At 50.1% G+C, this 113,522-nt stretch overlaps 3 protein-coding genes across 11 annotated transcripts; all 3 read left to right on the top strand.

Annotated features, from left to right (window-relative positions):
• The first annotated feature begins 2,096 nt into the window (after nucleotides 1-2,096).
• EML2 (EMAP like 2) lies at nucleotides 2,097-25,670 on the top strand. 4 transcript variants are annotated; one of them, XM_045891763.3, is made up of 21 exons: nucleotides 2,101-2,298; nucleotides 2,382-2,505; nucleotides 2,693-2,797; nucleotides 4,683-4,711; nucleotides 4,914-5,043; nucleotides 8,760-8,909; nucleotides 9,647-9,716; nucleotides 9,818-9,928; nucleotides 11,303-11,398; nucleotides 12,286-12,420; nucleotides 13,404-13,503; nucleotides 16,165-16,319; nucleotides 16,471-16,596; nucleotides 18,865-18,996; nucleotides 21,721-21,788; nucleotides 22,054-22,142; nucleotides 22,376-22,473; nucleotides 22,899-22,986; nucleotides 23,377-23,472; nucleotides 24,753-24,883; nucleotides 25,226-25,670. In XM_045891763.3, the coding sequence occupies exons 1-21, from the start codon at nucleotides 2,106-2,108 to the stop codon at nucleotides 25,349-25,351; spliced, it is 2,352 nt and encodes a 783-aa protein (XP_045747719.2). In that variant the 5' UTR covers nucleotides 2,101-2,105; the 3' UTR covers nucleotides 25,352-25,670. The 4 variants fall into 4 exon arrangements, 3 of the variants coding, with proteins under 3 accessions (XP_054367437.2, XP_045747719.2, XP_045747717.1); XR_010408272.1 differs by lacking the exon at nucleotides 22,376-22,473 and having other exon boundaries at nucleotides 2,097-2,298; XM_054511462.2 differs by lacking the exon at nucleotides 18,865-18,996 and having other exon boundaries at nucleotides 2,098-2,298.
• A 12,146-nt stretch (nucleotides 25,671-37,816) lies between these two features.
• On the top strand, nucleotides 37,817-51,089 carry GPR4 (G protein-coupled receptor 4). Of its 5 annotated transcripts, none has more exons than XM_064581183.1 (3): nucleotides 39,865-39,996; nucleotides 41,340-41,565; nucleotides 46,771-51,089. In XM_064581183.1, exon 3 carries the CDS (start codon nucleotides 47,556-47,558, stop codon nucleotides 48,642-48,644), a length of 1,089 nt encoding a protein of 362 aa, XP_064437253.1. In that variant the 5' UTR covers nucleotides 39,865-39,996; nucleotides 41,340-41,565; nucleotides 46,771-47,555; the 3' UTR covers nucleotides 48,645-51,089. The 5 variants fall into 5 exon arrangements, with proteins under 5 accessions (XP_064437254.1, XP_045747715.1, XP_064437253.1 ...); XM_064581182.1 differs by having other exon boundaries at nucleotides 39,916-39,996; nucleotides 41,317-41,565; XM_064581184.1 differs by lacking the exons at nucleotides 39,865-39,996; nucleotides 41,340-41,565 and adding an exon at nucleotides 37,817-37,839.
• A 1,258-nt stretch (nucleotides 51,090-52,347) lies between these two features.
• On the top strand, nucleotides 52,348-106,727 carry LOC123855769 (optic atrophy 3 protein-like). 2 transcript variants are annotated; one of them, XM_064581185.1, is made up of 4 exons: nucleotides 53,356-53,492; nucleotides 82,876-83,049; nucleotides 84,970-85,167; nucleotides 103,075-106,727. In XM_064581185.1, exons 3-4 carry the CDS (start codon nucleotides 85,071-85,073, stop codon nucleotides 103,494-103,496), a joined length of 519 nt encoding a protein of 172 aa, XP_064437255.1. In that variant the 5' UTR covers nucleotides 53,356-53,492; nucleotides 82,876-83,049; nucleotides 84,970-85,070; the 3' UTR covers nucleotides 103,497-106,727. The 2 variants fall into 2 exon arrangements, with proteins under 2 accessions (XP_045747714.1, XP_064437255.1); XM_045891758.3 differs by lacking the exons at nucleotides 82,876-83,049; nucleotides 84,970-85,167 and having other exon boundaries at nucleotides 52,348-53,492.
• The last annotated feature ends 6,795 nt before the right edge of the window (nucleotides 106,728-113,522 follow it).

The following is a 113,522-nucleotide window of genomic DNA, read 5'->3' as shown; positions in this document are numbered from 1 at the left end:
GGGGCAGAGGACTTGAGTTAACGGGGGCTGGGGGGGGGGGCGGTCCAAGGCCTCAGAACGCAGCTGGCCTCTCTGGGTGGGGGCTTGAAGGACCAAGGTGAAAGCACCTCCATTTCACTCAGGGGGCTCTGAGAAGAGACTGTCTTCCAGTTTGGAGGCTCACTCCCCTGGTCACACTGGAGTTGGCAGAGGACCAGAATGCTTATTTTAGCCTCCTCTGACCCTCTAAGAGGCAGAATGCCTAAGCCTGGGTCCAGTGCCTGTTCTGCTGCTGAAGGCTGTGTGTCCAGGCACAAGTAACTTCATCTCTCTGGGCCTCAATCCCCTTCCTCCTCCCCTCCTCCCAAAATGGAGGTAATACCACCATTACCAAAGATGCCTGGAGCAGTAGGTGCCATAATAATAGTTAATTGTATTCCGAATTTACTGAGCACCGTACCATGAGCCAGGAAACAGTGCTAAGTGGACAGTGCTGAGTGCTTCGCACGAAGAGTCCTGTCACATGTAAGCTCCCTATAACACTATAAGGGGCCTCTCTCTCTCTCTCCACCTCCCCTTTTTTGGGAGTGTGTGTAGTATTAGCGATGGTACGTAAGAGGGGGCCTGGCGCAACGAGGTCATTGGGCCCTCCTGTCCCTTCACCTACTGACTGGATGAGTCTCCGCACACTCTCGCAGCCTCCTTTCTTAGTTTCCTCCTTTGGAAAAGGTGATCCCAGCAGGACCCTGAGAGTCCCTTCCCTTCCGAGTTCTAAGTCCTGACAGCTCCCTTCCTCCGACTTCGGGAGGCCCCCACCTTCCTCTGCAGGTCCAAGCACCGGACCAAAGAGGCGCTGGGTGGGGGGCAGGGCGGGCGAGGCCGGGCTGGCGATTGGGCCGCCAGGAGTGGGGGGGGGGGAGGGGAGGGACGGACGGCTGCACTGCGGAGCCCAGCGGGCGGGCCGGGCGGCCTACCGACGCGGGACGGCAGGTGCGACCTCCACGCCCCGTCCCTGTTAATGATACCACCTTTACTTCCACCCGGCTGGGAGCCAGGTCTTCCTCGGTTGTTGCCAGCAATGAGTCTGGGTATGAGTGATCTGGGAGGGAGAGGGGAGAGGGACGGGAGAGGGACGCCTCAGTCATCCACCCTCTCCCACTTCGGGGAAAATGGGCTGGGGGGTGATGGAGGAGTTCTTTGGCTGCACCCATGGGCTGGAGAGGAGAGGGAGAGCCGAATCTGGGGCGTGGGGTACAGAAGCGAAATAGAGAAGAGGAACAGGAGAGAAGCTCTGGCTGGGATAGAGAGTTTGGTTGTCAGATCCCCGCCCGCATCTCCCTCCCGTGGGTCTCCTGGGTCTGTGATGCGCTGCCTGCAACCCCCCAAGTCTACCGCCAGGGGCCGCAGAAACTCTGTCCTTGCAGCCTACTCTGGGGTTGAACCTCACGGAGAGGAGAGAAGGGGAAGAGGAGGGACCAGGCATGACCTTTTTGGCTTGGAAAGTCTTAAGAAACAGAAAGGAAACGTTAGAACCTGCGGTAAAATATTGATATTCGTCAGAGAATATTGAGGATCAATTCTAGAACGTTGGTGTCACTAGGATTAAGTCGGTGTCATTTAAAAAATATTGGTATGGGGGCACCTGGCTGGCTCAGTCGGTAGAGTATGCGACCCTTGATCTCAGGGTCGTGAGTTCAAGCCCCACGTTGGGCGTGGAGCCGACTTAAAAAAAGATACAAATATTGGTATCACTCATAGTTAATTTAGCATCTTAGTCATAGAATCTTGAAATCAGAGCCGAGAGGCTCTTGACTGGTAGAATCTTAGAAAGTAAGAGAGGAAGGGACTTCCCTAAGGTCACACCTCCAGGGCGGGCAGAGGAGTGTGGGAGCACAGGTCTGAGAGCGGTGGGGATTTCCTTGTCCCTCGGAGCCGTCTTCCTGGCGAGCGTCCTCGCAGGTTGAGGGAGAGGAAGGGGGGGTGGCTGGCCCCGCTTTAACTCGGGAAGGAGGCGGGGGTGGGGGTGGGGGACGCGGGGGAACATCTTGAGCCTTGGAGTTCCGGAGTGGCCCCCGCAGCCCGCGCTGTCCTTCCTTCCAGATGACAATCTGTCGGGCACGAGCGGCATGGAGGTGGACGACCGCGTGTCGGCGCTGGAGCAGCGGCTGCAGCTGCAGGAAGACGAGCTCGCGGTCCTCAAGGCGGCGCTGGCTGACGCGTTGCGTCGCCTGCGGGCATGCGAAGAGCAGGGTGCTGCGCTGCGCGCGCGGGGAACCCCCAAGGGCCGAGCGCCTCCACGCTTAGGCACCACAGCCTCGGGTATCTTTGCTAGACCAGAGGGATGAGATGGGGAGAGGTCATCCTCACTACTTCTGTCCTCTGACCACATCCTCTTCCTCTAGTGTGTCAGCTCTTGAAAGGCCTTCCCACCAGGACGCCTCTCAATGGCGCAGGGCCTCCGCGGCGCCCGGGCGGCTATGCCACCTCCCCATCCTCCCCCAAGAAGGAGGCGACCTCCGGGCGCAGGTAAGGCACGGAAGCCGGGGTCCCGAGCCTCCTCCAAGACCCTGCGGGAGACGGAGGCTGTTCTACGGCGAGGGATGGGCTCAGGTGCTCGAACTCCAGCGATGGGAAGTGCCAGGAGGTTCTCGCCCGCCTCTAACACCGGCCTGCTAACCTCACAGGCTCCTAACCGTGTGCTCTCTCTTCGCAGTGCCCGCCGCTATTTGTCACCAGAGCGCCTCGCCTCGGTGCGCCGCGAGGACCCCCGCAGCCGCACCACATCTTCTAGCAGCAATTGTAGCGCTAAAAAGGAAGGGTAGGTGTCTGCGGTGGGGTTGTGTCACCGACGGTGCGGCCAGGACCCCAGAGAGGCATGGGAAAGGGGATGGGGAATTATCGGGTGATGCCCCAGGCCCCGAGGTGATAACTTAGAGCGAGGCTATGTAGCTCCGAATGCGGGGACTAGACGGAGGCTTGGAGAGACCAATCTTGAGGGAGCATAGTCCAAGGGGAAGGCCTGGAAAGGCGCAGCCAGCATCGAGGGGCGTGGTCAAGCCTTAAGAGGCTGCACTACGACTTAGAAGTGAGTGGTTAGGGTCCTTTGGGTAAGCCACAATGGAAATCGAGGGGGAGCCAGGCTTGTGGGCGTGGCCATTAAGGTAAAAGCGTCTCCCTTGAATCTCAGGGGTGGGGCCGGGACAGAAGCCTCAGAGCAGTGTCTGCAGGGAATAGGGAAATAGAGGCACGGGTATAATTGGGATTTGAGGGCATGGGCAGAGTGTGAGCCTGGGCAGAATCAGAGCCTGGGGTGGGGATCACTGGGCCCAATACCAGCTGGTGGCATGTCAGGTGCAAGAAGCAGGGGCAGCGGAGTCGGACCAGACCAGAGGGGCGGAGCCACAGATAGGCGTGGCCCAACACCAGGAGGCGGAGCCAACCTGGAGGCTTTGAAGGGACTCAGCCCAGGGACTGGATCCCGATAAAGTGGTCGCAGTCAGAATTCCTGGGGGGACCCGAGGGCTCAGGGGGGAGCACTCAGTTATCAAGAGAGGAGTCAAGTCTGGGGAGAGATCAGAAAGGGAGGTGGGTGTGACGGGGATGTTGGGCGTGGTCAATTCCCTGGAGGCAGGACCACACTGAAGGTCTGGGCGGAGTAAAAACCTGAGGATGGAGTCACGATGCTGTGGGCCTGGGGGCTGAACTAAGGCAGGAATTAGGTCAAAACCACACATTTCAACCCGACTCAAATAATAGCAAACACGTACATAGTGCTATGTGCTAGGCACAACTCCAGGCACTTTGCATGAATTAACCAACATAATCCTCGCAATCACCCCGCGAGGTAGGTATTCTTATTATCCCCATTTTTTTGAAAACAAGGAAACCGAGGCAGAGGTTGGGCAACTTGTCCACACTACTAGGAAGTGGCAGAGGTGGGGTTTGAACTCAGGCAGACACTCCCGCTAGTCCTGTTCTCAAACAACACTCTCCCCCCACCCCCAAAAGAGCCTGGTGTCAGGACCCCACAGCCCGGGATCTGAGACCCAGTGTGACCGGCCAGCTCGCGGGGTCGGCCGCGGAGGGCGGGGCAGGGCGCGGCGGCGCGGGCGCCTCCCAGGGCCGGAAGCGGCGGAGCCCGTCCCGGCTCCACCCCCGGCCCCGACGCTCCGCCGGCCGCCGCCATGAGTAGCTTTGGAGCTGGGTGAGACCCTCTGGCAGACCCCCTCCTCCCTGCACCCCCCGGGGCCTGGATCCCAGGTCTCCCCTCGCCCTCGCCAGGGACCTGGGCCCGCGAGTATCACCCCTTCCCGCCCGCCAAGGGAACGTGGAGACACGCCCCTTCACCGCTTCCCTTGCTGCTTGAAGTTTGGGTCACTGTGGGACTGGGGGTGGGGAGCGCTGGGAGCGCGGTGCTGATTAGGAGGGAGGGGTCCCTGGTGACTCCCGTCTTCCAGGATCGCGTCCCTGCCACTTCGTGCTGTGTGATCTCTGGCGATCACTGCCTCTCTGGGCCTGTGTCTTAGGCTCTGCAAGATCAACCGAGCAAAGCACACGGCCTGCAGAGAGGCAGCGCTCCGCTCCTTACGCGGCCCCCATTATTCATCAGAGACCTCCGGGGAGCGGTGCGGTAGGGGAGTGGTTTCTCCCCTTTTCTGACCCGTCTGCTAATTAGGGCGCTTTTTCTCCCCCTTTCCTGGCAGCAAAACCAAAGAAGTTATCTTCAGCATGGGTGAGTGGGGAGAGGGGGAGGGGCATGGTTGGGGATCGCTGGAGGTCAGGGGACCTGGCTTATGGAGTCTTTGCCTCTCTGGCCTCAGTTTCCCCGCCCATTATTATCTTTTTTTTTTTTTTTTTAAGTGAAGCCCGAAGGGGAGAGGGAATAGGGGATAGGGGCTGGTGTCAGCGCCTGACCTCTGGGGGTGTCCTGGCAGAGGAGGGCTCTGTGAAAATGTTCCTGAGGGGGCGCCCTGTGCCCATGCTGATTCCGGACGAGCTGGCACCCACCTACAGCCTGGACACGCGCTCGGAGCTGCCGTCCAGCCGTCTCAAACTGGACTGGGTGTATCCTTTTGCTCTAATCCCTTCCTCCCCGCCCCTCATCCTCCAGTCGGGAGGGGACAAAAGCCCTTCTGGAATGAGACTTTGGGGGGGACGTTCTTTGTGCTGAATCAGGAGGGACTTGTAGGCCTCTGTGGCCTGAGGGGTCAGGATGACCCTGGAGTCAGAAGGGAGCCAGAGGAAAGCAGATTAGATGAAATGACCTTTTATGATTCACGAAGGCAGCAAATGTTTGCTGAGTGCCTTCCATATGTCCGATTCTCTTCTATATTCCAGGAGTGAACTGGAGCTCACCTTCTAAAGGGGGTTGGGGGGTGGGTGGGAGAGAAGGTACCAGAAGCCAGTGGTCAAACAAGGTAATTTCAGTTAAGTAGTAAATGCTGGGAACACAGGAACCCAAGGTCATGTGAGAGGAGTCACCGTGTTTCTCTGAGGAGGGGGCCTTTGAGCTGCACGAATTGAGCAATTAGGAGCCAGCATAGGAAGAACTAGAAGAAGAACGTTCCAGAGGGCACGGCAGGTATGAGGGTTCTGTGGCCAGAGCGAGCTTGGCATATTTGAGAAATTGAAGAAGCTGGAAATGGTGAAGAACCCTAGCAGAAATGGGTTGAAACCCCGGCCCAGCCTCTGCCTGGCTGTGTGACCCTGGACAAGTCACCTCGCCTCTCTGTGCCTCAGTTGTGTCCCCTGAAAAATGGGTTTTGTGATCTGAGATTCATAAGGCTATGAAACAGTGTGTAAAGGTGCCAAGCTCAAAATATGTGCCTCATAAACGGGGATTGATAGCATAGTAACTACTCATTATTGTGGACTTAGGTGCCAGGCACTGTTCTAAAGTGTTTTATGGATAAGCGTGGTGAATGATACGATCCTTCTCTTCTGTAGAACTGAGAATGTATTTGCACAAGCAGCAGCCTCCGAGAGCTCTCTGAAGCCTGCTGGTTGGGAATTATGACCCCCACTTCCTGGATGAGAAAACTGAGTCCAAGAGAGAGGACCTAGCCCTGTCCTAGGGAGTCAGAACAGTTCTGAGGCAAAGAATGCTCGACTGTGTGGCCCAGGCTTTTTCCAAAAAGCCCACTGGGGCTTGGGATCAGCATCCTAGGGACCCAGTCCTTGTCCTCTCTTCTCTTGGGCTTGGTTTCGGCTCTGGAGGAGGCAGGGTTGTTGGAGCCCAGGGTCTCTTCGAGACTGCTGGAAATATTCACGAGAATCCAAGCATACTAAGCTGTTGTACCAGGCTAGATCAGCCGAGGCTGCAGAAATCAGTGTGGGCCTCAGATGCCCCGCTTCCAAAGTAACTGCAGGGTAAAGCAGTTTTCTGTGGGGTCACGATACATGGATCAGCATTCATTCAGATTTTTTCTGACCGTCTGGGGCCAAGGGCTGGGCACCCAGTAGTCACCATGACATCCTGCCCTACTAGGGCTCCCTGTCCAGTGTGGGGACAGACTCCTTGACAGTGACAACCCACAGTGATCAGGGCTGGGATAGGGGAAACCAGAGGGGCAGCTGACCCAGCCTGGGGGTCAGGGAGGGCTTCCCAGAGGAGGAGTTATAGAAGTGAATGAAACAGCCCAGTCTTGGCCACTGTGGAACTCACAGTCTCCTTGGGGAATAGGGACAGTTAACAGATGAACCAGGTAATTAATGAGTGAGATGAGGCCAGTGGAGGAAGTGACAGCTGAGAAGAGTAGCAGGTAGAATGTACTAGGCAAAGGGAAAGGTTAGTGTCAAGGCTTGGAGTCATAATCTTGGCTTTTTTTTTTTTTTTTTTTAAGATTTTATTTATCAGAGACAGAGCACGAGCAAGGGGAGCGGCAGGCAGAGGGAGAAGCAGGCTCCCCGCCTAGCAGGGAGCCCGATGTGGGACTCAATCCCAGGACCCTGGGATCATGACCTGAGCTGAAGGCAGACATTTAACCGACTGAGCCACCCAGGCATCCCATGATCTTGACATTTTGAGGGACTCCAAGATCAGAGAGAGCCAAGGAGGGCAGAAGCCCTGTTGAGGCCAGAAAAGGCCCAGCCAGGCCAATGGGGGGAGCCACACAAAGTTCTGAACAGAGGAGTCAGCCATTCCTTCATCAGATACTAAATTCCTATGTCTGCTCTGTCCCAGGCTCTGATCTGGGCACAAGGGATACAGCAGTGAACAAAATGGACAAAGATTCCTGCCCTCCTGGAGCAGATACTCTAGCTGGGGAGACAGTTAAACCGTGTGGGATTCTGATGAGTGTATGACGGAAACAGGAGGAGGGGAGGGGAGGGGAGGCAGTGAGGGTGCATGAGCTTGCAGTTTTAAATAGCAAGGGCAGGAAAGGCCTCTCTGAGGAGCTGACAGTTGAGCAGAGACCCGAAGAAGGTGAGGGAGCCATGGAGGGATGAAGGGGAGGAGGACTCAGGTAGAGGGAACAGCAAGTGCAAAGGCCCTGAGGTGAGAACAGAGAGGAGGCCAGTGTGAGTGGAGCCTGCCTGAGGAATGAGGAATCGGGCCCAGATCAGGCCAGGCCTCGTGCCTGGACTTTCGTAAGGATTTTGACTTTTGCTCTGAGTTACTTGGGACCCATGGGAAGGTTGGAGCAGATGTGAGCTAACAGTGTTAACAGGTCTTAACAGGATCCTTCTGGAGAGAGGGGGGCGGGGGTTAGATTGGTGTTCTGTGACTGCTGTAACAAATTACCACAAACTTGGTGGCTTGAAACAAAAATTTCTCTCACAGTTTCTCGGAGGCCAGAAATCCAAAGTCAAGGGGCGCCTGGGTGGCTCAGTCGGTTAAGCGACTGCCTTCGGCTCAGGTCACGATCCTGGAGTCCTGGGATCGAGTCCCACATCGGGCTCCCGGCTCAGCGGGGAGCCTCTTTCTCCCTCTGACCCTCTCCTCTCTCATGCTGTTTCTCTCCCGCTCTCCAATAAATAAATAAATAAAATCTTAAAAAAAAAAAGAAAGAAAGAAATCCAAAGTCAAGGTGCTGGCGGGGCCGTACTCCCTCCGGAGGCTCTGGGGGAGAACTTGTCCCCTGTCTGTCTCCTGGCTTTTGGTGGCTGCCGGCAGCCCATTGGGGCTCTTTGGCTTGTAGCCCCTCCACATCACTCCAGTCTCTTGATTTTCCTGTGGGTTCCATCCCACAGCCCCCGCGGTGTTCATGTCTTTTCCTCTCTGACTCTTTACAAGGGCACTTGTCTTTGGATTTAGGACCCACCCAGATAATCCAGGATAATCTCATCTTGAGATCCTTAATTGTATCTGCAAAGACTCCTTTCCCAAGTGAGTGGGAAGGGTTCATGCACCGGTTCCGAGGGTTAATATTTTGGTGGACATATTGCTGGGGCGGGGGGATACCATCACACACACACACACACACACCCCAGCCCCCGCCCCCACCCCCGTCGCCGGGGATCAGAGTGGAAGCAGGAAAACCTAAGCCCAGTTCTTTTTTTTTTTTTTTTTTAAGATTTTATTTATTTATTTGAGAGAGAGAATGAGAGAGAGCAAGCACATGAGAGGGGGGAGGGTCAGAGGGAGAAGCAGACTCCCCGCCGAGCAGGGAGCCCGATGCGGGACTCGATCCAGGGACTCCAGGATCATGACCTGAGCCGAAGGCAGTCGCTAACCAACTGAGCCACCCAGGCGCCCCTAAGCCCAGTTCTTGAGCCTGGCAGTCAGTGCGCATGTGCAATGTAAAACAGGCTCCTTGACCTGCCCCGGGCATCTCCAGCTATGGCTACCGCGGCCGAGACTGCCGGGCCAACCTTTACCTGCTGCCCACCGGCGAGATAGTGTATTTCGTGGCCTCCGTGGCCGTGCTGTACAGCGTGGAGGAGCAGAGACAGCGGCATTACCTGGGACACAACGATGACATCAAATGGTAAAGGCCTGGGAGGGGCCCTGCTGGGAGGGGCGGGGCCAGGCCTTTGCTGGGCCTACAGGCTGAACTGGGGGGGCGGGGGGCGGGAATGGATTGCTTATCAGTATTTTATTTTATTTTATTTTTTTATTTTTTTATTTTTAAAGATTTTATTTATTTATTTGAGAGAGAGAATGAGAGAGCACATGAGAGGGGGGAGGGTCAGAGGGAGAAGCAGACTCCCTGCTGAGCAGGGAGCCCGATGCGGGACTCGATCCAGGGACTCCAGGATCATGACCTGAGCCGAAGGCAGTCGCTTAACCAACTGAGCCACCCAGGCGCCCGCTTATCAGTATTTTAAAGGTCGGTGAATTCACTCAAATGCGTGGATTTTTCACTTCTTTCGAAAACTCCTAGCTGGCGCCCCAGACAATCCCACAGCGTGTTGGAAGCCAGATAGAGACAGCCCGTTTAAATGGGTGCACTCTCCTGGCTACCAGTTGGGTCCAGGCCTGAGCCCCGCGGGTATTTGAGTTAGAGACCCCAGGCCAGAGTCTTGCTTCTGAGCCTGAGTACCCAGAACGTGCCCCCATTATTGTTAACGGGCAACATTGCTGTTTATTGGCTGAATAACTCACTCAACCAGCTTGTGGAATGAACAGCCCGGCCTTAGACTTCGGCCTGCGCTGGGAGGGGTCCCGGGCCGCCGTGAGCCCCCTCCCTCCCCCTGAGCCCTGTCCATCTGTCCTCTCTCTCAGCCTGGCTGTCCACCCTGATATGGTCACCATTGCCACGGGACAGGTAGCAGGCACCACGAAGGAGGGGAAGGTAACAGATTGGAGGGGGCGGCTCGTGGAGACGGGGGTGGGGTGGGGGTGGGGGGCAGACAGCTGGGCCCCCCAGGTAACAGGCCTCTCTCTTCCTTGCAGCCCCTACCACCCCACGTGCGCATTTGGGACTCAGTTTCTCTCTCCACCTTACATGTGCTGGGCCTGGGGGTGTTTGACAGAGCTGTGTGCTGTGTGGGCTTTTCCAAATCTGTAAGTTCTGCGCCGCCCGCCATTTGCCCCCTTGCTCCAAAGTCAGGAGCAAGCCCTCACCCCCACCTCCCCCCGCAACTCCCACAACTTTGGGGTGGGGCCACGCCTTCACTGTAACATGCAAGGTGTAGGCCATGCCCCCTGGCAGAAATCCAGGCCCTCCAGGCTGAGCCCCCATCTTTGTGACCTCACAGGGCTGCTCCGTTAGCCCTTGCGGGGGGAGGCGGGGACCCACATGACCTGATTGTCCCCAGACAAACTCCTTGGCAATCTTTTGATCGGCCCATGCTTGGTTGTGTTTTTTGGCACCAGCTCTCATTCTCCAAAGGTCCTTATCCCTTAGGTATTGTAACCCAGTGTGTAGGGCCTTGTGGTTCTCCGTGCTGGCCTGGGTGGGTGTTGGCAGGATGGGCGTTGGCAGGTCTGGGTGAGATAACCCCAGAACTGAAGAGTAAGCCTTTAGGAATTTGTAGAGCAATTGGACATTTCCCACCGCATCCAAGTTTGTGATTGGTGGGCTTTTTAATCATATTTTACGTTTTTATCAAAATGCATTCTACCAAAGTATTGATGTGCAAGGGGTTGAGGAATAAGAAACAACCAGTCCTCCCCCCCCCACCCCCCGATTATGTAAGAAGCACTGATTAGAGCCTCACGGATTTTCTGAGGCCCAGGGAGTCCTTTGAGAACACTTGGGGTGGGGGTGGGGGGTGGGAGAGGAAAGCTATTTTGTTGCCACAGTGTGTATGGGGACGGGTGAACCCTGCAAAATCAAACTTAACCTGTTTAACCAAAGGTATAAACACCCAACATTTTACCAACTTTGTTGTGGAATTTCATGTACATTAAAGTTACTCCATATAAGAGTACAGATTAGGTGGTGTCAGGATTCCTCACCGCATGGTGGCTGCAGAGAAAAAGCTGAGGATAAAGATGAATTTCTTTCTTGGTTTTTTTTTTAGATTTTATTTATTTATTTGACAGAGACAGCAAGAGAGGGAACACAAGCAGGGGGAGTGGGAGAGGGAGAAGCAGGCTCCCCACCAAGCAGGGAGCCCGATGCAGGGCTCTATCCCAGGACCCCGGGATCATGACCTGAGCCAAAGGCAGACGCTTAATGACTGAGCCACCCAGGCCCCCCAAGGAGATATTTCTTAGGGACAGGTCATTTCAAAAGGAAAATTCTAGAAACCCTTTAAAATGTGTGTCTGGCTGCTGGACAGGGAGTGTATTTGAATGTATTTCATATAATGTGGGCCAGGAGCTTTGAAAATCTTAAAACAGGCCTGCATGGGAAATGCCCCTGTGGGCAAAGTGTTGAGGGGATGGATCCTGACCCACCTTCTCTGCCTCCTTCCTCTCTCCTCCTTCTAGAATGGGGGCAACCTGCTCTGTGCAGTGGATGAATCCAACGATCACATGCTCTCTGTGTGGGACTGGGCCAAGGAGGGCAAGGTGGTGGATGGCAAGGTGGGGTGACTGATCTCATCCCCTCTCCTTGGGGTACCTCTCTGGGACTGGCCTGGATCTCAGCGGTTGGGAGTCTGGAACCAGAGAGACTCACGTTTAAGTCCAGGCTTTACCATTTGGTGGCTGTGTGACTTCAGGCAAGAGGCTTGCCTCTCTGAGCCTCGATTGCCTCATCTGTAAAATGGGGATAATGGTAGCATCTTCCTAGTAGGGCCTTGGCTTTGATGTTGGGATACGGGGATGCTGGACCAGGCCCAACAGAAAGGTCGGTGCGAGGCAGCTACTGACCTTAGCCTTGCAGTGTCCAAAACGTTGACTTGCATCTCTGGGTGGTGGCCTGACTTCTAGATGAGTAATCTGAGGCATGGTAGAGGGGACAGCTACTTGCCTGAGGTCACGTGCCTATTTTGGGCGCGGGGCAGGAGAACTGGGTTCTGGATGGGGCCCACAGTTTGGGGACAGAGACTTAGTGTTTGAGAGGCTGGGCTCTGGAGTTGATTGTGGATTTGACCCTTCCCTGGCTGTGTGGCCTAAGGCAAGGGACGTTATCCCCTCTTTGAGCCTCAGTCTTCATCAGTGATGGGGGCCGCTAATGAGCCTTACCTCACAGGGTGCTGTGAGGATTACAGGAGTTAATGGGTGAAGCACTGAGCACAGCACTTGATGCAGAGTTGGGGCTCTCCAGGGTCTGCTGTTATGTTGACAAAGATGGCAATAATGTTATGCCGGCTGGCCCTGCCTCCTGTACTTTAGTTTGCCTGTATAGTAAAGACACAGGCAATTAGGGTGTGCAGTGCACAACCCGCACAGCTGTATAGGGCAGTCCTACATGGGGTGGCCCTGGTGGCTTTGAGGTCCTGATTCAGAATCTCCCCCACTTCCCAAAGTGCTCCAATGAGGCCGTGCTGGTGGCCACCTTCCACCCCACAGACCCCACCCTGCTTATCACCTGCGGGAAATCCCACATCTACTTCTGGAGTCTGGAGGGGGGCGGCCTGAGCAAGCGGCAGGGCCTCTTTGAGGTGAGTGCCAGGGGTGCGGGGACGGGCTAGCCCTGAAGCAGGCAGGCAGAGACACCCAGGCAGACAACAAAACAGAGGGCCCCAGAGGGTTCCAGAGGGTTCTAGAGGGTTTCAGAGGCTGGAGATTATGGGGATGCTACGGTGTTGCCCGCCAGGGCCTCAGTTTCCTTATCCATACCGTGAGGATAATCCTCCTTAACTCTGCAGCCGGGAGGCTTCAATGGGGTGAAGAGTATAGCATCTCCTAGCGGATAGTAAATGCTCAGTAAGCAGTGCTATGCTTGCCGAGAATATGGAAAAACACCGAGGTCAGAGGCCGACTGGCTGAAAGAGATGCATACCCAGACAGACAGACACTGAGCAGGAAGCAGAGGGCCTGGGAGAAGATGCAGGGGCACCTCTGACAGGGCTCACCAGTTTTTGGTGAGAACTGGGGCTTTCACCCCAAAAAGGGAGGCCCTGAGAACACTGGGCACAGATGAAACAGATATTGAGGAAAGGGTGGGGCAAGGCCAAGAGAGGGACAGAGAGATAGAGGGTGGGGAAGGAGAGGGGAAGAGAGAGGGGCAGGGGCGGAGTGGGGGAGCCAGGGATGGAGAGGGGGAAAGCCGGGGACAGAAAGGGAGACCCGGGACAAAGAGGAGGAGACCCGGGGATGGGGAGAGGGGGAACCCGGGAACAGAGGACAGGGGAGAGCCAGGGATGGAGAGGGAGAGTCAGGGCAGAGAGAAGACAGAAGAAAAGTCAGAAAGGAGGCAGGAAGTGGGTCTGGGAGTGGGCAAGGGAGACAATGGGGTCAGAAGCTCTAGGCCACAGAGTGATCCATGGAGGCAGGTTGGAGATGGGATGCTCCACACTGGGCCTCACACCCAAAAGCGTGGAGGGGATCCCCTGGACCACGGTCCTGGATGCGGGGGGGTAAGCTCTAGGAGCCTCTCTGCTTCAACAACCTTCTGACACCTTCCCCTTCTCCTCTACCCTAGAAACACGAGAAACCGAAGTATGTGCTGTGTGTGACCTTTTTGGAGGGTGGTGATGTGATCACCGGGGACTCTGGGGGGAACCTCTATGTCTGGGGCAAAGGTCAGTGTCACCCCTAACCCCCTTTGGCTGAGCCTTCCTCTGCCCCAGCTTGCGTGGAGCATATGATAAAACAGTCTGAATCCTTACTTGCCTAATTCCCATGCCACCCCCCCCATCAAGGCTCAGCTCTGGTATCCCCACCTCCATGAAATCTCTTATTCTCTACCCTTGTCCCCTGCAAATCCTGTGGTAGGGATCAAGTTTGAATGAAAAACAAATGAGCTGGTTAACCCAGGTGTGGGTGGATGGGTGGATGGATGGGTGTGTGGGTAGAGGGATGGTTTGTTCCAGAGCAGTGAATGAAGAATAAGGGAATGAGTGAATTATCCTACTCAGTGACTGGAAGATTGAGTAAGTGAGTGCACTGTCCTCCTTGACGGCGAGCGATGAGGTGAATGAGCAAGTGAATGAATAAATGGTTGTCCCAACCAGTGGGTTGGTGTGTTGTTGTCCCAGCAAAGGCCAACGGGGTGAATAAAAGCTTGCCCCAGCCTTTGCGTGAATTGTGAACAAAGAAATGAATGGGTTATGCTGGCAGATGGATGGCATGAACCAATCAGTGAGTTTTTTGGCCTGGTTACGTTTGCTTTCATATACGTGTTGCTCCTTATTCAAGGCTGCACTGAATATTATTCCCATTTCACAGATGAAAAACCATAGGCTCCTGGGGTGCCTGGCTGGCTCAGTCCCTAGAGCGTGTGACTCTTGATCTCCGGTTTGTGAGTTTGAGTCCCACTTGGGTGTAGAGATTACTTAAAAAAAAAAAAAAGAAGAAAGAAAATCTTAAAAACAAAACAAAACAAAAAAAGAAAGAAAAGGAAAAACCATAGGCTCAGAGAAGGGAAATGACCCAGCAAGTGGCCAAGCCAGGCACCCTGCCCCCCCGCACATGGGTATATGGGAGACAGGCCTGAGTCAGGTGTCTCTGTGACTGAGACTTAGTTGCCCCATCTCTAGTATGGGTATAATATTACCTCCATCACAGCATTGTTTGGAGCTTCCCTTGAGCTCAGACAGCTAAGAATAAGCTCTGAATCATTGGCGGTGTGTCTTTCCCAGCCGACCGTGAGTTCTCTGAGGGCAGAGACTGGGTCTGATTGATTTCCATATCCCCAGACCCACCCCTGGGTCTGTCCCGTGGGGCTGCGGGGTGGGTGGAAAGACAAGTGGACAGGATGATGTATGTACATGTGACATCACATCTGAGTTAAAGGATGGGGCCTGAGGAGGACTGTTTCTCTGAGTCCCTGTCCCAGTCTCCTCCCTCGTCCTTGGTCTGTAGTCTTGCCTCCTCGAATTCCATTTGTTCTCAACCAAGTGTAAATCGGACCCCATTCTCCCGCCAAACTCTTCCATTGCTCCCTAGTTCCCTCAAAACAACGTCCATTTTCCTCACTGAGGTCCTCCAAGGCCCCGCGTGGTCTGGCCCTGCCTTCCCTGGCCCCTTGGATGTTACATGTCATCACACCAGATTTCTTTTTGAAGATTCTATTTATTTATTATAGGGAGAGAGAGCATGTGCATGCACGAGCAGGGGAGGGTAGGGGTGGAGAGGAAGAGGGAAAGAATCCCAAGCCGACTCTGTGCTGAGCATGGAGCCCAAGGCAGGGCTCAATCTCACAACCCTGAGATCAGGACCTGAGCTGAAACCAAGAGTCAGATGCTCAACCAACTGCACCACCCAGGCACCCCAGGCTAGGTTTGTTACAGTTCCCTAAATAGTGCGTGCTTTCTCGTCCTCTTTTCCCTTTGCACACCTTGTTCTTTCTGCCTACAGCACTTTTCCACCTTCTGTTCTCCTAGCTGACTCCTGCTCATCTTTTAGATCCTTGCTCAGCCATCTTCTCCTCCAGGAAGCCCACCCTGACCTACCAGGCTGGGTGTTCTCTATGGGATCCCACAGTCTCCTGGGTTTCTGCATCCTAGCCCCAACCACCTTGGGTTGCCACTGATTGGTAGTAGGTCTATCTCTGAAATTGGACTGTGAGTCCCATGATGGCAAGATCTGACATTGTCTTGGTCACAACTGTGTCCCCAGTATTGCCCAGCATGAAGCTGGGCCCTGAGTATATTCAAGTAAGATAATTGTTGATTGAATAGGTTAATGGATAAATGAGTGGATGGTCAAAGGGACAGATGAGTGGATAGATGGGTAAATGGGTAGATGGATGGGAAAACAGATGGCGGATGTTTGGATAGACGGATGGATTGACAGGTGGATGATAGTTGGATGAAAGAGGTGAATGGATGGATGAGAGTTGGATGAATGGGTGGGTGGATCAGTAGACAGGTGGATGGATGGATGAATGGGTGGATGGTTGGATGGATGGATGGATGAATGGGTGGATGGATGGGTGGATGGATGGATGAATGGGTGGATGGATGGGTGGGTGGATGGATGAATGGGTGGGTGGATGGATGGATGGATGGATGGGGGTAGATGGATGGATGGGTGGGTGAGGGGGTGAATGGATCAAAAGTGGATGGGTAGATGTTAGTTCAGATGGTTTAATGGATGGATGAGAAGGTATTGGAATAGATAGGTCGTGGGTGGGTGAATGGCTGAATGTAGAATTGAGCATTCAGGGTGCTCTCCGGGGCAGTACGGGGCAGCCTCCCATGCTGATCCCTGCCCCTGGCCACCCCTCCTCGCCCCCATAGGTGGGAACCGCATCACACAGGCGGTGCTGGGTGCCCACGATGGCGGTGTGTTTGGGCTCTGCGCCCTGCGGGACGGGACGCTGGTGTCCGGAGGGGGCCGTGATCGTCGGGTGGTCCTCTGGGGTTCCGACTACAGCAAGCTGCAGGAGGTGGAGGTGAGGAGGGGGAGAGGCTCCTATGAAGGCGAGGGGACCTCCCCCCACACACACCAGGGATCCAGATAGACCCTCCTCTCCCCAGCTGGTCTCCCCCTCCCCCTTCTCTGCGTGCGTCCTGCCCTCATCTGCCTCCACCCCCCACTCTCAGGTCCCGGAGGACTTCGGCCCAGTGCGCACCGTGGCGGAGGGCCGGGGAGACACGCTGTACGTGGGGACCACCCGCAACTCCATCCTGCAGGGCTCTGTCCACACGGGCTTCTCACTTCTCGTCCAGGTGAGTGCCTCTCCCGCGTCTACCCTCCTTCCCACGTCTCTCCATCTCTCTTCCCACTTTGATTTCTCACCACCTCCCTGCCCCATCCCTTTTCCTCTGGCCTGGCAAACCCCACTCACCTTCCCTTTACCTGCACCCAGCCCATAAACCCAACCCTGTCCCAGGACCCTCGCCCCAGAACTCCCTGTGGTCCAGCGAGTTACCTGCTGGCACAGCAGGGGGACCCCAGGACCCTGCTGCAGCCATGCCGCCCCCTGCCCCTCTGATCAGGGGTGCTGTCCATTTCTGTCGGTAAGTGCCCGGGCACGTGGTCCCACGGGCTGCACGCACCTTGGGCCACGCACCTCCCAGGTCCCAGCTCCCTGGATCTGGGAAGGCCCTGTGGAGTCTGCCCGTTTTTCTTCTTGCAGCTCGAATGCCCGCTCCTCCCTCCTGGCATGCCCAAACCCTACCCCACACCCAGTGAGCACCCCTTCCCCACCCCCGCCCCGAGGGGCCGGATAGTATAGTATGGTGGTTGGGAACAGGAATTCTGCAGTGCGACTACCTGGGATCGAATCACCTCCCTGTCGCTCACTAGCTGTGTGACGTGAGGCAAGTGAGGAGCCTCTGTGCCTCCGGGAAATGGGCTAGTAACAGAGCCCATCTTCGTGGGGGTTTGTAAGGACCCATGAGTCCGTTCCTATTTAACATTTAGGATGGTGCCTGGCACAGAAGCCTTGGCCAAAATTACTCCTTGATCTGTGGTTCTGCTTCCTCCATTCCTTCCGTGCATTCTCCCTGTCCCAGGCTAGCTGAGATCCATGCTCCTGCTTTTAGATCTCCTTCTGGCTCTGGTCTCCATGGTGCATGAAGAAAAACACGGGTTAGGGGAACTTTCTAGATGTCCCAAGGCCAAGAGGGGACCTTAGAGACCCCTAAAAACAGTATCAATATTACATATTGTTGATTATATAATTAATAGGTTAGTATATTATTAGAACTTTATTATTAACATTAATCGTTAAACTGATGTCAACAATTATCTCGTCACTCTTCATTGTTATTTCATAGTATATTAATAGGGTATGTTAATAATAGTAATTATTAGGTTTTTGTTTGTTTTTGGTTTTTTTATTTATTTATTTTTTTTTTTTTTTGACAGAGAGAGAGATAGCTAGAGCAGGAACACAAGCAGGGGGAGTGGGAGAGGGAGAGGCAGGCTTCCTGCCGAGCAGGGAGCCCGATGTGGGACTCGATCCTAGGACCCCGGGATCATGACCTGAGCCGAAGGCAGACGCTTAACGACTGAGCCACCCAGGCGCCCCGTAATTATTAGTTTTATATAGTGCTAATTTCGTGAGCGCTTTGTACTAGTCTCGGACACTTTCCCATCCATGATTCGAGTGAGCACAGTAATGTCATGAGACACACATGGGGATGAGTCCCATTTTACAGAAGGTTACACTGAGGATCCAGGGAGAAGTCACCTGACCTATCAGTCAGAGGGAGCTGAGGTCAGACTCCCCAGGCCAAGTACCCTCCATGGGATCTCACGGCCTTTTGGACGCCACCTGACTCCCAGGGTCCAACTCCCACCCAGGATCTCTCTTGCTCCCCACCCCCCCCCCATGTACAAACTGGAGGATAGAGGTCTGGAGAGAGGGGCAGGATTTGCCTCGAACCACACACCGGGGCCAGGGGCTGCTCAGTCACAGCCTCCGGACACACTGGGGAAAGGATCTTCCCTGGGTCCCCTGTGGCCCCAATGTGTTGCTGGGGCTAGTCTAGCACCTCTTTTTTTTTTTTTTTAAGATTTTATTTGTTTGTTTGTTTGTTTTTAAGATTTTATTTATTTGACAGAGAGAGAGGGCACACAAGCAGGGGGAGTGGGAGAGGGAGAAGCAGGCTTCCCGCAGAGCAGGGAGCCCGATGTGGGGCTCGATCCCAGGACCCTGGGATCATGACCTGAGCTGAAGGCAGACGCTTAACGACTGAGCCACCCAGGCGCCCCCAAGATTTTATTTGTTTTCAGAGAAAGCATGAGCGAGGCGGGGAGTCGGGGTGGAGGTGCAGAGGGAGAGGGAGAAGCAGACTCCCCATTGAGCAGGGAGCCCAATGCGGGGCTGGGTCCTAGGACCCAGAGATCATGACCCAAGTGGAAGGCAGACGCTCAACCGAATGAGCCACCCAGGTGTGCCTAGTCTAGCACTTCTTTCTGGCACCAGGCTCGGTGGGGCAAGGGCCCAGATTGGCCGTCTCCACGCTGCTGTCTCCCCTTTGCGCCAGGGCCACATGGAAGAGCTGTGGGGCCTGGCCACACACCCCAGCCGGGCCCAGTTTGTGACATGTGGGCAGGATAAGCTGGTGCATCTGTGGAATGCGGAGTCCCACCAGCCTCTGTGGAGTAGGATCATCGAGGTAAGGGGACAGGGAACCTGGCACCCTGTTCTAACAGAACCGCCTGTCTCAATGTGTCAGGGCTCAGGGTCAAGTCTGTTTAAGCACACTGGGATTTATATATATACATATATATATTTCTTAAGATTTTATTTATTTGAGAGGGAGAGCGTGTGTGCACGTGGGAGTTGGAGGGAGGGACAGAGGAACAAGCAGACCCCCTCACCCCCGAGCACAGAGCCTGATACGGGGCTCGATCCCAAGACCCTGAGATCATGACCTGAGCCAAAGTCAGATGCTTAACCCGCTGAGCCCCCCCGGCGCCCTGATGCAGAGAGTTGGGTGCTTACGGACTTGCTTGGAAGGGCCGGAGGAGCGGGTTCTCCCCTGGAAGGAGGCCCAGAACCCACCTGCCGGGGAAGCCAGCTGCTGCCTTTGCCACAGGCAGGAGGGCGGGGTCAGGAGCACCGAGTTCAAGAAAGTGCCATCCTCGCCTGGGAACCAGGAGGCCGGGGTCACCGCGAGGGCTGGCTCTGGGGCTGCCCCGTTCAGGATGTGTGGCTCGCCAATGAACTTTAAAACGTAAATAGAATTAAGACTTCAGTTCCTTGGTTGCACTAGCGACCTTTCTTTTTTTTTATTTTTAAAGATTTTATTTATTTATCTGACAGAGAGAGACACAGCGAGAGAGGGAGCACAAGCAGGGGGAGTGGGAGAGGGAGCAGCAGGCTTCCCACTGAGCAGGGAGCCCGATGCGGGGCTCGATCCCAGGACCCTGGGATCATGACCTGAGCCGAAGGCAGTCGCTTAACCAACTAAGCCACCCAGGCGCCCTACTTATTTATTTTTTAAAGATTTTATTTATCTGTAAGAGAGAGACAGCAAGAGAGGGAATACAGGCAGGGGGAGTGGGAGAGAGAGAAGCAGGCTTCCCGCTGAGCAGGGAGCCCGATGTGGGGCTCGATCCCAGGACCCTGGGATCATGACGTGAGCCGAAGGCAGACGCCCAACGACTGAGCCACCCAGGCGCCCCTGCACTAGCGACCTATCAAACCCATGGCTACTGGCCACCGTATTGGGAAGCACAGATCACGAACATCTCCGTCGTAGGGGCTTCTGGTGGACTGGCTTGCCCCAGAGCAACCCAACGCTGGCCCCGTTTGCACTGTAGTCTTGATACTCTGCGCTCCCACCTTTCAGAGCTGGCGACTGCGCACGAGGGTAGCAAATGCCATTGATTTCAGAGCCCAGGTGATGGGTGGGAGAGCGGGGCCTCTGCCTTCTGTCTTCCAGAGCCCACAAGAGCCCAACGGATCATCTGACCCAAATCACAGTGCAGAGGATTCTGGGTAGTGTAATTTTTAAGGTCCCCTGCCTGTCCTCCTGGGACCCTAGAACATCAGTCCGTCATATCCCCCGCGCCACTCTCTGAGGCTTTGCTCCAGGAATGCCGGGTTACCGCTGATCCTAGAACACTTGATGGCCTTTGAACTCCTGAGTCGGGCATGGTGCACTCTGGAAATTGTTAGGGCCGGGTATCATCATCCCCATTCTGGCGTTGAACCACCCGGGAGTCATTAGAAATGCAGAATCCTTCACCCCATCCACAGAGCGTCTGATTCAGGAGTTCTATATTTGGGACCCGAGATCTGCAAGTTGGTAATGAGCTCCCTTAGATTCTTCTGATTTGGGCAGCTTGTTGACCACAACCAGAGTCACTGGCTTAGTACATTACCCACTTCGTCCTTTTAATTTCTCGCAACCTCCACAAGGCAGTGGGGATGATCAATTCCCGCTTGGAAAGAGGCATGGGAAGGTTAAAAAATCACTTGCCCATCCTCACCGTGTAATTATACTCATAATCAGCCTTTGTGGAGTGCTTCCTGTACGCCATCTGGCTTACCAGCCTACTGTTCTAAGGACTTTACATCTTGCTTATAACAATCCTGTGAAGGATTGATGTTCTGCCTTTGCTAGACGAGGCAGCCGAGGCTCGGACAGGGAAGGTTATTTGATGTCATATAACTAGGAAGTGTCAGAGCCACCGTGTGAACCAACCAACCAACCAACCGTGATTCCAGGGTGCTACCTTGCCTGGGAAACAACCAAGTGCCCCCAACATTCAAAAAATGGAAATACCCATTGCTGGGTGCTTCACAAAGATGTGGGGAAACTGGCTCTTGGACATGCCTGGTGAGGAGTTGATAGAATTTTTTTTTTAAGATTTTATTTATTTATTTGACAGAGAGAGACACAGTAAGAGAGGGAACACAAGCAGGGGGAGTGGGAGAGGGAGGAGCAGGCTTCCCGCTGAGCCAGGAGCCCAATGCGGGGCTCGATCCCAGGACCCCAGGATCATGACCTGAGCTGAAGGCAGACGCTTAACGACTGAGCCACCCAGTCGCCCCTGAGTTGATAGAATTTTATGGAGAGCAAGTTGGCATTACCTATCAAAGGTCTTACCAAAAAAATGGATACCCTGAGTCCCAACAATCTCACTTAGAAAGTTACCTACAGAAGTCACGGGTGAGTAGCTGTGGGAATTTAGCCCAGGAGTATGAAAGGCTCCAGTCAGTAGTGACAGCAGGAATGTTTTCTGTTTGAGGTGACATGGTACAGGAAGGGAGGGTGGTTTGGGAACCTCTGTGGCAGCAGAGGAAGTCTGTGGTAGATCTGAGGTTGGGGAACAATGGCCGGATAGACTGGAGGCCCCCGTTCTCAGCCCTGTCTCCTCTCTCCCCTCAGGACCCTGCCCGTTCTGCTGGCTTCCACCCCAGTGGCTCTGTCCTGGCCGTGGGCACGGTGACTGGCAGGTAAAGCTGAGTGGGCATTTGGGGAGAGCTTCTCTGCTGTCCCTGAGAACTGTCCCTTGACACCCATCCCCCTACCCTATGTCCCCAGAGCCCGCAGAATCTGTAATTAAGAGACTTCACCAAGCTGTTCTCCCAGCATTTGTCTGGAGTCAGCCTCTCTTCCAAATTTTTTTTGGGGTCCCTCCCTCAGGCCCCACAGATTGCTGCCCGCCCCCCGACCAGATCAGCTTACATCCCCTCCCCCAATCATGCCTTCTCCTTAAAGATGGCTGCTCCTGGACACGGAGACCCATGACCTGGTGGCGATCCACACCGATGGCAATGAACAGATCTCAGTGGTCAGCTTCTCTCCAGGTAAGCGGCGGGGCCCAGGGATCTTGGAGAAGCCAGGCTGGGGAACTGAGGCTCAGTCACTAGCAGGGGGAAGGCGTGGTGCCTGTGTTGGCAAGGCCGAGGGGCCGCTCTAGGACTGTAGCGGGGACGGAGCTTGGGACAGCTGAGGAGTCTGGAATAGCGGGGGCTGAGTCTGAGAGAGAAGGGGGTAGAGCCTGGGTGCCTCCTCATAGCCCCCCCTCCCCCTCCCCCAGACGGGGCGTACCTGACCGTGGGCTCCCACGACAACTTGGTGTACGTGTACACGGTGGACCAGGGCGGCCGCAAGGTCAGCCGCCTGGGCAAGTGCTCGGTGAGTGGGCAGTGGCCCCCAGCCCGCGCCGCCACCCCGTCCAGGGGCTGCAGAATTAACCAATTTTCTCCTTCAAGGGAGCACAGCTTCAACGCTACTGACTCTGCCCTGATCACTTCAAGGAGTCTTAGCCCCGCCCACACATTGCCCCCACCCCCACCCCGTGTTACAAGTCCGCCCCTCTGTGTCTAGCCGTGCCCACCTGTTCTAAACCCCACTGTGTTCTAAGCCCTTTCTGTCTGGCCCCGCCCATCAGTCTGGCCCCGCCCATGGTAGTCTGGCCCCGCCCCCACGCTCCAAAGGCCGTGTATCCTTCCTTTGGCCCCCTCGTGTTCTCACCCTACTTCTGTATTTTGCCTTCCACCTCTCCTGGTCTAATCCCACCCCGTCCAGTTCTAACTCCACCCCTCCCCTCCCCCCCGCAGGGCCATTCCAGTTTTATTACCCACCTGGATTGGGCCCAGGACAGCAGCTGCTTTGTCACCAACTCCGGGGACTACGAGATTCTGTACTGTGAGTGCTCTGAAAGCCAAAGGCCGCCCCCCACTCAGCTTCCCTCTTTCTGTGTGCGATTTAGTAGACTTCCCGGAAGGGGGGCAGGGCTTTCTGGCCTCTCTCCTCTAGCTCCTGTGTCAGGGGCTGTTCTCATTGATCGGTCTCCTGGCTTCGGATTTGCTCCCCTTTCTGGTTCGATGGGTGGGGCACAGGTTTCTGAGCAGATGCACCTGCTCAGGCCTGGGAATGTCACCACCCAGGATCTAGCGCCTTCATCCAAGTCTGGAGAGGTGGAATGAGTCCTAGGACCCCAGCCTCCTGTCTCAGACCTTGGTGCCCCTGGACTGTGAAATGCATTAAGTTAGTAACTGCTCTGAGCCCCCCGCACCTCCCTGTTTTCTGCCCCAGGGGACCCAGCTACCTGTAAGCAGATCACTAGTGCAGATGCTGTGAGGAATGTGGAATGGGCCACGGCCACTTGTGTCCTGGGATTTGGGGTGTTTGGTAAGTTCTGGAATGGGGGAGGTCCCACCAAGGGCAGGAGTTCCAAGAAACATCCTTGACTGGTGGTCTTCGGGGTCTCTTATTGGTTATCCCGGGGCCCAGCCCAGTCCCTGCCTTCATGAGCTTCACAGTCCAGTGAAGGAGACAGACCTGTCCCCAGACAACCCAGAGTCAGCGGGGTTGAGACTGGGCTGCCACCTGAGCCCAGCATGGGAGGGAGTCAAGGAGAGCTTCCTGGAGGAAGGGCTATCGAAGCTGGACCTAGAGGATGAGGAGGCAGTGAGGAAGGAAAGCAGTCCTGGGGCCTAGGGAATCATAGCACATCTCCCACAAAAGCAGGGAGGTGGCAGAGAACTTGGCATTTGGAGAAATCCAAGAAGGCAGGAGGGGTAAATCATTGCGAAGTCCAAGGGGAGCCCCAGGGAGGAGGCGGCTGGAGCAGCGTGGGCCAGAGCTTGGGGGTCATGCTAAGAAGCCTGGGCTTTCTGGGGCGCCTGGCTGGCTCAGTCGGAAGAGCATGCAGCTCTTGATCTCAGGGTCGTGAGTTCGAGCCCCACCTGGGGTGTAGCGATGACTTAAATAAATTAAACTTAAAAAAAAATTTTTTTTTTAAGATTTTATTTATTTATTTGACAGAGAGAGACACAGCGAAAGAGGGAACACAAGCAGAGGGAGTGGGAAAGGGAGAAGCAGGCTTCCCGCAGAGCAAGGAGCCCGATGCAGGGCTCGATCCCAGGACCCTGGGATCATGACCTGAGCCGAAGGCAGATGCTTAACGACTGAGCCACTCAGGCACCTCTAAACTTAAAAATTAAAAAAAAAAGCAGCAGCAGCGGCGGTGGCCTGGGCTTTCTCCCAAGGCCACCAGGGAGCCACAGAAGGGTTTTGAGCAGTGGAAGGCCAGGGTCAATTACACATTTAAAAAAGATCATTCCAGGGCGCCTGGGTGGCTCAGTCAGTTGAGCGGCTGCCTTTGGCTCACGTCATGATCTCAGGGTCCTGGAATGGAGCCCCGTGTCGCGGGCTCCCTGCTCAACGGGGAGTCTGCTTCTCCCTCTCCCCCTCCCCCTGCTTATGCTCTCTCTCTTTCTCTATCAAATAAACCAATAAAATCTTTTAAAAATAATAATTAAATAAATTAAAAAGATCATTCCAGTTATCCTCCCTGGCCAGAGACAAGCTAGGTGGGAGGAAGGCAGGGAGGCTGGGGCCTGCTCACCTCAGGGGTCCCTGACCCCAGCTGACCTCTCACCCCCACCCACCCCTTATCTTGCCCACAGGGATCTGGTCTGAAGGAGCAGATGGTACTGATATCAACGCTGTGGCCCGCTCCCATGACGGGAAGTTGCTGGCTTCAGCTGATGACTTTGGCAAAGTCCACCTGTTCAGTTACCCCTGCTGTCAGCCCCGAGTGAGTCCTCCCCCCCCACCGCCGGGAGGCTGGCAGGGTGGAGGTGACAAGCAGCCTTGGGGGCGAGAGTGAGGCAACACTCCCCAGGCCTCAGTTTCCCCATCTGTGCAAGGAAGGCCGTGACATGATCCCAAGGGTTGTTCTTGAACCTCAAATTCGGTAACTTTCAGTCTCTAGGGCTAACGCTCTGCTCCGAGTGTCTGCGATTCGGGGCTCTTGGGTTCCCTGATCCTTATTCACGCCAGAAACAGTCACTGAGCCCCTACTGTGTGCCTGGCACAGGGGCTCCAGCCATGAACATGACAGATCACCTTCTTTCACTTCTTTCTCTCCCTCTCCCAGGCCCTCAGCCACAAATACGGCGGACACAGCAGCCACGTGACAAATGTGGCCTTCTTGTGGGATGACAGCGTGGCCCTGACCACGGGGGGCAAGGACACCAGTGTGCTGCAGTGGAGGGTGGTCTGAGGTGGGGAAGGAGAGTCCCAGGGACGTGGGGCCCGGGGAGAGTCAGGTGGCAGGGCTGGACTTGTATTTTCGGGAAATGTCTATTGCCGAGTAGAGTAATATATACCAGAGTATGTCTATAGCAGAGGGGGTTATGGGGGCGGGAGGGTAGACTGACAGAAGTCTCTATTTATCGGGGTGGGAAAAGGGGTCACATTGCTTTGGGGAGCCATTAAGGTGTTTGATTTGGAGTGTTTTTTTAAGTTTATTCTTTTATATCACCCAGAAATAAAGACACATGCACTGACGCAGAGGGTCAGGGTCTGTGTGTGTCCAGGGATTCGGTGGCTTTAAGTGTGTGCGTGGGGCGGGGTATGTGTCGATGACAATGTTTGCAATGACTTAGGTCTCATTGGTCTTTAAGCCTGACAGAAACCAAGCTTGCTCTGACTCAGGCCAAAAGAGCACTCGGGGGGCCCACATCGCCGACCGAGAAGGGCAGATGTGCCTCCCGGCCTCGGGGCCAACGAAGCAGAGATTTGAGGGCAATCAGGATATTCCCTCCATACCTTCTCTGGCCTTTCACGAGTCAGCATTGTTCTCTGGGACCAGCATCCTCCACAGAAACAAGGCTTCAGGGCTCATTAATTACCAGCCTGGGGCCTTGCATCCAAAAATCTCAGGGAAAAGTTCTGATTGGCTCATCAGCTTGGCCTGCTGGTTGGGCTACTGTGATTGGCTCCCCTTGGGTGGAGATCAGCCAGGGACCCATCATGATGGCCAGGGACCTGGGATTGTGTGAGAACATGGAAGCCTCCACCTGAACCAGTTTGAATCAGCCAAGGGAACTTTTCAGAGGAATGGGCAGGTGACACAATAAATGGCTGGGAGATGGGGTATGAGGACTCTGGGTTGTAAGAGCCAGAAACCCAACTCTCTCCAGCATCAATAATAATAATAATAGGGCGACTGGGTGGCTCAGTCAGTTAAGCGACTGCCTTCGGCTCAGGTCATGATCCTGGAGTCCCGGGATCGAGTCCCACATCGGGCTCCCTGCTCAGCAGGGAGTCTGCTTCTCCCTCTGACCCTCCTCCCTCTCGTGCTCTCTTTCTCTCATTCTCTCGCAAATAAATAAATAAAATCTTAAAAAAAAAAGAAGAAGAAGAAGAAGTTGCCAGGCCATGGAGCTGGGTGATCCAGGAGGGGCCCAGCTGGATTCCGGGGGCTCAACTGTGGTTATTAGGGTTCTCCTCTTGGGGACTTCTCATCTGAGTATCTTTAACCTTGAGCACATTTTTAACTTTTTATCGATGTTTAACGTAATATGCAGAGAAGTACACTCAACAACATACAGTCTCCTCGATTCACAGACTGACCCAGTCATGCAGCTAGCTCCCAGATGGATAAACAGAGCATCCCCAGCCCCCCAGAAGTCCCCTTGGGCCCCCTCCAAACACTGACCCCCGCAGCAACCACTCCCTTGACTTCTCACACCATAGAATAGGTTCATCAGAGGTTGGCAAACTGGTTCCCTAAAGGGCCACTTAGTAAATACATTAGACTTTGTGAGCCACCCCGTCTCTGTCCCAACTAACTCGGACACTCCTACAAAAGTGGCCACAGACGGTGCAAACACAGCCTGTGTTCAATAAACCTGTTGATGGATACTGACGTTTGAGTTTCTCGTTTCCGCCTGCCACAAAATACTATTGTGATTTCTTTTAAACATTAATATATAAGCCATCTTAGCACATGAGCTATACAAAGACAGGCTGTCTTTGTCAAATAAAATCTTTAAAAAATAAAATAAATGTTAATCTTGGGGCGCCAAGTCGGTTGAGTGTCCAACTCTTAGGTTCAGCTCAGGTCATGGTCTCGGGGTCATGAGATGGAGCCCAAAGTGGGGCTCAGCACGGAGTTAACTTCAGATTCTCTCCCTTTCCTTCTCCCTTCCCCCTCCCCACCCATGCTCTCTCTCTCAATAAAATCTTTTTTTTTTTTAAGATTTTATTTATGGGGGAAAAAAGATTTTATTTATTTATTTGACAGAGAGACAGCGAGAGAGGGAACACAAGCAGGGGGAGAGGGAGAGGGAGAAGCAGGCTTCCTGCGGAGCAAGGAGCCCGATGCGGGGCTCGATCCCAGGACCCCGGGATCGTGACCTGAGCCTAAGGCAGACGCTTAACCGACTGAGCCACCCAGGCGCCCCTCAAATAAGTAAAATCTTAGAAAAAAAAAAACTACTTTCACAAGATTTCTCTGGTGCTTATGGTTCAGTTCGATACTAACTATCGATGAGATACACAGGCAGTCACAAGACCCTTTAAGAATGTACCAACCAGTACTTACTTGATCCTTATCAAAACTATGCAGGTCAGCCTTCTGGGCTAAAGGTGAACATTTTTTCTGCTTCTATCCCTCATGGTTTCCCCCCTGAACAATTTTTGGTCCTTGTATATATATATATATTTTAAAGATTTTATTTATTTATTTGACAGAGAGAGACACAGCGAGAGAGGGAACACAAGCAGGGGGAGTGGGAGAGGGAGAAGCAGGCTTCCCGCTGAGCGGGGAGCCCGATGCGGGGCTCGATCCCAGGACCCCGGGATCATGACCCGAGCCGAAGGCAGACGCTTAACGACTGAGCCACCCAGCCGCCCCTGGTCCTTGTATCTTTAAGGTTGTGGAAGGGCAAAGGGCACATCATTTGGAACTGCTTCAGGCGGCAGGGGTCATAGAGATGTCCCTACCTATGGACTGAAATTGGTCACTATCTATCCTTACAAGCAATTATTATGGAAGGCCATTGCTGTAGGGTCCAGAAGGGACATCGAGATGAACTTGTTTTGAATAGTAAGGATCATCTGTCAGCTGGTTGAAGGAGTCAGGAACTGCTTGCATGTATCTTGGCAATAGGAGAGAACAAAACAAAAAAGATCAATACTATAATAGAGGCTCCTGGCTGGCCCAGTTGGAAGAGCATGCGACACTTAATCTTAGGGCCGTGAGTTTGAGCCCCACCTTGGATGTAGAGATTAAAAAAATAAACTTTATTTTTTTAAGGGTTTTCTTTTTCTTTCCAAGATTATTTATTTATTTATTTGAGAGAGAGCACAAGCGGGGAGCGGCAGGCAGAGGGAGAAGCAGGCTCCCCACTGAGCAGGGAGCAGGATGCAGGGGGTGGGCGCTTGATCCCAGGACTCCAGGATCATGACCTGAGCTGAAGGCAGAGGCTTAACCGACTGAGCCACCCAGGTGCCCTTAGATTGAACTTTTAATAGCGTCTTGAGGCCAGAGCCAAGCCAAATACATGTCATCAGACTTGCCTGTAATTCCTGTGGATTTGGGTGTATTCCTTTTCTCAAGGTCCCCCAAATAACCTGAGGTTCCTGCACCTTCCAGAAAGTGACATTCTTTTTTTTTTTTTTAAAGATCTTATTTATTTATTTGACAGAGAGACACAGCGAGAGAAGGAACACAAGCAGGGGGAGTGGGAGAGGGAGAAGCAGGCTTCCTGCAGAGCAGGGAGCCTGATGGGCGGTGGGTGGATCCAGCCCCATGTCCGGCTCCTGGCTTGGTGGGGAGCCTGCTTCTCCCTCTGCCTCTCCCCTTGCTCATGCTCCCTATTTCTGTCTCAAATGAATAAATAAAATCTTAAAAAAAAAAAGTCTTAAAAAAAGATCTGATATGAAAGTTCATGATAATGCAATTGACATGGAAATCTGGTTGTTTCTGTGACACATTTCAAGAATTCAAGTAATAACCTTATACCAGGACATATTAAAACTTAAGGAATTTCATATATTTTCTGGAATAGTTATATTACTTACCTATTCAGTACAACCTAAGGCTTATCATTATTTCTTTGACATGCTTTCCAAGTAACTTAATGGGGGCGCCTGGGTGGCTCAGTCGGTTAAGCATCCGACTCTTGGTGTTTGGCTGAGGTCTTGATCTCATGGCCCGTGAGATCATGCTCTGTATCTGTGCTCAGCGGGAGTCTGCTTGGATATTCTCTCCCTCTGCCCCATCTCTCTCTCTCTCTCTCTTAAATAAATGTTTTTTCAAAACAAAACAAAAACCAAACCCGAGGAACTTAACTTATCAAATAAACAAGCCTGATTAGTTGAAAGGCATTCATTTAGATTTTAAATCTTGGGAATTTTGTGAAAGATCTCAGAAGGTTTTAAAGCACGTGCCTAAATAGGATTACTAAATATCATTACAAAACTATATTTCAAGGTGGCAATAAGGGATTCTACTGGAAGTTATATAGCTGTTAGCAAAACTCAGCTCCTTTAATATTGAGAAGTTTTAACTTTAAGTAATCAAAGACCTGATAAAGGCAAAACATTGGGGCGCCTGAGTGGCTCAGTCGTTAAGCGTCTGCCTTTGACTCAGGTCGTGATCCCAGGGTCCTGGGATCGAGCCCCACGTTGGGCTCCCTGCCCAGCGGGGAACCTGCTTCTCCTTCTCCTCCCCACCTGTGCGCTCTCTGTCTCTCTCTCAAATAAATAAAATCTTAAAAAAAAAAAAAGATTCTTTCCTTCTCCCTCTGCCCCTCCCCCACTGCTCTCCCTCTTTAAAAAAATTTATTTTAAGGTTTTTGTATTTATTTTTTTTATTTTTTTAAAGATTTTATTTATTTATTTGACAGAGAGAGACACAGCGAGAGAGGGAACACAAGCAGGGGGAGTGGGGGAGGAGGAGCAGGCTTCCCGCCGAGCAGGGAGCCCGATGTGGGGCTCGATCCCAGGACCCTGGGATCATGACCTGAGCCGAAGGCAGACGCTTAATGACTGAGCCACCCAGGTGCCCCTAAGGTTTTTGTATTTAATGCTGACAACTCTACAGATATGTTTACCTTAATGAAACTGACAAATTAAATACTGAATATGTTGCACCTGGATCCACCAAAAGCCAATCAATTTGCCCCCCACCCCCACCCCCGGCCGCCCCGGTCAGTTTTAGCTGGGGCACCTGCGGGGAAATCTGAAGTGGGAGGTTGAAGTCCAGGGAGGGTGCTCTTTGCTCTTTAATAGAGAGAGGGTAGGAAGAGCAGGAGCCAATGGCCTGAGGCACTGAGGATGGTAGAGAAGCCAGTTAAGCAAGCCGAGCCCATGGTGGTGCAGAAACAGGAATGGGGGGGTGGAGGCAGAATTGGTGAGGTGCCCCCAGCAAGGCTGGAGGCGGATAAAAGCCCAGAGGGCAGAGAAAGAGGACTCCCGGTCCTAAAGCTCATCAGCTTGGACAGACGGAAAGGACACACGTTTTCTTTCCAGCAACAAAAAGTGAAAATAGGCAGTTCGCGACCCACAGGAGAAGACAGGGCACCTCCCCGAAACAAAAAGTGTTTCGGCAGCTCCTGGGGAATATTCCTTACAGGCCTGACTCACGGGACGATTAGCTTCAGTTCTCCTGTCTGTTAGCCGGGCAACGAATGAGGGAGGGAGCCCCACACACAAGAGGCAGCCCTCTCTATTCCGGATCTGACACACAAATGAAGAAGCGAACAGGGAGGAGACGAGTGACTCGGGAAAAACTAAGGCAGGCATGAACAGGACAGGTGGGGGGTGGTGCAGAGAACAGGACAGAACTCAGGGGACATGGCAGAAGAATAGCAATAGAAGGGCCTGAGGCAGCTGAGCTGATGGCGGATTGAGGAGTAGAGGTGAGGAGAGGGGTGTCCTCTGGGTGTCCTGAAAGAGTGCGGACAGATCAGGGTTTGGGCACAGGACCATAAAGGCCTGACCATAAGGGATTTCGGTCCATTTTTCTGCTCAGACGTTCCTATCCTCTAGCTTCTATCGAGGCCAACAGTGTTACAAAAAGAAGCAGAAAGGACGGAAGCACACGAGGTGTCCTTTTTAGGCCTTTTCCTGCTCGATCAGAGAGAGAAGAACAAAGGGGAACCGTGACTAAGCGAGTCTCCGGCAGGAGGAAGGCAAGTGTGGGAGACTCACCGAGGAAGAGGGTCGCTCAAGCCGCTGTTGGACCTTGTCTCTTCGTGGTCACCAAAAAGATGTTGCCAGGTGAACTGGGGACACCCCAGGCCCCCCCCCCGGTCTCGACCTAGCCGGACCCAAAGGAGTCACTGAAGGTTTCTGGTCTTCTCATGAGAAGGAATTCAAGGACAGACATGCAGCACAGTGGGAAAGGGTGTGGGTTTGGTGCTTTTTCTTTTTCTTTCTAAGATTTTATTTATTTGAGAGAGAGAGAGGGAGAAAGGACTAGCAGGAGGAGGGGCAGAGGATGAGGGAGAAGCAGGCCTCCCGCAGAGCAGGGAGCCCGATGCGGGGCTCGATCCCAGGACCCTGGGATCATGACCTGAGCCAAAGGCAGACGCTTCCCCGACTGAGCCACCCAGGCGCCCCCACTAGAAGTACTTTCAATCTGAGAGCAGGATCGAGAACGCCAATTAGCCCATGTGTAAGGACAAATGAGAGCCATGAAAAAAACCCCAAAAGGATGGAACTCCTATCTAACCCAGGCAACTTTCTCATGAGCTTTCTCCGAGATCCAGCCCCAGGGAGCTGTGCCCTCTTAGGTGAGGGCCCCACCTGGGTAATAGCTTCAATCAGTCCCTTTCTGGAAGCACGCAGTCAGAAGTATCTTGGATTTTATGCTCATTGAGGGATCACACCTGGTTATTTGGAAGGAAACCTTAAACAGGAGTCTTAAGATCAGCAGCCGTTATAAGGACATGTATGGCCGTCCCATGCCCAAGAAGAATACAAGTATTAAAAGAACAGGTAAGGCTTAACCGGCTGAGCCACCCAGGCGCCCCAAATAAAATCTTTAAAAAAAAACCAGGTAAGACAGAGAGAGCCTGATTTCTGAGCCCAACACCATTACACCCAAGGCGCTGGTGGTGTCCCGTGGAGTGGCAGGAGCTTGTCCCATGGGCAATAGGTTCTCCCCTGACCACTATTCAGGACACCTCCAGAAAAGAACAAGTAAGAAAAAAAGACTGGAGCTAAAGAAGACTTACCAAGCCCCATGGAGGCTCTCGGATTCACGCTGTAATCCCCGTTCGGGCCACCAAAAATGTTTCAGGATCATTGAGCACAAAGGTCAAGAAAGAATACTTGAGATGTTTTATGGTGCAACTCAGTAAGTTTATTTAAGCAGCAGGGGGACAGACCCCAGGGCAGAAAGTGCACTTTTGCAGCTGGTGGTCATATGCCTAGTGCTCAAGGGAGACGGGGCATGCAGGAAGTATCAGATCATAAATGTTTTCTTCAAATTTCTACTCATAAAACTACTTTTCCAAGATTTCTTACTGCTTCTTCTTTTTTAATATTTATTCGAGAGAGAATGAGAGACAGAGCAAGAGTGGAGAGGGAGGGGTAGAAGTAGACTCCCCACTGAGCAGGGAGCCCGATGCAGGACTTGATCCCAGGACCCAGGGATCATGACCTGAGCTGAAGGCAGTCGCTTAACCAACTGAGCCACCCAGGCACCCTTTATCATTTGGTTTGATATTAACTATCGATGAAATATATAGGCAGCCATGAAACCCTTCAAGGATGTTGGGGCACCTGGCTGGCTCAGTTGGTAGAGCATGTGACTCTTGATCTCAAGAGTTGTGAGTTCAAGCCCCACCTTGGGTGTGGAGTCTACTTAAAAAAAAAAGTGTAGGGGCGCCTGGGTGGCTCAGTCGGTTAAGTGACTGCCTTCGGCTCAGGTCATGATCCTGGAGTCCTGGGATCGAGTCCCGCATCCGGCTCCCTGCTCAGCAGGGAGTCTGCTTCTCCCTCTGACCCTCTCCCCTCTCATGTGCTCTCTCTCATTCTCTCTCCCTCAAATAAATAAATAAAATCTTAAAAAAAAAAGTGTATCAACCAGCACTTATTTAATCCTTATCAAAACTACGCAGGCTATACATACATCCTACTTCTGGGCTAAAGATCAACATTTTGGGGCATCTGGCTGGCTCAGTCCCAGTTCGTAGAGTATGCGACTCTTGAGTTTGAGGTTGTGAGTTCAAGCCCCACATTGGGCGCAAGCTTATAGAGCTGCTTTCAGGCAAACAGCCTTGAATGACGGAATGGAGGAGGGGACCACAGCGACCTCAAAATATCCATAGGCTCTCACTGACCAATGAGCTACTTAGAACCAGGTGCAGTTACCAGAAAAGGGAGAATTCCATATGTCGCCATACATCCTCATCTTCTCCCTTTTTTTTTTTTTTGTATTTTTTAAAAAATATTTTACTTATTTGACAGAGAGGGAGGGAGAGAGAGAGAGAGCGCACAGGTAGGGGAAGGGACAGTGGGAGAGGGAGAAGCAGGCTCCCTGCCGAGCAGAGAGCCCCACGTGGGGCTCGATCCCAGGACTCCAAAATTATGACCTGAGCTGAAGACAGACACTTAACCGACTGAGCCACCCAGGCGCCCCTACATCTTGTTTTTATTTTTTTTATTTTTTTTTAAAAGATTTTATTTATTTATCTGAGACAGAGAGAATGAGAGAGACAGAGAGCACATGAGAGGGGGGAGGGTCAGAGGGAGAAGCAGACTCCCTGCCGAGCAGGGAGCCCGATGCGGGACTCGATCCCAGGACTCCAGGATCATGACCTGAGCCGAAGGCAGTCGCTTCACCAACTGAGCCACCCAGGAGCCCCTTAAAGATTTTATTTATTTATTTGAGAGAGAGAGAGAGAGAGCATGAGAAGGGGGAGGGTCAGAGGGAGAAGCAGGCTCCCCGCCGAGCAGGGAGCCCGATGCGGGACTCGATCCCAGGACTCCAGGATCATGACCTGAGCCGAAGGCAGTCGCTTAACCAACTGAGCCACCCAGGCGCCCTACATCTTGTTTTTAATGTTGGAGGCACTTGGAGTTGCTTTGGGGATTTTTTTTTTTTTTCCTGTTCTCTAGCTCAGTAGGTCTCAAAGTTGAAGGTGTGTTAGAATCACCTGCAGGTTTGTTAGAATGAAAATGCATTTTCTCCTAACCACCCATTCAGAGTTTCCACTTTAGTCAGTCTGGGGTCCTCCGGAGAAAATTTGCATTTCCAAAGAGTTCCCAGATGATACTGATACTGTGAGCACCACACTTTGAGAACAACTCCTCTCATAGAAACATTCTAAGGTAGCAAACATAGGATTTTCCTGGACAAAACAATACATAGGACTTTTGTGGAGGGGCTCCTGGCTGGCTCAGCTGGTAGAGCGTGCGACTCTTGATGTGAGGGTCAACAGTTTGAGCCCCACGTTGGGTGCAGAGATCACTAAATAAGATAAAATTTTAAAAAAGAATTTTGTAGAACATGACACATTTGTGTTTCTTTTCCTTGTCTCAACTGTCAAGATGGTCTCTTGGGTCGGAAAGTTCAGAGCCTTATAGTTTCAGAGTGACAACTTCGAAAGCCCATCTCTTCCTAAAAGAGGAAAAAATTATTGCAGGAGAAGCCTGCAAAGGCCCCTTTGTCCAGTAAGGAGGATTGTCCATGAGTCTCCAGAAACAGCTGCCTAAGCTATAACGTTTCCAATTTCAATACCCTTCAGAAACGACAGCCCCCCCCCTCCCCCCGCATGAAACCTGAAATTCTAGGAGGGTGTTCAATCATGCCAAAGGGTTCCATCCCTTCCATCTTTCTGGCCAAGGATCTGTCAACACAAAATGAACAAACCTTTTAGAATCCTTTTTTTTTTTTTTTTAAGTGGACTCTACGCCCATTGTGGAGCTCAACGTGGGGCCTGAACCCATGACCCCGAAATCAAGACCTGAACTGAGAGCAAGTCAAACGCTCAACCAACTGAGCCACCCAGGTGCCCCTCTTTAGTATCTCTAAAAGTAAGAAAGAGAGTTTTATTTGAGCCCAAATTAGGACAGCTGCCTGGGAAACATGCTCCGGAGAATCAACAGTTTTTAGAGGGTTATCTTCTTTACATCTTGTCAAAGCTCAAAAGATTATAAATTAACATACAGGCAGGAATCACAAGTTTTAATGTCAAGGAATGCAGGGAGGGGCGCCTGGGTGGCTCAGTCGTTAAGCGTCTGCCTTCGGCTCAGGTCATGATCCCAGGGTCCTGGGATCGAGCCCCATTTCTGGCTCCCTGCTCCGCGGGAAGCCTGCTTCTCTCTCCCACTCACCCAGCTTGTGTTCCCTCTCTCGCTGTCTCTCTCTCTCAAATAAATAAATAAAATCTTAAAAAAAAAGGAATGCAGGGAGTAGGAACCCTGATCAGTATCTTTTTTTTTTTTTTTTAGATTTTATTTATTTATTTGACAGAGAGACAGCGAGAGAGGGAACACAAGCAGGGGGAGTGGGAGAGGGAGAAGCAGGCTTCCCGTGGAGCAGGGAGCCCGATGCGGGGCTCGATCCCAGGACCCTGGGATCATGACCTGAGCCGAAGGCAGATGCTTAACGACTGAGCCACCCAGGCGCCCCTGATCAGTATCTTAAGGACAAGATGGTTTTCCCTTAGGCTATTTGTTTGCAAAGCAGGTGCACAATGTATGCTTGATGAGCCATAAATCAGGCTTTTGGTTTCAACAAAGTTATGTATCATCATGCTGACTTAGAAAGAAATCTTCAAGTGGCGGGGTGCTTGGCTCAGTCGGTTAAGCGTCTGCCTTCAGCTCAGGTCATGATCCCAGGGTCCTGCGACCGAGCCCCACATCTTCCTCTGCCCCTCACCCCACTTGTGCTCTCTCTCTCTCTCAAATAAATCGTAAAAACAACAACAACAAAACTAGAGTGGCTCCCCTTATATCTCAGGCCTTTAGAGAGTTTTTTCTTCTTATTGGATCTCAGTTAATATGACCAGAAATCAATCATTCACTAACCAATTGCCCACGAGGGTGAGGATTTTGGCTAATTTTTAAGATTGTATCCCCAGCGCCCAGCACAGTGTCTAACATGCAGTAAATGCTGGACAAATGTATGTATTGATTAATGAGTGAATGAATTCTTTAATAGGGCAAGGAGCATATTTATTCTTTTTTCAATTTATTTTTTATTTTTTGGAGCATATTTATTCTAGGCCAGGCCCTGAGCTGGGCAATGGTTGGACAGTGCTGAGTGAGACAGCCCCGGTCCTGTCCTCAAGGTACTCACAGTTCAGTGGGGAAGGCAGATCCATCCTCAGACAATGGTGACCCTGAGGGGGCAGAGGAAGACCAAGGGGGCAACCAGGAGGGCTTCCTGGAGGGGACAACCGAGTTGAATATTGAAGGACAAGGAAGAAATGAACCAAGTGAGGGGAGTGTTTCAGGTGCAAGTTCTGAGGGTTTTGTTCTCCCTTCCTCCTATTTCCCCAACAAACTGACAAAGCCCCTCTGGGTTCCAGCATCCCCCCTGACCTGAGAGGTCACTGTAAGGGATAGATCTGTCACCCCCACACAGGCTGCCAGCCCTGGGAGGGAAGGGCCACAGCTGTTGTGGTCCCTGTTGTGTCCCCAGAGCTGCCTAGCACGGCAGCGGGGGCTCAGGGAATGTTTGCTGAATGAATATTCGAGTTTTCTGTGTGTGTTGAAGTGTGTGAAAGAGTTGTGTCTTATATGAAGGGGATTGAAGTTCAAATGCCTCAACCCTCAATTTCCCACCCTGAGAAATAGTGTAACAGTGGTTAAAGCATCAGAACCCAGCTGCCAAAATTGCTGCCTTTTGACAGCATCTGTGTGTCAATGTTCTCATCTGTGAAATGGTAACTCCCTGTAGGGTTTTTTGAAGATTAAATGAGATATTCATTCGAAGTGCTTACAATAATGCCTGGAATGCAGTCAATGCTCTTTGCATGTTAGCTGACCCCCCCCCAATCCTGTCTTCTTTGCTGTTTCAGCCAGAATTCTCTCCTGTCCCCATCTTTAATCTCCAACCATTTGAGTCACCCGTATTTGCCCTTCCCTGTGACATTTCGCGCCTCAGAGCCTCTGTACATGCTGTTCCCTCTGCACCCACCCTGCTACGCCTGAACGCGTCCACGTGGAGAACTCCTACTCAGCCACCACCACTTCAGCCGTTATATCACCCCTCCAGATCTCCAGGTTTCAGAAGCCAGTTTCTGCCGCTCTCGGATCAAAGTCTCCTTTACTGTCCCCCACATTCTGACCCTTCTCAACGGTCCAAGTTCTGGAGGGGGAGGGCCGGGGCTAGTGAAGCAGCCTTTTCATTGGTTTTCTTGGTGCTCTGTCGCCCTCTTGTGCCCAGTCTCAGACCTGCGTGGAAGAAGAAATGCGATTCTCTCCCTGTGACCCGTCCCCGCCCCCCCCCCCCCCCCCTGCCTCCGGCCCAGAGTCACTCTGAGCCTTTCTCTTCCTGCTCTGGACCTTAGGAGACTGCCCCGTGTGGACTCCATCCATGGGGCTCCCTTGCCCTCCACGTTCTGATTGGGTTCTGCCAACTGGAAGCACTGACAGGAAATCAGAATGTAGGAGGAGAGAGGTGGGAGTATTTGGGGGGGCCTGTCCTTGCATCCCTGCTGTTCTGGAAGTGGCTGTGTTCTCTACCTAGAGTTATAGGTTCTACGGGCTCCTCTCCAAACTCCAGCTTCCTGCCCTAAGGTTGGTAACGGCTTGGCTCTCCCTGTGGCTGGTCCCTTGGTACCGCCCCACACTGTGTGGGTTCCTTCAGCCTGCCCACCCCTCTGAAATGTCCCTTCATAAGTGCTCCCACTTAAGCTCTGAATGGCCACCTATTTCCTACCAGGACTGGATCAGCAGAAACCTAGGGTGAGCCCAAGAGAGAAGGGGATCCTCACCTCCCAGTGGACCCTTAGAATTTCTTTTTAGGAGGAGCTTGGAATGACCAAGGTTCTGACAGGAGGGCCCTGTGGGACTTGTCTTGAGAACGATAGGATGTGTATGGGGTTATTTGTGGGGAGGGGCTACAGCCTTCCTGATCTGATACCTCCCTTCGTGCTTTCCCTGACTGTCTCCTTGAGGGAAGACAAAAGGAAAATGCCTTTATTTGCCTATCCATTGCTTGGGTGCTTAGTTAACTCTCTCACTTTCTGTGTCCCTCAAGAGCCCTGAGAAGTAGGTAATATGGCTCAGAGAGGTGAAGTCACTTGTCCAAGGGCACGCAGTAAATGACTTTAAGAATAGCTACCTTAGGGCGCCTGGGTGGCTCAGTCGTTAAGCGTCTGCCTTCGGCTCAGGTCATGATCCCAGGGTACTGGGATCGAGCCCCGCATCCGGCTCCCTGCTCTGCAGGAAGCCTGCTTCTCCCTCTTCCACTCCCCCTGCTTGTGTTCCCTCTCTCGCTGTCTCTCTCTCTGTCAAATAAATAAATAAAATCTTAAAAAAAAAAAAGAATGAAAGAAAAAAGAATTTGAGAACAGGGCGCTTGGGTGACTCAGTCGGTTAAGAATCCCTCTCTTGGGGCGCCTGGGTGGCTCAGTCATTAAGCGTCTGCCTTCGGCTCAGGTCATGATCCCAGGATCCTGGGATTGAGCCTCACATCGGGCTCCTTGCTCAGCAGGAAGCCTGCTTCTCCCTCTCCCCCTCCCCCTGCTTGTTTTCCCTCTCTCACTGTCTCTCTCTGTCAAATAAATAAAATCTTAAAAAAAAAAAAAAAGAATCCCTCTCTTGATTTCGGTCAGGTCATGATCTCAGGGTAGTGAGATCAAGCCCCATGTCGGGCTCCATGTTCAGTATGGAGTCTACTTGAGATTCTCTCTCTCCCTCTGCACCGCCCCTCCCTGGCTCTCCTGCGCTCTCTCCCTCTCTAAAAAAAAAAAGAAAAGAAAGAATTTGTGAACCCAATAGCTGTCATTTCTGAGTGCTATGTGATGCCAGGTCTGTCCATAGTGCTTTGACCAAGAATGAATTCTCACGACCAATTTATGAAGGATGTGATGATCATAATAAAAATCAGCAAATACTGTTTTACCCTTATGTATTCACTCCCTGAAAACATGTCTTGCATACCTATCCTGTGCCTAGCCGCCTTCCAGGCAACAGACACACAACAGTAAACAAACCAGATGCAGAAATGACTCCTCCCCCATCTAGTGGGGGGACAGATAATTTAAAAAGTTCTGTGGGGAAAAGTAAATAAAACGGGGAGGAATGGAAAGCACTGGGCGCGAGGGCGAGGGTATGTTTTATTGACTTGATAGTATTGACAAAGAGACTGAGTGACCACTTTGACAGAAGAGGAAACTGAGGCGCAGAGAGGCCATTAGCCTAAGGTCTGGCTAGCCAAGAGACAGGACTCCTTACAGAGGTGGCCCTGACCCCAGGAGGGAGGACTTAGACTCGTTTGTCCTCTCCCTTGGGAAGGGAGGCAGGCAATGACCAGAAAGTTAAGGACTCGGGTCTCAGAGGGGAGGAAATGGCTCAGCTCAAGGAGGGTCAAAGGCTGAGTGAGGGCTTGGTCAAGCAGGAGGTGTGGGGTTGGACGGAGGGGAAGCAAAGGGGTTAAGGAGATGGGGGCCTCCAGGCTGGGGACTCGGAGGGGTTCGGGGGTGTTGCTGCGGCAGCAGGTGAGGTTTCCCCGGGGCTGGAAGCCTGGAGTAGGGTGAAAGCCCGAAGGGGTTAAGGGGCGGTGCCAAGGGAGGGGTTAACGGGGGCGGGGCTGTCGGGGGCGGGGCTTCGGCCGGCGGCTCCTGCCCGGGGCCGGAGCGAGTCGCCCCCGGGTCCCTGCGCCGCGGTCGAGCCCAGACGTCGCCGCAGCCGAGAGAGGCGCCGCCCGCCCCGTCCAGCCGCCGCGCGCAGGTAGGCGCCTCTCCTTCCCCTGCCCGCGCCGGGCGTCCGGCCCCCGCGGGGCCCCTCCTCGGCGCTCCCCTCGGGGGCTCTGCGCCCCTGCGTCGGTGCCTCAGTCTCCCGCGCCGGCCGGTCCCCGCCCCTCTCCGGTGGTGGCGCTCCCGCCGTCTCCCCGCGGACCGTGTCTGTGGGTCTGTCTCCCTCTCTCCGCCCGTCTCGGATGGGTCGCTGTCTGCGGTCCTCCCTCCCTCCGGGTGGGCCTCTCCTTCTGCAGCTCTGGATGTCTCTGTGTCTCGTTCTTTCTCTCTGCTTCTCCGTCTGGCTCTGGCTCTGGCTCTCTCTCCGTCTCTGTACCCATTCTCCCCGTCTCCCTTTGCCTCTAACCCTCAGTCTCTCGAGCTCAATCCCTCTGCCTCCAACTCCGTGGTTCTCCCTGTCTCTGTGCATCTCTTTGCGCTTTCTCTTCCTGTCTCTCTCCTGTATTTCTGTCTCTTACTCTGTGTATCTTGAGACCCTCTTCTGGCACCTTGACCCCATCGTCATCTCATTCCAAATTCTGGTGCATCCCCAAGCTTTCCGCTGGGCTGAGGAGCTGCTTGGGAGTGGGAGGGGGGGGGGGAGTAGGGTTGCCTTGGGACAGGTGGACTCTGAGGGACACTGTAACCCCAGTGCCCCCTTTAGAGAGTCACCCCACTGCTCCTGAGGTCGCACCCACCCCACCCTCCAATTTCAGGAATTCCTGGCTGGGGGGGTAGACTTCCTCCCCCACTTCCTCCCTTCCAGGATTTGGCTAGGTCACCATTAACTCCTTCCTGCCTCCACCTCACTCCCCCCACCCCCTGCTTGCACTGGACATCCCACCACCCCCAACAAGGCTGAGGGACAGCTCTGGAATTTCTGTGAGCCACTGTTCGGGGCGGGATGTGTGTTGTGTACTCAGGCAGGATGTGCGCTGGGGGATTTACTTGCTGGCACAGATGGAGATGATAGGGGCCACCCCCTAGCGCCCCCACGCCACTCGACCCCCACCACCAGCCCCCCCCTCCTGAACCCACCAAGAGGGTACCTCCCAAGCTCTGTCTCTGCAGATGAACTCAACTTCAGGTTTGGGTTGAGGATGGGGAGGTTTCCCTTTCTGAAGGGTCCCAGTAGGAGGAAATGAGAGGGATGATGGGTGGCTCTTGAACTCTGGGAATCGTAATCAAGAACCGTTAGGTGTGAAGTCTTTGAATGGAAAGATTCAGGATGTGAGAATGATCAGAGGGAGGACTGGGGCTCCACAACCTTCAAATCACAAGTCCTCAGGATATATGAATCCTTCAATCCAAAAAGATTAGTGTCGGAATCTTGGGCAGCTTTCAGTGTTCCAAGCAGAGAGAGCTCAAAGGGCTTACCGAGCCATCGAGGTCAAGCACCCATGTTACAGATGGGAAAACTGAGGCCCAGGAGCCGAAGTCCTCACAATGAGTCCGTGCCATTTCAACTGAAGCCCAAATCCAGAGAGCTGGCTTCCTTTGCTGCCACTAAGTCGGATTAATTTGGGAAAAGAGGTCTTCACAGTGAGGAGGGAAGAATGCCAGGGTGAGTATGAAAAGCTGGAATCCAGAGGGGAGCCTTTGAGAAGCAGAGAAGAGAAAATATTTCCCAAACCATGGTGCTGGGGAGGGGAGAGGGGACAAGAGTTGGTTTGGGTGGGAGGGGTGGATTTTCAGAGAAGGAGGGAAGAGGGGAAGGGAAATGGGGGGGGGCAGGGATTAACTCTGGCCCGCTTCTGTCTCCTGACCCTCCCCATGAAGCCCACTGCTCCCTCGGGACAGGGCCTATAATTTGGTTTGTGTCTAGACAAATAATAACTCAGCTGGTGTGAGCGAGCTGGAGGGATGAGGGCAGGCCAGCAGGGCGGCCAGGGGATGGAGGCAGCCTAGGCTTCTGGGCTCCTACTAGTTCCCCAGGGCAGGGAGAATTTAGGAGCTAGGTGGAGGTGACAGCGCACTCCCCCCAACCTCCCGTGAACCCCCCATATTTTAGAATTCTGTGCCACCTTGGGCCTTCAGGCTGCTGGGCGGTTAACAAGCAGAAGAGAAAAGGGGGGAAAAGGAAGAGGGATTCACGGTATGTAGAGTGTGTTCCCATTTCTGTAAAAAAAGAGGGGAAATACGTATTTGTGTTTGCTGGGCCAAGATAATAATCACTGAGAGTTTAATAATAGATGATGAAAGTCGTAGAATGTTTAAAAAAAATCATAGAGCGTTCTAACAATAGAACTTTAGAATCTTGGAATGTGAGACTCCTGGAATATTAGAAACTTGAAGGGGAAGGACATGGAAAGCCGCTAGGATAATAATAATAGAATGGAAGAAAGGTAAAGCTCTAGAATGTTACAATAATAGAACAGTAAACCATGAACAGGACAATAGATCCTGAGGATTTTTTGAGTGCTGGAATGGACGGTGTCGGAGGGGTCGAGTAGGAGGACCCTGGTGTCCCTTTTGGGTGGTGTGGGAGTGGGGGGGGGGAGATGGGGACCCCTTTGGTAGAAATGGGGAAACTGAGGCCCAGCGAGGTGGTCACGGAGGCCTGACTGCCCCCTGGTTTCCGCCGGCCGCCAGGGCACCAGGTGGGGAGCGAGGCGCGGTGATCACATTTCGTCCCCTAATGAGCAGACCGGAGCTGGCCTGTCCCCCGGGGCTGCCAAGGGGGTGGCGGTAAGCAGGAGCCGACAGAGGAGGGAAGGGGGGCAGAGAGGCAGTCTGGTGGCTTCTAGGACAAGGCTGGTGAGTGAACCCTGAGGGTGGCCAGCGATGGGGGGAGCTGCATCACCTCTCCCTCTGGTCCTCTCAACCCTCCAGAGTCCTTTAGCCTTGCTGGATTTAAGAGTGGCCCAGAGACTTATCTGGCTTGAGCAGCTGAGGCATAAAGCAGGGGCCGGGGTCTGACCGGTCCTTCTGGTCCCCTCACTATCACTCCACACTTGAGCTTATCTCTCTGCCCTTTCCTGGGAGGGGCTAGCAGGGACCAAAGAAGGGGGCCTGGGGGATAGGGAGAGCTTCTTTTTAAAGATTTGGGGGTTGAATCCCAAATAAAGCTCAAGCTGAAGAGGAGCTTGACCCCCCAGAGGCTGGGCAAGGGAATCAGGTGTTGGAGGGGCACAAAGACACTGTGGTCACTTGCTTTTCGGTGGTGAGAAAGTCCTTCCTTCTATATTTTAGCAGATTCTCAAAGGGGGCTGACAACCCCAGAAAGACTTGAGAAACATTACAGGAGCACAGGGAGTGAGGAGAGAAAACATTCGGGGAAAGGGGAAGCTCTTGGGTTAAGAATGACGGGAGATCTGCCCGGTCCTGACACATCACATGACTCAGACAAGGGTCTTGCTGCTCTGGCCCTCAGTTTCCCCACGTGTACCAGGAAGGGGTCAGAAATAGCCTTGCACTCCCAGTTGGGGCATAGAGACCTGTGGCATTGTGGAATTCTTAGAGTCTCCGTTCTGTGATTTTGAGGGTTTGATGGTGGGCAGATCTCAGGTGGGGAGAAGAGAGGGCTGAGTACCCCTTCCCCATGCCCAGAAGCCCCAGGAAGCAGGTGGGTTGAGGAGGGACGGAGGAGGGTGAGGTGAGTGCCCAGCTGGTTCCCCTCAAGGAAATTAGCCATGAGAAGTGTATTTCCTTTGGCTTCCGGAAATAAGTCTTACGCCTGTTGTACCCGCTCCAGCCTCAGCTGAACCCAGGGGGTTTGGACAGCGTGGGGCCAAGGGAACTCCCAGCCTTGGTTCCTTTCTGGTCTCAGCTCTTCTGTGCCCATGGAATAATAATAATTGTTCAAATGCTGCACATTTTGTAGATGATAGGATGTCCTATCAAGGATTTTCTTGTCTGTGATGTGAATAGTATAAAAGTTCTGCCCCCCCCCCTTATACAGAAGGGGAAACGGAGACTCTCGAAAAAGAATGAATTTTCTCGATGTTACAAGAAGAGGGAGAGACAGAAGGTGAGAGAGGAGGAGACCAGGGGTCAGAGAGAAGGGGAGATTTGAGGGCAGAGAGAGGACTTTTTTTTTTTTTTTTTTGAGTGACTTGGTCTGGGTGGGGAATATTCGAAGGGAGGGGCTGGATTGCACTGTTCAAGCCGGGGAGCAAGCTCTGTCTCCACCCTTTGTCCACAGGATCCAGGAACCTCTGTCTGCGAGTCTGGGGTGGGGGCAGCCTGGGGTGGGGGCAGCCGCTGGGTTGCTAAGGACCCCACAGGGGGTAGGGCTTACTAAGCAGGGACTCAGCCCTGACCTTTCAAAGTCAATTATGTAGCGGATAGATCCTGCCCTTTTCATTTTTTTCCCTTCCAACCTCTTTCTGTGGGACTCTGCAGGGACTTCTTTGAACTTGTAGCTGCCTCAGGGGGAGAGAGAGCCTGCATTGCAGGATGGGCTGACCAATGCCTGTTCCTTCAACCCACAGTCATTTATTGAGTGTCTACTATATGCTGGGCCTCTCCTGGGTGCTGGGAGACAGCAGTCAACACAAGGTTACTGCCTTCCTGGAATGTCCATTTCAGACAGACAGACAGATAGATGGGAACAAGATACAAGGTGATGTGAGGAGAGAGCCCTGGGGGTGGGTGGGTGGGACTCTGCGGGGAAGTGAAAGAGGTGAGAGAGCTGAGTCCTAAGAAGATCTGAGAAAGAGCAAAGGTTTTGAGGCTGAAAAGAAGGTCATGGGTCTTGAGCCTGCTGGGGTGGGGGAGGGGAGGTGGGGGGAGGAGGTCAAGCAGTGCCTTGTCACCTGGGGCAAGGAGTTTGGATTTTACCCGAAGTCCACTGGGATTTCCGGATTTCAAGCAGAGAAATAATGAGAGCTGATTTTCATGTTAACAAGACCTTGGTGGCTGCCTTGTGGGAAGTGAGTTGAAGGAAGCCAGAATGGCAGCCAGAAAAAGCAGTGAGGAGCTACTGCAATTGTCCGAGCAATCGAGCAATTGGCGATGGTGCTGCAGAGCAGACACTGGCAGGGGGTTCCAAGAGGCATGCATGGATTCAGGGTTTATTGTGGAGGTAGAGCCAAGAGGACTTTCCCATGGAAAGATGCTTTGGCATCTGGGAGATTCCCAAGAACCTGATGTGTGACGCTGGGCTCATCCCTTCCCCTCTCTGGGCCTCAGTTTCCTGATAAATCCAGTTGACTCAACCAGTGGTTTTCTAAGTGTGTCCTGGGGGATTCTTCAGAGGTGGCCCCCCTCCTCCCACCTGATTTCATTGAGAGCACAGAGCAGCTTCTTTTTTCCATTGTCTTAGATGGCTTTCCAGTTTAAGATCTTATTTTAAATAGATAGTAATAATAACAATAATAAAAGTGTTCACAGCTTAAAAAACTAACCCCACACAAAGCTCTGGATAGAGTGGCTTCCGAAGGTGCCTCTGATTCAGGATGTCACTCCCCTACCCTCTGGGGCTGACAATGGTCGGAGGTTTGGTCCATGACTGTCCTTTGCCCTGTGTTTGCAGGTCTTCCCAAGGGGGTGACATGCCCAAGGTTCTCACTCAGGAAAGTTGGGGTGGAGCAGAGGCAATGAGGGAAGTGTTCTTGAGGGAGGGACTCCAGCCCTGTTTCCAGGGCTCCCCTTGCTGCCTGAATGTGATCACACCCAGCAGCCCCTCCTTTCTCCCCTCTCCCCGCTAGCCCAAAGCAGCTATGGTTCCCAGCCCCCAGTGCCCAGCCCAGGGCCCCTTTCTGTTCAGTTATTCTTGGGTGGAAACATGCACAGGCTGCAGAAAAAGGATGAGAGTCGAGATTGTCCCTCTGTCATCATCAGGACCTTGGACAGGTCTCCAAACCGCTCTGTGACTCAGTTTGTCAAATAGGATAATGGTACTTTCCTCTTAGGGTTCTTGAAAATGTAATGAATTAATACCCATAAAAGTGCTTAGAACAGGGTCTGCGATGTGGAATAAATCAATAAACCTTAGCTGTTATTATCTGTCTTTATCATTGTCAAGAATGGGGTGTCCTGGGTTAGTAGTCCCCGTTATGTCATGGCTTTGCTGTGCATCCTTGATGGGAGTGAGCAGTCTTTCTGAGCTTCATCTCTGTCTGGGAAATGACAGGGTTAGCATTTCCTGAAACATGATAAAATACTTGTGCGTTTTAGATGGTTTCTAGCTAAATTCTGAGTGGGGTCTTTATATGCTTTTTTTTTTTTTTTAAGATTGTATGTATGTATGTATGTATTTATTTATTAAAGATTTTATTTATTTGTCAGAGAGAGAGAGAGAGCACAAGTAGGGGGAGTGGCAGGCAGAGGGAGAAGCAGGCTTCCTGCTGAGCAGGGAGCCCGATGAGGGCCTCCATCCCAGGACCCTGGGATCATGACCTGAGCCGAAGGCAGACGCTTAACGACTGAGCCAGCCAGGCGTCCCTGTATTTATTTATTTGACAGAGAGAGACAGCGACAGCAGGAACACAAGCAGGGGGAGTGGGAGAGGGAGAAGCAGGCTTCCTGCCAAGCAGGGAGCCCGATGTGGGGTTCAATCCCAGGACCCTGGGATCATGACCTGAGCTGAAGGCAGACGCTTAATGACTGAGCCACCCAGGGGCCCCCTGAGTGGGGTCTTTAACATCTGTCAGGGAAAATAGATCCGGACCCCCAAATCTGCATTTACACAGATCTGTTGCTTAGAACGAGGCTCAATTAGGTATCGCCAGGGTGTCCACCCTCTGCAGCCCGCGGGTTATGGTGAGGGGTGTGGGGAGAAAGGGGTGTCCGTGACTCCCATTACCGCATACCTCTCTCCCCACAGGCACTGTAAAGTCAGCTTTGAACTGTGAGGCGGGCCACCTCATCCCAACTGCTCAGTTCTCACCACGACCAAGCCGGAGCCCTACCCCTGCCCCCCTCAAATTCCTCACTCCATCCGTAATCCTTCTCCATAATAGCCCTTACTCACCTCCTTCCTGTTTCTTAAACACCCTTCCCATTTCCCAGCCAGAGGGTACCTCTTCTTCCATAATGTTCTCTTCATCAGTCACCTTGTTTCCTTCTTTCTTATGGGGGTCCTAGGAAGCGCCAGCGCCCCCACTGACCGTGCCTGGTGTTTTCTACCCTCCCTAACTGTAGTCTGTCCTGTCTCAACACTATCGCATATATTTCACGCATCTTCCACACCCCCATCACTTCACTGTGGCCAAACAGTACTTTCTGCTGATGCCTTCATCTTCTCCATAAACACCCCCCTCAGCCAATTCTTGTGCTACCCCAAAACTCCCTCATTTACACTCTGATTGGGTCTATAAACACCCCCTTGACAGAGCTCCTTTTTTTTAATCCCACCATCCCCCGCCCTGAGCTTCCCTCCTGTCACAATTCTATCCTTCCTCCGACTTTTCCCTCTCAAGCTCTACCCTTCCCCGCCCAGGCTAGCCCACGATTCAGGGTCACCCTCACCTCTTCCCTGTAGACTGCCCCCCACCATGTTCCCCTGAGCCTCCAAGGAGGGGGCTCAGGGGGCCCGATGGCCTCCCGCCCCCCGTGGCCCCACAGCCCCCGTGGGCCAGGGGAAGTGCCTCAGAAGGCCCAGCGCCGAGGATGGGCAACCGCACGTGGGACGGCTGCCATGTGGACTCGCGCGTGGACCACCTCTTCCCGCCGTCCCTCTACATCTTCGTCATCGGCGTGGGGCTGCCCACCAACTGCCTGGCCTTGTGGGCAGCCTACCGCCAGGTGCGGCAGCGCAACGAGCTGGGGGTGTACCTGATGAACCTCAGCATCGCCGACCTGCTGTACATCTGCACCCTGCCGCTGTGGGTTGACTACTTCCTGCACCACGACAACTGGATCCACGGCCCCGGCTCCTGCAAGCTCTTCGGGTTCATCTTCTACACCAACATCTACATCAGCATCGCCTTCCTGTGCTGCATCTCGGTGGACCGCTACCTGGCCGTGGCCCACCCACTGCGGTTTGCCCGCCTGCGCCGGGTCAAGACGGCCGTGGCCGTGAGCTCCGTGGTCTGGGCCACGGAGCTGGGGGCCAACTCGGCACCCCTGTTCCACGACGAGCTCTTCCGCGACCGCTACAACCACACCTTCTGCTTCGAGAAGTTCCCCATGGAGGGCTGGGTGGCCTGGATGAACCTCTACCGGGTTTTCGTGGGCTTCCTCTTCCCGTGGGCCCTCATGCTGCTGTCTTACTGTGGCATCCTGCGGGCTGTGCGGGGCAGCGTGTCCACCGAGCGCCAGGAGAAGGCCAAGATCAAGCGGCTGGCCCTGAGCCTCATCGCCATCGTGCTGGTCTGCTTCGCGCCCTACCACGTGCTCCTGCTCTCGCGCAGCGCTGTCTACCTGGGCCGCCCATGGGACTGTGGCTTCGAGGAGCGCATCTTCTCGGCCTACCACAGCTCGCTGGCCTTCACCAGCCTCAACTGTGTGGCTGACCCCATCCTCTACTGCCTCGTCAACGAGGGGGCCCGCAGCGATGTGGCCAAGGCCCTTCACAACCTGCTCCACTTCCTGGCCAGTGACAAACCACAGGAGATGGCCAACGCCTCGCTCACCCTGGAGACCCCGCTCACTTCCAAGAGGAACAGCATGGCCAAGGCCATGGCAGCTGGCTGGGCGGCAGCTCCGCCCTCCCAAGCGGACCACGTGCAGCTGAAGACGCTGCCGCCCGCACAGTGACCCTCCACTCGTGCAGAACCCCCCCACTCCTCGAATGTTATCCCACACTCCCTTCCCTCCTGGTCTGATGTAAGCAAACTGTATGCAAACGAGGCCGTGTTCCTAGTCATAAGAGTAGAAGAAAAAAACAGGAGAACAGTGAGGCTAGTGGGTCAGTCATCATCCTCTACCATGACCCCCTAACAATTCGGTTGAACTGTGCCTAGCATTGTGCTGGCTGGTGCTAGCGACACAGGGGTGACGAATGGCCCTCCTTCACATGCTCCCACTCCGATGGGGGAGACAGACCTGTCCCCAGACAGGGAAGACCCAGAGTGCATGGGGCTCACACAGGGGCGCCCAGAGGGCATCTGACCCACGCTGAGGGTCAGGGAGGGCTCCCTGGAGGAGGGGACAAGGAAATTAAGTCAAATATTCGGTCTCCAGAAGGTAATGACAAAAAGAGAGAGAGGAAAAAAAAAGGATTATTTCCAACAAGGAGGTAAAATTTGGGGACTGAAGGGGAAGACGGGAGAAGAAATTCACCGAGGGGAGAGTGGTCATTTTCACCCTTGGGAAGCCCCTGGTCATCTGAGGGAGTGAGGGCAAGAAGAGCGTGAGTTTCTAGATAAACAGCATTTTCCAAGTCAGGACTGAGGGGGAGGCAGACTCAGAACCCAAGTGAAGGGCAATCGGGGCAGACCAGCTGGAGGAGAGCTGAGCAGGGCAGGCTTGGGAAGGGGCTCAGGACAAGAGAAGGGTATTTATTCATTCATTCATTCATTCATTCATTCATTCATTCATTCAATAGAGATTTATTTATATCCACTCTCGGCCCAGCCCTGTGTTGGCTGGGGCTGGGGACGCAAGGGTGACCAAGACAGCCCAGGCCCCCACCCTCATGGAGCTCATGGTAAATAAGTAAATAAAAATAAATATAATGTTTGGAATTGATAAGTGTCCTGGGGAAAAAGAAAGCCGATTGAGGGGACAGAGAATGACACAGACTTGGATCTAGAGAAGGAGGTCAGGGGAGGGCTCACTGGAAGGTGACATTGGAACAAAGAGCAGGTGTGGGGAGCGGGGGGGGAGTGGTCAGCCCTGTGGCTGTCAAGGGGAAGAGGACTTTGGGCAGGGGGAACAGTAAGTGCTAAGCCTCTGGAGCGAGAGAGTACCTGAGTTTTGAGGGAGAGCAAGTGGAGTGGTGCAGCTGGAGCAGGTGGGAGGCCGGGAGGGTGAGAGGAATGGTGGATGATTGATGGGACTGGCAAGGGACTGTCAAGGGACTGGCCGATCTTTGGATCAGGGTTTTGTAGGTCCTGGGGAGGACTTTTCCTTTTACTCTGAAATAAAGGAGAGCCACAAGAGGGCTCTTGGCAAAGAAGGGATGGGATCTGACTTAAACTTTAACAGGATCCCGGCGGCCCCTGAGTGGGAAACAGAATATGGGAAGGGCAGCAGCCTGGAGGCCAGCGAGGCCAGTGACAGGTGACTGCAATAGTCCAGGCGGGAGATGTGGGCAGCTGAACGGGGTAGGGGTGGGGTGGCGTGAGGGTGGGGGTGGGGTAAGCAAGGAACAGTGGTCAGCTTTGGGATTTATTTTTAAGGAATACTTTAAAATGATGGAGAAAGCACAGGGCTTTTGGAGATTATGTAACACGAGCCCCTTACCCATCCTGAGAAAAAGGTTGACCAAGGGGCCCGAACCGGAAGGACCTCTGGGAATGATCCCAGGCCCTATTCCACGGCGGTCACTGGAGAGGCCAAATGATTAGGCCAGGGTCACACAGCTGGTGAGTCAGCGCTGGGGTTATCCTGGGCTCCCCCTCCCCTCTCCATCTCTGCCTCTGTTCCCATGCCCTAGGGTGGCCGAGGCTGCCTGCCTTGGCTGATGGGGTCACGCTCCCTCTCTCCTGGCCCTCAGGGATCACCAGGAATGGGCATCCATAATCAGGCTGGAGAGCCGGAGTAGGCACCCAGCTCTGGACAGGCCTCGCCCTTTCTGACAGGTCACCTCCCTCCCTTCCTCCCAATGGATGTGTAACAGGCTCCAAGCTCCTGATGGGATGTGAAGATCCTCCCCCCCCCACACACACCCTCTTGTCCCAGAAGTTCCCAGAAGAGGTTCCTGGAAATCCTTCTCAGAGAAAGGAAGAGGAGGGAGGAGGGGAATGAGAAAGAAAATGAACTTAATGAGGAAAATGGTTTTGCGGGGGTGGGGAGGCGGTGACTGCGATGCAGGAAGTTGGGGCTTTGGTATTGGGTGCGGAGAGAAAAGAGGGAAGCCTGGGATCTATGGGGCTTAGCAATTTTCCCACCCCAAAGCCATAAAGCTACTGGGATGGAGATGTAAGGCCAGACAGAACCTTTTGGAACACAGTCCCCTCAGAGAATCAGATGAAAGCCTGCACTCTACTCCTCCACCAAATGCTCATCCCCATTCATTCAATAAATATTTATTGAGCATCTACTGTGTGCCAGGCACTGTTCTAGGAGCTGAGGAAACAGCAGTGAAATAAACAGAAAAAAAGTCACGTACAGTTTGGAAGTTTCCTAAATCCATCACAGGGACCTCAGCCCCCGAGTAGGCCCCTAGGCCCCTGACTAACACCCCAGGAATCAGGAGAAGACTTGGCTGGGACTTCAGAAATTCCAGCCTTGGCTCCATTCTGATTACTCCTGGAACTTTGGATAAATCCTTTTCTTCCTCTGGCCTCAGCTGGCCAGTCTGTAAAATGGGAAGGGGGGTGTCCCAAGGAGATAATGGACCTTGAATAGGCCCCACGCTCTATCACACCTTCAGTCCAGAAGGGATCTTGGGGAAGGGTTGTGGTTTTTTGTTTTTTAAAGATTTTATTTATTTATTTGACAGAGAGAGACACAGCGAGAGAGGGAACACAAGCAGGAGGAGTGGGAGAGGGAGAAGCAGGCTTCCCGCAGAGCAGGGAGCCCGATGCGGGGCTCGATCCCAGGACCCTGGGATCATGACCTGAGCCCAAGGCAGACGCTTAACGACTGAGCCACCCAGGCGCCCCTGTTTTTTTTTTTTTTTTTTTTTAAGATTTTATTTATTTATTAGAGAGAGAGAGTGGGGGCAGAGGGAGGGACAGAAGGAGACTCCCAAACAGACTCCTGGCTGAGCGCAGAACCTGACCTGCGGGGCTCGATCTCACGACCCTGAGATCATGACCCCAGACGAAATCAAGAGTCGGACTCTTAACTGACAGAGCCATCTAGGCGCCCTGGAAGGGTTCTTTTTATGGAGCCTTGGTATTTTAAGGAATTTAGAATATCTGGGTTCATGCATGTCAGTACCATCATTATTACTGATGGAGAAACGGAGGTCCATCCGTGTCAGGGATTTGACAAAGGACACTGAAGGAGTCAGAGTGGATGCCGAGGAAAGCCCTGGGTCCCCTGGAAACCCCCTCCCCCCCCACTCTGCCTTCTGAACCAGTTTCCTCCTACACATCGCTCCTTCTGCCTCTCCTAGACGTTCTCAATTACCCATCAAGAGTCCGCCATCCAGAAATTTCTCAACCCCTTCCTGACCTTGTTTATATGATCTTGCTCCCTGTTGGCTAAAGGAGGACAGTCTGGGACATGTCCTTAAACTACTTCTTCTTTTTTTTTTTTTTAAACAAGATTTTATTTATTTGACAGAAAGAGACACAGTGAGAGCGGGAACACAAGCAGAGTGGGAGAGGGAGAAGCAGGCTTCCCCGTGGAGCACGGAGCCTGATGCGGGGCTCGATCCCAGGACCCTGGGATCATGACTTGAGCTGAAGGCAGACGCTTAACGATTGAGCCACCCAGGCGCCCCCTTAAACTACTTCTTGAGCCAGCTCCCTGGGGACTCTCGCCCACCAGTGGAGGAGGTGGGGCTGCTTGAAAACGGGTATGGTTTTATCAGCCAAGACGCCGGGCGAGCTGAGAAACCTTCTGCCGGCCCCCGGCCCCCTCTCTGGGCCTCAGCTGGGATTCACTATTTCTGGGGATGAGATGCACCCTCAGGCTGGAGTTAGCGATAACAGCGTTCAGACCTGCAGAGCAATAAAGGCTATTTCTTGGGGGCTTATTGTGACTGGCACCATTCTAAGCACCTATCACGGTCCACTCACTGTTTCTACATTCAAGATTCTCATGCAAGCCTTACAACTGCCCAACAAGGTGTTAATTATAATTCCCATTTTGTAGACGGGAATACTGATGCCCAGAAAGGTTACGTCACTCGCCTAACATCACAAGCAAGTAAACGGCGGAGTTGGGATCCCAACCCAGGTCTGTATCACTACATGGTCGGTTTCTTCTTACTCCCAGTGAGAGCTCTAACCAGCGGGGAAAGCGTATTTGGGACTCATTAGCCCTAATTAGGACTAATTAAGAGCCTCCTTTAAGAGGGGAAGCCACCTAAGTACAAGACGTCACGAAGGAACACGGTGACAGCAGCCAAGGTGGGCGTGGGAATCCAACCACGCTCCGGCCAACAGCCGTTTAACGGCACCGCCCCCTGACCCGCCTCACTTCCGCCTTTTATTTGCATATTCAGCGATCGGACGTCAGGCGTCAGCGTCGACGCGGTGACATCAGGGAGCGCCCCTGCAGTGCTCCACCCCCGAGCGTACGCACGTACGCACGCACGGAGACGAACGGGCGGGGGAGGAGAGAGAGAGCGCAGGCGCCCCGCCCAGTCAGCAAGGTTGCGCGTGCCCAGTGCGACCGCCAAGATGGTGGTGGGCGCGTTCCCTATGGCGAAGCTGCTATACCTGGGCATCCGGCAGGTCAGCAAGCCGCTTGCCAACCGCATTAAGGAGGCCGCTCGCCGAAGCGAGTTCTTCAAGACCTATATCTGTCTCCCGCCGGCTCAGCGTGAGTTTGACCCCACGTCCCTCCAACCTTTTCATTCTCCAACCCCTCTCTGGTGGTTGCTCAGGGGATGGACTTCTGTTTACAACCAATCACAGCCTGAACCGGCAAAGTCCTGCAGCCAATAGGGAGGGTTTCTGGAAGAAGGGCATGCGGGTAGCCCAATAGTACGAATAGGCGTGGGGCAGGGGGCAGGGCAGGGCACCAGCGCCCGAGTTGGGAATACCAGCCAATAGAGAAGAGAGCGCGTGGAGACTGACGTCCAGACGAACCAATAGTTTGGGGGACGGGAGTAATATGGGTGGGACATCCCAGGACTGAGAGGAGTTAGGGGCGGGACCGAGGAGAGACTGCCCGGGTGGTTTGCCGGGCCATCCTTAGGTAGTTTGGTTTCCAAAACCCCACCCCGTGCTCCAGTTGCCACCCGCCCCGCCTCCCCGGTCCTGGGAGGTGAGGTACCTAACCTGGCATGGCCTTCAGGGAGGGCTTCCTGGCAGCGGAGGCCTCTGGGCTGGGGCCTGAAGGGTGAGGAGAATCTCCCCAGACAGCAGGGATGATGTCGAGGGAGAGCGGGGAGCATGCTCAAAGGCCAAATGGCTAAGGGGAGCGTACCTTTTTTCCTTATAAGTTTGGGTGCTTAAAGTTTGCGGAATTCTTGGTCCTTTGGTGTTTTGTGGGGCCTCTGCCAGAGGTGCAGATCTTAGAATGGCGAAACGTCGGATTTCACAGTAACCAGACTGCCCTCCTATCCGCCCTTTGACCCTCACTCTGTTTTTGTCCCCACGTCAGGGAGGGGAAATGACTTCCCCACTTTATAGAAGAGAAAACAGGCCTCGAGACCAGAAGTGAATTGCTCAGGTCACACGTGGAGTTTATGCCAAGAATCAGCGCTTGAGTCCTGCACTCTGGATTCCCAGAGTTAGTTTCTGTTTCCTGCCACTGCCTTTCCTCTAAACCCTGCGATGGGTTTTAGCGCCCTGGTGTAGAAAGTGGCCTCTTGGGTCAGACTGCCATGGATTCTAATCTGGGCCCCACGACTCCCTGGCTGAGTTACTTACCCCCTCGGAGCTTCGGTTTTCTCTCCTGTACAATGGGTTTTATATAATAGCAGCATTTAATGGGCACTCGGCTTTGTGCCAGGCCGTATGCTAAGCACGTCACAGGCCTTCCAGCATTAAATCCTCACAAATTATGAGGTAGGCACTGTTATTATTCCCACTTTGTGTATAGGCTCTATGTGCATTTATGCTGTAAATAATACTTACGTTGTTGTGAGGAGTAAATGGATATAAAATGTTAAGTCAGGGGGTGGCACCAAGATATGGCTGTTGTGTAGATGATGTGGATACAGAAAAGAAGAAAAGGCAAACGATCTTGTCCTTGGGAATTTTACATTCTTGGGGCAGGGACGGGGTGGGGGGTAGCCAGCCAATAAACAAAATAAATAGTTAAAATATGAATTATATTAGCTAGCCGTTCTTGCTCTGGAGAAAACATTAGGGTTGCAAAAAGAGGACTGTCTGGGGGAAGGTTGGAAGTTTAGATAGGGTGTCAGGGAGACCTCAGTGAGAATATGAGGAGGATAGGAAGGAGCCAGCAGTGCAGGTATCTAAGAAAAAGCATTTTCACACATGCAAAGGCCCTGAGGTGAGAGTTTGCCTGGTAGGTTTGATGAACGGCGAGGAGGCCAATGTGGCAGAGCAAAGGGACTGAGTGGAGACTGGGGAGAGGAGAAACCGGTGGAGAGAGAGGCAGATTGTGCAGGGCCTTTGGGCCACTGCAGTGCTTTGGCATTACTCTTGAGTAGACGGGACTCACTGGAGGGTATCAGCAGAGGGACAGGGTCTGAGGCATATGTTAATAGGATCCCTTTGGCAATCATAGGGTGAGGTTGAATGCAGGGAGGAGGTGACCCCAGTACTCCAGGTGGCAGGTGAGTGGGGAGGAGGGGTCAGTTTCTGGAGACATTTTTTCCCCCTTTTTAAAAAAATGTCAGACCCTCAGAACAGTTGGAAGAAAAAATGGTATAGGGGTGCCTGGCTGGCTCAGTCAGAGGGCATGTGACGCTGGATCTCGGGATCATGAGTTCAAGCCCCATGTTGGGAGTAGAGATTACTAAAAAATAACAAAAAAAGTTTAAGTTATTAAAAATAAAAGGAAGAATGGTACAGTCATCAGTTATATGCCCTTCACCACCTAGTTCATCAGTTATTAGCTTCCAGCACATTTGCTTTGTCTTCACTCTCGGATATGGATGCGTTTATACAAGTATACACACGCTTTTTTTTTTTCTGAACAATTTGAAACTAAGTTGTGGACGTAACACTTTACTCCTAAACATTTTAGCTGGTGTTTCCTAAGAACAAAGACATTCTCGTATATAACACAGCACCAATATCACACTTGAAAAGTTTAACGTTGATAATAATGATATTGATACCAATATTATTTAATATATAACTAATATTTAATATATAGCTCATATTCTGATTTCTCCAGTTATTCCCAAAATGTCCTTTTTAGCTATTTATTATTATTATTATTTTAAAAGATTGATTTATTTATTTGAGAGAGCGAGAGTACATGAGAGGGGGGAGGGTTGGAGGGAGAAGCAGGCTCCTCGTTGAGCAGGCAGCCCGATGCGGGACTGGATCCAGGGACTCCAGGATCATGACCTGAGCTGAAGGCAGTCACTTAACCAACTGAGCCACCCAGGTGCCCCTTAGCTATTTATTATTATTTTTAACCTATGATCTGTTCAAGGATCATGCACTGCATTTGATTATCATGCCTCTTTAATATCCTTTAATCTACAATTGGCTCAGCAATCCCACCCACTGCCTGTCTTTGTAAATAAAGTTTTATTGGCACACAGCCACGCCCATTGGTTTGCATATTGTCTGTGGCTGCAGAGATGGGTTTCATGGCCCACAAATCTAAAATATTGACTCTGTGGCCTTTTACAGAAGAAGTTTGCTGATCCTGCTCTCTACTGATGTTCTTGTTTTTTCTTGTTTTTTTTTAATGGCGTTGACATTTGGAAGAATCCAAGCCAGTTATCCCATAGTGTCTCACATCTGTAGTTTTCTGATTGCTTCCTCTGATTTGATTCACACTGAGCATCTTTGGCAAGAACACCACACACATGATGATGTGTCCTAAGGTCATCACCTCAGGGGGCTCCTGATGGCTCTTTGTTCCGTCATTTGTGATGGTAACTTGGATCCCTTGGTTAAGGTGGTGACCACTAACAGAACCTTTCCTTTTCCCTTTAGTAATGAATACCCAGTAGATTTGTTTAGAAGGCAGCACTGGCAGGATTTCCCCTAGATGGGGCGTGACATGGCCGACTGCAAGGGGGGGGGTTGGACAGAAAGGACCAGGAGCTCCCTTTGGGATAGGTTTAGTTGGCGATGCTATTTTTTTTTTTTTAAGATTTTTATTTATTTATTCATGAGAGACAGAGAGAGAGAGGCAGAGGGAGAAGCAGGCTCCCAAGGAGCAGGGAGCCCGATGTGGGACTCGATCCCAGGACCCTGGGATCATGACCTGAGCCAAAGGCAGACGCTTAACCATCTGAGCCACCCAGGCGCCCTAGTTGGCGATGCTATTAATATTGGACCACACTGGTTTATTATATTTATACTTTTTTTTTTTTTAAGATTTTATTTATTTATTTGACAGAGAGAGACAGCGAGAGCAGGAACACAAGCAGGGGGAGTGGGAGAGGGAGAGGCAGGCTTCCTGCTGAGCCGGGAGCCCGATGTGGGACTCGATCCCAGGACCCTGGGATCATGACCCGAGCCTAAGGCAGTCGCTTAACCAACTGAGCCACCCAGGCGTCCATATTATATTTATACTTCTAAAATTACGTTGTTACCATCCTCACGCTGCTATTTGCCCTTTGCTGTGGCTCCCCAACCTGTGTGATTGGAATTTTCCAGAGCCTATAGCAGCTGTGTGTTCTCCTGGGTCAGGCCTCCAGTGCTTATCAGCTTATCCAACATCTGTGCCTCTGGCTGAGGTTCTTTTGACTCAGCAGGGTAGGCCTGGCTGTCTTCCTTCTCACAGTAGAGGGTGGAGTGGTAGGTGTGAACAGTAAATGCAAGAAGCATAAATCATCAGTGCTGCACTATGTTGGGGAGGCAAGGATCTCTTCTCTTCTCTTCTCTTTTCTTTCTTTCTTTCTTTCTTTCTTTCTTTTCTTTCTTTCTTTCTTTCTCTTTCTTTCCTTTCTTTCTTTTTCTTTCTTTCTTTCTTTCAATAGAAGTTTATTGAATACACTGCAAGGGATGTCAAAGATGCTCAGTGTGAATCAAATCAGGACAGCAAAGGAGAGACTGTCTGCCAGGAGGCAGTGGTGGGGGGCTGTAGTTAAGGGGGGGTAGTGAGGAGGTAGGGGAACACATGGAATTTTAGTTTTTTTGGTACCTGTGCCTGGTTGTAAGTAGCCCATTGGTCAGCTGGGGCTTATGGATATTTTGAGGTGGGTCCCCTAATGGGCCTGTTTGCTTTCAGCCAGGGGGTCACCATGGGCCCTTTCGCCTTACTTGGGTTTCCAGTGCTCAAGCCTGTTGTCTAAAAGCGGCCTCTACATTCCCCACTGACAGATGGACAGTGACAAATCTTTGGCCTTCGGGCAGAGATCTCATCTTCAGTAGTGGCTTCATGCTGAGGGGGGTGGGGGGGTTGGGGCAGGGGTGTTGCCCCTCCCTAGACTTGTGGGTCCAGCAGGGATTCTGTGCAGTGACAGACCAGAGCATGGTATTAGATTAACATGCTGATAGGCGATTTGAGTGAAATTCCTTGGTGGCCCGGGCCATGGGATTTAGGGGGAGGGAACCCTCTGATGATATGGGCTGGAATTCTTGTTGAACCACTACTGGTGTATGGAATTGGTGGATTCACTCAGACGCATAGGAATGTGTTTTGTCTGTAGATCAAGATGGTGGCTGGACCCATGGGAACAAAGGGAAAAGGTGGAGCGGGGGAAGGGCAAGGTGGCTGAGAGTCAGCTGGCATCAGGGTAGGGTCCCATCCGAGTCCGTAGCATGTGCAGATTCGCCCCAGATGCGCTGCCCCTTCCAGCTATGCCCCACATTGTGAGTGGAGACCGAGGGGAACAGGGTGGGAGAGGAGAGGAAAGAGGTCCTTCGCCCCCAACAGGCTCGGACAGTCCGACCTGTTTGGCCTCAGACCTTCAGACCACACTGGGGAGCCGCCCCTGGCCAGAGACCTTCAGTTGTCTGAGGGGTGTGAGGGTTAGGCTGTTGAAGGGCCAAAAAGAGAAAGGAGAGGGAGGGAAGGATCCCTCCAAAGGGTAGGAGGGGAAATCCCACACCCTTTCGGGCAAGGGCGGTCTGGCTGGATCCCCCTGGGGCTTCGGATCCTCACCGAGGAGTCACCTCCCCAAGGAGCGCTAGAGTCAGTCCACCGAGGGGAACTGAGGGAGAGTCCTTGGTCACAGAGGGTCCCCGTGAGGGCCACCAAAATGGGGCAGCCCCATCAGGTGGGGCCAGCGGCACTGGCAGTGAAAGAATCCCCCGGCAGAACAAAGGAGATAGAAGTGAACTGGATCCACCGCAAGGGAGCCGGGGGCAGGACAGCAAAGAAGGGACTGTCTGCCCGCAAGGATCTTTTTATACAAAGAGCTCTGGGGGAAAAAAATAAAAGGTTGGTGATGCCGGCAGGTTGGGACCCTTTTGCCCAGTGCCTCGCAGATGCTTCCAGAGGAGCCATGGGATGTCTGGGCAGTGGGAAAATTCCAGTTTGTTACTGCTTATTCCTTTAGAGTATACTGGTCCTTTTCTAGTTTACTACTCATGCTAGGAAGATAATTGCCCCTCAAAGATGTCTGGGTCTTAATCCCAGGAACCTGTTCAGTGCGTCAACTTCCACGACAAAGGGGACTTGACGGATGTGATTAAGTCAAGGATTTGGGCCTAGGGAGAGTATCCTGGATTATCCAGGTGGGTGATGATGTAATCATAAGGGTCCTTGTAAGTGAAAGAGGGAGCTGGGAAAGGGAACGATTTGAATATGCTGCCCTGCTGGTCTTGAAGGTGGAGGAGGGGCCACGAGCCAAGAGATGCTGGCAGCCTTTAGAAGCTGAAAAAGGTGAGGAAACGTGGTCTCCCCTGCTGACACCTTGAGTTCAGCCTCCTGAGCTCTGTTTCAGACTCTTTGCCTCAGAGGTCTGACGGGAGGCTCTGTTGCACGCACGAATACCCTTCGTGTAGGCCTGGCACGTTCTCAGTTCAGGAAACAGCAGTGTGGCTGAGCCACCAAGTGCCCCTCCTCTGGAGCTGGGCCGCCTGTGTGTGAATCCCAGTCCTGCCACTTTCTCTGTGACCCTGGCCAGGTGATTTAGCTTCTTTGGGCCTCAGTTTCATTGTCTGTACATTGTATTGTTATGACGATTCCATGGGTTAATATCCCTAGAGCATTAAATGGTGCCCCAGCCCTGAAGTGCTACGTAACTGTTTGTCGAATGTATAGAAATGCCAGGCATCATGATCATTGCGTCTGTCGTCATAGTCATCATCATCATCTCAATGGGAAACCTTCCAGTGTGATCCTTCTCGTTGTGTGCTCCTGGCTTGCTCTCTGGAGCAGGTAGCACTCCCCGCCTGTCGATGGTATCGGTCCCTCTGCCTCAGTCAGCGCTCACAGGCTTAACATGGGCAGAAGGGTCTGGGCTTGCCCAGGAACACTTCTCACTAGCATGGGGCAGTCACTGTGTTTGTCTGATTAGGAGCCAGGATTGGAGTTCTATCTGAGTCAGACAGAGAGAGGGCAGTATGGCTGAGTAGAGGGCCTCCCACTACCTCATGCTTCACAGACTATTTAAAGCATCCTTTGCAATGAATGGTGTACCTGCAAGGAAGGAAGGAAGTTGACTCCTCCCAGAGCAAGAAGAAAGCAGGAAGGAGCAAGGAACTAAGGAGGGGAGTAAATATTGAAGATGCCTTATATACTCCAGGGATATGGGCAGATTCACATGGCCTTGGGGACAGGGGCTATCCTGTGGGAACACTGGGCAGGGGACCATCTTGTGTAAAACCAGATCCCAGGAAAGATACCCCTCAGGGACAGGGTAAACTAGGGAAAAAAACCCACCCTGCAAAGGTACAGCCCTAGGGCTGGATAGAGGTTGAAAATGTCTCCTCTGAGAACTTACAGCCACTGCCTGTCCGTCATGTGGGTCTGGGGAACTGAATTATACTCTGAAAGACCCTGGAAACAGCAAGCTGAGAATGAACCCAGGTCTGTGTGCACTTAACAAGGACAAACCCTCTGGAGGAGTGCCCCCTCTAACTGAGCCTTGGAGAGTTCCTTCAGGTGGAGTTGGGCACATCTCATGATAAAAATTTACATACTGTACGGAAAAAGAGGCACCATGAGCGAGAGTCATCAGACACAAAACATGGGAGGTCAAGACCTGCAAACATTGTGGATATCAGAATGATCAGATGGGGGTATAAAATACTTAGTTTATTTGGGAAAAGGATAAAATAGGAGGAATATGAAAACGTGAGTGCAATCAAATTACCAGGAAGTTGGAACAAGAACCAACTAGAACTTTGAGAAATGACACAGTTGATGTTCAGAGCTTAGTATAAGGACTAAACAAATACCAGATGAAACATAGCTGCAGAGAGGATTGGTGCACTGAAAGACATCTAAAGGGGGAAAAAAAGTTTTGTGGGGTGCTCCCCTTAGCTGCCCAGGAGCGCCACTTGCAGGTCCTGATTGGGTCCATCTGGAAGGAAGAGCTGGGTATTATTTTTAACATTGTCCAGAGAGGATCCTCCTGTGCATGAACGTTTGAAAAATCACTTCCCTGGAGTCTATTTATAATCTCCAGAGCACCACATGAGTTATGTTGCCTGACAGCCAGGCTGCTGCTGGTGACCTCCAAACCCTGCTTTTATTATGCTTTCCTGTTAAGGAAACATGTTGCACATTCTCCGTGTGTGTGTGTGTGTGTGTGTGTCTTGTTAGCAGTCATGTATAGAGCTGACATACGATACCGTGACTATATTGTATGTGTTTAAAATGTTAAGAAATTGGAAGGTGTGTCTGGCGCCTGGGTGGCTCAGTCGGTTAAGCATCTGCCTTCGGCTCAGGTCATGATCTCAGGGTCCGGGGATCGAGTCCCGCGTTGCGCTCCCTGCTCAGCGGGAAGCCTGCTTCTCCCTCTGCCTCTGCCGCTCCCCCTGCTTTGTGTTCTTTCTCTCTCTCTGACAAATAAATAAAATCTCTAAAAAATTGGAAGGTGTGGAATTAATATTTTAAAATTACTAGTTTACGTATTCACGGCCGCCCAAATATTTTTGCTCTCGCTAAAAATATTTTCTTACGCAGACATCATCAAATACTTTTGGAAACTCTTGGTGTAGCCCTCCGTGAGAGTCTAGCTTTGACATTCTTTGTGCTGGGCCGTCAGAGCTGGCAAAGACCTAAGGGAAGCCCAGAGAGCCAAACGAGAGAAGTGTGTCATCGGCTCCATTTAACCCCGCTGCTCATTTTCCAGACCCACCCTTCGTAGGCAGAGGCATTTGTTGGCATTTGCTTGAGCTCACATTGTTCAATCTTCAGTCCGTGGTTTCTGAGCAGGAGCCTTTTTTAGGAAGCCGTTTTGTGCGGGCTGGTTGAATCGCAGTCTGGGAATATCCCCGGGAGGCCATCTGCCTGGGCTGCACTACGCCGAGTGGCCAGGAGAGGGCGCCTGTGCCGCCCTTTCAGCATCTGGGGTTGCCGAGAGGCACTAGAAAAGCTTGATTTCTTCTCCTCTTCCTCCTCCCCTTCCCTCATCTTGTTACTCTTCCTTTTCCTCCTTCTCCCTTCCCTCCTCCTTCAAGACAGAAGCATAACCAGAAGCTCTGGCATTTTCTTCCTGTGCCCCAGAGAAACACCTTGTCTACTCCTCTGTGCTCACCCCTCCTTGAGACTCTAGTCATTTCCTGAGAGGCCTACCCTGAAGGCTCAGCCCCCCAGGATGCGCCTCTGCCCCTCACTGGAGTCCCATCCACCTTCCTCTAGCTTCTTGGCTCCTCCTTTCTTCCTGCTTTCCAGCTCCAGTTGGCCCCAGCTCACACCCCTAAGCCCCCATAGCTGGTGATTTCCTCAGGAGCTCGCTCAGTCCCCCCGTGTGCTAAGCTGTCCCTCTGCTGTCAGACCCACCCAGGTCCTGCCTTTGATGAGCATATGGCCGCAGCAGCTGCCCTCTGCTGAGGGCCTAGTATGCGGCCATTTTATCTGTCTTTTTAAACTGAATCAAACTTTATGTTACTTTGGGGTTTTAGGGTTTTTTTTTTCCTTTGAGGTTTTCTGAAGCAACTTACTAAATTTACAAAAGTCATAGGTGCTTATTATGAAAGAAAGAACAAGATACGAATCAGTTTGTGCTCATCTGTGCTTGATTGAAAACCCAGCTGGTAAATCTTAATTAACCTAAATCAAAAGGATGTTTATTTTTTATTTATTTATTTATTTGTTTATTTATTTATTTATTTATTTATTTATTTATTAAAGATTTTATTTATTTATTTGAGACAGAGAGAATGAGAGAGACAGAGAGCACATGAGAGGGGGGAGGGGCAGAGGGAGAAGCAGGCTCCCTGCCGAGCAGGGAACCCGATGCGGGACTCGATCCCGGGACTCCAGGATCATGACCTGAGCCGAAGGCAATCGCTTAACCAACTGAGCCACCCAGGCGCCCCCAAAAGGATGTTTATTGTTGGGGCTCCTGGGTGGCTCAGTCGGTTAAGCGTCTGCCTTCAGCTCAGGTCATGATCCCAGGGTCCTGGGATCAAGCCCCACGTCAGGCTCCCAGCTCAGCAGGGAGTCTGCTTGGGATTCTCTCTCTCCCTCTCCCTCTGCTCGTGTGCTCTCTCTCTCAAATAAATAAATTTAATTTAATTTAAAAAGGATATTTATTGTTGGTGGAGGAAGGTGGCTCTGTGGTTGGTTTGGTGGCTTGGTGGTGTCATTAGGGACCTGAGACTCTTTCTGTCTCTTCCATCTTTGTGTTTAGGCAGTAACTCTCTCAAGGCTTCAGAGGGCTGCTGGAGCTCCAGACATCATGCCTTTATACCGCAGTGTATAAGGAGGGAGTGTGTGTATGTGTGTATGAGGGATGGGGGAGGGGGCTGGGAAATGAGTGTGCTCTTCAAGTAGAAGAGTCTTTTCCCACAAGCCCCCAGGAGACTTCCTTCACTGTTCATTGGCCAGAATCGAGTTGCATACCACCACTTGCTGTATAGGAGGTCAGGGGGGTGAATATCGCCTCCAGACTCTAATGGCAGGGGAGGATATTGTTAATAAGACAGTAGAGAACAGTATACCGTAGGGGCGCCTGGCTGGCTCAGTAGAGCATGCAACTCTTGATCTCAGGGTTGTAAGTTCAAGCCCTACATGGACTGTAGAGATTACTTAAAAACGAAAAAGAAATCTTTAAAAAAAAAAAAAAGAATAATATAAAGTAGCCTTAATGATCATGAGCACTAAGGCTTAAGCATTAACAGTACTTTAATGGATGAAAAAACTGAGCAGAGCTGTCAGTTCATGCAAAGCCCTGAATGTGCCAACTTCCCTACAAGCCAGGAAGAATGATCTCCATTTTGAGAAAGAGGAACTGGAGATGCCAAGAGGTTGAGAAATTCACCCAAGGTCACAGCAAGTTAGTAGCAGAGCCAGGACTTGAATCCAGGACCCCCGCTCCAGAGCACCCCTTGCCTCTTTATGAGCTGCTTCCCTTGTGCCTCCGAAATTCCCAGATGCCGCCTGTACTAAGTCAAGGTGGTCTCTCCAGTTATTGGTGGGGACCAGAGGTGGGATTATTCTCTGGAACAAGGACATGTTTGTATAATCCACTCACTCAACAAATCCTTGCTTAGTGCCTGCTGTATGCCAGGAACTATTCTAGGAGGTTTGATTAACTCAGCAGTCACCAAAACAGACAAAAATCCCCTGCTCTCATGGAGCTCACATTTGAGGATATTGATTACCCACCTGGTGACTCCAGGGCCCCGAGAGGTCCTTCTTCCCCACAGTCCTACCCAAATTCCCATGCTGAATCTTGGTGGTCCAGTTTAGGTCACATCCCCATCTTTGAGCCAGTCACTGTAGCCTGAGGAATGGAGCCTGATCGGCCAGTCTGAAGGGCAGGGTTTGCCACTACCGAATCCTTTGGACCCAGTGTGGGGGACCTGGGATTCCCCCAGATGCTTAGTGGACAGAACCGATTGTGTCCCCTCTGGTCCCCTCCAGAGGCAATGATAGAGGATGGGTGCCTGTCCGGGGGAGGAAGCTCCTGCCTGCTTTGAGGCACCACACATCTCCTAACACCCAGAGCAGTGTTGGGGTGGGCTTGTAGCGGGCTGGAATGCCTCCAGGAAAGGGCATCCTGGGGAGGGACTGGCTTGAAGCTATTTACTCTTTTTTTTTTTTTTTAAGATTTTATTTATTTGCGAGAGAGAGAATGAGAGACAGAGAGCACGAGAGGGAGGAGGGTCAGAGGGAGAAGCGGACTCCCCGCCGAGCAGGGAGCCCGATGCGGGACTCGATCCCGGGACTCCAGGATCATGACCTGAGCCGAAGGCAGTCGCTCAACCAACTGAGCCACCCAGGCGCCCGAAGCTCTTTACTCTTTATCATAATTTCTTAACTGATGATAACAGTTTTCATTCATTACGCTTTCTATGATCTCAACAAATGATATTAACTACTTTTTTAGGGAGTTTATATGATTGTCGTGGTTTTATGAGTGGGGAAGTATCTCAGAGCGAGGAGCAAGTTCCCTGAGGCAACACAGAATGAGAAATCAGCTTCCAGATTCCTCTTACATTTAATTATTATTTTATTTTTTGCATATTATTTATTGTACAATATCTATACAATGCAATGTACCAATCTAAAAGGTGTAGTTTAAGGGTGCCTGCGTGGCTCAGTCCGTTGAGCATCCAGCTCTTGATTTTGGCTCAGGTCATGATCTTGGGGTCGCGGGATTGAGCCCTGCATTGGGCTCTGTGCTCAGCGTGGAGTCTGCTTAGGGTTCTCTCCCTCTGCCCTCACCCCTCTCCGCCACTTGTGCGTGTGCTTTCTCTCTCTCTGAGGAAAATAAAATGTCTAGTTTAATGAGTACTGATAAATGCCTAGACCCATGTAACCAACTTCCACGATCTAAAACATTTCCATCACTCCTGGGGGTTCCTTCCTTTCCTGTTCTGTCACCTGTGTGACCTCTCTCACTACAGATCAGTTTTACCTGTTGTTAAGCTTCATATAAATGGAATCATGCAATATTAACTTAATGTCTAGCCTTTGTTCACATGATGCTTTAGAGATATTTCTGCTGCATGTATTAATAGTTCGTTTCTTTTACTGCTCTTAGTAGGTATTCTTTTATTCCAACATATGAACATGCTATACTTGGTTTATCTACTCTCAATGAGGGACATTTGGACATTTGGGTGTCCTTTTTGTTGTTGTTGTTATTACCAGTAAGGCTACTGTAAACATTCTTTTTTTTTTTAAAGATTTTATTTATTTAGTTTAGAGACAGAGCACAAGAGGGAGAAGCAGACTCCCTGCTGAGCAGGGAGCCCGATGCGGGACTCGATCCCGGGACTCCAGGATCATGACCTGAGCCGAAGGCAGTTGCTTAACCAACTGAGCCACCCAGGCGCCCCTACTGTAAACATTCTTGTACAGGTCTATGTAGGAGTATGTTTTCATTTATTTTGGGTGAATACCTAGGAGTGAGATGTCGGAGTTATATGATAAAGAGAAAGGTATTCTTTTTTTAAAAATTTTATTTAAAGATTTTTATTTACTTATTTGAGAGAGAGAGGGAGAAAGCAAGGAGAGGAAGAAGAGAGAGAGGGACAGACAGACTCTATGCCGAGTGCCAAGCCAGATGCAGGGTTGATCCGATGACTCACATCATGACCTGAGCCAAAACCAAGAGTCAGATGCTCAACTGACTGAGCACCCAAGCACCCCAAAGATAAAGGTAGTCTTAATTTTATAAGAAACCGCCAAAGATGGGACGCCTGGGTGGCTCAGTCGGTTAAGCGGCTGCCTTCGGCCCAGGTCATGATCCCTGGGTCCTGGAATCGAGTCCCACATCGGGCTCTTTGCTCAGCAGGGAGCCTGCCTCTTCCTCTCTCTCCCTCTGCTTGTGCTCTCTGTCAAATAAATAAAATCTTAAAAAAACAAAAACAAAACCGCCAAAGAGTTTTCCAGTGTGGGTCTAGTTGCTCCACATCCTTGCCAATAATCATTGTTTTCAGTTTAATTTTAGCCATTCCGGTTGGTGTAAAATGGCAACTCAATTGCTTTTTTCTGATGAATTGTAATGTTGAGTACTTTTTCATATGATAATAAACATTTATTATCTCACACAGTTCCTGAGAATCAGGAATTTAGGAGTGGCCTTGTTGAGTGGCTCTGGCGCAGTCTCTCAAACAGAAAGCTCGCCAGGTGCTGAGAGGTCTGCTTCCTGGCTGACTCATTGACCTGGTCATTGGTAGGTCTCAGTTTTTCACTTGCTGTTGGGCCAAGAGCTCAGTTGCTCTGCCCATGGACCTCTCCTTAGGGCTACTCATGATCTGGCAGCTGGCTTCCCCCAAAGAGAGTGATCTAAGAGTGAAAATGACTAAGACTGAAGACTATGCAACTCTAGCATAATGTGGGAAAGGACTACATAAGGCTGTAAATGCCAGGAGACAGGGATTATCGGGGGATATCTTGGAGGCTGGCAACCACAATTCTATTGCTACCACGAATTAAAGTTATTTAGTTTTTTAAAGAATATTAAATCAGTCTTGTATTCCTGGATAAATGCCATTTGGTCATGGTGTGTGATCCTTTTTATATATTGGTGGCTTTGATTTGCCAATATTTTCCTAAAAAAAAATTTTTTTTAATACCTGTAGTCACGAGTGATATATTATGTAATATTATTTTCTTGTAATGTGTTTGACAGGTTTTAATATCATGGGTTTGCTGACCCCATTAAACAATTGGGAAAATGTTCCCTCATTCTCTACTTTCTGCAAGATTTTGTATAAAATTGGAATGATTTCCTCCCTAAATATTTGATGTAAATGTCCATCTGGGCTTTCAGTTTTCTTTAAGGGAAGGTTTTTAATAATATTCAATTTTCTATCTTTGGAAAGGAATTTTATATGCCGTCAGGATGGACTAAGATCGAAATGGATTTTAAAAGTGCACTGTTATAAGATTGAAATTCTGCTTTTCTCTCTTAAAAAAAAAAAAAGTTTTCTTGGATTGTTGGTCTGTTCTTGATAAGAAAATGTAAACAAAGTTTTTTTTTTTTTCTCTTTTGACTGCCCGGAAAACCGAAACTTATGTTTTGTCTTTATCAGGTCCTTGATTACTTAAAGTTAAAACTTCTCAATATTAAAGGAGCTAAGTTTTTTTTTTTTTTTAAAGATTTTATTTATTTATTTGAGAGAGAGAATGAGACAGAGAGAGAGCATGAGAGGGGGGTGGGTCAGAGTGAGAAGCAGACTCCCTGCTGAGCAGGGAGCCTGATGCGGGACTCGATCCCAGGCCTCCAGGATCATGACCTGAGCCGAAGGCAGTTGCCCAACCAACTGAGCCACCCAGGCGCCCCTAAAGGAGCTAAGTTTTGCTAACAGCTATATAACCCTACATATTTGCCTTTGGAATCTCTTATTGCCACCTTGGTTGAATAAATAATTAAGTTTTAAGTTTCATCATGATCTATAATATTATTTAGGCATGTGCTTTATAACTTTAGGAGGTTTTTTAACAAACTGCCCCAAGATTTAAATTGTAAACGAAGTCTCTTTGACTGATTAGGCTTGTTTATTTGGTATGCTATGTTCTGGTATAAGGCCATCACTTAAGACTATGATTATTGAAGTGTTAGGTGTCACAGAAATAACTGGATTTTCTTGTCAGCTGTATTATAATAGACTCTAATCAGATCTTTAAAAACAAAACAAAACAAAAAAAACCATTCAATTTTCTTAGTGCTTATAGGACTATTCAGATTTTCTACTTCTTTGTATCAGTTTTCATAAATTATGTGTTTTAACATATATAGGATTCATATAAGTTGTTGAATTTGTTGTCATAAAGTATTTCATAATATTTTTTTAGTACTCTTCTAGAGATTTTATTTTTTTAAGTAATCTCTACACCCAACATGGGGATCTAGCTCATGACCCTGAGATGAAGAGTTGCACACTCTGCTGACTGAGCTGACTCTGCCCCTCCTGTTGTATTCTTTTAATAATTGTAGGATCTGTAGTAATGTCTCCTCTTTCATTCCGGATAGTGGTAATTTATGTTTTATTTTTTCTTTATTCTTGATCACTAGTCCTGCTAGTGGTTTATCAGTATATGTTTCAAAGAATCACCTTCGACCTTGTTATTTTCCTCTCATTTGTCTGTTTTCAATTTCATTGATTTCTTTTCTTTCTTTTTTTTTTTTTTTGAGAGAGAGAGTGTGGGTGTGCATGCGTGCATGCAAGTGGAAGGAAGAACAGAGGGAGAGGGAGAGAGAGAATTAAAGATTAAGTAAATAAAATCTAAATAAAAACTAAAGATTAAACAAATAAAATCTTCTTTTTTTTTTTTTAAGATTTTATTTATTTGGCAGAGAGAGACACAGCGAGAGAGGGAACACAAGCAGGGGGAGTGGGAGGGGAAGAAGCAGGCCTTCCGCTGAGCAAGGAGCCTGATGTGGGGCTTGATCCCAGGACGCTGGGATCACGACCTGAGCCAACGTGGGGCTCGATCCCAGGACCCTGAGACCATGACCTGAGCCGAAGGCAGACGCTTAACGACTGAGCCACCCAGGCTCCCCAATAAATAAAATCTTTAAAAAAAAAAAGAGTCGGACGCTTAACTGACTGAGCCAGTTAAGTTTTCTTAACTATTTTCTATTTCATCGATTTCTGCTCTTATCCTTACTTTCTTCTATCTATTTATGTTGGGTTTAATTTGCTCCTTTTTAATAAGATAGAACCTTAGATTATTGCTTTTAAACTTTTTTTTTAATTTTTAAAAAGATTTTATTTATTTATTTGACACAGAGTGAGAGCACAAGCAGGGGGAGTGGCAGGCAGAGGGAGAGGGAGAAGCAGCAGGGAGCCCGATGTGGGGATCGATCCCAGGACCCTGAGATCATGACCTTAGCTGAAGGCAGTTGCTTAACTGACTGAGCCACCCAGGTGCCTACTTTCTTCTTTTTTATATATTTAAATATAAATTTCCCTCTCAGTGTTACTTTATTTTATTATTATTATTATTATTTTTCAAGATTTTATTTATTCATTTATTTGAGAGAGAGAGCACATGAGATGGAGGAGGGTCAGAGGGAGAAGCAGACTCCCTGCCGAGCAGGGAGCCCGATGCGGGACTCAATCCTGGGACTCCAGGATCATGACCTGAGCCGAAGGCAGTTGCTTAACCAACTGAGCCACCCAGGCGCCCTTATTATTATTATTTTTTAAGTAGGCTCTGTGCCCAAGGTGGGGCTGGAACTCATGACCCCAAGATCGAGTGTTGCATGCTGTACTGACTGAGCCAGCCAGGTACCTCTCTAAGCACTACTTTAGATGCATCCAACAGAATTTTATGTGTTGTGTCTACATTGTCATTCAGTTCTGTATATTTTCTAGTTTTTGTGTGATGTCTTCTTTGACCCATGGGTTTTTCAGACGTGTGTTGTCTAATTTCCAAATATTGGGGCCTTTTTAGATTTCTTATTGTTACTGATTTCTAATTTAATTCCATTATGAACAACAATAGTGCACATGGTAGAAAAATTTACGTGGTAAAAAAGGATTGAATATGGTGGAAAGTACATATTTCCCATCCTTGTCTGCCTGCCTTCCCATCTGCCTGTCTTCCTTCTTTTCTTTGTTCATTAAGAAATATTTGCTGAGGGGCGCCTGGGTGGCTCAGTCGTTAAGCGTCTGCCTTCGGCTCAGGTCATGATCCCAGGGTGCTGGGATCGAGTCCCGCATCGGGCTCTCTGCTCTGCGGGAAGCCTGCTTCTCCCTCTCCCACTTCCCCTGCTTGTGTTCCCTCTCTCGCTGTGTCTCTCTGTCAAATAAATAAATACAATCTTAAAAAAAAAAAAAAGAAAAATATTTGCTGAATGCCTACTTGCCAGGCACTAGGGCTATATCTGTTTAGTAAGAGACCCAAGTCTCTGCTGTCCCTATAGAATTGAGATTCTCCTGATAGAAGAAAGATACTAAACAAGTTAAGAAAGTGAAATATATTCTCTGTCAGGTGGCAATAAGGAAAGAATGAAGCAAGGAAGAAGGATTAGGTGTAATGGGAGAAGGTAAATGCTATATGAGGTTGGGTTTAGGAAGGCCTCTCTGAGGAGGTGAGTGTTTGATTAGAGACTTGAGTAAAGTAAGGGAGTGTGGATATTTGGAGAAGTGTGTTTCAGGCATAAGGCATAGTAAGTGCAAAGGCCCTGAGGCCAGAGCATACCTACTGGGTTTCAGGAACAATGTGGAGGCTTATGTAGCTGGGCCAGAGGGTGAATGGAAGAGTAGGAGGTCAGAGGTCAGAGAGGGAGCCACCAGAGGTCACCCTGAGCCACCTTCTAGAGGTATTCTGTGCATAATCAAGATAGTCTAGGTATGTATGTGTTTAATTTACATAAATGGCAGTATATTAATTCACTCTGTTTTGTGCCCAATTTTTTTCTTCTTTACAGCATACCTTGAAAATCCATCCCACATTCTTTTTCATAGCAGTTAGTACATAGTGTGAATGTACCAGGGCCCTGTTGGTGGACTTTTAAGTTATTTCTGGGTTATGCTTATCCAAAGGATGCTGCCATCAGTATTCCAGTTTATGTGGCACTTGGCAGGCAGCCTTTGCACCAAGGTACGTACTGCCCCTACATCCACCCCACCCCCGCATGGAAGGTTTTAAGGGACTCCTTTCCAGATCTCCAGTTTCACCTGACTTGCCTGAGGAATCTGCTGGGTTTTCCTTCTTTTCTTCCCTTTCCAGTGGCTCTACTCTCTGGAAAAGATATGGGGGAGATCAAGTATGAAAAGAAATCTCTTCTTCTTTTCTAGTCATATGATGATGCATTGCTGCACGTGTAAAAACCTCAAGAATCACAAAAGAACAATTTGAAATGTCGATGACAGAAACACATTTTCCAGCCCACCTTATTAAGGCATGCGACTCTGGTCAAAAAAATTGGGGGGGCAAGGGTGCCCAGCTGGCTCAGTCGGTAGGGCATGTAGCTCTTGATCTCAAGGTTGTGAGTTCAAGCCCCATGTTGGGTGTGGAGCCTACTTGAAAAATAAATAAATAAATAAATAAGTTTTTAATGACTGGAAGTTTGTACCTTTTGACCCCCCTTCACCCCTAAAAATTTACTCTTTATATTTTAATAATTATGCATTAAATTGTGTAATAACGCTGTTTTGATCACTGATTTACTAATAGTAATTATAAGGATAACTCAGTCTGAGAGAAAAATTTTCGCTAAGATCACAGTTTGATTCTAATTTATAAACATATTTTTGTTTCAGAGAAATATAATAGGACATTTGAGCATAAAAATACGTTAGTATAAAATTTTGTCGAGAAAGCAGAACGTGGATTGAACTTTCAAGAATAAGGAGCCATGCAAGCACAGTTAAGGAAGAGCTGATTGGCGCATCCTTAAGATGACCGATGGTGGCGGGGCGCCTGGGTGGCTCAGTCGTTAAGCGTCTGCCTTCGGCTCAGGTCATGATCCCAGGGTCCTGGGATCGAGTCCCACATCGGGCTCCCTGCTCTGCGGGGAGCCTGCTTCTCCCTCTCCCACTCCCCCTGCTTGTGTTCCTGCTCTCACTATGTCTCTCTCTGTCAAATAAATAAATAAAAAATCTTGGGACGCCTGGGTGGCTCAGTCTGTTAAACGGCTGCCTTTGGCCCAGGTCATGATCCCAGGGTTCTGGGATCGAGTCCCACATCGGGCTCCTCGCTCAGCGGGGAGCCTGCTTCTCCCTCTCTGTCCCTCTGCTTGTGCTCTCTCTGTCAAATAAAATCTTTAAAAAAAAAAAATAATAATAATAATAATAATAAGTAAGTAAATAAATAAATAAATCTTTAAAAAAAAAAGGTGACCGATGGTGGCTGTTACGTTTCTGGTGGCTCATTAGTCCTTTGCATATGCTAAAAGTAACAATGCAGCAGATTTGTTTTAAAATGTCAATATCTCTCATATGCCAGTTCATGCTCTTTGCAATTATTTTGACTTAGGGTGGAAAAATGGATGTGACAATTTCAAAGTTTATAAAGAGTATGTTTAGTTTTTTTGAAAATTTGGTAAGAGTATATAGGAGCAACAAGATATGAAGGACATTAATTTGGCTACCATGCAAGGGTATCTCCCTGTAATTATTCCTGGGTGTGGGTCTCTGGGAATGTGAGCTGTGTTATCGCTGCTTTCCACCTGGAGTCACCTCCTCATCTAGCAGCAAGGTCCCCTCCCCTTGCCCACACACAGGACTAGGCTGCTTGTTGATCTCTTCCAGTTCGAGAGGTGGAAATCAATTTCTCGTTTGTAGTTTTAATTTGTACTTCCTTGCAAACAAAGTTGTATGTCTTCTCATCTCTTTAAGAGCCATTTGAATTTTTCAGTAATCACTCTAAAATCTTGGCCCATTTTTCTAGCAAGTTCTTGGGATCTTTGTCTAATTAATTTATAGGAGCTCAGGGTGCCTGGGTGGTTCATTTGGTTAAGCATCTGCCTTCGGCTCAGGTCATGATCCCAGGGTCCTGGGGTCGAGTCCTGCGTCGGGCTCCCTGCTCAGCGGGGAGCCTGCTTCTCCCTCTCCCTCTGCCCTTCCCCCTGCTTGTACTCTCTCTCAAATGAATAAATAAAAATCTTTAAAAAAATAATTTACAGGGGCGCCTGGGTGGCTCAGTTGGTTAAGCGACTGCCTTCGGCTCAGGTCATGATCCTGGAGTCCCTGGATCGAGTCCCGCATCGGGCTCCCTGCTCGGCAGGGAGTCTGCTTCTCCCTCTCCCACTCCCCGTTTGTGTTCCCTCTCTCGCTGTGTCTTTCTCTGTCAAATAAATAAATAAAATCTTTAAAAAAAAAAATAAAAAAATAAAAAAAAAATAAAAAAATAAAAAAATAATTTACAGGGGGGTACCTGGGTGGCTCAGTTGGTTAAGCGACTGCCTTCAGCTCAGGTCATGATCCTGGAGTCCCGGTATCGAGTCCCGCATCGGGCTCCCTGCTCAATAGGGAGTCTGCTGCTCCCTCTGACCCTCCCCCCTCTCATGCTCTCTATCTCATTCTCTCTCTCAAATAAATAAATAAAATCTTTAAAAAAAAATAATAATTTACAGGAACTCTTTCTGTGAGAAAATTAGCAAATCTTTTCTTCCAACATTGTCATTTGACTTTGTTTATTGTGTTTTTGTTTTTTAGCATGTAAAACCTTTTTTTTTTTTAACCTTAGTCAAATCCATTCATTTTTTCTCTTATTACCTTTAGGTTTTGTGGCATAGTTAGAAAAAATTCTAGATTATAAATGATTTCTCTTATGTTTTCTTAAGGATTTTATTTGAGAGAGCAAGAGGGAGAGACAGCACGAGCAGGAGGGGCAGAAGGAGATGGAAAGAGAGAATCTTAAGCAGACTCCACACTGAGTGTGGAGCCCAACTCCTAGGCTTGATCCTAGGACCCTGAGATCATGACCTGAGCTGAAACCAAGAGTTGGATGCTTAACCAGCTGCACCACCCGGGTGCCCCTCTTCTAGTAGTTTTATAGTCCTGTTTTTGTACATGTTTAAGTCTTTGATGCATCTGCAGTTTATTTGGAGTACTGGGTGTGAGGTAGGGATCCTTCTTATCTTCTCTTGCAGTTGGCTGTCCACTTGTTCCAACAGCATTGATTGAATAATGTGTCTTTTTCTCACCGAGCTGATACATTTTTATATCTCAGACTTTTCACTTTTGGTCTCATTCTTTCAACATACCTCCCATGAACAATTTTTTATTCCATGCTCAGTGCTTGGTGCCTGGGACGCAGGAGTGAAACAAATCCTGTCCCGACCTGGATTATGCATCTTTATCTCATTCATCCATCTAGTACTTCCTGGAATCTCTTCCTTGTTGGGTCCTGTGCTAGGTAGTGGTCCCTAGACAAGTGGTCAGTGCTAGGCTGGGGGAGCCTTGAGGGGAGGGTCTTTAGTCAGTATGGGGCTTGGGGAGGGCCTCTAGGAGAAGCTGATGGCTCAGAGCTCAAGGAAGAGTGAGCCAGACAAAGTGGAAAGATGGAGGCATAGGTAATAGCATGTGCCAGGGTCGAGGGGTAACAGGGAATTTACGGGAGGCTGGCATAGCTGAAAAGTAGATGGTGGGGAAGAATGAAGCGGGGGAAATCGGAGGGGTGGACGAACCATGAGAGGCGATGGACTCTGAAAAACAAACTGAGGGTTATAGAGGGGAGGGGGGTGGGAGGATGGGTTAGCCTGGTGGTGGGTATTGAGGAGGGCACATTCTGCATGGAGCACCGGGTGTTATGCACAAACAATGAATCATGGAACACTTCATCTAGAACTAATGATGTAATGTATGGGAATTAAAAAAAAAAAAAAAAAGTAGATGGTGGGACCGGAAGTGGCAAGAGAAGAGCCCGGATGGCTGTTCGGGGACAGAGCACTCTGGGCCATGTTAACACATTTAGACTTGATCCAGAGGGCAGCGAGGACCCTGTGTCATGGTCACAAAGGAAACTGAGGACAAAAAGGAATTAAAGGGAAATTGCTTTACTGTTTTTCAGAGACAGTTGCTCTTGCCCTGTGCAGAAGACCTACCCGTGTTTGTCCTTCGAGCCTTTTTGTTGGGTTGTTGGCGCCCTGTTCTACAGACACCCAGTCACACGTGCGTGCTTCTAGGCGTTTCCCCTGCCGGGCTGCCTGCAACTCCTGTCTCTTGCTGTTTGTCAAGAAGGGGTGATGACCCCACCCTGGGCTCCTCCCCCAGCTCTTATTTGCAAGCAACAGAATCCCGCTGTACTGGGCAGATGCCTAAACACTCTGGAAGTATCTGGCTTCAAGCTCAGCTTGATTCAGGAACTCAGACAATGCCTGGAAGTCATAGTCCCATCCCTGGGCCCTGTGTTTCTCTGTGCTGTCTTCTTTCTCAGGCAAGCTCTGTCTTTTTGGGGGACAAGATGGCCTCAGTAGCTCCAGGTTCACATCCTGTTCACTAAGCAACCCCAAAGGAAGGAGAGGACGACCTCTTTTCTGACATTCCAGGAAAAATCCCAGGGCTGAATGCCAGCACCTAAAGTTGGGGGTGGGGGTGGCCTTCCCTGAACAAGGTGGAGGAACAGCGAGGGATGGGCTTCCCCCAAAGAGAGGCAGTTTCCAGAGAAAGGGGAATGGATGCTGGGCCAGCAAACCCAGCAAATATCCACTGCACCGTGGCTTTGGAGGGAGAGAGGGGAAGGGTCCCTGTGTTCCTGAAGAGGGGAGTAGGGTGTGGAAGCCACTGAGATGATCTTGGCCCAGTCTTTCCTAGCTCCTGGGATGACCGAGGCTCACAGTCAGGAAGAGCCCCTTTCTGTACCTCATGGAAAGGTGTGGTTTCACCCCCAGCAAATCCGTGCAGGGTCACTGAGGCTCAAGTCCAAGGTCTAGCAGACTCTTGACCTCTGTGCATTGGCCACCAGCCCCATGCTGGAGGGGCAAGCCTGTTTTCAATATGGTACCCCACCCCCAGCTGTTCCTGGAGTGCCCCTGTTTCACCCTCTGAAGTCTCCACGGTCAGAGCAGGAGGAGTCCTGGAGGTCCTCAGCTTATCCCCACTCTCAGAGTGACCTGGTGCCTGCTCTGCTAGTCTTTCCGCTCGGCTGCCTCTCGTCACCCCCTGCCCCCTCCACGGGTGCCCAGGCCGGCCTCCCTTCTGGATCAGTCACCTTGCCGCCATCTGCATCCGCTAGGCCTGTGGATTTCCTCCCCTTCGCTTCCCTCTTTTTCCCCTGTGTTCTTGTGGCTTCTAGCTTCTTTCTACCCAACCGCCATTTTTGAGGGCTTGAGGAGAAGGCAGAGTGTTCAATCTAACAGGCTCGACCAGGAATCCTGGATTCCGGGTGGCTTGTTTGTTGATTTTTTTTTTTTTTTTTTTAACGACCCCCTGTTTAAAAGGTAGTAAGTTCACATGTCTTAAGGGTCAAAAGAGAATGTAGGGTAAAGTCTCTCTCCACTTCTGTGCCCCGGGTACCCTGTTCCCCTCCAGGGAGGCAAACCACTCTTATCTTGTGTGTTTTCTGGAAAAAACAAAAACGAAAACTGCGTTTCTAAGCAAGTGCTAATATGCACCCACCCCCACCCTGCCTGTTTTCCCTGAGTGTAGCAGTCTACCCCATGCTAGACCTCACTGCTTTTCACTGACCTCGTTATCCGCGAGAGAACACCGATCAGCACATAAAAAACTTCCTTACTCTTTCGTTCAGCTGCTCACAGAATTATTGTAATTTAGGAGGCCGTCGGTCTTGTAGGGTCTCTGCTAGCTTTTTTTTTTTTTTTTATTGTTACTATAAACAATGCTGCAGGACTAACGTGCCAGGCAAGCCTTTGCCACTTGCGCGGGTAAATCTGGCATCCATTCCCAGCAGCAGAATTACTGACTCAAGGGTGTGCAGCATGCTTACCCTGGCAGCAGCGAGTGGGAGAGGGTCCCCGTCCTCACTGACTCACCACCTGGAGGCTATTTCTTTTTTTATCTCTTTACCTCCAGCGAAGTTGAGATTTACAGAAAAGCTGTAAAACGGGTACAAAGCGTTCCTGCATCCCTTTCAGTCCGCCTCCCCCCATGATACATCTGTGTATAAACACAGAGCCATGAGCAAACCCGGGAAGCAAAAGAGGCTCAGTACTGTTACTGCAACGACAGACCTCATTCACGGTTTATCAGTTTTTCCACCAGGGTCCTTTTTCTGCTCCAGGGATTTTATCTAGCATCCCGTGTCGTATTTAGTTGTCATGTCTCCTTGGTCCCCTTTAATCTGTGACAGTGTCTCAGTCTTTGTCTTTCATGACCTTGACCCTTTCAGTTTTTAATTTTAATTCCAGTAGACTTAACATACAGTGTTGTATGAGTTTCAGGTGTACAATGTAGTGATTCAGCACTTCCATACATCGCCTGGTGCTCATCATAAGTGCACTCTTAACCCCCAGCACTCTTTTCATCCATCCCCCCACCCACCTCCCCTCTGGTCACCATTGGTGTGTTCTCTGTAGTTAAGAGTCTTTCTTGGTTTGTCTCTCTTTCTCTCTTCCTCTCGCTTTTTTTTCCTTTGCTCGTTTGTATCTTAAATTCCACATGAGTGAAATCAGATGGTATTTGTCTTTCTCTGACCGACTCATTTCACTTAACATTATACCGTCTAGATCCATCTATGTTGTTGCAAATGGCAAGATTTCATTCTTTTTTATGGCTGGATAATATTCCACTGTATATATACACCACATCTTTTTTTTTTATTTTTTAAATTAACTTATAATGTATTATTTGTTTCAGGGGTACAGGTCTGTGATTCATCAGTCTTACACAATTCACAGCGCTCACCATAGTACATACCCTCCCCAATGTCCATCACACAGCCACCCCATCCCTCCCACCCCCCTCCACTCCAGCAACCCTCAGTTTGTTTCCTGAGATTAAGAGTCTCTTATGGTTTATCTCCCTCTCTGGTTTTGTCTCGTTTTATTTTTCTCTCTCTTCCCCTATGATCCTCTGTCTTTTTTTTTTTTTTTTTTTAAGATTTTATTTATTTGACACAGAGAGAGATAGCGAGAGCAGGAACACAAGCAGGGAGAGTGGGAGAGGGAGAAGCAGGCTTCCCGCCAAGCAGGGAGCCCGATGTGGGACTCGATCCCAGGACCCTGGGATCATGACCTGAGCCGAAGGCAGACGCTTAACGACTGAGCCACCCAGGCGCCCGATCCTCTGTCTTGTTTCTCAAATTCCTCATATCAGTGAGATCATATGATACTTGTCTTTCTCTGATTGACTTATATCGCTTAGCATAATGCCCTCTAGTTCCATCCAGTTGCAAATGGCAAAATTTCATTTTTTGATGGCTGCATAATATTCCATTGTATATATGGACCACATCTTCTTTATCCATTCATCTCTTGATAAATACTTGGCTTCTTCCATAATTTGGCTATTGTAAATAATGCTGCCATAAACATCAGGGTGCATGTATCCTTTTGAATTAGTGTTTTTGTATTCTTTGGGTGAATACCTCAATAGTGCGATTACTGGATTGTTGGGTAGTTCTATTTTTAACTTTTTTTTTTTAAAGATTTTATTTATTTATTTGACAGAGACACAGCAAGAGAGGGAACACAAGCAGGGGGAGTAGGAGAGGGAGAAGCAGGCTTCCCTGCCGTGCAGGGAGCCCGATGTGGGGCTCGATCCCAGGACCCTGGGATCACGACCTGAGCCGAAGGCAGACGCTTAACGACTGAGCCACCCAGGCGCCCCTATTTTTAACTTTTTGAGGAGCCTCCAAACTCTTCTCCAGAGTGGCTGCACCAGTTTGCATTCCCACCAACAGTGCAAGAGGGTTCCCCTTTCTCCACATCCTCGTCAACACTTGTTACTTGTGTTTTTTATTTTAGCCACTCTGACAGGTGTGAGGTGATATCTCATTGTGGTTTTGATTTGCATTTCCCTGATGATGAGTGATGTTGAACATCTTTTCATATGTCTGTGGCTATCTGTAGGTCTTCTTTGGAGAAATGTCTGTTCATATATTCTGCCCATTTTTAATGGGATTATTTGGTTTTTGGCTGTTGAGTTATATAAGTTCTTTATGTATTTTGGATACTAACCCTATATCAGATATGTGATTTGCAAATATCTTCTCCCATTCTGTAGGTTGCCCTTTGGTGTTGTTGATTGTTTCCTTTGCTGTGCAGAAGCTTTTTACTTTGATGTGGTCCTGATAGTTTATTTTTGCTTTTATTTCCCTTGCCTCGGGAGACATATCCAGAAAAATGTTGCTATGGGACCTTGACCCTTTTGAAGAGTAGTGATTATTTTGTAGACTGTCCTTCAGTTTGAGTTTGTCTGATGCCTTCTCATGATGGGAAAGAGGTTCTGCACTTTTGGCGGGAATGCCTCGGGGATGATGCTGTGTCCTCCTCAGCGCACCACAGCAGGGCATCATGATGTCAGTTTGTCTTATTTCTGGTCATACTGCCTTTGGTCATGTGGTTAAGGTGGTGTCTGCTAGGTTTGTCCACGGTATTACTTTTTTCCCTTTGTGAGTTAATAAATACCTTGGGGAAGAGACCTTGAGACTATGCAGATATCTTGTTTCTCCTCAAACTTTTGCCCCCTAATTTTAGCATCCATAAGTGGATCTTTCCGTGGCAGTTTTTTTTTTTTTTTTAAAGATTTTATTTATTTATTTGACAGAGAGAGAGACAGCGAGAGAGGGAACACAAGCAGGGGTAGTGGGAGAGGGAGAAGCAGGCTTCCCCGCGGAGCAGGGAGCCCGATGCGGGGCTCGATCCCAGGACCCTGGGATCATGACCTGAGCTGAAGGCAGACGCTTAACGACTGAGCCACTCAGGCGCCCCTCCGTGGCAGTTTTATTGTAGTATTTGCCTGGTGTTGATTTCTGTTTCCCTCTTTCCTTCTCCATGTATTAATTGGAAGCCTGATGTAAGGAGAGCTGTCCATTCTTCTTGGAGGCTGTTTTCCCAGTCATCCTACTGGTGCGGGAAACAGGGCTTTTGGAAGTGGAGACTGGGTCTGAGTCCTGGCCTGGCCCCTCCCAAGGCTGTGGTCTTGGCAGTCCCAGGAGGAGAGAGGTCCCTTTGGATATTGCTCGTCTCCCAAGCCTCCAGGAGCACACCCTGTGTGTTTTCTGCCCTATTCCTCTACACCAGATGAAAGCTTTCAGTTTTGAAATTCAGCAGTCCCACCCTGAGCCTAATTAGAACAACAATGGCTGCTCTTTACTGAAACCCCCAGATGGAGCCAGGCAACAGTCTTGTTGGATCTCACATAACCCTGTGAGTGAGGATTATTATTAAACCCATTGTACAGGGCACCTGGGTAGCTCAGTCGGTTGAGCGTCCGACTTTATTTCGGCTCAGGTCATGATCTCAGGGTCGGGAGATCAACCGCCATGTCTGGCTCTGTGCTGGGTCTGGAGCCTGCTTAAGATTTAAGATTCTCTCTCTCCCTCTCCCTCTGCCCCCCACCTTAAAAAAAAAACAACCCCCCCCCAAACTACAATGTTATTAAACCCGTTTTATAAAGGAGGAAACTGAATCTTGGAGAGGGAGTGTTGCCATTACTCCAGCCTAGGAACCCCCGAATTCCACTAACTCGTAACCAGCATGTTCTTCTTTTTTTTAAGATTTTATTTATTTATTCATGAGAGACAGAGAGCGAGAGAGGCAGAGGGAGAAGCAGGCTCCCAAGGAGCAGAGAGCCCGATGCGGGACTCGATCCCAGGACCCTGGGATCATGACCTGAGCCGAAGGCAGACGCTTAACCATCTGAGCCCCCCAGGCGCCCCCCAGCATGTTCTTCTATATAAGGGACCCCAAGGGAGTGCTTCCCACCTTCATCTCAGGCCACGCAGGGAGGGGAGTCAGAAATCCAGGGACTCTTGAGGCCCCTATTCTTGGAGCCTTAGCATTGCACCCAGTTCTGCCTCCGTTCATGGGCAGGAGATTTCTCCCTCTGCTGGGCACCTGGCCGAGGCCAAGACAGCTGCTGAGTTCACCTGTTACATTTCCACATCCGCCTTACAGAGTTCTCATCATTTCTGAGGTCCACTGCATCATCAGGGGTCGCCTGAAAAAGAAAACATTCTGGCTCTTCTAACAAGAAAGGATTTTTCTCATCAACATTTTATTATGAACATTTTTGAACATACAGCAGCATTGAAAGAATTTTGTTTTATTTATTTTTTTAAAGATTTTATTTATTTATTTGACAGATAGCGAGAGCAGGAACACAAGCAGGGGGAGTGGGAGAGGGAGAAGCAGGCTTCCTGCTGAGCAGGGAGCCCGATGTGGGGCTCGATCCCAGGACCCTGGGATCATGACCTGAGCCTAAGGCAGACGCTTAACGAACTGAGCCACCCAGATGCCCCTCACTGAAAGAATTTTAAATTGAACATCCTCATACCCACCACAGAGATCTCCCACTAACATTTTACTGTGCTTGCTTTTTTTTTTTTTTAAAGATTTTATTTATTCATTTGAGACACAGAGATACAGAGAGAGAGAGTGAGCGTGAGGAGGGGGAGAGGCAGAGGGAGAGGGAGAAGCAGGCTCCCTGCTGAGCCAGGAGCCCGAAGTGGGTCTCAATCCCAGGACCCTGGGATTATGACCTGAGCCGAAGGCAGATGCTTAATCATCTGGGCCACCCAGGCGCCTCTTCTGTGCTTGCTTTATCACCCTTCAGTGCATTGGTCCATCCCACTATCCATCCATTGATCCATCTTATTTTTTAAATTATTTTAGTTTTTATTTTTTTAAAGATTTTATTGATCCATTTGACAGAGAGAGACACAGAGAGAGAGGGAACACAAGCAGGGGTAGTGGGAGAAGGAGAAGCAGGCTTCCCACCGAGCAGGGAGCCCGATGCGGGGCTCGATCCCAGGATCCTGGGATCATGACCTGAGCTAAAGGCAGACGCTTAATGACTGAGCCACCCAGGTGCCCCAGTCCATCTTATTTTTGCTGCATTTCAAAATAAATTAGGCAGAATGCAATTTAATGCAGAGAGTGAGGCTCGCACAGTCATCAGAAGGGCTGGATGAATCGGCTCGTGGCCGGGCCTCCAGAATGACGACACTGCAGGACTGACCAGCCACGAGAGCCGCTGCCTTTGAGGCTGCCCACTTAAACGTTGCGTTGAAAAGCACATCAACGTAATGCCGTCCAGGGGCCAAAAGCCACGACATCCACGAAGTTGGTGATAGGACACTGGAAGTTCACCTGGGAAACTGCGACTGTCCCCAGGCCAGCCTTGCCTGCAGAACCCAGCCAAAGCGCAGCTGGGGGGCCCGGTCTTTCTCCTTCCGTCTTGCAAATCCTGGAGGATGCGTCTCATTGTTCCCCTCTCACACGTCCTGGGCCTGTGTGGCAGGGCACTTGGAGAAGTACCCTTTAGAGCACTGCAGCCTCACGGGACAGGAAGGACCAGCCGCAGGGGACTCTCGCGTGCAGGAACGGGGAATTGTCTGCTTCCAGCCAGTTGGGTTCTTTCCCCACTTCACACTGCTCTCAGCCTCACTGTGGCAAACATCCCTGAACGCCCAACTTTACTCTCTTGGACCTATTGCCTCTCAGGTGCAATGAGGATGACTGGGGAGAGGCTCCCAGCTCAGGAGAATTGCCAGGAAGGAGGAGGTGCAGAGAGAAGTTCCTACACCACACTGGGGTGAACTCAGAAGCCTGGGGCCTTCAGCTCAGCCTGTGCACTTGCTAACAGAAGGAAGTCTCCTGTGCCACAAAGAACTCTGGGTAAGGGGTTCCGGAACTGCATGCTTCATCTTCCCTGGCCGTTAGGCCATCATCCTTTCCCCACAACCAGAGCTGGAAGCTTCTCCGGTTAGGTCTTTTTTGCAGACAAGGAGCCTGAGTACCGGAGTGACTTACCCAAGGTCACACTGTGGGAACCTGTAACCTATAACCTAGATTCTTGGAAAGAAGGGGCCACTGGGTATGTCCCGAGTCCTCAAAAATGGAAGGTTTAGGGGGAGCCTGGGAGGTGCAGTCAGTTGAGCGTCTGACTCTTGGTTTCAGCTCAGGTCATGATCTCAGGGTCGTAAGATCGAGCCCCATGTTGGGCTCCATCCTGAGCGTGGAGTCTGCTTGAGATTCTCCCTCTCCCTCTGCCCCTCCTGCTCGTGCATGCTCTTTCTCTCTCTCTCTCTGAAATAAATAAATAAATCTTTTTAAAAAATTATCAAAAAAAAAAAAAAAGTGGAAGGCTTAAGAGGAGAGAGGAGGAGTGGGGGTGGAGGGGAGGATGCTTCCCAGGTCTCAGTCGTTCTTCCCATTGTATTTCCTGCAGTCGTCGTATTCTGACTCAGCATTGACCTTGGGGATGGCCAGGACTCCATCTCAGCTGCGCGGGCCCACTGGGAGCTGCCCGAAGCAGCCCCGCATGCCGCCCTGGGGCCCAGGCCTCGGTGTGGGTCACCAACACCATGCACGGGCTGCCCTGGGACCCCTCTCCTCTCCTCACTCAAGTTCAGCTCTTTTGTCTCTTTGTTTAATAGTTTTCCTGTTTTGTTGAACGGATCTACGTTTCGCCATTAAATACCGAGCCTAAGTATGCTAGCCTTGTGTCGGCATTTCTGGAACGTGAAGCTCCAGCGGCGTGGAGTAGATTAAACCACCAGAGCATCTAGGGGGTGCTCAGTTCCGTCAAACATTTATACACTTAGTGGCACAAGTGAACTCTAGGGAGAGGAAGGTGTACGTAAACCTTTGGGTTGCAATGGGCGAAAAACCCGTTCGTTGCCGACAAGAACCTCCCCTTGATGGTAGGCAAACTGAAAGAGTCTGTCAGTTGACAGAAGCCACCGAATTGCACAAAACCTCCATCAGGCAGGAGAAGCAGCATCTGGAGGAACGGGCTCACGGCCTGCAGAGAGCTGGCTGGGCTCGCGGTTGGAAAGCCAGCCCGAGCGGCCGCGGGGGCCAGGGTCGGTAGGCTCCGAGCGCAGGCTGGGCAGACGAGAGGCAGAGCGGCTGCGTGCATTCCTCAGAAGTCCAGGCCTTCCGAGCCCCTGGGAGGCTTTCCTCAAACAGGCTCAAGTGCAGCTCTTATCTCCCTTCTGGGAACTGCTCCTCATCCCCCTGCCAACACCAGCCCCTCTTCCTTCCTGGCTGGCGTAGTCCATCCGGTTCGCTTTTATTCCCTTCTGTTTCTTTTATATTTTATGGCTTCATTGAAGTATAACTGACATACAGCAAACGGCACATATTTAAAGTGTATAATTTGCTAAGCTTTTATTAAGATTTTATTTATTTGAGAGAGAGCGCGCGAGCTCGAGCAGGGAGGAGGAGGAGAGAGAGAATCTCAAGCAGACTGTGTTGAGCGCAGAGCCCAATGTAGGGCTCGTTCCCATGACCCTGCGATCATGACCTGAGCCAAAATTAAGAGTCGGATGCTTAACCAACTGAGCCAGCCCAGCGCCCCACAATTTGATAAGTTTTGATCAACATGTATACTCACAAAACTATCACCACAGTCTAGAGAGTGCACGTATCCGACACCCCCAAAGTATCCTTGTGCCCCTTGTAATCCCAGCCCCTCTCCCCGCTCCCCAACCTCCTGGCCACCACTGACCTGCTGGAGATTAGTTTGCATTTTCCAGAATTTTATATAATTGGAATTATACAGTGTGTATTTAATTTTTTTTTTCTGTAAAGAGATGCTGGTCATCACACACAAGATCAATTTTGCAGCTTATGATCATAGACCTGCAGTTTAAAAACTCCTGCTCGGACTGTCGTCCCCCACCCCACGTCACATGTTCGCCTCTCCTCAGAAGATCCCAGCCTTCACACCGCCTCACCCCTGTACCCAGCTTCGGGTTCTAGGCTCAGAGAGGGCAGGGCCCGGCACAGGTAATCCATCAGAGAGCAGCCACAGCGGGAGGCAAGGGATTTCAAGGGAGAGGAGAGTGAGGGCCGGGTGCAGGGGTCAATGGGTAAGTGTAGGGGCCCAGCACCCGAGCTGAGGAACCAGTTTCTCTGTCTAGCTGGAGCAGGCCCTGGGCCCCAGTGCACTGGCTGCCAGCAGAGCCCACTGCCCTGCTGATATACACCCACTCTGTGGGGGCAGAGCTTCCTGACAGAGATCCAGAGGCTCCTCACATCCCAACTGAGATACTTCCCGGTTAACATCCCAAAAACCCATCATCCCGATGAGGATTATTCACAGTGACCTTGTCAAGTGGCCCTAAGACCTTTGGGTCACCAGATAGTGCCATGCACCTCTCAGGTGCCTCTCGCCCTACAAGGCCCCCGTACGTTCCCCTCCGCGGAGCCCCAGCAGTCCTGTAGGTCAGCCCCTCGGGTGGCTGGTGCCAGATTGCATCCCTCTCCACTAGTGGCTGAGGGCAGAGCAGGTCCCTGGCCTGGAAGTTGAAGGAAGCTCCTCGCTAAATGGGCCAGGCATGTTGGGGGGAGGGGTATGTTTCTCTGGTATCTTCCTATACTTTATATAAACCCATACCTCCTGGAGGTGCCTGGGTGGCTCAGTCGGTTAGGCATCTGCCTTTGACTCGGGTCATGATCCCGGGGTCCTGGGATCGAGTCCTGCGTCGGGCTCCCTGCTCAGTGAGGAGCCTGTTTCTCCCTCTCCCACTCCCCCAGCTTGTGTTCCCTCTCTCGCTGTGTCTCTCTCTGTCAAATAAATAAATAAAATCTTAAAAAAATGATAATAAATCCATGCTTTCTTTCTTAGAGAAGAAAGTGATAAACTCCTACAATCAGAACTGTGGTTCCAAGGCTATACAATTAGCATTTTCCATGTTTATTGTAGAAATAGAGGAGCAATCCATGTTTATTGTAGAAAAAAATTAAAATATAGATAAGAGGGCGCCTGGGTGGCTCAGTTGGTTGAGCGACTGCCTTCGGCTCAGGTCATGATCCTGGAGTCCCTGGATCGAGTCCCGCATCGGGCTCCCTGCTAGGCGGGGAGTCTGTTTCTCCCTCTGACCCTCCCCCCTCTCTCTCATTCTCTCTCTCTCAAATAAATAAATAAAATCTTTAAAAATATACATAGATAGATAAGAAAAAAAAAGCACCCTCTATATACTAGTGCTGACTAATAACCAAAAGTTAATTTTTGGTGTGTTTCCTTCATTTCTTTTTGTCATTCCCTGAACCCTCTGAGTGCTCACTCTGGGTCCAGTTTTGTGCTGGGCAGCTCTGGGGACACAACAGCAACCCAGACAGCCCTGTCCCACTGTCCTGGTACTCAAGAGCCTGTTGGAGGAGACAGATTCCTTAGACAGTGATGGCCCCAAGTGAGCATACCCGGGCTATGGAGCTCAGGAGGCTGGGAGAATCCAGAGGGGCACCTGACCTAGCCTAGGGGTCAGGGAGGGCTTCCTGGAGGAGAGGCCCCTAAACTGAGCCCTGGGCAGAGGGAGCACACATATAAAAATGTTTTGAACACTGAAAGTAATTCTGCACATATGGAGGACTGGTAGTAGAAGATATGCTGATCATATGGGACCTGTAGGTCATTTTAAGGAGTCTGGACTTTATCTTAGGGTCAGTAGAAGCCACTGAAGGATTTTAAGCTGGAGAGTACCTTGATCCGATGGTCATTTTAATATGGTGACTTCGGGTATGGAACACGCATGAGGTTGGGACCAGAAATCAGGGCAGAGGCCTGGAAACCCAAACGCAGTGTTTACCTTTCTGGCTTGGACAAGTTGTTTTGTTTTGTTTTGTGTTACATTGAGGTGTAATTGACATAACACCATTATATTAGTTTCAAGTATAAAACATGATGATTCGATATTTGTGTGTATTGCAAAATGGTCTCCACAGTAAGTCTAGTTGATACCTGTCACCATGTGTAGTTATAGAATTTTTTTCCTCATGAGAACTTTAAAGATTTACTCTTCAAGCAGCTTGCAAATTCGCAGAACAGTATTATTAACTGTAGTCATCGTGCTGTACATGGACCGCCCCCCCCCATGACTTGTTTATTTCATAACTGGAAGTTCCTCTGAACTCTCTTCACCAACTGGCCTCCCCCCTGCCCTCTACTTCTGGCAACCACCAGTCTGTTCTCCGTATCTATGAACTTTTTTTTTTTTTTGGCTTTTGTTTTGGATTCCGCCTACAAGAAAGATGATATAGTACTTATCTTTCTCTGATGTGTTTCACTTAGGATAATGTCCTCAGGGTCCATCCATGTTGTTGCAGATGGCAAGATTTCATTCTTTTATGGCTGAATCATATCCCATTGCCCGTATCTGACACACTTAACCACATTTTCTTCATCCATTCATCTGTCGATGGACACTTCGGTTGTTTCCATACCTTGGCTATTTTAAATGATGCTGCAGTGAACACAGGGCACATATATGTTTTAGAATTCGTATTTTTGTTTTCTTTGGATAAATACTCAGATGTGGAATTGCTGGATCATAGGGTAGTCCTATTTTCAATTTTTTAAAGAATCTCCGTACTGTTTTCCATAGTGGCTGCCCCAATTCACATTCCCACCAACAGAGCACAAGAATTCCCTTTTCCCCCACATCCTCGCCCAACACTTGTTATTTCTTATCCTTTTGTTTGTTGAGAGGTTTTTGATTACTGATTCAATCTCCTTACTGATAATCGTTCTAGTCAGATTTTCTATTTCTTCATGGTTCCGTGTTGGAAAGTTGTATGTTTCTAGGAATTTATCCATTTCAGGTTGTTCAATTTGTTGACACATAATTATTTGGAGTAGTCTGTATTTCTGTGGTATCAGTTGTAACATCTTGTCTTTTGGGTCTGATTTTGTGTTTGCTCTTTTTTTCATGGTGAGTCTAGCTAAAGGTTTTTTAATTTTGTTTATCTTCTCAAAGAACCGGCTCTTGGTTTTCCTTGTCTCTTATATTGCCTTTTTAGTCTGTATTTCATTTATTTTTGCTCTGATCGTTGTCATTTCCTTCCTTCTGCCAACTTTGGGCTCTCCACTTTTTCTGGTTCCTTAATGTATAAAGTTAGGTTGTTGGTTTGAAATTTTTCTTGTTTCGGGGCCCCTGGCTGCTCAGTCAGAGGAGCATGAGACTCTTGACCTCGGGGTTGTGAGTTCGAGCCCCATGTTGGGTATAGAGATTGCTTAAAAATAAAATCTTTCAAAAAAAATTTTTTTTTCTTGTTTCTTGCTCTAGGTGTTTATTGCTGGGAACTTCCCTCTTAGAACTGCTCTTGCTGCATCCCATAAGTTTTGGTACATTGTATTTCCATTTTCATTTGTCTCAAGGTATTTTTCATTTCTTTTTTGATTGCTTCATTGGCTCGTGGTTGTTCAGTAGCATGTTTCATGTTGATGTATTTATGAATTTCTCAGTTTTCTTCTTGTAACTGATTTCTAGTTTTATACCACTATGGTCAGAAAAGATGCTTGATATGATTTCAGACTTCTTAAATTTGCTTAAACTTTTTTGTGGCCTAACGTATGATCTTGGGGGTCATAGGAGGGTCTGAGTTGCCCCTGGAAGTGGACATGATGCACAATGTTCCATGTGCACTTCAGAAGAAAGTGTATTCTTTTTTTTTTTTTAAGATTTTATTTTTAAAGTAATCTCCCACACCCAGCGTGGGGCTCAAACTCACAACCCTGAGATCAAGAGTCACGTACTCTACCCACTGAGCCGGCCAGGCGCCCTGAGAAGAATGTGTATTCTGTTGCTTTTGGATGGATTGTTTGGCTTGGGCAGGTTTTTTAAAAATGTGTTTCTGTTTTAAACATTACATTAATTACTAATGTTGTCAAAGGAGTATAAGTACTTAGTTTAAAGAGTCAAATACATCTGTGATTTATGATAAAAAGAACAAAATGCTAGGGGCGCCTGGCTGGCTCAGTCAGAAGAGCATGCGTGCGACTCTTGATCTCAGGATCCTGAATTCAAGCCCTAGGTGGGGTGTAGAGATTACTTAAATAAATAAAATTTTTAAAAAGGAAAAGAAGAAAATGCAGCCATTTCCTTCCCCACCTCAATTCCTGCTCCCCACAGGTAACTTTAACTCTTTCAGCTGTTTTTTGTGTTTACCACCATATTTCTTTTATTTATTTATCTATTTGACACACAGAGAGAGAGAGCACAAGCAGGGGGATTGGGAGAGGGAGAAGCAGGCTTCCTGCCGAGCAGGGAGCCCGATGTGGGGCTCAATCCTTGGACCCTGAGATCATGACCTGAGCCGAAGGCAGACACTTAACCGACTGAGCCACCCAGGCGCCCCTACCACTATATGTCTAAAGAAGGTGCTAACACACCTAGTTTTTAAATTTTTCCTTTTTTTTTTTATTAACTGTTGACTTCCTAATAGGGAAGATAAGGTTTTAGTGCTTTTATTCCCCCCATACTTAAAAAAAAGAGCTTCCCTCTCAAACAGTTAACTCTCCCGTTACCTGTGACATCATGTTTAACAGTTCAGTACCTAGTGTCCCTGTCATGGCCCTTCCATCACCCCGGGCTAGATGAGTAGTAGGTACACTTAGTAGGCAGTGTGGTTACGATGACTCTTTCATTGCTCACAGCGGAGTGATTGCCCATATTAGGAACACTTTCCCTTTATTTTACGAGGAAGCAGTCACTGTGTGCATGCAGACGGGTTTCCAGTAGTGGGGAAGAAGTGCTTGGTCCTGTCCCGTGTCTGTAAGCTCTGGAGGCGCCTAGCCCCCACTGTGGAGGAAGAGGGGTCCTTGTCTTCGCAGCACAGTTTCCTGAGGAAAGAGCTACATTCCAGCCACCTGCAGTTCCATGCTTAGGAAAACACTTTCACAATGGTTAGCTGTGGCCAAGTACTTCATTTTGATGGACTCAGTGGGTTAACATAGGCTTCCTTTCCCCTGGAAAACTCCTGGGGCCTGGTCAGCCATTGTGCTGTGGCTGGGAGAGTCCGAGGTGCCTAGGGCCTAGAGCTCTGGGGCTGAAGAGGGAGATCAAGCCCTGGAGTTGGTGTCAGGAGGGTCTAAGTGGGGATGTGATGGTTGAATAAGAAGAGGACCTTGGGCAGCAGTGTCCTGAGAAATACCAGCCCCTAAGGCCAAGAAAAGGGTTCTTGCAGGAGACAGATGGGCAAATGGGGCAGCCTGAGGGGTGAGGGACTGGAGCCAAGAGAAGCAAACACCTCCCAGAGGAGTGGGTGCTGTGCAGTGCCTCCTTGTGTTGAGGGGACAGATGAGCTAGAAAGCAGGAGGGGCATGGGTAGAGCCAGGTGAGAGGGAGCTATGCCCATGGTCCATGGCTACCTCCTGTGGACTTACACAGATCAGCCCTTTCATTGAACACCTGCTCTGTGCCCCAGCCAGGGTGGGGGACACTGCAGTGATGGAGTCAGCCCCAAGCCCTGCCCTCATGGGGCTCACAGTCCAGTTGGGGAGATAGGTTTGTCACCACACAGTGATTACCCAGAGCGGTCAGAGCTTTGGCAGGGGAGCCCAGGGCTCTGGGAATCAGGGCAGGCTTCATGGAGGAGGGGATGTCTGAGCTGGGATCAAAGGATAGCTCAAAGCGAACAAGACTAGGACACAGAGACCAGTGAGGAGACCGAAAACTATTTTATGTAGCCCAAGATCCGAGCTCAGACCAGTGGGTAGGACATATTTCCAGGAATAAAATTCCAAACAGGAGTCAGAAAGAGGATGCTAGATTCACATTTACTAAATTGAGCGATTTCTCACTTAGTCTCTCATTGCCATTCTCCCAATCTTGACAGTTGGATATTTTGATCCCCAGTTTACTGATGGGGGAACTCAGGCTCAGCTGGCGCATCCAGAAAGTGAGAGAGCCAAGATTTGAGTCCAGGTCTGTATGACTCCAGAAGCCTTGCTGCCTTTTATTAAGCCTGGCCCTGAACTGAGAGGTTTCTGCGTGATCTCATTCGTTATTTCAGCAGTATTGGCCCACAGGTAGAAGGGTCCTCATTTTGAAGATGAACTAATAAGGCTTAGAGAAGAGCACTCCTTTGCCCACAGCCAAATGGCAGAATGTGGCCTGCGTGCCTCTTTTATCAGGTGCACAGGCAGGAAGTGAAAACAGCACGCAAGGCGGGAGTGGGGAGGTGGGGGGGGAGTGTTGTTAGAAGTCCCTGAAGGGTGACTAAGGGCTGATGAACAGGTTAGATGAGTATTGCCTTTTCCAAGGCTAAAGCAACCTGTCCCATCCTCTCCCCCTCTGGAAAAGCAGCATTCTTTTGATTCTTTGGAGGCAAGCTAAACATCAAAATTTAGTAAAAGTATAAAATCAGTAACAGACAAGAATGTTTTGACAAAATTTGGATGCTAATAATGACGTTATACACAGCAAATTTGAGGAACCTTCAAGGAAGGATGGGCTGTTCATCCATTCATTGAACACTCCCTGGTGCCTTCCTGATGCCGGTTCTGGGCTGGGTATTTCTGGGAACCTGCTGCTCTTAAGGAGCTCACAGTGCAGTTTCCAGGCAGTGACAAATAAGTTACCCCTGCAGCAGGGAGAATTTGCCAGAGGCCTCAAGGAACTTGAAAGCCGTGAAACCAGCCTTTGGGGCTGGTAAGATACATAAGGCTAGTTGAAACATATATATATATATATATATATATATATATATAATTTTTAAAGATTTTATTTATTTATTTGACAGAGAGAGACACAGTGAGAGAGGGAACACAAGCAGGGGGAGTGGGAGAGGGAGAAGCGGGCTTCCCGCAGAGCAGAGAGCCCCATGCAGGGCTCGATCCCAGGACCCTGGGATCATGACCCGAGCCAAAGGCAGAAGCTTAACGACTGAGCCACCCAGGTGCCCCTGGTTGAAACATCTTTATATAACTATTTTAAGAAGGAGAGTCTGCATCATATTTTAAAAATAATTTAACCCAGAATAAACAGTGTTGTGATGAGGCCAGCCCAGGGAGCTTGGAGAACATTAGAGATTGTGTATGACCCAGCCCAGGGATCAGGGAGGGCTTCCTGGAGGAAGGGGCACTCCAGCTGACCTACAAGATCAATTAGGGTGAGGTAAGAAAAGAGGAGTTGGGGAGTGGTATCCCTGGCAGAGGTGAATTTAGGTGTGAGATGGAAGGGTGAGCCCAGCCCTTGCAGCCCTTGCAGCGCTCATGATCCAGTGGGGGAAACAGATGTCACCAGTGACACCCAGGATTGATCAGGGCTGAGATGTAAGAGCCCAGGGGGCATCTGACTCAGTCCCAAAGAAGGAAACACCTGAGCCGCATCCTTGCGGGACAACTAGGAATTAGCAGACAAGTAGTAGAGAAATGCAACAAAACCAAAAGATGGTTCTTTGAAAAGATTAATACTACTCAAAGGGGAAAAACAGCATAAGTTTCCATTAAAACGAATGAAAAAATGAGGCATCATTTTTGGATAATGGGGTTCCTGGCTGGCTTATTCCGTAGAGCATGGGACTCTTGCTCTTGGGGTCATGAGGTCAAGCCCCATGTTGGGGGCAGAGTTTGGATGGATCCTAACTATAGGATGACAAAAGGATACCAATAAACTTTAGCCAACAAATTTTGCAATGCAAAGGAAATGGGACAGTTTCCTTGGGGAAACATAATTTAACAACATTGACACAAGAAGAAACAGAAAATCTGAATAGTTAGGGTGCCTGGCTGGCTCAGTAGAGTGTGTGACTCCTGATCTTGGGGTTGTAAGTTCGAGCCCCACGTTGAGTGTAGCAATTACTTAAAGTCTTTTAAAAAAAGGAAATCTGGTGACGCCTGGGTGGCTCAGTCGTTAAGTGGCTGCCTTCAGCTCAGGTCATGGTCCCAGGGTCCCGGGATCGAGCCCCACATAGGCCTCCTGCTCCGCAGGAAGCCTGCTTCTCCCTCTCCCACTCCCCCTGCTTGTGTTCCCTCTCTCACTGTGTCTCTCTCAAATAAATAAATAAATAAATAAATCTTTAAAAAAAAAAAAAAAAGGAAATCTGAATAGTCCTGTATCTGTTAGAGACATTGAATCGATAATTAAAGACCTTCCCATAAAGAAAACTACAGGCCCTGGGTGCCTGAGTGGTTCAGTCGGTTAAGCATCTGACTCTTGATTTTGGCTCAGATCATGATCTCAGGGTCGGAAGATGGAGCCCTGTGTTGGGCTCCATGCTCGGCGGGAAGTCTGCCTAAGATTCTCTCTCTCCTTCTGCCCCTCCCCTCCCCTGCATGCACGTACTCTCAAAAATAAATAATTTTTTAAAAGAAAAGAAAACTACAAGCCCAGATGGCTTTGCTGGTAAATTCTTCTAAACATTGAAGAAAGAAATAATACCATTATCTAAACTCTTCTAAGTAAGAGGGAAAGTGGGAACACTTCCTTGTTTAATGAGTCCAACAGAATACTGATAGCAAAATCCTAACAAAGTCATTTACAAGAAAGGAAAAATTGAGGCCAAGATCTCTTGCGAACATGGATTCCGATATCCTAAACAAAAATATTAGCAAATAGAATGCAGCGATATATAAGAAGAGTAATAAATCATGACCTAGTGGGATTTATTCTAAGACTGCAAGGTTGGTTTACATTTATTTGAAAAGCAGTCAAGGTAATTCACCTTAGGAATGGGAGAAATGAGAGAAACCGTATGATCATATTATTCAGGAAAAGCATTTGATAAAATCAACACCTACTCATGATATAAGTGCTCCATAAACTAGGAATAGAGAGGAACTTCCTTAATCTGACAAAGCTTATCTTATCAAAAGAGTTCAGTTAACACCATATTTATCCTTAAAGATTAAAATGAACACTTTTCAGGGCGCCTGGCTGGCTCAGTCACTAGAGCATATGACTCTTGATCTCAGGATGTGAGTGTGAGCCCCATGTTGGGTATAGAGATCACTTAAAAAAAATGAAATCTTAAAAAAAAGAGAGAATACTTCCCCCCCCAACGTTTGCAATAAGACAGGTATCACCTCTTTTGGTCAACATGATGTTGGAGGTTGGAGCTACTATGAAGAGGTACATACACACCCAGAAAATTAAAATTTTAAAAAGCTAATCAAGAAAAGTGAATTAAGGGGTTCCTGGCTGGCTTAGTCCATAGAGCATGTGACTCTCAATCTTGGGGTCATGAGTTCAAGCCCCATGTTGGGGGCAGAGTTTACTTAAAAAAAAAACCAAAAACTAACTAATTAAAAGCATAAACATTGAGGGGAGCCTGGGTGGCTCCATCGTTAAGCGTCTGCCTTTGGCTCAGGTCATGATCCCAGGGTCCTGGGATCGAGCCCCGCATCGGGCTCCCTGCTCAGCAGGAGGCCTGCTTCTCCCTCTCCCACTCCCCCTGCTTGTGTTCCCTCTCTCGCTGTCTCTCTCTCTGTCAAATAAATAAATAAAATCTTAAAAAAAAAAAAAAAGCATAAACATTGAAAAAGAAGTAAAACTGGTTTTTGGTTGATGATATGACTATGTGCATAAAGAAGCCAAAAGAGACTAAAAACAAACCATTAAAATAAATAGATAATTTTTGTCAAGATTGCTGGATACAAGATGAATATATAGAGATCGGTTGTATTTTGGTAAGCTGCTAACTAACAATTGGACAGTGGATTTTAAAATACCATTCACGGGGCGCCTGGGTGGCTCATTCGTTAAGTGTCTGCCTTCGGCTCAGGTCATGATCCCAGGGTCCTGGGATCGAGCCCCACATGGGGCTCCCTGCTCCACGGGAAGCCTGCTTCTCCCTCTTTCACTCCCCCTGCTTGTGTTCCCTCTCCCGCTGTTTCTCTCTCTGTCAAATAAATAAAATCTTTAAAAAATAAAAAATAAATAAAATAAAATACCATTCACAATAGCACCAAAACTCTTCTGATATCTAGAAATAAATTTGACAAAAGATGTGCAAGAACTCTACTGTGATAACCTAAAATATTGTTGAGAGGAATTAAAGATACTTATAAAAAATAGATAAAGAGGCAGCTGGCTGGCTCAGTTGGTAGCATGCGACTTGATCTCAGAGTTGTGAGTTCAAGCCCCACATTGGGTGTAGAGATTACTTACAAAGAAAATCTTAAAAAAAAAAAACCAACAAAACAGAGAGAGATTACCCTGTTCATGGATTGGAAGACTCAGTAATGTTATTAAGGCTCTCAGAATTGAACTATAGATTCAGTGTAATCTCAGTGTAAACATCCTCACATGCTTTTAATTGTCAGGAACAAGTTGATTCTAAAATTTATAAGAAATTTAGAGATCCTAGAATAGAAAATCTCAAGGAAGAATAAAGTTGGAAGATTTACACCATCAGATTTAAAGACTTAACTGTAAAGCTAGAGTATTGGTAAAGGATAGACAAATAGACCAATGGGACAGGATAGACTGTCTAAAATTAGATCCACACATAAGTGGATTTCCAACAAAGGTAGGTCTCCAACTCTGTGGGGGAAGGATGATGGTTCAGTAAATGGCGCAGTTGCATACCCATATGGAAAAAGCCTTGCACCCTTCCTTCCCTTGGACATTGGCAATGTCGAGAGATATGTTTGGTTGTCAAAACTTGTGGAGGACTACTGGGCGGGAGCAGGGAGCCAAATCGCCCCCAGCTGAGAACCCTTGGAAGTGTAAAAAGTCATGGAGCTGAACTTAATGGTGCATTTTTTGTATATCATTCCTCAACTGAAAAGTTAAAGCACACACACAGACACACCTCTTGCTAAAAAAGCAGCCCCTTGGTCTTAACTTTAGAGAACAAACTCATGGTTACCAGAGGGGAAGTGAAGGGTAGGGAATGGGTGAAATAGGAAAAAAAAAAAAAAGTCATTTTGCATGTTCTATAATTATACATCAGCTTAAATTAGACTAAACTAAATCAGAATATTTCCTTCAAGAATTTAGATATCTTCTAAAGATATCACCACAGTTCAAGGATACAGAAAGTATATTCATATTTTCTGTAATCAGATGATAAAAATAGTGTTCCACTTTGTGCATACTAAACACACCAAATAAAAGAGAGCTCTGGGGGCACCTGGGTGGTGCAGTCGGTTGAGGGTCTGATTCTTGGTTTCAGCTCTGGTCCTGACCTCAGGGTTGTGAGATCCAGCCCCGCCCGCATCAGGCTCCGCACTCAGTGTGGAGTCTGCTTGAGGTTCTCTCTCTCCCTTTGCCTCTCCTGCTCGTGCTGTCTCTAAAGTGAATGAATAAATCTTTTTTTTTTAAAGATTTTATTTATTTATTTGAGAGAGAGAATGAGATAGAGAGAGCATGAGAGGGAGGAGGGTCAGAGGGAGAAGCAGACCCCCCGCCGAGCAGAGAGCCCGATGCGGGACTCGATCCAGGGACTCCAGGATCATGACCTGAGCCCAAGGCAGTCGCTCAATGGACTGAGCCACCCAGGCGCCCGAATGAATAAATCTTTAAAAAATAAAAAGAGAGCCATGTACTTTAATTTGTCTGGTATTGAACGAGCTGGTCTGTCTCCACATTATTAAAATTTATTCACTACCAACATTTTACTTCATTTTGTGACAAACCTTTTCTCCGCTTTTTATTTATTGACAACCTCAAGAGCATCAATTGTGATTCCGGCCATGATAAGAGAAAATAGAGAGCTAATAAAACATACCATATGAATCCAAAAGAAAGGAAGGGAGGGAGGGAGGGAGAGAGAGAACGGGAGAAAGAAAGAAAGAAGAAAAGAAAGAAAAAGCAGCTCCTTGGACCCTCTAGAACTTACCTGGGAGGCAGCAGCAAAGGAACTCACTAAAGACAGTGAGTGGGGCACCTAGGTGGCTCAGTCAGTTAAGAGTCTGCCTTTGGGGCGTGCCTGGGTGGCTCAGTCGTTAAACGTCTGCCTTTGGCTCGGGTCATGATCCTGGGGTCCTGGGATCGAGCCCCTCATCGGGCTCCCTGCTCCGGGGGAAACCTGCTTCTCCCTCTCCCACTCCCCCTGCTTGTGTTCTCCCTCTTGCTTTGTCTCTCTCTGTCAAATAAATAAAATCTTAAAAAAAAAACAAAAACAGTGAGCTGTGGCACTTTTCACATCCCCGGACAACCCCAGCTAAACGGCCCCCTGCCCTGGCTGCTATCCCAGGCTGTGTGAGTCAATCAGCTGATGGATGAAGAGTGCTGCCTCCCCATTTTCCGTCCCCTGGGTGAGGCAGTGTCCTGTGACTCAGCCGTTTCACTGCTGGGAAAGCTGCCACTCTAGGCACCCTGAATGCCTATGGGCAGGGCATGGAAGGCCCAACTGGTCAGTCCACGCAGCAGAAGACGACTCTGTGATAAAAGGGAGCCATGGAAGCCTGTGACAATGCGAGAGATCTCATGACATAATGCTGAGCACAAGAGGATAGAACAGGGAGCACAAACAATTTACTACGAAGAAGTCAGAATAGGACTTAGGATACGTATATCTATCAGGGGAGGTCAGATTGTAGTTTGGGGGTTACTGACCAGAAGAGGGCTTAAGGGTGGGAGCCCTTTGGAGTACGGGAATATTCTAGATCTTAATCGGGGATGCTCAGTCGGTGGAGCGTAGGACTCTTGATCGTAGGGTTGTGAGACTGAGCCCCACATTGAGTGTAGAGATTATTTAAAAACAAAATCTTAAAGAAGTTTTTAAAAAAATCATCCTGCTCTACACTTGCTAGTTGTGTGTTTTATATAAGTTATATTTCATTAAAAAGGGAAAAAAAAGGAATTTAGTGAGGTCATTGGTTAAAAAAACCCATTTACATAACTCAGTTGTATTTCTGTATGCCATCTTCCACCAAGTTGGAAGTGGAATTTTTTTTTTAAAGATTTTTATTTATTAGAGAGAGAGAACATGAGTGGGGGAAGGTGCAGAGGCAGAGGGAGAAGCAGGCTCTCCGTTGATCAGGGAGCCTGACGTGGGACTTGATCCCAGGACCCTGAGATCATGACCTGAGCCGAAGGCAGACGCTTCACCGCCTGAGCCACTCGGGCGCCCCTGAAAGTGGAATTTAAAATACCATGAATAGGGGCGCCCAGGTGGCTCAGTCGTTAAGCGTCTGCCTTCAGCTCAGGTCATGATCCCAGGGTCCTGGGATTGAGCCCCGCATCGGGCTCCCTGCTCCGTGGGACGCCTGCTTCTCCCTTTCCCACTCTCCCTGCTGTGTTCCCTCTCGCTGTATCTCTCTCTGTCAAACAAATAAAATCTTTAAAAAAATAAAATAAAATGCCATGAATAATAACGACAAAAAAATCAATACCTAGGAATAAATATGATCAAAGAGACTTGCAGAGAAAAATTACTTTCTCTGCATTATCTTTTTAATTTAAGGAATCTCTACACCCAACGTGGGGCTTGAGCTCACAACCCTGAGATCAGGAGTCACATGTTCTGATCAAGCCAGTCGGGTGCCCCCAGACTTGCAGAGAAAGTTAGAGACTAAGTGGAAACATACTACATTTGTGGATTGTGGATTGAAAGACTCAACATCGGGGAGATGCCACTATCCTAGAAATGATCTGTAGGTTCACTGGAATTCCAATCAAAGTCTAGGACAGTGGCTTTCAGCCTTTTGACTGTGTTCCAGTTACACACACAGTCACATACAAAACAAGAACAAAAGTTTTGTGTAACCATACTTGTCCTGACTACTTAAGATTGCCTTTGATGTTTTCTGTTATATTCTAGGGGTTTTTTGTTGTTGTTGTTGTTGTTCATTTGTATCCATGAGCTTGGTTTTGGTTGTTGTTTAATTCCACATATAAGTTAGATTATATCATATTGGCCTTTCTTGGACTTAGTTCTCTTAGCATGATGCCCTCAAGGGCCATCTGATGGTTTCTGTTATATTCTTGATCATATTGTTTTTTAAAGATTTCATTTATTTATTTATTTGACAGAGAGAGACACGGCGAGAGAGGGAACACAAGCAGGGGGAGTGGAAGAGGGAGAAGCAGGCTTCCCGTGGAGCAGGGAGCCCGATGCGGGGCTCAATCCCAGGACCCTGGGATCATGACCTGAGCCGAAGGCAGCTGCTTAATGACTGAGCCACCCAGGCGCTCCTCTTGATCATATTTTTAATGCTAGTCTGAAATTGATTGCATTACCCACTAGTGGGACAGGACCTGCAGTTCTAGAAATATCACATGAGGGAAGGCCAAGTTGTTTTAGAAAATCATTGTCCAGCTGAGAGCTGACTGACATGTGGTGGATTTCTCAGTGGCTTGATAGAACATCAGAATAGAGACACCATGCGACCTTGCCGCAGAGCCCTCTCCTCCAGGTGGCCCCCTTCATGACACAGCCCACCCAAGGGGCTCCTCTCTAGCTTAATCACATCACACTGGATGGTGTGTTGGTGATCATCACGTCGTATATGCTGTTTATTAAAAAAAAATTTTTTTTTTTACGCAGAGTACAAGGGGCCTTACTGTAGCCATCAAACAACCTGTGGGTCAACCTCGATAACATGGAAGAATGATCTGATCTAGGGATGGGGGAGGAGAGGGGGCGCTCGAAAGGAGGAAGACAGTGACAGGTGAATAGTAAAACAAATGTATACAAATCACCTGTAAAAATGGGGAGGCAGAGGGACGGAGGAAGGACAGGCTGTATGGGGACAGAGTGCTCATCTTTTATACCGGGGCTGGGCGTTCAATAGAAAATGTGTAAAAAGGAGCAAATTTCCAGGTGAAAAACTCAGAAATAGAGGCGAGCGATGTACGCTTACTATCAGATGTCAGGGCCATGATGCTACGAGAAAGAAAGGCTGGTTAGGGTGAGATTTGGGGGACCGTTTGGGGTGGGCCCAAGGATCAGGACCAGGTGTGGGGCTTCTGACTCGTAACTTTATAGTTTGAGTACTTTATTTTCATGTGATGTGTTACTTTTGGTAATGAAAAGGATGGCAGTTTTTTGTGTTTTCATTGTGTTTTAACCAGCGCCTAGCATAGCGGGGGCAGGGGCATGAGGCTAGGGCGGGGACCCACTGACACATTCAGCAGGATATACTGAGCATCACTGGTGTGCCTGGCCTGCTGCTGGCCGGTGCTGGGGACACGCAGTGACTGGGACAGCCCCGGGCCCTGCCCTCGTGGGGCTCGTGGGCCGGCGCGGAGACAGAGTGCAGACAAGTGACTGGGTGACCAGATCAGTCCCAGTTGTGATAGGTGCTCTGAAGGGAATACACAGAATGGCAGGAGGGACAAAGGTCCCTGGATAGGGAGGTCAGGTCAGGGGACATTGGTCAGAGCTGGGACAGAGCGTGGACCAGGACAGCGGGTGGGGGTGTGGGAGAGACATTCAGGAGACAGAGACAAGCACGTGGCTGAGAGGCTGTGGGGGAGGGGAACAACCGAGTCCCAAGTCTCTGGCCTGGTGACAGGATGGACCCAGGAGGAGAAACAAGTGTCTGTTGGGGGTGGGGAGCCGGGGTCAGGTTTGGACACAGTGAGTGTGTCTGGGAGACATCTGGGGACCTGTTGGATCCCCGGGTCAGGGGCTGTCCTCAGTCTTGTCCTGTCCTGGCTTCTCATGGCTACCTCTTCTTGCCAACCCCCCATTCCCACATGGACCTTGTTTCCTGAACCCCAAATCTGAGAGACTGCCATCGGCCCCTGCTCTGAAAGCCTTCTCTCTCTCACACACACACCCTTCAATTTCATTTCCTACATCTGTATGTGTGCCCCCACCCCTCGTGCCCACTCCCATTTGCACACCCAGGCTCAACCACTGACCCAGGTCATCCTGCTCTGTCCACAGTGGGGTGCTGGGACATTCACCCAGGGGGGCCAGTGGAGGCTGGTGCTGTCTCCCCTCACCTCTCTCCGGCCGCTATGCTTTGTGGGCCTGACATGAAGGATCACGTGACAGTTACAGGCCCGGCCCCCCGGCCCGGCACCCCAGGGCTGGCGTGTGGTCATCACCTCCCCATTTTACAGAGGCGGCTCAAAGTGGGCTGTCCTTGCAGTAGGTGACAGAGCTCCAGGTGGACCCCAGCCTGGCCTGAAGCTAGGACCTCAGTGTGGGAGGGGTCTGCACAGTCCGGACCCCAGGAACCCCACAACACCAGGGCCTCCGTAATTAGTGGTAACAGTGAGCACCGCAGCGGGCATTCACGGGTCGGGGGATGGGGTTGGGGGGGTGGCTGTGCTCCTTAGATCCTACTGCTGGCTCCAGGCAGAGCTCGTCCAACATTTTTGCTGCTCCGCCCCTTTAAAACATTGAAAAGTTATATACCCTCTAGTACATTTTCAAGGTGACAGCTAAAACTTCTCCATAGGGGCGCCTGGGTGGCTCAGTCATTAAAACTTCTCCATGAATTCAAATAGATGCAGAGGCTATAATTTCTGGTGTGTCATGAATATTGATATTTTCAGAGTTGGTGCCATCCTTCCTTCAGAATATCGAATGCAATTCACGTAACTTGTGATTTGGCGCCTGCTACTCTTGGTTTAAAGGGGGAAAAAAACGAACAAGCTGTTCTTTTACAGTCAGAAATTTCACATTGTTCCTTGAACTTCGTCCTTGAGCTTCTGTTTACACTTCCCTTGCAGAATTCTGTCTAATAAAGTATGTGTCAGCAACCAAAATATGTACAGAAATCCAAATTTTAATTTTTGTTTCATTTCCGGGGACCATAAGGTTATAAATGTTCAAATAACTTCCTCTGGATTCTTAAAATTACTAGTGCACAATGCATTTAAAACATTTCATACATTATGCATTTACGTGGATGATTATGAAACATTAGAAGTGAAGTGCTGTGTTGGACATGAGTCTCCAAATGAACTAGACAGCGATTTTGTGTATCCTGGACAAATATGAATTACTGCAGGAGAGAGTCATGGTCCGGCATAATTCTGCCTTGGTTTTTAAGACTCAGAGGCTGAGAATCTCCCTGCACAAAGAAGCAGCTAGGCAAGAAAGCTTTTGTTCCAGCAGCAGCGGTCGGCTCGTGAGCCTCTTCCAAGGTATGTGCCCCGCACCTCGCCGCGAAGAGCTCCCAAGACTGTTAGCTACATCCTCAGGGTTGGTGAAAATAGAGGAGGATGGGAGCCACCAGACTTGCCAAGAGGATCGGTTACCTGCTGTTCACAGTCGCTTCACATGCATTCCCACATGCCAGTGGCCCTTTCTTTGGAGCCAGGAGGGCCCCCTACCCTGCAGCCCTAACTCTGAATTTGGGGAAGATTCAGAAAGAAATTGGAGGGGGGGGGTTCTTTCTCCTGAGAAGTGGGTTGGACGACTGTGTCAGGGAAGGAGGAATGCTTGGCTGTCCTGCTGGTGGCTTGAGGGGAGGAACAGAGGGGGCTAAGGTTAAAGCCTCTGACAGTTGAATCTGTACACCTTCCAGGGACTTTGTGTCCTGGGAGCTCTTTGTAACCCTACAGGGGCGTTTCCTGCCCCCCACCCCTCAACCAGACTGAGGACTTCCCTTCCTGGGCAGGGTTTCTGATTCCCGGCTGCTTGGCAGAATCCTTTGGGAAATTTAAAAAGATACCCTGGAGGGGCGCCTGGGTGGCTCAGTTGGTTGAGCGACTGCCTTCGGCTCAGGTCATGATCCTGGAGTCCCGGGATCGAGTCCCGCATCGGGCTCCCTGCTCAGCAGGGGGTCTGCTTCTCCCTCTACCCTCTTCCTTCTCGTGCTCTCTGTCTCTCAAATAAATAAATAAAATCTTAAAAAAAAAAAAAAAAGATACCCTGGGGTCACCCCAGGCCAGTGACTCAACACCGCTGGGCGAGGCCAGTGCGGGTCTTGTTTAAGGCGATCCCCCCCCGTGGTTCTGGTGGTCGTGTCCCCATTGCTCCAGCCTGGACGCCCGAAGTGCGTTGGGGTGGGGCTTGTAGGGGGCTCCTGGCGCACGACCTGACCCCTCTCTTCCCCCGCAGTGTACCACTGGGTGGAGATGCGGACCAAGATGCGCATCATGGGCTTCCGGGGCACAGTCATCAAGCCGCTGAACGAGGACGCGGCCGCCGAGCTGGGCGCCGAGCTGCTGGGCGAGGCCACCATCTTCGTCGTGGGCGGCGGCTGCCTGGTGCTGGAGTACTGGCGCCACCAGACGCACCAGCGTAACAAGGAGGAGGAGCAGCGCGCCGCCTGGGACGCGATGCGGGACGAGGTGGGCCGCCTGGCGCTGGCGCTGGAGGCGCTGGAGGCGCAGATGCAGGCGGCGCCGGCGCCCAGCGCCCTGGAGGAGCTGCAGGCGCAGGTGCGAGAGGTGCGCGCCCAGCTCTGCGCCCGGGACCCGCAGCCCGCGTCCCCGGCGGTATCCGCGGCCAAGGTACAGGAGGAGTCTGCTCAAGTCTGAACTTGTCGGTGGTTGTGTGTGCTCAGGTGTGGCCTTCTCCCCGCACCACCCCCGCCTGCGCTGGCCCCGCGGAAGCCACCGGGATCTTGATGGCACTTGGATTCAGTTAGCCTCTGCCGACCCGCCGTACCTTCCGCGGGGGCCAGCCCCCAGCCGGTGAAGCGGTCCCACGAAGCGCACTCCAGCCCTAGCTCCTCGGTACAGACCACAGTGCTCAGCGCTCCACCCCAACCCCAAACCGCACGGACCTGAGCCGTCCCAGCCAGGAAGACAACAGGCTCGCTCTTCTGGCAGGAGGAAAAACGGACTGGACTTGAGCTGAATCAAGCTGTGACCCCACTCCGCCCCCCATTTCGGTGATAAATGTTACCCTGCCCTGGGACTCATCCTTTTCCCTGGAACCTCCCCCGCACCCTTTGCTTTGTGAATCGGCACAGACCATTGTAAAGAAATGCAGTGTGGTTCAGTGCTCTTCTGTCCCGGCATCTAAGGGGGGCTCTAGCTGGGTTTCGCCACTCTCTTTGAGGGGAAAACAAGGGGGATCCTGGCTTGCAGTTGATCCACTGAATGCTATATCTTTCCCCTTGACCTGATCTGTGGCACCCTACGAGACCCCAAGTGGAATATTCCAACAGATCCCCACCCCCCAGTCCTTCAGTCTGGCACAACCTACCGGGATGTCTGTGCAGGGTCCTCTCTGGCAGTGCCCTCCCATCACCCCCTCTGTGGTGGAAAAATGGATCCTGCCTAAGGCTAAAGCCAACCTGCCCTTCAGCCTCGTCCCCCTGTTTAGCTGTCCTCCAAGTCCCTGAGCCTTTCCTGACGTGTCCTCTTCCGTGGCCTCTCTTAGCACACTGCCATCACATTCCTCATGTTCCATCCAAATCTGCTGACCTGTGTACCCTTGCCCTTCTCTCCTGGGCCTCTGGACCGGTCCAATCGTCCCCCTTCACGCAGTGGTACCCTCGTGCCTCCAGAGCCCTCGGCCCAACCTCCATCCCACTAGACTAGGCCACCAGTTGGTCTTAACCGTTCTTAGTTTCCTAGGGCTACCATAACATGACCACAAACTTGATGGCTTAAAACCAGAGAAAACTGTTCTCTCGCAGTTCTGGAGGCCACAGATCTAAAATCAAAGACTCAGCAGGGCCATGCTCCATCCGAGGGCCCTGGGGGAAGATCCTTCCTTGCCTCTTCTAACTTCTGGTGACTTCAGGCATTCCTTGCCTTGAGGCCCTGTGGCTGCAGATCTCTAGTCTCTGCCTCCATCTTCATGTGGTCTTCTCCTCGTGTCTCTTATAAAGGCACTTGTCTTTGGATTTAGGGCCCACCCTAAACCTAGGATGATTTCACTTCAGGATCCTTAACTTATTTACAGAGTTGTTTTTTTTTTCCCCCAGATACACTCACAGTCACAGGTTCCATGGGTTACTGTGTGGACATATCTCTTAGGGAGCCACCATTCAACCCACTACACCTCCCCACCCCAAAGAGGACGCTGGGATCCTTGCAAACCCCATGGGACATGTGGCCTTCCCCACAGGGGTGATAGGAACAATCCAGGAACCAGCATTTACTATGGGGTGTCTCTTCCGGGAATCTCACTGATGCGGTGGGGGTGTGGCTCCCACCAGTCTGCATTCTGTCCTGCAGACCATCCATGTTATGTTGCCTGAATAAAAGAGCCCCAGAATGAGGAAGTCATCTTTAGGATGTGTCTGAGGACATAGGGATCTTCAAAATGGGTACAAGCCTCGTTAAAATTAGAGAAGCCGATGTGTGTGAGTGGGCAGTGATCCTATGAACGCTCTCCCTGATGGGGAAGCTGAGGCCCAGGGAAAGCAAAGGGATTTGCCCATGGCCATGAAGCCAATGAGGGACTGACTGTCCAAGGTGGTGAAGTAATCAGAGCAGAGTGGGGGTCAGGGCTCAGGGAAGGAGATGGAAAAGGGGTGCAGGGTGCTGGAGAGCACCGGTAGGGGAGAGGGGAGCAGGGAGGCAGTTACTGGGGAGGAGGGGTGGTTAGGGATCTCCACAGAGGACCAAGACATTTCCCAGAGGCAGCGTTGAGAGTGGGGGGCCCTCAATTTCCGGTCCAAGCAGCCCCAGACCACACCTGAAATCTTTGCATTTAATGAATGGGGTCAGATCCAAGATCCATTCTACCTGGGCCGGGTTCCAAGAAACTGTAGGTGAAGCGGGAGGGGCAGGCTTTCTCTCAACTCTTCCCTCCCTCACCTCACTGCCAGGGCGCCGGGGGGCTGGGGTGGGGGCGGGCGGGGTGATCTGGACACAACACCTACCCAGACAGAAAACCAAGAAACTGGGGTCCTGAAAGATCATCTTAATTCCTTCTAGAAGTGGGGGAGAAGTTGACTCTAGAGGGAGCTGAGGAGGTGGGTCCTGGGTGGAGGTGTCTTTAAAATCAGAAGTGAGGGGCGCCTGGGTGGCTCAGCTGGTTAAGTGTCTGCCTTCAGCTCAGGTCATGATCCCAGGGTCCTGGGATTGAGCCCCGCATCGGGCTCCCTGCTCAGTGGGGAGTCTGCTTCTCCCTCTCCCGCTCCCCCTGCTTGTGCTCTAAGTAAAAATAAATAAAATAAAATAAAATCGGAAGTGACCTGAGTAGATAAATGAGAAGAAGATACCGAGAGAGAGAGCACTGGGTGGAGGAGTGATGGATGGAGCCAGGTGAGAGGGCTCAGTGCCCAGTTTCCATGGCTACTCCTGGGGGTGCCCTGTGGCACTGACCCATCTCTGGAGCACAGGTTGCTGGAGGCCAAGCGACTGTGACATACCATCATCTCAATAAATACTGGCCATTAACAGTATTTTCTTCATTTCTTTCATGAGAAAATTGAGGTACAAAAAGGGGGAGTCACCTGCCCAAGGACACACAGGCAGGAAAGAAGCAGGAGTGGGACCAGAAGATGGACAGTCTATACCAGAGCCCAAGCTCCAAACCCCTGCACCATCTTGACCCTGATGTGGTATTACTGTCACGTCCCGACACTCAGAACTCAGCCCTGCATGTCCTTCCATGTGGCCAGACCTTGTGGGATGCATTGGCTTCACCCACTGGGTGGGATCAGGGTGTGTGGAAATGCAAAGAATCCCCTCTCAAAAAGCACGAGGCTGAGACTGGAGGATGCTTCATTACCTGGTTTCCTACTAGCTAACTTTGTGTATACATTTGCGACTTGGGGAGAGGGGTAGAATAAATTTATAAATGAAGTTGGTTGTCTGCAAGTTGATGTGTTTTTTTTAAATCTTTAAAAAACCCCTGTTACAACCTTAGGAAAAACGTCCTCCAATTATTCTTTCATTCAGGAAACTTTCAGGTGTCCACTGTGTACCCCGCCCTGCTCTGTGTCGTGCTGGGGTCCCAGCAGGGAGCGACACGGCCACAACCCTGCCATCATGGCACCCCAGTCCGGTGGGGGGACATCCGTTCACAGGCATTGCTTTTCCAACGTTACCTGCCTGCCCCACGGTGATTTGGGAAGAAGGGGCCTCACTGAATCCAGACTCCTCCCCTCCTGAGGGACTCAGGACTAGGGCAGAAAAAAACAGAAACCCATTTACACTGGCTCACAAAAGCCTCGCAGCTGTCCTGAGGGCTCTGCCTCTCCCATCTCTGGCTCGGCTCGGCTCCGTTGTCCTCTCTGTTGGTTTCCCACTCCAGCAGCCCTTGCCTGGAGAAAGCCACCCCTAGAGAAAGTGGACTTCGGTAAGCCCCTGCCTGATTCGTCTGCCCATATAGCCGTCCCTGTGCTAGCCACTGTAACTCTCAAACGGCCAGGCCTGGGCCCCCGACCCCAATGGATGGAGGGAAGCGTGCCCAAAGGAGAATCGAGTGGGTGCCCTGCACCCACTCGTTAGACAACTCGTTAGCACGTACTGCATGCCTGGCCCCATTGTAGTAGCTGGGAGTCGGCCAGGAACAAGACAAGGGCTCTCACTGTCTCGGAGCTGTTGTCTAGTGTAGGAGTTGGGCAGTAAAGACGTAAAGGGCTGATCCAGTGGGAGGGTTCAGGAGTGAAGAGTTTACTGATCCCTGGAATATAGTAAGCGAGGGGAGTCAGGGGAATGAAGACCAACAATGAAGCGCCCTTGTCTTGGTTGGCCCAGCTCTGGAGGCTCCTACCAGCTCTGGGCACCCCAGAGGACTGGCGACTGCATCTCTCCTCAACTACTCCAGTCCCAGCTCTGCTTCCTTCCCTCCGCACCTGCAGGCGTCGTTCCCCAAAGACTCTGCCATAGCCCTACTACACACGGATCTCAAGAGTCTATGGGGCGCCTGGGTGGCTCAGTTGGTTGAGCCCCCGACTCTTGATTTCAGCTCAGGTCATGATCTCAGAGTCGTTGAGATTGAGCCCCGCGTCGGGCTCCACGCTCAGAGTCTGCTTGTCTCTTTCCCTCTGCTCCTCTCTCAAATAAATCAATAAAATCTTAAAAAAAAGAAAGTCTCCATCTTTCAACCCCCGGCGGCAAGCCACAGTGAGAAGCAGAGTTTATACCATATACATATTTATATAACTTAACAGTTCACACTCTATGTATTATAAATATGGCATAATTCATGCATTGTGTGACATAGTATATAATACTTTTTATGTAATATGTAACATAACATTGTATATGTTGTGTGTGTGTATCATTGGAATGAAAATTTCACTAAATACCCTTAATACGTACCTTGCAGTCTGATACTTCTTACCATATTCCTTTTCACGAAGAAAAGCTACAGATACAGATGTATCCTATGTACCTAATATGTATTATAAACATATAAAACCCATTATATGTATTTGATAACACAATGTTAACATCATACATTATGTATTACATATACGGTTAGAACAAAAGTTTCGCTAAATGATAATTGCCGTCACCATGTGCAATGCACTCTGTTACTTCCTATTTTTTTCTATCTCATAAAGAAGGGCATATACCTATGTATGTATTATACAGACCTACATAAAGTGGGCTGCCCTGGGCCTTTGGCTTTTATCCTGGGCGAGGCAGGAGCCGTGGGAGGCTCTGAGCAGAGGAGGGATGTGAGCTGACTTAGGGTCCCCCCCCGACGGACTATGGGGGGCAAAGGTGAAAGCTGCCAGTCCGGAAAAGAGAAGACTGTGGTTGTCCAGGTGTGGGGGGCATGGTGGCCGGACCAGGGGGAGAAGTGAAGGTAGGGAGAAGTGGGATTCTGGGCATATTAGTATTGCAGAGGTGGAGCAGACAGGATTTGCTGAGTGATGGGATGTGGGGGTGTCACTGAAAGCTTCTAGGTTTTTTGCTCTGTGCACCTAGAAGGGAAACACTGGCATATCCTAAGATGGTGAGGCTACCACAGAACCAGGCACAAGGAGATATTGGGAGCCCCTGCCCTTCCTTATCCCCAGGTCATCTCAGATTTGGGCGCCCTTTGGCAGGTTTTTGTTACTCTGAACTGTAGCCAGGGAGGATTGGGAAGACAGTTCTCATCTTTACTCATTTCTGACATCACTGAGCTCACTCTCATGCTGTATCTCTGACATTCTTTATCTCGACTCCCCCCTCAGGGAACGCTCCTGGTGTCCATTTGGCACGTCCTAGAGGAAGGAGGAAAGTGGAGGTGGTGGGCTGGGACTTGGGACCCCTGGGCTTAGAGTGCCCCTCGCCCCTAGAATGGCAGTGCCCAGGTCAGGCTCCCCAGAGGCAGCTCTGCCAGGTAAGGGCGGTCATGGGCCTGGGGGGGATGGTCACCGATGGCTCCGTCACATCCAATGTGCCCACCCTGCTCAAAGGGCCCATCCCTGTGCCTTGAACTCTTCTTTTTTCTAGATTGCACACTCTCTTCATAAAAGTTCAGCCATTTCAGAGAAACCAAAGTCCCCTCTCCTAAAGGAATCCTGCCTCCCATTTGGGGGAACTCTGGCAGACCCCTTTTAAGGATGATCTGGTCATACTTGAGACCCCCTTATGAGCTGTCCGCTGCTACCCTCTTGCGACACTCAGCGGTCTTTATGTGCTTCTCTGGCCAGAGTGAGTCTTTCCTTAGATGCTAAGAGCTGAAGGAACCGAATGTAATATAAAAACGCCCTCGAAAATTCTGCGGAGTGTCAACACATGGAACGATCCAGCTTGAAAGATTTTCAAGCCGTAGAAGCGCGCATGGACTGTAATTGTTCTTTTAACTTACATTTTCCTACTTACCTGTAGGTCGAGCATCTTTGTAGCCGTTTATTGGACATTTGTACTGTTTTTGGAAAATGCCTGTTTTCACTGTCCCTTTAATGTTTGGTTCTGGTATGTTTTGTCCAACTGAAGTTTTTCGTTTTAAAATAACCAAATCTGGGGCGCCTGGGTGGCTCAGATGGTTAAGCGTCTGCCTTTGGCTCAGGTCCTGATCTCAGGGTCCTGGGATCGAGTCCCACATCGGGCTCCCTGCTCCTTGGGAGCCTGCTTCTCGCTCTGCCTCTCTTTCTCATGAATAAATAAATAAAATCTTTAAAAAAATAAAAAAATAAATAATAAATAAAATAACCAAATCTGGGGTGCCTGCCTGGCTCGGTCGGAAGAGCGTGTGATTCTTGGTCTTGGGGTTGTGAGTTCAAGCCCTGCGTTGGGTGTAGACATGATTTAAATAAATAAACTTAAAAAAAAAAAAGAAATAGGGGCTCCTGGGTGGCTCAGTTGTTAAGCGTCTGCCTTCAGCTCAGGTCATGATCCCAGGGTCCTGGGATCAAGCCCCCCATCGGGCTCCCTGCTCAGCGGGAAGCCTGCTTCTCTCTCTCCCACTCCCCCTGCCTGTGTTCCCTCTCTCGCTATCTCTCTCCCTGTCAAATAAATAAATAAAATCTTAAAAAATAATAATAATAACCGGGTGCCTGGGTGGCTCAGTCATTAAGCGTCTGCTCAGGTCATGATCCCAGGGTCCTGGGATCGAGCCCCGCATCGGGCTTCCTGCTCAGCGGGAAGCCTGCTTCTCCCTCTCCCACTCCCCCTGCTTGTGTTCCCTCTCTCGCTGTCTCTCTCCCTGTCAAATAAATAAATAAAATCTTTTTTTAAAAAAATAACCAAATCCATTAGTCTTTTTCCTTTCAGGCATTTGGGTTTTTTCTGTCCTTATTTGAGAAGGACTCCTTTACCTCAAGGATATCTATCTACAGCTCTACTTTCTCGTACTTTTATTCAAGTTTTCTTTGTGGTTAAGTCATCTATCAAGAGTAGCTTTTTGTTCCGTTCTGTTTTGGTTTTTGAGGAGTGGAAGGTCAGGATCTGTGTTCTTCAGTTTCCCAATGAATGGTTGGCTCGTGTCTTGAAGTGTGAGGGATGCTCCATCCTTTCCCGCCTCCCCTGGGAATGGACAGCAGTACCCACTACGTCCCCTTGACAGTGGCACCTCTTTCTCGGTCCTGTCCCACCGTCCGTTTGTCCTGCTCCAACACCATCTTGTTTTGAATGACAAGAGTTTGAGAAAAAAAAAAATATATATATATATATATTTAAAGATTTTATTTATTTATTTGACAGAGAGAGAGACAGCAAGAGAGGGAACACAAGCAGGGGGAGTGGGAGAGGGAGAAGCAGGCTTCCCGCTGAGCAGGGAGCCTGACTTGGGACTCGATCCCAGGACCCCGGGATCATGACCTGAGCAGAAAACAGATGCTTAACCAACTGAGCCACCCAGGCACCCCTGAAAATATATTTTGATCTCTTCTCAGCCACCCGGCAGTCTTGTTCTTATGTTCAGATTTATCTGAGTTATACTTGTGCCTTGATATGTATTTTTAAAAAGTTAATAGACTTTGTATTTTTTGAGCAGTGTTAGGTCTACAGAAAAATTGAGCAGAAAGTACAGAGAATCCCCATATTTCTTCCCCCCAACCCCCCATTCATTCATAGCTGCCCCTGTGATTAACATCTGGCACTTGTGTGGTATATTTGTTACAATTAACGAGTCAATATTGACACTTTACTGAAGTCCATAGTTTTCACTCGGTGTTGTAACAAATTCTTCGGGTTCGGACAAATGTATAACGCCATGTATCCACCGTTAGAGTATCGCAAAGAATGGCTTCACTGCCCTAAAAATCCCCTGTGCTCCACTTGTTCCTCCCTCCCTCCCCGCTCCCTGAGCCCCTAAGCAACCCCAGGTGTTCTTACTTTCTTTTCCAGAATGTCAGATAGTTTTTCATTGTATGGCACGCAGCCTTTTCAGCCTGACTTCTTTCACTTAACAATATGCATTTAAGATTCTTTCATGTCTGGGCGCCTGGGTGGCTCAGTCGTTAAGCGCCTGCCTTTGGCTCAGGTCCTGATCTCAGGGTCCTGGGATCGAGCCCCGCTTCGGGCTCCCTGCTCCACGGGAAGCCTGCTTCTTCCTCTCCCACTCCCCCTGCTTGTGTTCCCTCTCTCGCTGTGTCTCTCTCTGTCAAATAAATAAATAAAACCTAAAAAAAAAAAAAAAGATTCTTCCATGTCTTTTTTGTGCTTGATAGCTCATTTCTTTTTATCACTGAATAATGTTCCACTGAATGGGCGTACCACAGTTTGTATATCTGCTCACCTAATCATTGAAGCATATTTCCAAAATAGCTTTCTCCACTGCCTTGAAAAAAATTTGTTCTTTAGGTTGCAAGATTGACTTGGGGGAGAAATTGTGTCTTCCTGCAGAATGGCTAGGTTCTGTGGAATAAAATAATAAGAGCGTCAGTCTGTTGAGTGCTTAGTGCCAAGCTGGGTGGCCAATGCTCTTCGTCACAGACCCATTTAATCCCTCCATACCTCTACCACTGAGCAACCTGAAGTGTCGGGAATATTGCTGGTGGGACTGAGAGCCAGTGTCAGTCTTTCCATCTGGCAGTGAATGTCACCTATTATCTTAAAAGTTGTTCTGGGGGGGGGCGCCTGGGTGGCTCAGTTGGTTAAGCGACTGCCTTCAGCTCAGGTCATGATCCCAGGGTCCTGGGATCGAGTCCCGCATCGAGCTCCCTGCTTGGCGGGGAGCCTGCTTCTCCCTCTCCCACTCCCCCTGCTTGTGTTCCCTCTCTCGCTGTCTCTGTCAAATAAATAAATAAAATCTTTAAAAAAAAAGTTGTTCTGGGGGGAGGTGCTGCGTGTGGAAAATCTGCCAATTTGGAGTTGGGGGTAGGGGCATCTAAGCAGAGGTGAGAGTTTGTCTTCCGGATTTTAGCATGCCCAGAATTACCATGTCCCGCATGAGCATGAGCATCTCCTAGGGACATGCTGCCCGATGCTGTGTTACCCCCATGTCTACATCTCCCTGGGGGCACCTGCAGTCACATAGAAACGTGGTGCCTGGCTAGTCATGACCGAGCAGGGAGACAGTGAGTGGTAGGTGATGAACGCTCTGCTTTCTGCAGCTTTCCTAAATTAAGTTCCGGGTGTGTAAAACCAGAGAAATGCAGCATCATTGAGAACAATGAGGTTTGGGGTAAGGTTGAAGTCCCTCGGAGGACCCTGTTGCAGCCACATGTATTAGTTACTGCTCAGCTGACTCAAACATGAAGAGTCTGAAACAACAGTCAATGTTTGTCATCTCACATGGTTGCTGAGGGTCAGAGAGTTAGGAGCGGCTTAGCTGGGCATTCTGGGTGGTTCTGGCTCTGGATCTCTCATGAGGTTCGGGCCGGGACTGAAGTCACCCCAAGACTTGACAGGTGCACAGTCCACTTGCAAGGAGGGTTACTCACAAGGCCGGCAAATTGGGGCTGGTTCTTGGCAGGAGCCTCAGTTTCTCCCCATGGGACCTCTCTAGTGTGGACCCTTTACGCCTCCCTCTGTCACTGAGTAACTCTCCTGCATTTCTGGAGTCAGTGAATCCATGAGAATCACAAGATACCTGGCCAAATCCCAGCCAGCCTGTAGCCTCCAGGCCCTTTTCCCCTGACCCTGGCATAGGCAGAATGGAATGGTGCCCTCCCCCACCCCCACCCAAGAGCACAAGTCTTCATCCCCGGAACCTGTGAATGTGACCTCACGTGATAAAAGTTCTGCAGACATGAGGAAGTTAAAGATATT

This window comes from Mirounga angustirostris, unplaced genomic scaffold (assembly GCF_029215605.1).
Source record: "Mirounga angustirostris isolate CCGP_5_RB_7025 unplaced genomic scaffold, mMirAng1.0.hap1 SCAF_16, whole genome shotgun sequence".
Classification (NCBI taxonomy): domain Eukaryota; kingdom Metazoa; phylum Chordata; class Mammalia; order Carnivora; family Phocidae; genus Mirounga; species Mirounga angustirostris.
This window is presented reverse-complemented; position numbering and strand designations above follow the sequence as displayed.

Coding starts and splice junctions, on each gene's coding strand:
- GPR4 (XM_064581184.1), top strand. CDS start 47,556: ATGGGCAACCGCACGTGGGACGGCTGCCATGTGGACTCGCGCGTGGAC.
- LOC123855769 (XM_045891758.3), top strand. CDS start 53,351: ATGGTGGTGGGCGCGTTCCCTATGGCGAAGCTGCTATACCTGGGCATC. Junction 53,493..103,074: donor CTGTCTCCCGCCGGCTCAGC/GTGAGTTTGACC, acceptor CTTCCCCCGCAG/TGTACCACTGGGTGGAGATG.
- EML2 (XM_045891763.3), top strand. CDS start 2,106: ATGGAGGTGGACGACCGCGTGTCGGCGCTGGAGCAGCGGCTGCAGCTG. Junction 2,506..2,692: donor GAGGCGACCTCCGGGCGCAG/GTAAGGCACGGA, acceptor CTCTCTTCGCAG/TGCCCGCCGCTATTTGTCAC. Junction 22,143..22,375: donor AGTGGTCAGCTTCTCTCCAG/GTAAGCGGCGGG, acceptor CCCCTCCCCCAG/ACGGGGCGTACCTGACCGTG.